Source organism: Phycodurus eques, chromosome 9 (genome assembly GCF_024500275.1).
Source record: "Phycodurus eques isolate BA_2022a chromosome 9, UOR_Pequ_1.1, whole genome shotgun sequence".
Classification (NCBI taxonomy): Eukaryota; Metazoa; Chordata; class Actinopteri; order Syngnathiformes; family Syngnathidae; genus Phycodurus; species Phycodurus eques.
This window is the reverse complement of record NC_084533.1, coordinates 22,036,959-22,181,137: the sequence shown is the minus strand read 5'-3', so window position 1 is coordinate 22,181,137 and position 144,179 is coordinate 22,036,959. Positions and strand designations below refer to the sequence as shown.

At 39.9% G+C, this 144,179-nt stretch overlaps 3 protein-coding genes across 10 annotated transcripts in view; 2 read left to right on the top strand and 1 right to left on the bottom strand.

The window, feature by feature from the left end:
• Positions 1 to 50,576, top strand: part of dlg3 (discs, large homolog 3 (Drosophila)) — a 132,905-nt gene extending 82,329 nt beyond the window's left edge. For 4 of the 7 annotated variants that reach the window (XM_061686314.1, XM_061686312.1, XM_061686316.1 and 1 more), the window contains 13 exons: positions 8,326 to 8,482; positions 9,027 to 9,129; positions 27,297 to 27,411; positions 31,763 to 31,939; positions 32,713 to 32,788; positions 36,385 to 36,487; positions 42,178 to 42,219; positions 42,438 to 42,488; positions 44,830 to 44,931; positions 45,018 to 45,190; positions 46,050 to 46,159; positions 46,239 to 46,330; positions 47,234 to 50,576. In XM_061686314.1, coding sequence (XP_061542298.1) covers positions 8,326 to 8,482; positions 9,027 to 9,129; positions 27,297 to 27,411; positions 31,763 to 31,939; positions 32,713 to 32,788; positions 36,385 to 36,487; positions 42,178 to 42,219; positions 42,438 to 42,488; positions 44,830 to 44,931; positions 45,018 to 45,190; positions 46,050 to 46,159; positions 46,239 to 46,330; positions 47,234 to 47,340 — 1,408 coding nt within the window. In that variant the 3' untranslated portion in view covers positions 47,341 to 50,576. Of the gene's footprint in view, positions 1 to 8,325; positions 8,483 to 9,026; positions 9,130 to 27,296; positions 27,412 to 31,762; positions 31,940 to 32,712; positions 32,789 to 36,384; positions 36,488 to 40,288; positions 40,335 to 42,177; positions 42,220 to 42,437; positions 42,489 to 44,829; positions 44,932 to 45,017; positions 45,191 to 46,049; positions 46,160 to 46,238; positions 46,331 to 47,233 lie in introns of all 7 variants that reach the window. The other 3 variants (XM_061686315.1, XM_061686317.1, XM_061686313.1) reach the window with 2 other exon arrangements.
• Positions 50,577 to 52,385: 1,809 nt separating this feature from the next.
• On the bottom strand, positions 52,386 to 73,915 carry tex11 (testis expressed 11). Its single transcript, XM_061686107.1, has 29 exons — positions 73,827 to 73,915; positions 72,660 to 72,772; positions 72,487 to 72,571; positions 72,300 to 72,379; positions 72,149 to 72,229; positions 70,124 to 70,243; positions 69,787 to 69,867; positions 68,597 to 68,682; positions 68,414 to 68,471; positions 67,069 to 67,164; positions 66,867 to 66,948; positions 66,471 to 66,549; positions 65,587 to 65,738; positions 65,423 to 65,508; positions 64,788 to 64,925; positions 64,376 to 64,478; positions 64,173 to 64,288; positions 63,160 to 63,245; positions 62,548 to 62,610; positions 62,460 to 62,491; positions 62,310 to 62,387; positions 62,160 to 62,230; positions 60,682 to 60,795; positions 57,516 to 57,588; positions 57,293 to 57,442; positions 55,931 to 56,039; positions 55,739 to 55,859; positions 53,269 to 53,436; positions 52,386 to 52,522 (listed from the first exon to the last, which is right to left on the bottom strand). The coding sequence occupies exons 1-29, from the start codon at positions 73,852 to 73,854 to the stop codon at positions 52,448 to 52,450; spliced, it is 2,724 nt and encodes a 907-aa protein (XP_061542091.1). The 5' UTR covers positions 73,855 to 73,915; the 3' UTR covers positions 52,386 to 52,447.
• A 5,902-nt stretch (positions 73,916 to 79,817) lies between these two features.
• Positions 79,818 to 142,314, top strand: kdrl (kinase insert domain receptor like). 2 transcript variants are annotated; one of them, XM_061686008.1, is made up of 30 exons: positions 79,818 to 80,327; positions 90,094 to 90,184; positions 91,417 to 91,637; positions 92,777 to 92,904; positions 95,130 to 95,280; positions 95,368 to 95,504; positions 95,576 to 95,747; positions 97,435 to 97,555; positions 97,636 to 97,805; positions 100,984 to 101,140; positions 104,616 to 104,727; positions 108,702 to 108,810; positions 110,397 to 110,681; positions 111,631 to 111,777; positions 112,078 to 112,206; positions 113,637 to 113,743; positions 114,920 to 115,049; positions 115,123 to 115,227; positions 119,478 to 119,591; positions 121,478 to 121,566; positions 121,640 to 121,787; positions 123,626 to 123,723; positions 124,157 to 124,279; positions 124,408 to 124,519; positions 127,369 to 127,468; positions 132,832 to 132,937; positions 135,248 to 135,372; positions 137,782 to 137,860; positions 137,980 to 138,083; positions 139,694 to 142,314. In XM_061686008.1, the coding sequence occupies exons 1-30, from the start codon at positions 80,264 to 80,266 to the stop codon at positions 139,872 to 139,874; spliced, it is 3,915 nt and encodes a 1,304-aa protein (XP_061541992.1). In that variant the 5' UTR covers positions 79,818 to 80,263; the 3' UTR covers positions 139,875 to 142,314. The 2 variants fall into 2 exon arrangements, with proteins under 2 accessions (XP_061541992.1, XP_061541991.1); XM_061686007.1 differs by having other exon boundaries at positions 114,917 to 115,049.
• Positions 142,315 to 144,179: the final 1,865 nt, after the last annotated feature.

Here is a 144,179-nt window from a genome sequence, read left to right as displayed (position 1 = left end):
AAGGCAAAAGCCATTTATCAACAACACCCAGAAACGCCGCCGGCTTCTCCGGGCCTGAGCTCATGTAAGATGGACTGATGCAAAGTGGAAAAGTGTTCTGTGGTCCGACGAGTCCACATTTCAAATTGTTTTTGGAAATTATGGATGTCGTGTCCGGGCCAAAGAGGAAAAGAACCCTCCTAACCAGCTTCTGTGATGGTATGGGGCTGTGTTAGTGCCAATGGCATGGGTAACTTACACATCTGTGAAGGCACCATTAATGGTGAAAGGTACATCCAGGTTTTGGAGAAAAATACAACGTCTTTTTCATGGACGCCCCTGCTTATTTCAGCAAGACAATGCCAAACAACATTCTGCACGTGTTACAACAGCGTGGCTTCGTAGTAAAAGAGTGCGGGTACTAGACTGGCCTGCCTGCAGTCCAGAACTGTCTCCCATTGAAAATATGTGGCGCATTATGAAGCGTAAAATACGGCCACGGAGACCCCGGACTGTTGAACAGCTGAAGCTGTACATCAAGCAAGAATGGGAAAGAATTCCATCTACAAAGCTTCAACAATTAGTGTCCTCAGTTCCAAAACGTTTAAAGAAATGGTGATGTAACACAGTGGTAAACATGAACCTGTCTCATCTTCTATGGAACGTGTTGCAGCTATAAAATTCCAAGTTAATGATTATTTGGTAAAAACAATAAAGTTTATCAGTTTTAACATTAAATACCTTGTCTTTGTAGTGTATTAAATTAAATATAGGTTGAACATGATTTGGAAATCATTGTATTCTGTTTTTATTTATGTTTAACAAAACCTCCCAACTTCATTGGAATTGTACAATAAACATTTGTATGAAAAACATAAATAAAAAAACAATGAAATGAAACCAGTAAGTACACCAGTGTTTTCTTTTGCAGTTGAGTAAAACAAGGAAAGTGGGGAAAAGTTGCATTATTTAGCCTGTTTGGTCAAGCTCAAATCACAAACCCGCAGATTGCGGCAGCAGGTGAGCTAATCAGTAACTTTAAGCAACTTGCAGCCACAAAAATACAAAAAGCTTTGACTCAACAAATTCATGCATGGATAACGAGATTCACTTAGACCTTTAACTTGGCATTTTAAAAGATGCAAAGGGAGGAAACGAAGCGCTGAAATTAAAGTAATCACAGCAAATTAAGCCAAGCTCTTAGGTTTTAATCAGCCACCATACTTGATTCCTAGACACAGTGAGAGGCCTGAAATGTAAATGATTCAAATGACAAATTAGAAAAAGTAAATAGCGCAAAAGAAACCCAAAAAAGCCTTTGAGTATTTATTCAATATCTTTGAAATCCAGCTTAAAGTCCATGGACCAGCAGATGTGGCGAGAGTAACCAAAAATTAAAGTTACTTTAGAATAATACAATTCATGTAAAAGTAAAAAGTAATCCTCCCCCCCAAAAAAATGCTTGAATAAGAGTATTTACTGAATAAAATACTCAAGTACTGAGTAACTGTTGAGTAACACAGATTTTGTTTTTTTTGTTTTTCATTTTGAAGAATTTATTTAGCTCTTTGTTCTCACGAGTGAAACAACTTTGGGAAATTTGTCGGGCAAGTACATATTACTAGTGAGGCAAAACTGTGCACTAATTGACAACTGTGTGCCACAAGTACTACTAGTCACTTTATAAAATTCTATTAGTTCTAGTAACCAGTAGCTGTCCACTAGTGTGCAGTTTTGTCTCACTAGTGCCATGTTCTGCTAGTAGTGTGCCCTCATCAGTTGTTCTGCTAGTGTGTTGAATTGTCTGACCAAGGAGGACAAAGAGTGTAGTACATGGACCTTTAGCTGGATATCAAAAATACCAAATGTCCTCACGAGTAGGACAAATTTGGCTTACTAGTAGGGCAACTACACGTTACTAGTGTGGCAAAATTGTGCACAAGATGACATATGCGTGCTACTAGAACTACGAGTGACATTTTAACCGTTTACTAGTTAACATCAAACGTTTCACTGGTAGTACTATCGAAAGTGTTGAGCATTTATTTGATATCCTTGATATCGAGCTTAAGGTTCATGTACCTAGTACCTACCCTCTTTGTCTTTACTAGTAGGACAACTTTGGCATACTAATAGGTAGGGATGTTCAATAACACCACCACCAGTACAAGCAAGAGTATTCACTCTTGAGTACTCACACATACAGATAATAGAAAACAAAGACTTTTATTTGCAATGCACATGATCATTCGCCGATGTGTCAATTGCTGCAATGTAGCGCCAAAGACTGGTGAGGAGGACTAACGCCATGTCAGATTTTTTTGCCTTCAGTATCGTTTGTTGGTATCGGCAGCCTTTATGAGTACCCAGTACATTTAAATAATGCCGGTCAGATACGATACCTGTTATCGGTACTCGCCCATCCCTACTAATAGGAAGACTACATGCTCCTAGCGACGCAAAACTGTGTACTAGTTGACAACTTTCAGCTACTAGTACTACTATTTACATTATAAACTACGACTAGTTAACATCTAGTGCCTCACTAGTAGTGCACTCTTTGTTCTCACTAGTAGGAAAGCTTTGGCAATACAATAGGACAACTACATGTTGCTAGTGAGGCAAAATTGTACACTAGCTGACATCCTTGTGCCACTACTAGTGAAACGCTAGATGACAACTAGACACATTTTCTAATGTCACTAGTGCTACTAGTAGCACACAGTTGTCAATGCACAGTTTTGCATGTTTAGTTTTCCTGGTTTGTATCAGTGTGGTTGGTATCTCATCATTATTTGTTGCATATAAAACTGCCATGTTATTTACCTGAGGAAAAACCAAGCTTTTGTCTAGCATAGAGACACAGAGTGTAAAAGTGTAACATTGAAGGCCTTAAAATTGGTGAGCTTTGTGTTTACACACTTAGCAGAGGAGCTTCTGCGGAATGTTCCTGCCTAGTCTCAAGAGGCTGACAAATAGGAATGTTGTCTTCCCGAAATGGACGAGTACTCTACAATGGTCCGCTGAAACGCCAGATGCAAAGAGTCTGTCCTGGTTCTATCCGGTAAATACTCAAGGAAAGTTCAGATACTTGAAATACTTACACTTAAAGGCTCTGTGAAGTGAATTCAGAGATTTGTTTCTAAATTGAAGATAATAGTTGAAAATGTGTAAGACTGAGACTATGTAATACTCAGTTGTGGGGATATAGCAGTAAACTGTTTCTCACCATTTCTTTTTTGATTTTTTTTTTTGGAGGGCATGGCGCACTTGGGCTGGCATGAGTCGCCCATCCCCCACTATATAAGAACTTGAGCGCCTTCGCCCGCATCAGCGGCTATCCGGAGCAATTGTTAATTGCATTTATCTAGCTAGCACCGAATATAAATCTTCCCTTCAAATAGCCCACTGGTGTCGCTGCTTTAGAGCGCTTCATTGTTAGCCATGTGCGCGCGCACCTAATGCAGAAATAGACAGCAAAGCGAGGGGGTGTTTTTTTTTAAATCTGACTTGACAGCCAGCGTGTTGACCGGAGCTTTGGGCTGCCGTGGCAGCTTTAGGGCCCCTCGTTGTCCTGAGGTCCTCTGGCACCAGCCTTTTAATTGTTTCTAGCGCTAGAACAAAAACCTACGGAGAGGCTACATTCAGACATTATAGTCTGCGCCTCTTGAACAGCCTGCCAGAGGGCATCAGAAACGCAGAGACTGTTGATATTTTTAAAAGGAGGCTCAAGACTCACCTGTTTGGTTTAGCTTTTAACTGATTTATTTATTATTTCATTAGCTATTTATCTATCTACTTATTTATTCCTTTATCTATTTTTTATCCTGACCTATTGTCTTTTAGTCTTTTTAAGTTTTACACCAGTGTCTTCTCATGGGATTCTCCACGCTGGGTGCTGTTTTCGGTCTGCCCGCGGGGATGTTATCCCAATCATCCAGTTTCCCCGTGGGCGAGGTGGCTCTGCACAATGGCATCGTATTGTGGTTGTGAGGGGTGCTGCCTCTCAGTGTGGATGGCTCCCTATCCTTCGTTTCGGATCCTAAATGGCTTGTCATGTCTCTACACTATAAGTCAATATATTCTGTGTGTGTGTCTATGTGTGTGTCTGTGTGTATTCATCTGGCTGCGTTTGCATTTATGCATTATGTGGGGATGAGATGGGTATGGTTATGTATATTTCTTGCTCTTTTAATTGTCTGTTTTTATTCCTATAAAGCACTTTGTGTTGCATTTTTAACGTGTGGGAAAAATACAATATCAATACAATTTTATTTTATTTGACCATTGAACAAGGTGTGGTTTCAACATTTTCAGCAGACGCGCCGACAGCATTTGAAAGCAGAGAGAATGGCTTGATTTTTCTCAATTTTGAAGCCTCATTTTATATACTTTGGCAGGGTTGTTAATGGCACTCTTCTCTGTGGTGTCTCAAATTTACAAGACATACTTATTTTTACTTTATAGGGGCTTAAAGTATAGTATAAAAGTATCTGTAGTTGGTTGCTTCCCTCCACTGGTGTTAGGGTGAAGTGTTAAGCCTCTCTGGTGATGATGATGGGCAGCGAGTGTTTGCTCTAAGACAGGAGCTGGTTCCCATCACAGAACACGGTCATGAGATATAGCCAGAACTTGTGAAAGTGATTCTGAGAGGTAAGCCAGATAGGAAGAAGGCGAGCTACCGCCGCCATGTTCACCGTCAACGTCTCGTCCTCAATGTCGCTGGGAAGGAGACTGCCTCCGAAATGTTCCTTAAGAAGCTGCCGTCTGATTGGGATTTTAAGGTAAACGTGGAGATGGACGCACGGCGAATCTGAATTATGGGAATGAAGTCACATCGATCACATTTGGATCCTCTCCAGGGTAGCTGATTCTGCAAGTTTTTTGAGTTGCGAACCATCACTTTGTGTTGTGGGCTGATATCGGAGGTACGAGGCAGTTTAGGTTACACCGCCGACTAATGTGCTATATATATATATATATATATATATATATATATATATATATATATATATATATATATATATATATATGGTCGATCCCCTCTTCCACACCTACTGTACCTGTTGGAAAATGTACTTGCCAAATATACTGTATTAGTCGGAGACAGTAAACAGCTGGATTCCAGTTGACGAATATAAATGTCTATGGACGTGAATGAGTTAAATGCTCTTGCAGGCCTGCTAGAGATCACGGGGTGTGAAGCAGGTGCTTAGTTCGCTTATGCCTTGCGCCGGCTTGAGTTTGAGACCTGTGATCATAGTCGATTAGAGTTCATGTCCAACTATAAGCATTCCATTGCACACACAATTTGCACTTTTTTCCTAATCTTTTTTGAGTGGCGTAATAAGGTTTTTCCAGGCATGATTCTAAAAATTGTGGAATGCTGCCTCAGCAGGGAAGACAAAATATGGCCTTAATCGCAACTTTGAGCGCAGCCAATTGGAATGGAGATGTAATTGTTCTTGTAAACTGCAGGAAAAACCACTAATGGGAACCATGCAGTGTTTTTGTGGCGGAAGGAATGTGCATGTGTATGTGTGTGTGTGTGTGTGTGTGTGTGTGTGTGTGTGTGTGTGTGTGTGTGTGTGTGTGTCTGTGTGTGTGTGTGTGTGTGTGTGAGAGTGTGTGCATACAAAGGAGCATGAATGTACCTATGTTGTTTTGAATTCCTTTGAATATTGAGTGCCTGCAAGGTCAGCGTTGCATGGGTATCCATAATATTTGTGTGTGTGTGCACATGTGTTTGCGTGCGTGTGTGTGTGCGTGCGCGTGTTTGTGTTTGATCACAGCGGCACTCCAAAGCGTCCTAAAACGGAGGCCGTTCGAAAAGACTTTCTGGAAGCTGAGTCATCGCAGTTAATGCAAAAAGCGGAGATTGAGTAGGGGGAGGGAATGGCATGGCGGGGGTCTGTGGAGCAGGATGTGTGTTATTCTGTCCGAGTACGTTCATATGAGTGGGTGGTAAAGTGTGTGCATCCAGCCAGTGGATAACAGCCGCTTGGATCTGCTTGTATGGGTTCTGGTGCTGTTATGTATAGATATATATATATTTTTTTAAAAGGGCAAATACAGTGTTAGCCAACATCAAGATACAATAGAGCTTCTAAAGTTGAATACGGCCAACCTCTGATTTCCCATTGAGATCAATGTTTTTTTGGGATATTCATTCTAGGCAATGTTTTGAGTAGAATTCCAACATTATAAACTGACATAAGTATAATATAGAAGGTCACAACCATACTGACAAATGTAAAGGGAAAAGAAAAAATAGAGTTGAGGTTCCCCTGTTATCTTTATTAACTGTACAGTGAACCCACGTTTATGTTCCAGATCCACTGGCGATAGGTGAAAATCCATTATATAAAGACCATATTTAAGTAATTATACACTACTGTATAACATCACTTTGAAGAAACGAAAAGAAGTTCTCCAAAAAAAGAGGCTAACAGTGCTTGCTTTTGTCACTCCCAGTTAATGTTTCGAGAATTAAAAATGTTATATTTAAACATCAATATTCAACCAAGCTATATAATCTTGTCAAAACAATCTCTGCAGATTAATGTAAAATGCCATTGAAAGGCTAATGGCAATTAAAACGAGCCCTAATTTAAACACATGCAGCAACGCATACAAACAGAACAAAAGTTAATCACTGTATATTTAAACCAAAATGTTCAAGCAAACCATGTAATCACGTCTAACGAACGTATAAAGTTGTGCTGTGAAGCGGCCGCAGCCAGCACAAGTCCCCCTGGCTGGTTCCTTTGATAGTTACAATTTTTTTTTTCCTAGTTTTACTCCCCTTTCCAGTCCCTCTGCACTGCAGCCATTGCGGCTGTCGACAAGCGGCCACGGCGCCCAGCAGGACGCCTGTCCCCCGTTACTATCATTGTGAAGCACAATTTACCAAGCTGTAATGGGACTGGTTGAAAATAAAAAGAGAGGGGGATATTTTGAGCTGGTCATCCGCTCCCATTAATTTTTAATTCCAACCTGCTGAGATGATCATCGCTGGCAACAATAAATGCAAGCTTTGCTATTTCAACCACCATCGTTACATCATAAATTATGAATTTAGTTAAGTATTGTTGTATAACACAACATATGTATACTTTATGGACTGTTTTTGTTTTTTTGGGGGGAGGGGGGGCGGGCAGCGGTAGAGACTCGCTGGCTTAAAACCGTGTTGTGTTGTGTTCAGCTGAGTTGAGTGGGCAGGCACTTGAATAATAATTAATAAAATTACATCACAATGTCAGCGATTTCAAATAGCACCCGTTTTACAAGCCTAATATGCCATTTACTGACTTCTGCATTCAATCGACAAACTGCATAGATTCAGAAGTTAAACTGTGTCACAGTCTCATTTTGACATACTGTATGTTAGGCATGCAAAAGCAGAAGAAAAGAAATATTCTGATGGAAGTGCCCTTTCACACACATAGAGCAACAACACGTACGAACAGAGCATACAACAATACTCACAGGCATAATATTATATCTAGTCCGCAGGTGTCAAACTGGTGGCCCGGGGGCCAGATCCGGCCCCCCACATCATTTTATGTGGCCCATGAAAGGAAATCAAAATTGCGCATTGTGTTCTGCTGTAATACCATTGAGATATTTGCAAGCATTTTTTTGTTACCAATCCCACTTTGAAAAGAAATGCAATAGTCGAAAAACATGTTTTTATAGGCTTCTGATTTCAAAACTGGTTATTCATCAATCTGTTGTGTATACTATATGTAATTGTAGTATATGAGATAATCTTTCATTTATATGGGTTCACAGTCGTAGCGGCCCTCCGAGGGAAGTCATAACTACGATGTGGCCCGTGACAAAAATGGGTTTGACACCCCAACTCTAGTCTGTGAGCACAACGAAATTACTGTAATTTAGTTGGGGACTTTCTATGCCTCTTCTTCTTGCTCCTAATTACACTGCATGTCTTCCAATCGAGCTCAGTGCTGCCCGGAATGTTGTGGCATAACATGGTACTATACCAAAGGCGCACAACTCGAAATTCTGACTTGCCTGTATACTGTGAAAACAATCGGTTAAAAATTCACAATAAAGTGAGCTGCAGATTATGAACTGCAATATAGCGGGGGTTCACTGTAGTGCCTAATCAATAACATTTTTACATCTTAATTGCATTGTGTTTTATATGTGTTTTATATTTTTAAAAACTACAGTACATTATAGGAACCGGCAGTCTAAATGAATAGATGACTGTCCAGAGTACCCTTCTTCACCCATTTATTTTGATTTTTGGGCATTTTTCACCTCTTATCAGGCTGACACTGTCAATTTTTTCTTTGTTTTTTTTTTTTGTCTTGGCAGAGAGCCAAGGAAGGTGTTGCTGCACAAGGGCTCCACCGGGCTGGGCTTCAACATCGTGGGCGGGGAGGACGGCGAGGGCATCTTTGTCTCCTTCATCCTGGCAGGGGGTCCGGCTGACCTGAGCGGCGAGCTGAGGAGAGGCGACCGCATTCTGTCTGTCAGTACTTCCACACTGAAGCTCTCTGTTTGTCCCTGTCACAATATTAACAACTTAAGGGTGGCAAAAGTACTAACACTCTGTAATTAATCAATGAATATTTGAACACAAACGATATAAAAACGCAATGTAGACAGATAGTTTAACAATACTCCCATATTACTCACTCATATTTATCCCCTGTAAAGAATGACTAATTTTACTGTGGCTTACTGAGGAGTGACTGTCTTCATGTATATCAGTATTATATTGCTCCAGGTGGCCAAGGCGCATACACCAGAAGCACAATGTCCATTGAATTGAAGCAAGAAATGTCATTCCTCTATGTATAATATCATAGAATTGTAGTTTTCTTATTAAATAACCCATTAGGTTGAGGACATCAACCAGGGAGTGAGCAAAGTTGCAATTCAAGGTTGCAATTAAGAGGCATGAGATGCACCCCTTGTCTTTTTCAACTCTTTAAATGATCACAAATTGTTCCTAACTTTGGATGACATGAACAATCAATTGAGATATTTTTCCCTATTGTTTTGGTTTGCAGGTGAACGGTGTGAATCTAAGGAATGCGACGCATGAGCAGGCGGCGGCTGCCCTGAAGAGAGCCGGACAGACTGTCACCATCATTGCTCAGTACAGACCTGAAGGTAAGCCTCACGTTCTTCTCCTTCCACGTCATTGGAATACAGAGTAACACAAAGTTCGCAATTAAAGGTCCAATGCCATCAAATTTTGTTTTCATTTTTTTAAAATCTTTGATGTCCTTTTACCCGCAACTCTAGTGAGGGTAAGCGGTACGGAAAGTTGAATGAATGAATGATTGCCTTTTATCACGTTTGCAAGATAATTTTGGTTAAAAATGTCCATGATGGTGTTTTTCAAGATATTCTAGTTGGTCTTTTACGCCTTGCAGATAAGCCGGCTAGATTTCTCATTAATATTCAACATGTAAATTGCTTCACACTGATTTGATCGCTGTTCTCCTTAATTTGAATATGGCATATGACCGCAGCAGTAGTGTACTCTGCACCGAACATGCATTCACTTATACAACCGACACCTGTAAACAGTTGACACAGATGATTTGCTTTCGTGGGCCACATGAAATGACTTGGCGGGCCAGATTTGGCCCCTGGGCTTTGAGTTTACATGGAAAGATATTAGATTCCATGTGTTTTCTTATTTTTATGCTGCCATAACGCATATCCCAACTGTGCCATAAAATGTTTTTAAATTGTGTCACTTAAACCATGGAATGTGAATCCAGTCTAGGGTGGTGCGTTTTATTTTACTGGGCCGTGTGCTCCACAAATTCTGCCTAGCGACAAGTGACGTGATCACGTAAAGAGAAGGTCAACTATTCACGTAGTTTTAAAATTAATCACTTTTGTCTGTGTGATTCTATGTAGATAGTGTAATGCAGTGTTTCCCAACCTTTATTGAGACCAGTCACATATTTTTACATAAGATAAATCTTGTTATACCATGTCACAAAACGTATATAAACTAGGCTTTTTTTTTTTGGGACCGATCAGCGAGTTAAAAAAAAAAAAAAAAAGGAGAACCGATCACAAGATAGAGGAATGTGTCTATTTAAATGACCTGTTCATTTACTGTATAGACTTGTGTACTTAATTGCGCCCAAAAAATATTTACAATAAATAATGTATCTTTGTTCATCAATTTATGCTAGTGAGGCACAGTGACAGACAGAACAAATGAATGGTCTTCTATTATCTGGCAGGAAGTACATACAGTAATTAATGTATCCACTTACTGTGACATTTTTGTTTGTTGGTGTGCCGTGAGATTTTTTTTCCAACCATAAAGGTTGGAAATCACTGCTCTAGTCAGGTCATGCATTCGAATCAGTCAGGTCAGTCCAACATTACAACATGACAGAAATAATGGGTGCTAACTTACTGTAATTAAATTACTTTATTGTAATTAAACTACTTCACCCACACCGAAACTTTAGAGCATGATTCGATAGAACGCTGGCATGTTCGCTTACAACCGTTAGTGCTAGCACTAGCTTGCTAGGCTACATAATGTTTTGTTGCCTGCTTCCGAGCCATATCGTATTAAAACTAAGTGAACATACCTTAAGCAATCCTTAAAAGAACGTCCTCTCCCGAGCACACACGTTTTACCCCATTTTGTTATTATAATACAGTCGCCGCGATCCACTGTTGTTGTCGTCGCCATGGTAACGAGTGTATCCGGTCGCATTTGAGTTGACAAGATAAAGCCCAATGATCCTCAAAAACGGGATGCGGTGGTATCGGAATACAACATTTTGTTGCAGTAGTCTGACATAATGCAATCATGAAAGACCTAATTTTTCTTGAAGTCTTAGGGCAGTACGTGTTGTCTCTGTCTCACACCGCCGACATGTTTTTTAAAAAAAAATAACTTTATTGGTGGTCAGATATTTACAGTACTACGTCAAAAGAAGCGACAAGGCTAAAAATAAACTACCTTTAGGATTCAAATATACTGTACATGATGGCGACGCGGAGTAAATGTCTTTTGCGGAGCCGATCAATCGGCAAATTGTGACATTAAAGCCAATCAGCATAAAATGCTAATTATCGGCCGATACCAATCAGGCCGATCAGATCGGTGTAAAGTCTAATATAAACGTAACTGTATACTGAAAGAAATAGTGGCACTGGTTAGCACATCTGCCTCACAGTTCTGAGGTAGTGGTTCAAATCCAGCCTCACCTGTGTGGAGATTGCATGTTCTCCCCGTGCCATTGTGGGTTTTCTTCGAGTACTCCAGCTTCCTCCCACATCCCAAAAACATGCGTGGTAGGTTAATTGGAGACTCTAAATTGCCCATAGGTGTGAATGTTTGTGCGAATAGTTGTTTGTTTTTATGTGCCCTGGGATTGGCTCGGGACCAGTTCAGGGTGTACCCCGCCTCTCGCCCAGAGTCAGCTGGGATAGGCTCCAGCACGCCCATGACCCTACTGAGGATAAGCGGACTGTACGGAAAATGGATGGATGGACTGAAAAATTTGTCGATTCACTGCAGAAATTCACCGAGTGTTATGCACATATGGAACCTCATACTGTTAGCCGCAAAGTCAACAAATTATGTTCGCAAAATTATGTTATAATGGCGAGATACATTAAAATGTCAATTTTCACTCTCAATTCTGTGAGATCTGTCTTTGAGTGTAAAACACTTACAATATCTCGAAAAAACAAATGAATGAGTATCACTGACCACATTCAATATGGTGGTGATGCTTACGTATGATTTCGGCCTAAGGCGGGTTCTACATATATTTAATGTCTGTGTTCACTATTTTACTAGGTGGTGTCACCAGTGCAGCGCAGTAGTTTACTTGTGATGTTTAATTGCGTACTAGTAGGCCAGTTGTTCTTCGAGTGCACCCTAGTAATTCTACTAATGAGTGTACTAGTGCATGGACATTAAGCTTTTTGGAAAGCCATTTGCTTACCTGCCTACTGGTTGGGCCTAGTAGCAGTTCTACTACAGCACTGTAGTTTGCTGGTAAGGTTTAATTGCGAACTAAGAGGCCAAAAGTGGTACTAGGTGTGGGGGAAAAAAATACTAGAGACATAGTCATTCTACAAGTGCGCCCTAGTCGTTTCCATAGGCCCCAGCTCTACCTGGTTTGGCCGCGGAAGTGCGCTCGTGTCCGGGTTGTGAAGAGCTCGCGCGGACGGATATTGATTGCGAGAGGGGGGCGGTGCTACGGCTAGCATGCGGCCGGTTTAGCATCACGTAAGGCGGGCAAATGAACCACGGTTGGCCGCCCCTTTCTTCGCTCTCACTGCCGACTGGTTTAACCGGTGAACACACACGCAGGAGGCTGCCCTGGCTCGAGAAGAAGGAGAAAAGAGTGATTGAAGAAGGGAAACGTCATTTTTTTTTTTTTTAAAAGCGCGGAGGAAGGAAAAAGGTGGAAATAGGCCAAGCGAGCAAGTTGAAATCGGACTGCCAGCCTCAGTTTTGATAGGATGGGGGATGGGCTAGTGCACAACAGCCCAGCACAAGCCGCGTGAAGTCGCTTATGGCCGGTTGAAAACCCGACAAAATACCGGCGGAGACCAGCGAAGCTTACGTCCATTTGAGGTGAGACGAGGCAGTTGTTTAACAAAATAAAACAAAAAATAAAAGGGGAAAACAGTCAAAATGTCTCGTGCTTGTGTTGGGGTTGAACAAGTGTATTTAGGTAGCCCGATGCGCTATTAACCTGTATGTACTTCCTCGGTAGTGGAGTCCACAGTGGAAGTTATAGCCAGTTAGCAGTTAAAAAAAACCCTACTTACATTAGCCATTTACTCTACAGTTGAATTTTAAAAACATACATTATGTGTACTACGATGTTTATGGTTTAATGAACTGCGTTCGCACACGTTAGTTAGTTAGTTAATGATTGGCACTTGTTTGCGATTAAACCACATCGATTCGATTTTAATCTCCTTAACGTCGTGGTGACTCGACACGGTTGAGGCTGGATAAAGTAGTGCTGTGTAGTAGGACACGGTGGGGAGCATTGTTATGCTTTTGAAACTCATTTCTGTGTGGCTCTTATGTAATTCAAGGCTTTAGGTGGGGACGCACAGGTGTGGTCCAACAGGTGTGTATGGAAAGCCGTTTGAACATTTATTCCATATCCTCGGTATCCAGTTAAAGGTCCATTTACTAGTATGCTCTTTGTCCTCACTAGTAAAACCATTCAGCGCACTAGTAGAATGGCTGTGTCTTAGTAGTAATGTTTTTTTTTGTTTTTACCACTGTAGGCCTACTAGTATGCTATGAAACCTTACGAGTTAATTACTGTGCTGCACCAGCAACACAACTTGGCCCAAGTAGTGACCTAGTGGAGTCACTAATAGTTTCAACTGACTATTAGTTGTCCTACTAGTATGCCAAAGTGTCCTTTTAGTGTGGATAAAGGTCATACAGTAGTGGATGGCAGTAGCTCTTTGTCCTCAATAGTAAGGCAATACAGCGCACTAGTAGAAAAACTTAAATCTGTCTTAAATGTAAAGGTTTTTTTTCCCCACTACTGTATGGCATTTCTGTACACAAGTATGACAACATTGGCATAGTAGGACAGCTACGCTAGTGAGGCAGAACTGCTGTAGTTGACATTTCCACCCTACTTTTACAAGTAGTGAAGCGCTAGATGTTATCTAGTAAATTTTCAGAATGTCAATCGTACTCGTAGTATGCAGTTGTCAACTAGTGCACTGTTTTGCCACATTACTAATATAGTTGTCCTACTAGTATACCAAAGTTGTCCTGCAAGTGAAGAGAGAGCCACCTTAACAATGGTGGCTCGGAACATGGTCCACTCGGACTCGATGTCCCTCGGAACATGAGCAAAGTTCTGTCGGAGGTGGGAGTTGAAACTCTTTCTGACAGGGGATTCTGCCAGACATTCCCAGCAGACCCTCACAATACGTTTGGGCCTGCCACGTCGGACTGGCATCTTCCCCCACCATCTGAGTCAACTCACCACCAGGTGGTTATCAGTTGACAGCTCCGCCCCTCTCTTCACTCGAGTGTCCAAGACATCGGCCGCAAGTCCGATGACACGACCACGATCATCGAACTGCGACCTAGGGTGTCCTGGTGCCAAGTGCACACGTGGACACCCTTATGCTTGAACATGGTGTTCGTTATAGACAATCCGTGATGAGCACAGAAGTCCAATATATTTTATATTATATTTTATATATACAACCCCAATTCCAATGAAGTTGGGATGTTGTGTTAAACATAAATTAAAAACAGAATACAATGATTTGCAACTGATGTTCATGTTTAATTGAATACACTACAAAGACGAGATATTTATTGTTCAAAATGCTAAACTTTGTTTTTCGCAAATAATCATTAACTTAAAATTTTATGGCTGCAACACGTTCCAAAAAAGCTGGGACAGGGTCATGTTTACAACTGTTACATCACCTTTTAACAACATTCTATAAACGTTTGGGAGCTGAGGACACTAACTGTTGAAGCTTTGTAGGTGGAATTCTTTCCCATTCTTGCTTGATGTACAGCTTCAGCTGTTCAACAGTCCGGGGTCTCTGTTGTCGTATTTTATGCTTCATAATGCACCACACATTTTCAATGGGAGACCGGTCTGGACTGCAGGCAGGCCAGTCTAGTACCCGTACTCTTTTACTACGAAGCCACGCTGTTGTAACACGTGCAGAATGTGGTTTGGCATTGTCTTGTGGAATAAGTTTGGGCGTTCATGAAAAAGATAACAGTCCCGATGGTTCTTTTCCTCTTTGGGCCGGAGGACACGACATCCACAATTTCCAAAAACAATTTGAAATGTGGACTCGTGGGACCACTGAGCACTGTTCCACTTTACAGCAGTCCATCTTAGATGAGCTCGGGCCCAGAGAAGCCGGCGGCGTTTCTGGGTGTTGTTGATAAATGGCTTTTGCTTTGCATAGTAGAGTTTCAAGTTGCACTTACGGATGTAGCGCCAAACTGTATTTACTGACACTGGTTTTCTGAAGTTTTCCTGAGCCCACGTGGTGATATCCTTTACACATTGATGTCGGTTTTTGATGCAGTAAGGCATCGAAGGTCAAGGGCATTCAGTGTTGGTTTTCGGCCTTGCTGCTTACATGCATTTCTCCAGATTCTCTGAACCTTTTGATGATGAAATCCCTAAATTCCTTTCAATTGTATGTTGAGGAACATTGTGCTTAAACTGTTCGACTATTTTCTCACGCACTTGTTCACAAAGAGGTGAACCTCGCCCCATCTTTGCTTGTGAATGACTGAGCAATTCAGGGAAGCTCCTTTTATACCCAATCATGGCACCCACCTGTTCCCAATTAGCCTGTTCACCTGTGGGATGTTCCAAACAGGTGTTTGATGAGCATTCCTCAACTTTCTCAGTCTTTTTTGCCACCTGTCCCAGCTTTTTTGGAACGTGTTGCACCCATAACATTCTAAGTTAATGATTATTTGCTAAAAACAATCAAGTTTGTCACTTTGAACATTAAATATCAAGTCTTTGTAGTGTTTTCAATTAAATGTCGGTTGAACATGATTTGCAAATCATTGTATTCTGTTTTTATTTGTTTAACACAACATCCCAACTTCATGGGAATTGGTGTTGCATTATATTATTTTATATATTATTTATATATATATATTGTATATATATATATATATATATATATATATATATATATATATAAGTAATTAAATTACTTTATTGCAATTAAATTACTTTAATAAATGTCAATGACATGCTTACTCTAACTTTCTCACTCGACCCCCACCCTCCCACCGCACCCTCTCTACGCTGCATTGCTTGAAAGCGGCATGCTCCTCCTTGTGTACAGTCTTCGGGTGCCTGATCATATTTGTTGTGTTGACGTTCCCCACGACGTACTTCAGTTGTGCACAGTCTGCAAATAACTTGAGTGTTGTTTGTCTGAGACACCGCAAAATAGTCCCACACCGGCGTGTTTTTTTCACCAACAACATTTTTAAAAAAATTATTGGCCGTCAGATAGTTACATTACTACGCCACAAGGCTAAAAATAAAAAAGTTTTTGGATTCATACGCGGCGGTGACGCAGAGTAAATGTCTTTTGCGGAGCCGATCGATGATCATTGATCGAATCGGCGAATTATGGCATAAAATGCTAATTATTAAACGATACCGATCAAACTGATCAGATCGATGTAGTCTACTAGCAACGTGACAAGTGGCTGTTAATGGTGAATACTGACACTCCACAGCAGTTTAGTATATTCCTTAGGCTCATAGCAACTTCATCCAAAAAGTCGTGACTCATTGAGTTTTCATGGCCTTAATTGACCAGTGATTTCGCAAGCCGACGTGTGTGCGGCACAGTACGTATACACCTGTACATGTACCTGCTATGTCCTCTGGGCGAGTTAAATAAAAAAAAACATAGGTTCCCTTCAATTATCGGAGTGATCGATTTAGTTTCTGTACCTCAGTAATATGTTTGTTTGCTCTTCCACTAACAAAGCATGTAACCCTCTTTTAAATACGGAAAATAACATACTGTTGTGTTACCCTTTTTGCTGTCCCTAAGTGGCCAATTACCCCACGATCACTAGGTCACTACAACAGAACAAAAAAAAAACCAGAATGTTGTGCTTTGCTTGTGTAGTTTGCTTTGCTTGTGGTTGTTGGTAAAATGTAAATGATTGTGTAGTCCTGTAGTTCTGAACAAAGAATGAACATGAACTAAGATTAGCTAAGATACGAGACTATCGGTCCATATTGAACTCATGTATTGACGTGGATGAATTTGCTTGAATAATACTACTCGTCACTCAGCGAAATATTCGGTATTTCCTGAGTAGTCTTTTGAAGAGTGCAGTCATTTTGCATGGAGATGGAGGGCCCCGATGAAACCGAACTTAATCCTTAAAAACCGTAAGTTTGTGTCATTATCACAACTAACTTTTATATACACAACTGTAATCAATATACTTTGCTATCGACTCAAGATAACAGCTTTCAATATTCACAGCTTTTTCATGATACTTTCCGACAGACCACATACATAAAAACCATCCCTTTAAAAAATGACATTTTTAAAAATATTTTGTCAATTTATGCTAATTAGGGCCTAAATGAGCATCTTCATGAGAAAAAAGGTATGTTCAAAATCGAAGTCAGCATGGCTATTTACTTTAGTGTGGGTATTTTTGTTTATATATGTGGAGAGATAATGACATTATGCTGTTTTACTCTAATTTAAAGGTGTTTTTTTTTTTTGGGGCCATATTTTCTATCGGTGAAAAGCGTTCCCCAAAAAGGACCCCCCCCCCCCCCCCCCCCCCACACACACACACACACACAAAACTCACTTTCTCCGGAAGCCATCATCAGATTTTCAAAATTCTTGGGTGTGTTGTGCTGCGATTGAAGTGGCCATTCTAACCAATCTTGTCACGTTGCTACTGAGACACCATTTAACTAAATGCCTCATTACAAGCTACATTGAAGGGAAATGTGTGACAAGGTTGTAAGAAAAACGTGCAATTTGATGTTAGTGTGTTGTGTTTAAGTGAAGTTTTCAAGAAAAGTTTTTGAACTATATTAAAAAACACTGTCATCAATCGCAAGATGTAATGGCATTATCAACTATGGGTACCCTCTGTATTGTAAGTAGTCAAATGTACTTGTACACAAATTCTCAAAAAGTGGTATTGGTTACAGCTCTAATTTCAAACTCATTTTACATTTACCTTAAAAACAAATGGCTTTCAACTAAGCATGTACAATATTCCCCCACAATCCTCACACTTGATAAGCTGAAAAAATACCCTTTTTCTTTACACGTACTATACGTACATATACTTTAAAACTATGTATGTCTTTGGCCTTTATCCCCTTTTTTGTTCTTTCAGTATATCTAGGAGGTTTACCTTCTCTCACCTTTCTTTTAAAGCCTCACGGAAGCCTGAGAAGGAGCTGGGCATTGCGGCGTTACACAATTTTAATCATATTCTACAGAAAAATTTGCAAATGGGTGTGGGTTGACTGTAATAATGTAAGACAGCAGCACTTTAGCTATGTGGTTGGGTCACAGACTCCAAACTTTGCTCTGTTTCACCCTGCAAAGGCCACTTATCTGTGTACAATATTTAACTACTTCAAACATGCAAGACAAGCGCTTGCTAATGATTGACTTCCTGAAATCCCCCCGAGTGACCTGAGGTCTCTCCCCAGTAACACTCTGGCATCCCAGACTGGCATGTGAATGTAGAACATTGTTCCTTTTCGATTTTTGGCACATGAGGAACCAATCCACTGCCTTCCCTCGGTATGGTGTTCAAGGACAGTCTGCGCAGGAAGTGGGGGAGTAAATATGAGTTAATGTGCGCGTCGATTGACTTGCGGAACGCGTATAATTTGACTAAAGCATGTACGTGAAGGAAACGAGAAAATGTGGTGAGCCTGTTTGTGCAACATCAGCACACTTAAGCTCCAAGGAAGTGTACAGTAGTAAACTCCAGCTACATTTGCCTACACAATGGTACCTTGACTCATAAATGCCACAACATTTCTGACGTGCGAGCTAACTTTTTTTCAGGTGCGAGCAGTCTTTTTTGCTTTGCATTGAGCTAAAATTGGCGTTAACTTCAGATATGCTGCTGCTGGAGTTAAGTGAAAGGGAAAAAAAAAAAGGAGCGCTTAAGATACTGTAATGCCCTCGTTTTTGGGGAAGGAGAGCCACAGTTGCTGATGCACTTTCACCTGTTCATTGAACAGGACCAACAGTCAAACACGAATCACACAAAATGGGAGCACTCACAAAGAGCTTCTGTAGGCCACAACTTACGGCCAAACGCTCACACGCGGATGTAAGGCCTCTTTGTGCTCGCGCCGCCGACAGCGCCTGCATTACATCACATGACCGACGCATTGGGTCACTCGGCTCCTATGCGTCACTTGACGCGCACAGGGCAAAAATTTTTGCTGCGCATAGAATACCGCGGAGCTCATCTCTCGTGATTGGTCCGTTTTAATCACATGCTGTGATGACGTACTCAGCGTTCCACATACCACCTACCCCGCAGCGTTCTTGATCGATTTTGCAGCATAATTAAACGTATCATCTGGTCATCTAGGTCCATGTGTTCTTGCCGACACTGTTCCACGGTCGCCATTGTTGTTGCTTTGTTCCTTGTTACGGAAAGGAAAGTAAAAATGGCTACCGGAAATGGCCATAAAATGGAGAGGAAACTCCACCCTGTGGCGCCCTAGCCATTACCAGCCGTAGCGACACCCCCGACTTGGAGAAGAACTGCAGGACATTTTCAAAATGGTGCGTGTGGGTTGCGCTCAAGTATAAAGGCAAACTGTACGCGGGATAGCCGCAGTGACATTAGCACGGAGTATAAACAAGCCTTTACTGGCTAAGTTTCTGACATGGCTCACTAGGCCACACCCCTTAAAGGTACACAAACAGCACTATTGTTGTTGACGTGCCTTTTGGCTTGTCCCAATGTATAGTAAATTTATAAAATTAAGATTTACATTTTCTTTTATATTTTTGTACACCTTGCTATTTGTCTTTATTACATATTTTCTTTAGGCCAGCTGGAACATAATGGCATTTCAATTCATTTTAATTGGAACATTTTATTTCATATATGAGTAAACTGAGTTACGAACCTGGTCACAGAACAAATTCAACTTGTAAGTCAAGGCAGCATTGTATTAATAATTAAAATGTAAATATACCACTAACTGTGACCTTAACATGCCAGAATATAATTAAAAACTCATTTTACAATATAACACTTTGAAATAAATGGCTTAAAGATGATTTTATTTATAAAGAAAATGCACTGGAAGTGAAGGTGTATGTTGCCTTTGCAACCTGCAATACGTAGCAATTGTTAAACAATGACGAGACATCTGTTGTTTGTTAGCTTTTTAAAAACCACTTAGCAGAGCAAAAACATACATGCGGCAAAGACTGTCTGTAACTTCTGCTAACAACCCAGGCTAAACTTGTCTCCTCCCTGGCATACAAAGAGCTGAGAAGAGTCAAGATAATACTTCCTCGACACCGATTACGACTTTCCAATTAGCCAGGGTTTTGGCGTTATCTTAGGGCATTACAGAATGAGCACAAAAAACGTGATTAGGTAAATTTGTGAATAATAGGTGGTGGTTCACTGTCGTCACTTAGAGAAATCCTCGACAAGGTCATTAGTGAGGGGGCTGTGCATCCACGGGTTTCACTTCCTGCAAACAGAACACACACTCATATTACAAGTGTACGCCAGACGTGTTGTGTAAGTGGATCAGAAGACGAGCCGCTGTCCCCCCGCCCCCCAAAAATAAAATGCGCAACTAATGAGGACACGCACCTTCAGAAGAGTCCCAGTTTCTATTAGCTGTCTCTTACGCCTCCCATTGGGCCCACCGCTGCTGCCAAAATGTAAGATACAGTAGCTCTTGTGTGTGAAGTGCTGTAAAGGTCTGAGCGGGAATAAAAGGGCCTCATGTTTCTCCTTGCAGCATTTCTGAGCCGTGCTCGTGAATAATTGATGCTGTTTAGATCGCACATAGATGCCAGGCTGCTTGGATACGCTGACTGGACAAAACATTAGGCACACGTGCACGATCGCAACAACTGTGAGGGACAAAACTTGAGGGTTGCTAAGGGGTAGAACATTTCTGGTAAATTTCCATAGGAATTTAAAATCATGGGGAATATTCCAGATTGGAAACTTTCCATGGGAATTATGGAAATTAACTCAAAATTGAGGGTAATGTAATGGAACCGTATCATAGTCAAGCATTAATATAATCATTTTGTTTAGTCTTCAGTAGACATCCATGCAAAATTTACAGCGCTCTCTGCACACATGAACGAGCATTACAACTTAAATGCTCCAATTTGTTTTCCCTTCACTCGAGTGGGGGTGCATCCGAAGCTCGCGCAACACTGAGCGTGCAAAAAAAAAAAAAAAGCAGCCAAGCGATTGCTCGTAGCTCGAAAAACGCATGATTTAGGGCCCATTTAAGTCAAGGTACCGCAGTATGCGCATTATATCAGTTTTTTTGTGTCAGGGTTATGCTAAAATATATTTTCCCCAACTGTATTTAAATTCAATAGTAGAAGACAACCTACAATTGTATAAATTCCTGGTCTATTTGTGATTATTCCTATAAATTCCTGTGAATTCTCTTGGAAAGTATCCAACCTGGAAATTTCCCAGAATTTTAAAATACTGTTTGTAACTTAGTATGTCTTGAAAATACCAAATGATTGTTATTATAGCATCAGCAATCTTTTCACAGCCATCACTGAAAGTTCACATACAATATGGTTTGCGCTGGTAAGTTCCTCTCAGCGTGTTGCTAGGTCTAGCAAAGTAAAATGACAATAATGTTTAACATTGAAATCAGCATAATTAATTTAGACACCCAGCTCTGACCTGCACACATCAATCATTAGTACATTGACTCTAGATATTAATTCGACTTTAGTTCCTTACGTCCTTAAATTACTCACACTGTATATCAAATCAACATTCCCCATTGAAATTAATTGCCATCCCTCTGGTATAGTTGTAGTGGATTCTGTAAGACACGATAGAAGAAAATGTAAAGAAATAAAAGTAATTATACTTTTATAAAGTATAATTACTATTCGTGCTGTACTATTTGTGTGTTTATGTGCCTTAAAGGTATGTGGTCTAGTAAGTGACATCAGGAACTGGAATCAAGTTGGCTTGGTCTGGGTGGAAGTTGTGGCATTCAACAGGTCCTTGTGAATAAGCGTGATACTTGATTGTCATTGGACGGTGACAATGTATAAAGAAAATTAAAAAAAATCTACGTTTACAAAAATAACCCGTAATTTTTATTGTCACTGTCAAGAGTTTGCAAGGTTCATCCAGCCTGCGGAAAATGTGATGTTTGCTATACAGTAGTTAGTGCAAGACAAGGAAATTAAGCTTCGTTTTGTGTGTTTGTACATGCACAAATAAACATTTGCAATGTACGTTTTTTTTTTTTTTTTTTTTAAATGGTTAAACAAACACATTCACACATAACAATTACTTCACACTACTGTGTTTAAAAACTAAAACTAATAAGAGCTGTCCATGAAGTCCTATTTTTATTTTAATTTATTGAACCTTTATTAATCCAGGTAGAGTACAGTATTTTCAATGGTAACCTGGCTGTAGACAGCTGAGTAACTAAAGCAAAGACATGTAGAAACTGTATATAGTGGTTTAGTTACAAGTTACTTATTACATTGCAGTACATCATGGTGAATAAAAGGTCCATAAAAGGCATATGAGTGGGTATTTTCTAAAGCTGGAGAACTTGCATGTAAAAAAATGTAATCGCCTGAATGCCAAGACATTGAAGCTTGAGTTACCAGGTACTTGCAATAATTAGATTGAGTAGGTGTCAGTAATGAGCAACATTGTATGTCATCAGCCTCACTTGGTTAAGCTACCCTGAACTAATAGGGGCGATGGGAATACAAACTACATGGGCCACAGGAACCTTTTGCTAACAGGAACTAGTTCCTGGGCTGGTTGGTGGAAGAGGCGCTATTATGTTGTTTAAAAATAAAATCGATTGTGTTCAAGGAAAAAAAAGTTATTTTCCCAAACATAATTCAAAACAATACATTATTGAGCTGTAATTAGCAATGCAACAAGATTTCCCAAATCACAGTCTGTCAAAATGCTGAGCCTCGTAGGAATGGCCACTTTATCCTGAGCACAACGCAGCAAGAATTTGGAAAATCGGGAAAATAAATAGCCTTTTTTGGGTTTTTGTGTGATATCTTTAGAAAATCTTGTCAAATAATGCCTTCAAATTAGAGTAAAACAGTATAATGTGATTCTTTCTCAACATATTTCATCAACCTTTTTGTTTTGTCTGGTACTTGGGGAACCCCTTGCTACTGTAATTGCAATACCGCAATATTTTTGCTCAAGGTTATCATACAATCGGAATCTGACAGAATCCATGCCAAGTGGTAGTGGAAGTACAAAAACTTTAGCTAACTTTAGCTGTTAATTCTGCCTGTGTGTTGGTTGTTTATTCAAAGGCTTAAACATGTTTTCAGCTGCCTCGATACGGTATGTACCTGTTAGTGCGGTCCATCAGTGTTTGGACTACTCTTTCAGTTTCAGGTGGTGTTGTTATTTTTACTCAAAAGCCAGGCAGGATAGAGGAACATTTGTTTCCATCACTCTTCCTGTTTGTTTTGGGCCAACAAAAGACTACCTATAAAGTGGGTTGAACAGTCGTATCGTGACTTTCCCATTTTATCTCAGTGGATGTTCAAAAGCAGAATGTCAACCCTTTATTTTTTTTTCACTTCTCCAAAAGGAATCCTTTTCTTTTTTGACTGACCTGCAGATCTTGTGATGTATCGTACAGAGACAAGTCTGTATTTTCATGTTGTCATTAGTCGCCGGGTTTGGCAGCCACTCCCCAAACTCCCCCGGGGAGTGTGCGGGCCGATTGCGGCTCACTCTTCTTCCTGCTCCGCTTGACTGTCCACAGATGAATGGCTTTGGAAGGCGGGGAATGCGAGGTGGCGTTCAGCCAGCCTTCAGGTTGCTCGTCGCCGTTTAGATGCTTTTTGTCTCGTTCCCCCGTGGCCCCTCCTCAGTCCTTTCTGGGCTTCGTTCCGTCCACTCTTCTGTGTCTGACAAACAAGTGGACACAGGTGGAAAAAGTCCTAGCATACTGTACTTAAATAGAAGTCCAGATACTTGTTAAAAAAAGACCCTGATTAAAGTGGAAGTATGAATTCCATTCCTGTTTTTAAGTAAGTACAGGCAGAATATACAAAAGTAAAAATCTTTGTTTTTTTTTGTTTTTTTTTACAGTCAATTACATGTATATACAATGCCTGTTTTGACAATTTGGCACATGGGGAAAACTGCACACAAAGTAGTTTCTCCCTTTTATCAACTTGCATTGTGCTTTAGGCTTTACACGAGCACCGATCCGATCACAACATGGAGCAGTGTCTATTTAAATGACCTGTTCATTTACTCTATATACTTGTGTACTTAATTGCTCAAAAATATATTTAAAATAAATAATGTATCCTTGTTCATCTATTTATGCCAGTGAGGCATAGTGAGCTTTATCTTGTCAACTCAAACGCGACTGGATACACTCGTTAACGTGGCGACGACAACAAGAGTGGATCGCGCCGACTGTATTATAAGGACAAAATGGGGGAAAACGTGTGTTGGTGGTCACCGCTGCTCAGGAGAGGAAGTTTGTTTAAGGTATGCTTGAGGTATGTTCACGTACTTTTACTACGATACGGCTCACAAGCAGGCAACAAAACGTTATGTCGCTGCCGCCCTTGAGCACGTCTTCATGCGTGTTCTTTGTCGTTGGTTTTCGCTGCTTCTTCATTGGTTTTCGCCACTTCTCCAGGGTCGGCGGACTGTAGGCATCGAAACTGGGAACCGAAATTTCTAAATTTGAACGATTCCGGGAGAATCTGAACATCGGCCCGGGTTCCAATCCGCTCTCGATTCTCAATGCCCAACCCTAATTTTTCCTCACTATTTCACCTCTCTGTGACGCGCATACCAACGGGGCATTTTAAAGCGACTACGCCAGCGGGTTAGCCAAAGGAATAATGCAGTTTCACAGTGTAGGCCAGCTAACTGCATGTCGCAACTGCAACAATAAATACTGATGTCAACGAAGGCGCTCAAGTTCTTATATAGTGGAGGAGAAGTGACTCACGGGGCCCAAGTGCGTCACTGGGGCCCATTTCCCCCCCAGAAAATAGGGAAAAATTCAGAAAAACAGTTTAACACTACATACAGTACATCATAGTTCTCAGTCTTTGCATGTTTTCAGCAATTATCTTCAAACATGGATAATGTATTTCATAAACAAATCTCTGAATTCACGTTACACGCTGTTTAAGCATTTGTACTCCACTGCTTCCCCCAAGCTGTATTGAACGTGTTGCCTGGGCTCTGGAAGTCAGCTGGTGTCGAGTTACTGCTTCTTGGTGCCTCCTGTCACTCAGACCAGGGTGGAGATGGCAACAGCCCCCACCAGAGGTTTGCCTTTTATCCCCCTGTAGGTTTCGGCAGGGGGGGAGGACGAAGGTTCAGTGACCTCCATTTTGTTTATGCACCTGCTCAGAGTCTAACTCCTGTGAGGTCATCCTCAGAGGCGTGGATGTTTGCTTTTTCGAGGCTACCTGTCTACTTGTTGGCCCCACACTGAACTTTGAGCTCTCCAGGAAGTGTTGGCGGTTGTTTATGATTACATTGATAGTTGGTAGTCAACTCCTACAAGGCGTGTCGTATACAACGGCAATTTAAAACAAAGTTGAAGCATGCCATAAGTCTACTAACCTATGCTAATGCAGTCGTTAAGTCCTAATAACAGTAAATATTAGTATGAACAATGTGTATGAAAAATGCCTAACTACTGTAAGTCTAAAACAATCCATTGATAAAAATAAATGTATGTAAAAGAATAACAGTAACTGAGCGTGACGCTTTGTGTTGCGTGACCACGTATTCACACGCCAGCAAACTAGTTCATTGTTCGTAACCTCAAAAGGTTAGAATTGCAGTAAATATTTTGTTAATCTAATAGCATATGTTTTCGGAAACCAAGAAGACCAAGAAGTTGCTCGGCGAACTCGTTAATTGCTCACCCTTTTAACCTTGAAATGTCATAATTACATTCAATATTTTATTAGCATAATAGCATAATTGATAGTTATTTTTTATGTTTTGCTGCATGCTTTGAATGAGATCAGAAGTGGCTAAATCAGGTGGAAAAAGGAATTTGTACCCATGGCTGCCGCAGTCTAGCACTAACCTACACTGTCATAATTTCAGTAAATGTTTGTATCAGTAACATTTTAACTAGTGAAGCACTAAATGTTAAGTAGCAAAACTTTGACACTAGTTGTACTAGTAGCACACAGTTGTCAACTAGTGCACAATCATTAAGTAGTAACATGTAGTGAGTGACATCCAATGAGAACGTAGTTAATGAGTCGGCTCAGGGGGCGCCATTCATCAACAACCGCAATTGGATTTGTGCTCTTATGACAAATGACCATGCATTAAATATTGTTAGTGGTCTTCCTGGCTCCCCCACCCTTTTTTAAATCTTTTTTTTTCTCCATTGAACCATGCTGAAGAGCCTGTATTGAACTTCATTAATTTGTGTAATTAATTGCCTGTTATGGGACATCGCCGCTTACTTTAGCCAGATCTGTGATAAACCATCTGTTCTGAGGGTCATTAATCAATGCAGGGATTCATTCAACTTTCCGTTTTTCGTTTTATGCTCCGTTCTGAAAGGCATTTTCCATAAAATCCAAAAAAACACTGCATTTATGACCCCTTAAAATAAAATATGATAATCAAAACCACTTTTTTTGTGAATGGTATCCATCCATTTTCTAGAGTAGTTGTCCTCATTTGAGTATGTGGGGAAAAGAGAACCTATCCCCGCTGACTTTAGGAGCGAGGTGGGATACACCCTGGACTGGTCACTGGTATATTGCAGGGCACAAGAAGACAAAAAAAAAAGTTTTCTATAGCATTTGTCTTCATTAGAGTCATGGGTGAGATAGAGCCTATCCCATCTGACTTTGGGTACGTTCTTCGGAAATTCACTCCAAGCGCGCTCTATACGCTACAGAGCGTTCGGAAACTCAGAGTTGTTGGAGTGGGCCGTTCAGTTATTCAGATCGCCACGCGCGCCGCCGCTCTGACTGAGCAGCCGGATCATCAGGCAGGACGGGATGTTTACAGGCAGAACTGAGACATTCATTCATTAAAATCCCTAAATTCATAGAAAATGGAGCGCATGCTGCCTTTCTGAACACCTCTCTCAGAGTGCAGTGAGAGCGTTAGATTGAATTTTCAAATGTACCCTTGTGCGAGAGGTGGGGTACATCTTGGACTGGTCGCCGGTCATTTGCAGGGAACATATTGTCACTTTTGGGCAGACTCTTTACATGTCCAAAACTTTTTTTTTTTTTTTCCTTTCAGGAGATTTAAAAAAAAAAAATTTTAAAAATAAATTTCGATCTCACTTTTCCTCAGTAGGCTGACAAGGTGTGTGTGTGTGTGTGTGTGTGTGTGTGTGTGTGTGTGTGTGTGTGTGTGTGCGCGCGTGTATATTTTACGTATATCACATTCACCAGATTGTTATCCTACAAAAATGGAGAACATGACATCATGGTTGAAGAGCTTCTTTCGGGAGAGTTTTGGCTGACATCAGTTTTTTCTTTTTCAGAGTACAGCCGCTTTGAGTCCAAGATCCACGACCTGAGGGAGCAGATGATGAACAGCAGCATGAGCTCAGGATCCGGTTCCCTGCGCACCAGTGAGAAACGCTCCATCTATGTCAGGTAAAGCTGGAGGCTCCATTTACAACCTCAGCTGGAGGCTCCACTTACAACCTCAGCTTAATACAAAATATTAAGATGAGGTTGTATATATAAATATTCACTTTTTTGTTCCCTCATTAACGCTGACTTTAATATGACTTTATTATGAAAAATACTCTTGAGTCTTTGTTCTTGTAAATACAACTTTATTCTCATAAGGCCGGTTGCACACAGAGTAATACAGCTAAGCACAACTGAACTGGACAATTGCGGAAAAAAATAGTCGGCAACTGACACCTGCACACTAGGTGACCTAACTGCAACCCCTGGTTTTCTTATTGGGAAGCATTTTAGATTGCCACACATACTGCTGCTTTTATTTAGTTTTTTTGTTTTTTTAATTGAACCACAAACAACATGCCGTGATTATTAAGGAAGAAGCAGATTTCCCTGGCCGCTCTAGCTCCAGTATATTATATTACAAAGAGAGGAAACGGTTTACGTAAAGGAGAGTGTGGATATTTGAGAGGCTGTTGGCAAGAATCACCCCATTCATCAACTGCACTGGTGCATTTCGGTGACAGAGACTCAGCGTTTCGCTTTTTAGCCACAGGTACATATGAAATTGCAAATATACCAAATTTTATTGTAAAACAAACAAACATTTTACATATACTCGACTGTATTGGTTTGGCTTAGCGGGGGCCAGCTGGAGTTTGCTTCATACCCGAAAACATTACGACTTCTTTGGCAAAAAAATAGGCAACATTTAATTCCTACAGCATTTAGTTTTTCATAGTTAAGTTTACTTGCCATTTGATTACGAAGGCTCAAAGGCCATTACAAAAAGGACACCGACCTTGCGCAAGGTTACCCACAAAGTTTGACACACCCTGCTCTACATACACATAGTACTTTAACCTACATAACCACCAGCAGTAAAGGTTACACTAAGCAAATGGAAACCCTGCAACGCCACAAACCCTCACCTCTCAGTTAAAAATAATCGCTTCAAGAGCAACTGAGCTGTTGCATGTTTTAGGAACAACACCTCTCCATTGAGAACATTCCACAAGAGTGTGCTGGAAAGCCAGTCCAAGCTTGTGTCAGGCTCTTCCACAATGCATGCATGTGGATTATAGTTGTAGTGAAAAGAGGCTCCGTCATCCATGACTTGAGGCCATTCAGTCACATGCATTCTTCAGTTCACAAACCAAAACTTTCAAAGCTAAATTTAAGATGCATTAATCAAATTTTTATTAGTTCATTTAACTGTTTTTGATATTTATTTACTATGTTAGGTTAGGGCTAAGTAAAAGTATTGATTCATCAATGCATTGTAATACTTGCCCCTATGATTCAATATCGATTCAGCAAATCCTCTGAATTGATTCTCCTCCTGGCCAGTGGGAGGCGCATTTCGTGTGATTCACCTTGTATGGACTCTATCCATACAAGGTGAATCTCCGCACTCTATCAAACAATAACAAAATGGCAACTAAAGCAAGCAGCTGCACGGCAGCGAGTATCAAGTGACTATTTTAAATCTCATGCTGGGGTCATTTTGGATTCCCTTTAAATCTGGAACACGGAAATGGACAAAAGACACTCGAACCACCACATGCAATACCAACACAAAATTGTTTGATGTCTGCACCCCGAAGCTTTACACAGTTAAAGCAGTGTGTTTGGAGTCAGAAGTCCAGAAGAAAGAGTGGCTCTTTGGTGGTGGTTGGACTTGCAGAGTGACTGACCCATACATATGTAACTATCACTTTTCATTTCATTTCTAACAAGTCAGAATTAGTGTCAAATGTTCTGTAGACTAGAGAGCCCTGCAACGGAAGCCAGACAGGGAGCAATATAGCAAACGTGTTGATACAGGCAATAAGTGAATAAATTGGGTTTGACGAAGAAAGTACCGGCAATTGTCACAATGCTGAAAACATGCTACTTAATTTCACTGGACAGAAAATAAACACTGCATAACTTTAAAAAACGGAATTAATCCATCAAATGTAATATTTTAGCTTGGATTAAAAGTAAAATGATTCATTTAGTGTATCCTGAAAGTTTAACCTAAAAGTTTTTATTTCATGTAAACCATGTTTGAATGTTGGAACAAACATTACCAGTGTTAGCCAAAATGTTAGCTCTCTTGCTAACTTAGCTTAGTTAAGTTTTAAAGCACCACAGCAAGTTTCAGTGCTCATACACATTCACACACACATACAAACTTCAGTAAAAGCACAAGCTATTACCCTTATTTCATAATTTTTCATGGCGCCTTTCTGGTTTATCTGAAAGAAATATAAACATTTAAGCAGTAGCTCCTCCCGCCCCCAGTAGGCTAGAGTCTACTTGGCCTGCACTCTCAGGACAATAATGCATCGGATTTGAGGGATGAATATCACGTCCAGTGAGGGACAGCTGCGTTTAAAAACGAATGACTTTAAACAAGCCGTAACGTCACTTAAATGCAAGGTTTATTAATTTTTCTTATCAATGTCGTTGTTCCTTCCGTCCAAATCCACAATGCATGCGCAAATCTCATTAAATTATATTAAATCATTTGGTCAAAATTATATATTTCAGTTTGGTCGCAATTTGTAAATTTAAATTACAGTAAAATAACATTTAAAAACATTTGAATCACAAACAAAAAAAATTCAATAATTTGAATTGAATAAATAAATCTGACAGCTTTGTATTTTTTCTTAAAAACACTGCAAATAATAATAGTAGCCCCAACACCAATAAGTAAGGTCCGTTTTCAGTTCAAAACAATGTTGTGTAAATGGCCCCTTACATTCAAAGTCCTTATTTAATGCTCAAAATGTGTCTCACCTCCACCCTTACAAACCCACCTAGAGTATGACAGCATTGTAGACTGACAGTGGTTGTTGTCATAATACAAGCCCTTCAACCAACCCCAAACATGTTTGTGGAAGTATTGAGTCATGCTGGACGTCAAGGTGATCAAAGTGAAAGCGCTCTGTGATGCAACCCCACTACGCCCAGGTTATTTGAGTCCCCCCCTGCACTGAACTCTGCCCCACCATGAACACGACTAGATTGAGTCTTTCCAGTCTTTGTATACGGGCTCGTATGAGAGACAAGTAGGGCCTAGCCTGTTCCTGTGTGGCTGACTAAGACCGCAGCAATGTTGTCAAAGCCGTCTCGCTATCCAGCTGATGCATGTCCTCCCAGCCCAGCCTCAGGAATGTGGAGGCGTTAAGCCTGCAAGGTGAGCTTTGAAGCGGGGAAAACTCAACCAAACAACCTGTAAACCAGCAACACGCGTCTTTACCACTGTTAAAGTGGCTTGGGGTCTGATAGTGTCTCTTCAGTTGTCCTGTCACAGTTTGTGGTATTCTCAAGAAGCAGTCTTGTATTTTTCTTTACTCGCTTCTAGAGGTGGACCGGTTTATGAAAACCGTCCAAACCCTTCGGTTTGACTGTTTCACTTCCGTTCGTGTGTCCCGTTGTGAGTTTTGTGAACTATTCCATCCCTACTCGCATTATTTTGTAGTTAACACACAGAGGTAACATGGCATCATATGCATATATCCACCAGACTCTACGTTCTTCTTCAGCTCTTACTTCTTTGTCTCCTATTTACTGTATGTGCTCCTTTTACATAGTGGCTCTAGTGTTCTGACTGAGACACCACATAACTGAAATGCCGTGTGCTACAGAATACATTTAAGTAAAATGTTTGTCAAGACTGTTAGAAAAATGTAATTATGTATGATGTTAAAATGTCTGCAATGACATTTCACTTTAAAAGCTTCTATTTGAGGGAAACTTGTGCTGTGGTCAAGAAAAGTTTGTTTCTTTGAACAATATTTGATTAAAATGAAACATTTTCATCACAATTGCAATACATTGTCAAGTATCAGCAAGTACTCATATGTAAGTATTAGTACTCATAGTCTGTCTGAAAAAAGTGGTAGCACAGCATCCACAGTTTTAAATGTTTGTTTTCAAATGTTCTGTATAAATACATTTGGATTGGAAAGTCTTATAGGTCAAGTTGAGCAGAAACCTGTTAAACAGGTATGAATAGTGCAGTCTTGTGACATGGCACGTTTAGAGTAGTTATAATGGGAGTGTAGCATTGTTAGGTGCGTGTGCTTTACAAAAGGGTTCTGATGTATTTTTCCACCTGCTGATTACATCCCTCACGGGCCTTATTTATTGTGGTGGGGGGGGGTTAAAAAGTGAGCATCCAACAAATAAGTAATTGTGATGAGAAATCAGTCCAACAATAGCTGAACCGCATTACAACCTCCTTTAAAGTTACAGATACACTATTTGGCAATCCAGGTCCAAAACACAAAAAAATTAAGGATCCTTTTTTTCTTTGTAGAGCTTTGTTCGACTATGACCGGACGAGGGACAGCTGCCTGCCCAGCCAAGGGCTAAGCTTCTCCTACGGCGACATCCTCCATGTCATCAATGCTTCTGATGACGAGTGGTGGCAGGCCAGGCTGGTGACGCCTCACGGGGAGAGCGAGCAGATCGGGGTCATTCCCAGCAAGAAAAGGTATATTTGCTCTTGGTTTGTAAAGGAAATGATTAAAAGAAGAATTCAAAAATGAAGATATGAAAATCCACTTAACAAAAAGCAGAATAAATGACAAGAGTAAAAATAACAAAAAGTTAAAATCACAAAAAAAGCAAGAAATATCTACAAATGTTCCACAGAAGTTGGGACGTTGTGTAAAACAAATAAAAACATAATACAATGATTTGCAAATCCATTTAAACCTACATTCAATTGAATACACTACAAAGAAAATATATTTAATGTTCCAACTGATGTTTGTTTTTTTATTTTTATATTAATTAATTAATTTATTTATTTTTTGCAAATATTCTCTAATTTTGATTTTGTTACATTCTAAAATGTCACCCAAAAAACAAATATCCCTAGCTTTTTGTGAGTTGTGTAGTTAGCCTCAAGACCATTCAGAGCTTCGTAGACAAACATTTTAAAATCTATTTGTCTCACAGGAAGTCAGTGAAAAAAAGTGTGGGGGGGGGCAATTTGATGTGATTCAGTATCATTCTAGACCAGTTCCAGCTGTCAGATCAATCCCCCCCCACTTCTTTCCTCTCCCCCAGACTCATAAAAATCCTGTTACAATAGTAACATAACGTGTGAACCATCTTTTCTGTGTCGTGTTTGAACAGAAAATCTTTTATAAATGATTGATTTTATAATGTTCTTCAGGTGGTAATAAGCAGACTTAGTCCCGCTTTATACTCTTAATACCGCATGACAGCAACACTTTTTCTTTAACTTATTCTTCCTAGAGTGGAGAAGAAGGAGCGGGCCAGGTTAAAAACAGTCAAGTTCCACGCCCGGACTGGCATGATTGAGTCGAACAGGGTAAGTCAATTAAGAAGTTGGGTAGGAACGCTACCAAACCCAACACAAGGAGCCTTTATGTTATCACAATACTGCGACAGACGAGTCACACTGTAGTGCATATGCTAATACTGTACTTTCCAAATAATGGAGGGGCCATTAGTTGAGTAGATGCTGTGTGCGAACTAGTTGCTGGGTCTTTCGTTCACTTGAACTAATTAACGGCACAGGAAAAAAAGAACATTCGGAACCGCCTCAGTTCATACACTACTGTACAAACACATTAGTTGGCAGCTCAAAACTGCAGCACAAACACGTGTAAAGAGTCTCCTGAAAGGGGAATCAAACCATTCCCTGATGACCTGACATTATAACCAAATAACAAATGTGTACGCCCCTATTAAAAGCCATTTGATATCCAGCTTGAACTCCATGGACTCTTGCGCTGTTTATCCTCACTAGTAAGACAATAGTGCACCAGTACGACGACAGTGCCTTACTAGTTACCACCCAAAATTCATCAAAACTGCTTTCCATTAAACCGCCTGAGTACTTAATCAATATCCTTGATATCCCACTTAAGGTCAATGCTTTTTGTCCTCACTCATAAGATATTTCAGTGCACTAGTAGAATAACAGTGTCTTATAAGTAATGTTTTTTCCACTAGTAGTGCCATTATAAAATAAATTATCGAATGGCTTCCAATGAAACTGTTAGACCATTTATTCGATATCTATTGGATATTGATGTCCATCTGAAAAGCCATGTTCTTGTACACTCTTTGTCCACACCAGTAGGGACAACTTTGGCATACTAGTAGGACAACTACATGTTACCAGTGAGGCAAAACTGTTCACTAGTTTACAACTGCATGCTACTAGTGCTATTCATGAAATGATAAAATTCTGCTAGTTAACATTTAGCACTTCACTAGTATTGCTATTAGCATGCAGGTGTCAACTAGTGTACAGTTTTGTATCGCTATATAACATGTAGCTTATTGAAATAACCTCAACAAAGGACACTTTTAGTGCGTGACACATGCCTACTAGTTGGGCCAGGCAGTTTAACTAGTGCATCGTGGTTTAGTCGTAAGGTTTAATTGCAAAGTAGTAGGCTGAAAGTGGCACTAGTAGTGGATTAAAACTTTACTAATGAGGCAGTCGTTCTACTAGTGCACTGAATTTTCTTGCTAGTGAGGACGAAGAGTGCACTAGTAAGTGAACCTTTAGTTGGATATCAAGGATATGAATAAATTCTCAAATGGCAAAAACTATGCACTAGTTGATAACTGTGTGCTACTAGTACTACGAGTGAAATTATCCTATTCTACTAATTCTCTAAATTCTACTAGTTACCAATTCACTAGTTGTACTAATGGCATGCAGATGTTTACTAGTTGGGCCTAGTAGTAGTAGTAGTTTACCAGTAAAGGTTAATTGCGTACTAGTTTTGTTCTATCTTATGTACAGTAGTTTGTTACAGCTGTGGCTGATGTCTTTTTAATTTTTTTATTTTTTTGAATGTGCTTTACAAATAAAGTTGAGTTGAGCACTAGGCTAAAATTGGCTGTAGTAAAAAAAAAAAAAAACCTACATGTAAAATTTGTTCTACTAGTGTGCCCTATTCATTCTAATAGTATGCCAAAGAGTATACTAGTACTTGAACCTTAAGCTGTATATCCTATAACGTTCTCTGTCCAAATTTAAATTGAATATTTTTTCACAGAGCGAAACTATTGGTCTGTCCCCACTTGTTTATTTATTTATTTTTTACAAATTGTTGACCAATGTTAAGAATAGCTAACGTAATAAATGGTGATGCACCGAAATGCAAGTTCTTGGCTGAAACCGAAAACGGGGGAAACAGGTGCCGAAAAACAAAATGCAGGAGAAAAAAATATGCCAATGATTAGTTAAATTGCAATTATGGCTATGACTGTGTACTAACCTCACTAAAAGCAAAGCATTGCATTTGCATAAATTAATATTAACACTTCGAAGAATAAATCTATTACAAAATGAAACTACTCATTTAGTACTGTCATATCAACAATGCACAGATATGGCTGGGCGATATGAAAAAAAAACAGTTATACGATTATTTCCCCTATCAGTCTATCGATGTACTGTATATCAAGATAAACAAATCAGAATTAAATGCTTCTAAAATTAAATCTTAAATGCTCCCTGTTACTCTAAACCTTTAGATTTAAATATGTTCTGTCAAAAGTTGAACATGAATTGGAACATTAGAATTGTGTAAGACAAAATGTATATATTCATAAACGTATAATCTGGCCATACAAAAGCTTTCAAGTTTTCCAATTCCAATTTATGCTCAAGGAGTTGATAACAAGGGTCCCTTAATTTAATAATTCACTTGAATTCCTTATTTTCAATCGTGCTTATTGGTAGCATCTCTTTTGCAATCCAATTTGTGTGTTGTTTTCAGACCGGGGTGCACGCTACTGTTGTTTTTCTTTTTTTTAAGACTTAACAAAACTAAAATAACTCCACACTGCTGAACTTTTCGGCCCTTTCTTGTCAACTATGGCTACGTTCACACGGCAGGGCATGATGTCCAGTTCAGATTTTTTTGTTAAATCCAATCTTTTTATCTAGTCGTTCACGTTACTAAAACAAATGTGACTTCTACTATGGACGGAATGAGTCCGTGATGTCACACACTTGCGCACAAAACAGGACGTCACATTACGGATGTGCACAAACACGAGGCGCTGTGTTTATTGAAGTAAATATGGCCCCTCGCCTAGGTCTCGTCATGAGGCATTTGTGGTAGTTTCAAGGATTTTGTGCAACAGAGCCAACATTTTATCAGTTTGAAGCAACTTATTTCGTCACGGTTTTCTGCTCCTTCGTCTGCTGTTGCTTTTATGGCATGTTTATTTTGTCAAACAATTGTGACGTTTGTCACATTTTGATGACTTTAAGGTTCGATGAGTGTGACTTGCCACTGCTAATGTGCTGTGTGCGTCAACCTAACTTTGCATAGTTATATTGGTTCAGCGTGGAGCAGCTCATATTATTATTGGCTATTCGTATTGTCTGTCTGAACATGAACGGACTGTCGTAGCCATAGCTGCTAAACAGCGAGACTGAGATGCCCACCTTGTCGTTGGTGGCAACTCCGAGCTGTATCCAGAGAAGCATGCCATGGCCGCGGTTTTTGCCGGCGTCGTTACAACTTAGTGTTTCGGCCGAGAACCAATATGCACTTTTGGCCCTATTTCGGCCAAAAAATTGGTGCATCACTAATAATAAATGATGAAACAAATTTTTTATTACACCCCCGGCCACCATATGAGGAAATGGGTTAGATGAAATGTCTATTGTAATGACCAGCGATGTATTGAACTTTTGTGTATTTTCTAAACAGAAGCTGCCTGTGTCTGTACATGAATACGCTTTTCATTTCCACCCGTTACCTTGTCATTTTCATTATTATGATTTGATGTTTGCCAGACATTCCATTTTATTGTTTTGCATGCGTGTTGAGTACCGTCATTGAAATCCATTCTGTTTTTTTGTGTTTGCCCTCTCATCTCCCCCTCCCCGCCACCCTTCCTCCTCCCACGCCTCCCTCGCCGACAAAGCAGCCAGTCAAAGTAAAGCGCAAAAAAAGCTTCAACCTGTCGCGAAAGTTCCCGTTTTACAAGAGCAAGGAGAATATTGTGCAGGAGTTGGTGGAGTCTGAACGTGAGTACCAGCTCTGTGAAGCAAACAAGGGGGGGAGGGGGAAATGGGTAAGGTCATGTTGCTTTCATCCTTTCTTTTCCTCTTTTCACGCTTATGTTCTGTCTCTTCATCCTTCCTTCCTCCCTTCCGCTCACCTCCACGGACACTATGCTCTCATCCCTCTCACAGAGGTGGACCACATGGCAGAGGTGGCACAATTTTAGGACAGGGGACTTGCTTGGCTAAAACTTTGGAAAGATTCGACTTGACTTTCTTGAATTACATGACCTGACAGGTTTTGCCTGTCTACATTTGGAAAATCTGCAGTTTTCAAGAAGTCAGGATCATGGAGAGAGCTCTGAAGATTATTACATCTGGATTTCAGTATTATGTTTGATAAAATTATGGGGGGGAAAAATGGCAACATGCAAGGTTTTTAACTGATGAATAAGAATTGGATGAACAAGCAATTAAGGGGAAAATTATATCACATTCCCTCAGCTCTATCATGTCAACATTTTGCAGACTGGTCCCATGCACCTTATTTTGGAGCGTCAGACCACACGGAAATCATGGCCTCCTTTATTTCTGTACCTTTTAAAATAAAAAAAGAAATAAATACTTGTACACATACAGTACTATGTTTAATATTTTTCGTAATTTGGCAAGCCTGCTTTGCCTTGTTTGCTTTATTGTGGATAATACCGGAAAAGGGAATTTCCCTTGTGGATGAATTAAGTATTTATCTTATGTCGGTTATACGTTTAATTGAGAAGACAAAATAAGACACAATACGGAGATTCTGTGACTGGGAATGTTGTGGCCGTCAGGCAGAGAGTTTTTATTTCACAAATCGATACTATTGGTCAGTGCTCGTCTGTTATTTTTATAAATATTGAACCAGTCATTGTCAATCAATTGTTAAAACTAGCTTGAGAACTTTAAAGTGGCTTTTAATTTACCTTAAGCACCCCGTCCTTACGTTTATTTTTGTACTGTACATTTTTACTGTGCTTGTAGTACTTTTAAAGGGGACATATTTTTTCCAAACCAACTTTCTACAGCATTTGGGATGTAATGTTGTCTCTATCGTGCCTCAAATATGAATTAAAATCGTCTATGCATTCCCGAGTTAGACATTTTTCTGCCGAGAGGCCTGAAATCAGGTCATTCGAGTTTCTCGATATTATCTATGTCACTAGCGAAGATCTCCGCCTTCCCTTTACGTTCCTGAGCCAGCGCTGTAAATATAACACGTGCTCACACAGTGGGTCTGCTACACGGAGGCAAACAATCAGAGTAAAGGGGCGGTCTTTGCCAAATATGGACGAATTGGCTAGAAAGCTTTGTCAAACAGACGTAACTGTCAGAGGAAGCTTTTCTGGACACTAGTATGACAAAACCAAGGTGTTTTTTAAAATGAAATTGACACTAAGTCCATGTTAGAGAGTCACTCTATGGAGGTCTAAATAGCCAAAATAAAAACCTTTAAGATTGTACGGATTAAAAATTGTTAGAAATAAAATGTTTCTATTACTATTATTATTACTACTGGTAGTAGTAACAATACAATGCTCAATGACGAAAAAAGTGATTTTTAATTTTATTTTATTTTTTTGACCAAACAGTGATATTTTAGTATAGCTAACTAAGGCAAGTCCAGATACTCAGTGTAAAGGAGCTAATGTGTGAATTAAACGAAGTGTGTCAAAAAAAGTTCCAAGAACAAAACATGAATGACGCCCTTAGCTAGGTTCAGTCATTCTGATTGAAGATCTCTGGTCTGCTGTTTACACGTGATGTGATTTATTCCGATCAGGTGTATACATGTGGATAAAATTAGAAATGAGCTCATCAGAGGGACAGTCGAGGTTCGATGTTTTGGAGACTAAGTTAGAGATAGCAGACTTCAATGGTTTGGACACGTCCAGAGGAGAAATAGTGAGTATATTGGTAGAAGGATGATGAAGATGGAGCTGCCAGGCAAGAGAGCTAGAGGAAGACCAAAGAGAAGGTTGATGGATGTCGTGAGGGAAGACATGATGGCAGTTGGTGTTCGAGAGGAGGATGCAGGAGATAGTCTTACATGGAAAAGGATGACGCGCTGTGGTGACCCGTAACGGGACAAGCCGAAAGGAAAAGAAGTACACATGAGCACTCCATTTAATCGGAACAGCCATGTGACATGCGCACATCGACATAAACATCACGTAATTCATGAAGATGGAGGTCCGTCTATTTAGAGGAGTAGTTGCAATTGTTTTTACACTTTTATTAAAACAATAACTTGATTAAAACACAATTAGTTACAATTACAATTAGTTAAAACGGCTGTCAAAATGCTACGGGACATCCATATTTTGTTATGGAAATTGTTATGTTATGGATGGAAAATCCAGCGTCCGAATTACCGGCCAGAACGGCACTTTGTCCAGGCACCGTGATGAAAAGAGATGCTTGGGGGTATGTTATTTTATTAGGGTTAATTTTGAACATGACATGCCGAAATCTCATATACTTTGATTCAGGCTGCAACTTCATCCGCCATTACAAGGTTGATGCAGTAAAAACATTAAAATAACAAATATTGACGCCATTATTATTAACTATTATTAATTATTAACTATTACAATTATGGACTCATGATTATGTTGTGCAATTGAACAGGATGCAGAATTATTTTCATCCTATTACATAATATACTGCAATAACTGCCCTGCGGTAATGTTCTTGACAAAATTTTGAAAAGATGGAAATTCAGACAAATTGTTCTGGAAGTGAATTTATATAGGTTGGCAGCTCTGTTAAAAACAAGATCATCGCATACGAGCTCCGGCGGGTTGTAAGCCACCATATTTATGTGCATAATGTCATCACCGCACATTTACGTCAAGATGGAGCATGCACAGACAGAGCGCAGCCTGGCACTATTCCGATTCATGGTTTATGTGACAAAAATTTACTTGTGATCGATTTGGCCAAAGGAATATTTCATCCCTGTGAAACCGATTCTAAATCAATTATAATTGGAATAAAAAGCTCAATGTAAACCCCCCTCCTGATCTTGGAAAAGAGGGGAACAAAAATGACACTGAGCCTGGTTGGGTGATTAGGGAGGTTGCTCCAGCACGTCAATGTTCTCTTTGACCAGGAACTGTCAGATGCTCAGGGCCTCATTGTGAGCAGGCGTGTTGTCATGGTGAATCAGCTACGGGTTGCCCTGCCACAACTGTCGCCTCTTCCCCTGCATCAAACCAAGCAAAGACCGCAGGACACCAGTCCCTGAACTTCTCTTACACACCACCTATGTTGTGACTGAGCAAGACTGTTTGACTTATGATTTGCATAACCCAAGTCATGACTTGCTTAAAATTTGGTGGGGACTCGACTTAATTTTTGCCACAGTAACTTCTAATTCAGCGGTTAAGACTTGAGACTTACTTTCTCCCATCTCTGCCATATGTGACCGCCTCTCTGGTGTCCTCCCAGAGGAGTGGGTGGCTGTGTGCGTGTGTGTGTGTATGTGTATGTATGTATGAATGCATGCGTGGTTGTCAGCCGCACTAACTAACACACAGCAGGCTTTCTAACACTGTGCTGCTATACTACTTGAACCACAACAGGAATGTCACGAGGCAGTGATGTATCGTACACTGAACTTTGTGAATTCCCCCTCCTTCCCTTATAAAAAAGATTACTATTCCAACGCACACAGAGCACTCCTCTTCCTCTCTGCCCCGACTATCACTAACCTCTTCTTCTTCCTGTCTGCTCTCTTCTCTTCTGTTTTTGTTCTCTGCTCTCACCTGTCGGGACACCTAGGACTTCCCAGGGTTAAGCGATGACTTTTATGGATCAAAGAGTTTGAGTAAGTGTTGTGGTTGTCCCTGAACGCTGGCTGAGGGGAAAAGTGCTGTGTCATGACGACACACAAAAGCATCAGTGTACATGCACTTTAAATACAGATTCAAACATTTTCGGCTAAATGGACAAAAGTATTGGGACACTGTGCCCGAGGAGCCTATGAGTTGGACTATTCTCTTATAGAGTTGGATCAGTCTTAGTCCAGTTTTTTTTCAATCATTGAAATAATGATGTGGTCTCAGTTTATTTACAAATTGACTAAGTGTAAAATGTGGGCCTGTTTAGTTGAACACAAAACTTTCCCTGTGTTGTATGAAACGCAACCGGTTGATACACAGATTCATTGTACCTTCTGCCATCTAATGGAAGAGCTTTTAAATGTTATGCCTGTCAATGTACGTCACTGGAATAGATAGATGAAAAACAAGGAGAGGTTCATACAGGTGAGTATGACATCTACAGGAATTTCAACTACAAATAATGCCTCTTTGTTCATCTTTCAAAGCCATAGTAAAGGGACCAAGCCCTGCCGCGAATAACTGGAGTACTTGACACCCACCTCTGAATTTATTATTATTATTATTTTTTTTAAATAATAGGCACGGTGAACGACGGGTTGGCACATCTGCCTCATAGTGCTGAGGACCCGGGTTCAAATCCAGCCTCGCCTATGTGGAGTTTGCATGTTTTCCCCGTGCCTGCGTGGGTTTTCTCTGGGTACTCTGGTTTCCTCAACATCCAAAAACATGCATGATAGGTTAATTGAAGACTCTAAATTGCCCCATAGGTGTGAATGTGAGTGTGAATGGTTGTTTACATGTGCCCTGCGATTGGCTGGCAACCAGTATCCCGCCTCTCGCCCGCAGATAGCTGGGATAGGCTCCAACAAGCCCGCGACCCTAGTGAGGATAAGCGGTACGGAAATTGAATGAATGAATGAATTCCTTAATAATAGTAACTCCGCTTACAGCATTACAATATTAGGAAAAGCCTACTGGAACATCTGAACTTTATCTGGGGTTGATCAGAGGAAATTTAAATTGACAGGTGCGTGCTGACTTCAATTTGACATGAGTTTTGAATGTGTTTGCTTAATTCTTAACACATTCACATCGTAGTTATAAGAGGCACACTTGTGCAACCACATTTTCTTTTTTTTAGTTTTACTTCCCCTCTAGAATTATTATTTTTTTTTTTCCATTGAGGTGTAAAGCTTTTAGGTCACAATTATGGAAAAAGTTTTGAAATGGTTTTTCTCATTTTTTAATCACATAAACTGGCATTTGAACATGTCTAGACTTGATATTCACTGTGTGTGGCCTTTGCACCCTGTAAAAAGATAGTCTCGAGCAATGAGACGTTTGTTTTTAATAGCACATCAGCAGAGAAAAAACAGACATGCGGTGGACTTGCCGTAACTTCTGCTAACAACTCAGGATAAGCTTAGCTCCCCCCCGACATACAAAGATCTTACAGCAGTTGCGATGCGTCACTTCATCATACTTCCTTGACACCAATTACTGCTTTCCTTAGCCAGGGCTTTGGTGGCATCTTAGAATAATAGCTTTGCGCTCTACTAAATAGGTGCACATTTCCCACTGTAGAAGAAAATCTGAGTACATTCAGACCAGATTATTTCAGTATATATACTTTTTGACATTTTTGTTTGGTGGTGTGCTGTTAGATTTTTCTCAAGTAAAGTGATTTATCTCAAAGGTTGTGAAACACTGGACTAAGACACTGCAACCACATGGCATGAGAATTAACCGATACATTGGTTTAGATGAAAATGGATGTTGATAGTTTTTGTTCTCTAATCTGCAACGTTTGCTCTTCTCCTTTTTTAGAATGCCTGACGTCCAACACAAGCGACAGTGAAAGCAGTTCAAGTAAGACACCTGCCTCACTCGTCTTAACTCCGCTTCATTGACACTGTGCAATGTCTGTTGCCACACATTTCTATTGTCCTGAACTGAAAGGACAGATTGGATAATTAACAGAGTGCACCATCTGTCCCAGAAGGAATAAAGGCATTTAAGCTTGTCCACATTGTGATATCAGCCATCTGATGACTTTATTTTTTTTCTTCTTCTTCTCATTATCACAGAGGGCCAGGAAGACACCATCCTCTCCTACGAGCCAGTCATTCGACAAGAAAGTAAGTACATATTGTTGGAATTGTGCCAATCTATTGTTAGTTGATTTCATAAACTCTATTACTACCAGTAATAAGACTGAATAAAAAGCTGAATCTTGATGTTCTTGGTTTGACAAGTTAAGGGCTGAAATGTCAATTCTTCATGTGCAGTTGTTGATTATAACATCATAGGGTGGCTTCAAAAGGTTCAAATTGTTGCTACCTGCCTACAATTACAGAAAATAGTGATGCTTTGCGATATGAGTATAATTTGTTCTCTGGCCATGCTCGTAACTCAAAACACTGGTCTCTCAAACAGTCTTCCACCATTAAAATGAATGGAAATGTCATTAATCAGTTCCATTGCCCCAACAAATCTTTTTGTTTTTTAGAAGAAAGAATACCGCAAATTCTGGTCTAGAATACACTTTCGAGTACAATACATCCCCCAAAAATCAGGAAAACCCACCTACCTTAGGTATAATGCGTACCATCGATTTTCTGCTAATCATATGCACAAAACATAGTATTATCAGTATGGTACAGTTTTTCCAAAGCAATATTCTGCTCTGCGTGCATGCGCTGACGTAATACTGGATATGTTGTGACTGGGTGCCATGTCGGCTAGGTACTGCGATGACTGGGCAGGTATAAAGGAGGCAGCTTATAGCGATGGCTAACTAGCGGAAAAGCGGCGTTGTCCAGAGCTCCTCTCTGATTCAACAGCGTTGGATGAATCAAGTAATTTGTTAATCGATAGCGTGTAGGCCACAGAGTTTTGTTTTTTGGCCGGCCATTGTACTGCAAGTCTGGAGATGCTAGCAGCTATAGGAGCTAGCTGGCACAGAAGAAGACGGTCTCGACTAAACTGCAATAATAATGGAAATTTTTCACAAAATGAATATACTGTAGTTATTTGCGGAAACCCCCACTTATTTTCATGTATTTATTTTTTCTCCTGATCTCTCATTTATTCATGTTTTTTTTTACCCTGTTCCCTGCTTATTCATGTTTTTTTCCCCCTGGCAATATAAGGAGCCGATTTTTGCTCTTCGCAGACTAGGTCCCTATCTCCCGAAGGTAGCGGGGTTGCACTGTATGAATATTCTTGTATGCGTTGTCTGCATTTGTTGCTCTCACTTGTGCTTAAATGTAACTTAAACAATTACCTATTGTTCTTACAATTAATGCCGCCCCATGGGGGCACAAGCCAGTGCAACTGTGGACCAGTCCCATGCCCGGATGAATGCAAAGGGTTATGTCAGGAAGGGTATCCAGCTTAAAACTTTACCAAACAAATAAGAGCGTTCATCCAAAGAATTCCATACTGGTTGTGGCCCGGGCTAAAAACGTCCGCCACCAGCGCAGTTAACCTGCAGGACACGGTGGAAATTCAGCTACTGTGGGTTGAAGACAAAGGAGGAAATCATACAAGGAAAGAGCTTAGCTAAGGAGAAGTCTGAGAGGACCGAGGAGAGGCGAAAGGAATACATGGAGATGTAACATAGGGTGACGGGAGAGGTGGCAAAGGCCAAAAATAAATGCACGTGCCCACTGAGCCACAAACGCACTTGCAACAATTCACAAGCAGATTGGGATATTTATAAATACGCCATGATAAATGCAGACAACATTAAAAAAACGTGTAAATCGCGGATATATTTGTGAATTCGAAAAACACATGCAAATAATTTGTGCATTTAAAAAATTTGGACACCCTTTATTTAAACCATGAAAACTTTTTTGACCCAGCCCCCTAAAAGAATTGGAATTGAGAATCGTTTGGAACCGTAGTCAAAATGAAGAACCGGAATCGCTCAAATGCAAAGGATGATCAACCCTATGAGCCACACAATGAAGAAAAATGGGAGCGAGTATGGGTTAGTATGGGAAAGAGTTGTGCAGGCTAGACTCAGGACAGATGTGTGTGTTTGCGAGCAACAGTATGGTTTCATGCCTAGTACCACCGATGTATTATTTGCCTTGAGGGTGTTGATGGAAAAGTACAGAGGTCAGAACGAGCTACATTGTGTCTTATAGAGCTAGAGAAAGCCTATGACAGAATACACAGAGAGGAACTGTGATACTGCATGCGGAAGTCTGGAGTGGCAGAGAGCATGTTAGAATAATAGAAGACTTAACTCAAATTTATGCTCGCAACTCAAGATGAAAAAAAAATCACCTGAGGAACTGCTCTTATCTCGAAGACCTAAGTCGTCATTTGTAAGTTGAGGTACCACTGTATAACATTAACTACACGTTATGTAGTGTTTCACTCTTTCGCCTGGTGTAAATGAGACCGAATGTCCTGACAACTTATATGGATGAAGACTTGACATTTGTTGCGGTTTTTCCTCCTCAGTCCACTACACAAGACCCGTGATCATCCTGGGCCCCATGAAGGACCGAGTCAACGACGACCTCATCTCTGAGTTCCCTCACAAGTTTGGCTCCTGTGTGCCCCGTGAGTTGACTGGAGCTTGTGTGTGTACGCACACAGTCAACCCAAACAACTGGTCTGAACAAGCCCGTTTGACTTCTCTCCGACAGACACGACTCGTCCGAGGCGAGAGAACGAGATGGACGGTCAGGACTACCACTTTGTGGGCTCGCGCGAGCAAATGGAGAAAGACATCCAAGACAATAAGTTCATCGAGGCGGGTCAGTTCAACGAGAACCTGTACGGGACCAGCATCCTGTCGGTCAGAACTGTGGCTGAAAGGGTACGAGGCGCCAGCACAAATGTGAAGGGAAAGCCCTTGGAGCATTTAGTCCATATCTTTGAAATCCTTATACTAGTATCCTCTTTGTCCTCACAAGTAAGACAATTCAGCACACGAGTACAACGACTAACTTGTGACGTTTCTTTCCACAACTACTGCTACTTCTGGCCTATTAGTAAACAGATAAACCTCATTAAACTACAGTGCTGCACTAGCAACACTAAGAGGCTTAACTAGTAGCCCTGTCATGCACTCGTAGCGCCCTTAACGATATTGACTGTTTTATATAATGTTTTGAGCATTTATTTGATGTTCATCTTAAAGTCCATGTACTTGCTTTGTCTTCACTTGTAATACACTTGGCCTATACTATGTACTAGTGGACAAATGGCATACTACTAGGGACTTAAAATTCTGCTAGTTAACATCTAGTACTTAACTAGTAGTGCACAGATATCAAGGAGTGCAGTTTTGTCTCAATAGTATCATGTAGTTGTCCTACTAGTTGGGACAAAGCACATACTGGTAAATGGACCTTAAACTGGATATCAATTATATTATTTTATAATTATAATTAGTAACTCCGCAACATTGCTCACTAGTAACATATAGTTCTACTAGTGCGCACTTGTTCTACTAGTATCCAGAAATGTCACGCAGCACTGGAATGCAGTACTGGAAAAAACATCACAGTCATTCTAGTAGTGTGCTGTCTTACTAGTGAGGACAGAGTGTGTCCTAGCACATGACTTTTCTCTTTCCATACAGACAATATTATTAGCTTGTATGCTGTGTCCACACCTAAGTGTGTGTGTGTGTGTGTGTGTGTGTGTGTGTGTGTGTGTGTGGACATCCACAGGGGAAGCACTGCATTCTGGACGTGTCGGGCAACGCCATCAAACGACTGCAGCAAGCACAACTTTACCCGATTGCCATTTTTATTAAACCAAAATCCATCGAAGCCCTCATGTAAGTCACGAGTTATAACGGCGCCGTCTAACGCTGGCGTCCTTCCTACCTTGCTTAACGTCATTCGTGTGCCGTCCAGGGAAATGAACAAGCGGCAGACGTACGAGCAAGCCAATAAAGTCTTTGACAAGGCCGTGAAACTTGAGCAAGACTTTGGCGAGTTTTTCACAGGTAACGTTGTGCAGCCTTTTCACGATCACACTACGAGCTCTTCTAGGAGCTCGCGTTTGGAAACGTTGTGGCAGCATGACTTGACTGGGAAAATGAATAGAAAAGCAGAAATTCATAACAAGCATGACGACAACCAGGGGTGAAGCTTAGAAGGTTTAATGCGAGTAAAAACGTGGGTTGTATTTTCACTCACGGAGGCAGCACTTCATCACTAAGCCACCATAGTGCAGTTGTCTATTAGCGTGTGGATATGTGCATCTGATACATTTTCAGAAAGATTATTATTATTATTTACTTGCTTGTTTAATTTCACACTTGTGTGGCCAGTAACCATTAATTCATGCCATCAACTGCCCTAAATCGTTTGTGTTTTGATTAAAAATAGCGCGGTATTTTACAAAAACATTACAATTGAATTTAAATAAAATAGTTTTCTTAAGTGTAATAACTTTGCATCGGGACAACGCACCTTTACTTATACAGAACTTTAAAAAACAAACACAGCTGTAATAAAGTGCCGTTACATGAATCACAACAAAAAAAAAATAGTATTCTTTTCTAATTCTATATATATATATATATATATATATATATATATATATATATTATTTTCTAATTAGACAAAAGATATATATAGACAAAAGTCACAACAATTGTGCGCCTGAGCTGTGTGCCTTTAGGAACTTGGCCGGATAGGGTGCGTGAGTTGTGGCCTACAGCAGCTCCTAACAAGGGTTCTCATTTTGTTTCTGTACATTTTACTGTTTGTAAGAAAAACTCCTTTGGGGGCTTCCTAAGTCAAGGTACCATACTGTAGTTGTCCATTCAGAGTCCCCTTTAACTTATTGTGTGTGTGTGTGTGTGTGTGTGCGTGTGTGTGTGTGGGGGGGTGGGCTCGCGCAGCTATCGTCCAGGGCGACTCGCTAGAGGAAATCTACAACAAAATCAAGCTCATCATCGAGGAGCAGTCCGGTCCGTACATCTGGATCCCCTCCCCAGAGAAGCTCTGAGCACCTTGCCTGCCCGCCATCACACCGCCACCACCTCGCATCGCTGCAGAGAGCCCCCTCCCCCTCTCACCCCCCATCTCTTTTTACAGCTATGTTTCATATAAAGTTTTAGTGTCATCATTATGTTACTCTCTAAATGGAAAAAGAAGTTTTCTCACCATTGATTACTGTGCCACCCCCCTGCATGAATTTCTCGACGCCGGCCATTCTAGACTGGAACGGAGGTCCTTCATTTTTTTTTGTCATATGAAAAACAAAACAAAAAACAGGAGAAAGGGAATTGATCCATTTTGTCAACAGACTGAAGATGGGAATGTTTTCATGAGGAAAGGAGAGGGAGAGAGCGAGAGAGAGAGATCGAGAGGAGTGGCAGGGGGAACAGAGACAAATCACGCCGAGTCAGAACACTTTGTAAATGTTCATCCAATCACATTTTAAAAAGATGACATACACAAAGATGAGAGACCTTTTTTTTTTTTTTTTTTTTTTTTTTTGTCCTCCCACCCCCACCAAAATGACTGGTTGAGTGGAGCCCTACTGACGGTACTGTTGTTTCTAGGGAATTATTTATCATCTCGACAGGACAAATCCCTACATTTATATAACGACATCAACAAGATGAATAAAGTCCTACAGATTTTACTATACATATATATATATATATATAGAGAGAGAGAGAGAGCGAGAGAGAGAGAGAGTGCGTGCGTGTGAGAGAAAAACAAGTACAGTTTTACACTTCACTAGAATGGTCCATTTGGAGGGCTTGTTTGGAATTTTCTTTTTTTTTTTTTTTGGCTCGTGACCTTTTTAACATTTTCGGGGGGGTGGGGGGGATACTACACTGAGTAAAGGGGGGCGGGGGGGGGGGGTAGAGATGTGTAAGTGGGCTCTGCAAAACACCAAACTGCCTTACATCCAATACTGACTGACCACCTGTTGTCCTCCTTTGAGTGCAATAGCCCCCCCCCAAACACTACGACCACTATTACAACAATCAATCCATCCAATTAGGATTTACTTTACACCCCCACCCCCATAACTAAAGAGTGTGGAGCTGCAGACCACCCTCTTACACTCTCTGCCTTCCAAAAAGGTTTTTTTGTTTGTTTGTTTTTTTTGTTTTGTTCTTGTTTGTTGATCTGTTTTACTGGTCACACGGTACTGTCCTATCTGCTGCCATGGCGGCAGCCTTTTAACGGGTAGAACAAGACAATAATTGTATTGGATGTGATGCCCATTAAAAAAAAAAAAGCTGTTTTGGATTGTCCAAAAAAAAAAAAAAAAAAACACTAAAGTTGAGCCTAATTAAAGCTTTGTGTTATGTACATGAATTATTCACGTGCTTGGACCACTGTGTATGGGAGGGTTGGGTTGAAAAAAAAAAAAGAGCTCTTTGGGTTTGGGCTGAGCTCAGGTATATCAAACGTACGGCGCCCGAGAGGTCCCCTGAACGCAGCACGACACGGACGCGCACACGCAAGCTTCCTATCATAAAGCTCAACTGTGAAAGGGATCTTCTCTTCGGTTTTCTCCTTCCTCAGAGAGCCAAACACCCCAACAGGAAGTGCCAACTCTGACCTGGGTCCCCCCCACAAACCCCTCAATTTTTTTTTTTTTTTTCTCCCTGTTGCCAGACAACCAGCTGTCATCACCTGTGTCTAAACCTCCTCCGCAGAGTTCAGGGAATAACTGAATGGAACACAGCCATTAATAAACTGTTTGCAGACTGTTTCAAAGGGTGTGGTAGCTGTACAATGTAAATAAGACCCTGCCCCCTTTTGGCCCACACATATTCCCCCAGAAGATATTACCCCCTTCCTCACATGTGCTTTGTGCATGTGTGACTCAAACTGGGACAGAATATGTTTTATAGACCACAAATGTCAGGTAAGTTGAGTTTCAAGCTATATTATCCATACGGAGGGGGGGAAAGTGCTGTATTGTTGCTATTTGTCTTAAGATACCTATGGGAAACTAAACTAGTCAGTTAAATGGGCGAGGCCCTCTACATGTCAATACTTCTGGGACATGGCTGGGTATACAGAATGGAAAAAAATACATTATATATATATATACACGCACACACACAAAAAGGTTCAGGTTATTGGGCTTTCAGGTGAGAAAAAAAACCTCAAATCCACTAAATTTGCAAATTTACCTTTTCACTTTTTTTTTTTAACCTATCCCTTATTTGGGAAATTACTCCTTTTTTTAATGCATTTATAAGCAGATATGCACATAAGTGGTGTGCACTGAAAATATTAAAATCGTGCCAGATTCAATTATGTCACTGCATTTGTGTACCAAATGTTTAGTAGCACAAGCCTGGTTTTCGCCAAGGAAATACAACTTGGGTTAATTAATGTCAGATGGTGGATATAGGGCATTCCTTTTTTCATGTTCTGTGCACCGAGAGCAGGGATCAGTGTTTTGTTTTTCAAAGCGAACTTACCAAGCCGAGGGCATGTTCTGCATGAGAAACCCCTCCATAAAAGGCGCCACTCATCAAAGTAGCTTCAACTAGGATGTTCAAAGACAAGTGGCTACTAGGCTTAGTGTCGTCAGCAGTTTGCCACAGAGATTGGCGGAGTCACAGAAAGGCATATATAATGGATTTTGGTTTCACACTGAAATTTCACGTGAAAGCCCAGTATCCATCATTTTTTATGACATTATTCTTGACAGATTGAGTGGAAATCAGAGCTGACTTAACGAAAAAGCGCACAGTACTTCAGACCTCAGTTAGCCACGTCCAAGCCCAAAGACTTCACTCTCTGCTCTTTCCATTTGAGGCTGTGATGGGGGGGGGGGAAGGCCACCTATGCGTATGTGTGCGTGTGTATCATTGATGAGGCTGACAAATGGTGGTGTCAATCTATTTAATTTTTAGTTATGTTGAGGTGAAAGGGGGCTCGGGTCTTTTTTTTTTTTTTTTTTTTTTGGGGGGGGGGGGTAATTCTGTTTATGGCACATCTGTGCAGTAAGTGCTTGCAAACATGAACCCTTTTGATTGTACAGTCCAGTAATCTCCTTCCTGTGGACGCAGGTGGTTATGCCCTGTTGGGATGCTGAGCCCAATTGGTCTTCCCTGTCCTAGTCACAAGGGGAACACCGTCCATTTTATATATATATATATACATATATATATAATATCACATTTTCTTTGTGGGCTTTATTTTGGGAGGACTTGACAAGAGTTTATTTGTTTGGAAATAAAATATGTGACACAGTTTCAACTTTGGCATGCTTCTTATTCTGCTTGAGCATGATTTTTTTTTCATCTGCCAACGGTGTCAAAAGTCAAGATCTGGCCTGTCACATATGTTTTTGTGGCCCACCAAAACAAATGTCTAAGGTTTCTTGCTAACTGGATTTGTTTGTTTGGTTGGGTTTTTTTTTTTCATTTTGGCAGAAAAGCTGTACTGCAATTACAATTTTTCTAAAATTTTTAAAGACATTTCCCCCCACTAAATTTCTTAAATTCCCTGTAATGTAAAAATGTTTTCTAACAAACCCTGTCAAATTTTAATGATTTAAAAAGTATATATATATATATATATATATATATATATTCACTAAGTACAGCAGTGCAAGCTCAGGTTTTGTGATCAATACGTTCTAGAAAGTCTGACTAAAACTGAATCATACAAAATCCAAAGCAGTATTTCCCATAGTAAATATAATGAATATGTTCCAGACACCCAAGCATATTACCAAAAAAGTATATTTTATAGGGCAATGATTTTTGCACTGTGGTACGAGTATCACTAGTGGTACATGAACTTTCTGTAATGTTACGCAAAAGAATCACTGAATTAAATGCAATTAAAATTTACATTTAAGACATGAATACACTGTACAATCAAAGAGAATGAAGCTTGTCGCTACACAGTGAGCTTGTTGAAACTTTTTTTTTTTAATACAGTAGTTTATGATTTATGTGCAGTACACTTTTCCACTTCTCAAGTACAATACAGGTTTTAAAGTACAGTTCAGTTGTATTTAACTTTAGTGCAATAAATGTGCTTTTTAGGACTAAAACCTCAGCCTCCATATTTTAAAGTTGGTCATTGTGGTGATACTTGGAAAATAAATATATAAATATATTATTTAATATTATAAAATATTTTTTGAGGTGGTTCATGGTGTAAAAAGTTTGGGAACCTTTATATAACAGTGTGAATTTAATAAGATGACTTATGAAGCGGATAAATGAACATTAACATCACTTTCATCTTTATTGAAGGCTTGATGGTCAAGGAGGGGAGCGAGGGCAGCCATTTTCTGAGCTCTTAATAAAGAGCTAAAGAATTGTATGATTTTTCTCAGCTTTTCAAATAGCTGGCACTCAGAACTTTCTGTCATATTGTGTAAATAGGGTTCAACAGATGACAAGGCGTATTCCACAATGCAAGCTTTTGATAACAACTCGCGGCAACACTCAGACAACATCTGCGTAACACTTCCTGTCAAAAGTCAGGCCTTCAAACTAAAAGCCTTAGACATTATAGAATTTTTTTTTGTAATAATTATTTTAATTTTCTTGGTATATTAAATATATTGACCTAGAAGTGACATCATGGACTCAGCGGAAATGCCAAATTTATACACATCATTTTTGTGCAAATTGTTCTCATATCTATGCAATTTTTCAATATTCACAGAAACAATTAATTAAAAATAAAAACTAATTAAACACAAAGCAGCTCACATTGACCCATGAACATTTTTGGTGTACCACAAACACAAAAATAAGGGGGGTGATTAAAGTTCAATGATAAATTAGAAAATTAATTTAAAAAATTATAATAAAAAAGGAAATTGTGCCTATTTAACAAATATAAATATATTTTATTTCTATATATTTATCTTTTTTTTTTTGTTAAACCATCTCTGAATGGCCTGGCCCATCTGTCAACACCAACACACTTTTTAACACCAAACGTGGCCGTAGAGTGGAAAAATTTGCCCACCTCTGGTGTAGTGCAACAAGGAGTACATGTTGAACAACATATGTGCAATATAATAGAAAATAATTGCCCTACACTAAATTCTGAATAGGCGGCATACATTACGGACATGAAAATCAATCTGCCCCCCGGTGTGCTTATTCTTCCTTTATTGAGGTGTTGCTCTTTGCTCTATCCAGACGATCCAGGATTTTGCTGTAGAGATTGGACATCTGTGGACATAGTTGGGAATGAGCATTAATTATATGTATTAATCACATAATTGCATTCTGCAGTCATATTTGAGCATGAGTGCAAATTGCCACGTAAGAATATGATAATGTAAACAGAGTACAAGGCGCTGCTATTTGCGTTTAAATCTTGGCCTTGGGTAGAGAGAGACCAATTAGCGGGCAGGCCGATTATTGGCGCCGATATTCGGCATTTTGATGACTATCAGCATCTGCCTTTTTTTTTTAAGTCCCACAGCCGATTAAGAGATCTATTTAAAACTGGGTCAACTACAGGGAACTATTTTTGTATTTGTTTATTCATAATTTCAGTTCACTTTACAAGAGATGCATGCGCCCTAACCTGGAAACTCCTTATACTTTTTTTTTGTTCGTTTAACCTTAAAACCAAGATATATCTGAAAGATAAAAATTTCTGTTATATTGCAATTTTATTAAGCTTTATTTACTGTAGAAAACTTTCAGGAGCTATTTATTTAAGTTGCTGACCTTCACTGCACTTTTTGTTCGACTTTTCAAACAATGATGTCTCTAAAAACATTTTAAACATGTAAAAATGAAAAGCTGTTTTTAAAAACATTAAAGGCATTTAAATAAAGTGTTGGAGTTTGTATTTCTCAATAGTTTTTCCTACAATAGCGGCTCCAAATATCGGTTATCGGTCTCCTTGACTACTAATAATTGGTATCGGACTTGAAAAAAACATGCCTTGGGTGCGCTGCCCCTACCTGCGTCTTGTAGCTTTCTTGCAGGGGTCCCAGGTGGCGCACGAAGCTCATGGCGAGGCTGCACCACTTCTCCGCCTCCACGTAGCGCGCCAGGCTGTACAGCAGGATGCCCGTGTTCCAGGCACGGGTCAGCAGCCACAGGATCTGCATCTCCGGGAGGCTGTCCGGCTACAGGAAAGATCCAGAAAAGGGCCAGATGGGGGAAGATTTGTACCTTTACTAAAGCTCGTTGGAACTCCTCTCAAAAGGCCCCCGGCGGCAGTTCGTGTTCACAGAATTCCTGCGGGTTCTTAGAGTACCGGCTCGTGAAATGAAAAGGGGGGAAATGTACAATCCCGGCGATAATTTGCATCCTCTTTCAGGCCTTCCAATTGGCAGGAAGTGGGGGTGGTGAATGGAAGCATCTGCTAATTCAGGGGTGTCAAACTTTTTGTTTTGTTGTCATCGGGGTTGGTTTATAACCGTGAAACCACACGAATGTATAATCACTCGAGGTGTAATAATATGCCAAAAATCACAGTTCTGTACATACCTTGGTTTTTAGATCATGTTTCGGTTTACGTTGGGTTCAGTAAGGGAAGAAAATGCAAATGAAGTTTTGCAAATTTAACGACATTTAAACTGAAACATCAACAGCTTGATCAGTGCGGTTGAATACTGGTTAAAATGTATGTCTCACAACTCTGAGGTTCGGGGTTTGAATCTCAGCTACGGCCTTCCTATGTGGCGATTGATGCTTGTGTGAATCTTTCCTCCCCACATAAAAAAAAGGTGACCATAGGTGTTGAATGGACTGTTACCACGTCTATGACATTTTGCATTATACTGTATGTTAGTATTAGGCTATCAGATTTTGGTTAGATTCAATTATATGGTTTGGGCAGAGGTGGGAGTAAGTCACATATGTAAAAGTCACAAGCAAGTCTCAAGTGAAAACCTTCAAGTATAAACAAAAGCCAAGGCTGGCAAAACACTGTACAGTATTTACAGTGGATATAAAAAGTCTACACACCCCTGTTAAAATGCCAGATTTTTGTGATGTAAAAAAAAATATCCATCCATCCATTTTCTGTACCGCTTATGCTCTCTCTCTCTCTCTCTCTCTCTTTATATATATATATATATATATATATATATATAGATATATAATAAATATTTTCACAACTTTTTAAAACTTTAATGTGACACATAACCTGTAAAACTCATTTGAAAAAAAATGGAATTAAGTAATGAGAAAACAACAGGGATAATGTTGTTGCTTAAATGTGCACATGCTCTCATAATTATCAGAGCCGACACAACAGATGACCCTAAATTACACTGAGGCGTAGCGACTCACAATGTGTACTGTATTTACTAATGGTGGAACGCACTTTGGTCAACGACTTTTTTTATCACCATGATCCTAATGCAAAGTGATCCGATACAGAAGACCTATAATCCACCTGGAATCTTCTCGACTCTTTTCGTCAGGCCCGGAAATGTCTCCACACCATTTCTTTTATTTTATTTTTTTTTTCATATCCACAACTGACCACTAGCAACACCACTTCACTTCTTCTGCATTTATCAGTTGGCATAAAATTTTAGGCGCTGCTTTCTAAGGTAGAGTGGACAAATGAGTGAAAAAAAAGAAGAGTTTTACTTGCCTGTGAACCGAAACGAAAGGTTTGGACAGTTATCATAAACTGTTCCACTCCTAGCTACGTTACTTAGCTGTACTAAAACGTCCCCAATCACATCATTCTTATATTTAATTTTATTATCTTTGGCGCTCCTTTCATCATCGTTCATGCAGGTGGCGATTTCACACTGGCAAGCGCACAACAATGCAGACTGTGTTGCCACGTTGGCGCGAATGACCCCCCAAAATTTTTCTTTCTTTCAATAAAAGGCAAACGATCTTAATTAAAATGCAGATTTCCAACTCTAAACGAGATGACTTTTCAAGTCATGTAGCTCAAGTCAGTCAAGCCAAGTCGCTTGGCTACCAAGTTTAATGTCAAGTATTTGGCATGCAAGTCGCAAGTCATAAAACTGGCAACTCGAGTCGACTTGAGTCAAGTAATTTGAGTCGAGTCCCCGCATCTCTGGGTTTCGGTGATCATTTTTGTGTTTAAATATACAATGTTTACTTCTTTTGTCTTACGTTCAGTTTTACAGTAAACTTCATCTAAGAGCGACAAATAAATACAGTGGCGCCTTGAGATACGAGTGACCCGACATGAGTCTTTCAAGATACGAGTCGTCGTTTGGCTGTTTTTTTGACAATAAATACTGAAAACGAGTGCTGTATGGTGGCTGTGAGAGGCTTCCAGCTGTTTATTGCCGATCCCACTTGAAGTTCTCTTTTAAACTGAACATAAAAGTTTAAGTTTATTTTAAAAAGTTTCAGCGTGTCGAGGAAGGCTACAACTATTTAAATGTCTGCACAGGTGCTGACGGCGGCGGTGGCGGCGCGCTGACTCACAGCAGCGGCGATGACGGCCAGCGCCTCGTCATAGTAGTCCCACGCCTCGTGCAGCAGGTGCGCCTCCATGTGGGACGCGCCGTTGGGCAGGGAGAGCTTGATGAGGCTGTGGATGCACTTGCTGAGAAGGAGAACAACAGTGAGGGATGCTGATTCACGGCGTGCATTGGGCGCTCGAAGCGGCGGCCGTGCCTGTACTGCACCAGGTCCACCTGTGGTTGTTTCTTGTGCACGGACAGCGCCACCCTCAGGGCCTTCTTGCTTAGCAGAGGGAAATGAGCTGGAGGCTCTGTGGCTAATCCTGCAGGTGGCAAGACACTGTCCTGTGAGTTTAAATGACAACGACAAGGCTTCTTTGTAGGGTTGGGCAATTAATCCAATCATTTGAGGGGTTTTGTCAGATCTTTTTTTTCAAAGCACGTGCTTGCTGACATGCACTAATTCCACTAAAAACATATTCTACATATTGGAAATGTTTCGACAAGCGTTTGACACAAGGTAGCCGCAATTTCGTGGCCATGTATATGAAGCCTGCTGAACTATCAAAGCTCCCTTGTACGGCAAATTTTGGCTTCCAACACAAAGTTGTCCAGAAATCAATGTAACTCAATAGGTGACAGAAACCTTGACTCTTTGGTAGAAAAATGCCCGTATGTTTCTTCTTCGTTGAGACGAAAATGTGACATTTAAACAGTTACAGGACATTTTCAGATTTTTCAATGGCTCTGAGATCTACATATTTACGTCAATTAATGGAGCCTAGTGTTCAAAGCAAACATAGTGAAGCATAATTTTGCTGTTAAGCTGCACACAAATTGAACAAGTTGCCAACAGAAGTGAAGTTACCCCCATGTGTGAATGTTTTTAAGTACAGGTTTAAAACTTTTGTTTTTAATGCTTACGATTCAAGCTATTTTAAAGCATTTTAATGTCATTTTCTTTTTCTTGCACGGTATGTTCTTTTAGTAATTTTAGTAAGTTGTCTTTTATTTCTTATTTTACTTCTTTCAAATGTCTTTTGCTATTTGTTTTTAAATGCTTTTAATCAGATAAAGCACATTGAGTTACCTTTGTGTATGAAATGCAAATATAAATAAAGCTTCCTTGCCTTTCATTGCTGTATATTTTCAATGTTAATTTATAAAGGATCGTATTTACATACATGTTTCATTTTCATCTTATCAATTATTTCTGTTTGGTATCAGGAGAAAGAAAGGAGAAAAAAACTCATTTAAATAATATAATTGTTGTTAAGCTTTTTCTATTACCAAAGAGAGGGAAAAATCAACAAAAAATTTGAAATCAGATTTTTGCAGTGGAAAACTTGAAATTGCCCGTAGGTGTGAATGTGAGCGCAAATAGTTGTTTCTATGTGCCCTGCGATTGGCTGGAGACCGGTTCAGGGTGTACCCCGCCTCCCGCCCGAAGATTGCTGGGATAGGCTCCAGCAGCCCGCGACCCTAGTGAGGAGAAGCGGCTCAGAAAATGGATGGATGGATGGATCGCCCAGCCCTACTTCTTTGTTGTTGTGTTTTTTTTTGGTTTTGTTTTTACCAGCGATGGTCTCCAGCACTTTGGCCTCCACGTTGTCCTGCTCCAGGATGGACTCCAGCACGCTCGTCACCTTGGGGTCGTTGAGTTGGGCGCGTGCCGCAAACTCGTAGAGCAGCAGCAGCGTGTCTGTTGGGTCCTTCGGGAAGCTTCCTGTGCATGTAGAAATTCAGTGTGTTCACTTAGTGGTGACGACCAGTCCCAACTAAGATGACTTGAATGGTACCTGTTGCCTTTAGGGTTTTCCACAACTCTGCACATAACGCAATGTGCTCCAGAGCCTGACTGAGATCCTTTGTCTGGAAAACACGTGGAAACACACCAAAGGCCCATCACAACTATTCAGCCTTCAATTCCTACCCGCGTTTGTATAAGGGTGCTTGGTTTACAACAGTTCCGCTCCTGCTGTGGCGACGTGAACATCAGGTCGGAACATGCTGTTGTAGTCTATCACTAACCTAAGCTAATGCAGTAGTAAAGACACCATTACCGTACATATTTCTATGAAATATAAAACAATCCGATGAAAAACAGTATATCTTTCAACTATGTTTCTACAGTGCTTGAGTGGCCTGAAAGGCGCCTATAAATAATTTATTAATAACTATTACTATACTATACTATACTATAATTGTATAAGCTCGACCGTGTGCTTAATAAAGCGTGTGTTAAGACTTGGGGGACGATGGAACAAGATGGCAATTCTTCACTTCCTCAGCTGGAAGAGCGGGTCGTCTAGTGACCGAAGGCTTGCCAGTTCGAATCCCGGCTTCGACTGTATGGTGTTGAAGACACTGAACCCCAAATTGTTCCCCGTGGGCCTGGCAACGGCTTGGATGGCAGCAGCTGCCCATTAGTGTATGAATGTGTGCGCGAATGGGTGAATGTGAGGCTTTTTAAAGTGCTTTGAGCACCGTATGGTGTCGACAAGACTGGTCACAGTGGCCGAAAACATGTACTTCAGCCTTTTACCGACTCAGTTTGTGGTCAAAGATTCTCTCACAGAGCCAGTTCGTCAATAGACACAAGAACTCTTAATAGGGAGAAAGCTTTTATTTGCTCTGTGTGGTAAACGATTCATACAAGAACACACACTGGAGAAAAACCCTTTTCCTGCTCAGTTTGTGGTCGGATTCTCTTGTGGGGATCAGGCAAAGACACACAAGTGTGCTGGGGGGAATAGCACTACTTTGCAACCCTAACCCTGTTTTAAAATCCTAATTTGAAACCCTTAAACACTATTTAAAACCTAATTTGAAACCCTAAACCAAGTTTGGATCCCTGATTTGAAACCCAAAATCTATCTTTAAACCCAAATTAGAAACCCTAACCCTGTTTTTGAAACCCTACATTGAGAGCCTAACCCATTTTTGAAACCCTAATTTGAAACCCTAACCTTGCTGTGAAACCCTAATTTGAAGCCCTAACCCAGTTTTGAAACCTTACTTTGAAACCCTAACGCGGCTTTGAAACACTAATTGAAACCAATTCTGAAACTTTACTTTGAAATATTAATGCCATTTTGAAACCCTATTTTGAAACCCTGACCCTATTTTGAAATGCTCACTCTATTTTGAAACCTTACTTTGAAACCCTAGTGTGGTTTTGAAACCCTAATTTTAAACACTAACCCTATTTTGAAACCTTACTTTGAAACCCTAACCGTTTTGAAACCCTGCTTTGAAACCCTAACTCTGTTTTGAAAGCCTAATTTGAAACCGTAACCCTGTTTTGAAACCCTACTTTGAAACCCTAACTCCGTTTTTAAACCTTACTTTGAAACCCTAATGCCATTTTGAAACCCTACTTTGAAACCCTAATCCTGTTTTGAAACCCTACTTCGAAACCCTACTTTGGAACCCTAACTCCGTTTTGAAACCTTCCTTTGAAACCCTAATGCCATTTTGAAACCCTACTTTGAAACCCTAATCCTGTTTTGAAACCCTACTTTGAAACCCTAACCCTATTTTGAAACGCAACTTTGAAACCGTAACCCAGTTTTGAAACCCTCATTTCAAAGTCTAATTTGAAACCCTAACCCTGTTTTGAAACCTTACTTTGAAACCCTAACCCCGCTTTGAAACCTTACTTTGAAACCCTAATGCCGTTTCAAAACCTACTTTGAAACCCTAAAACCGTTTAGAAACCCTAATTTGAAACCCTAACCCTATTTTGAAACCCTGCTTTGAAAGCCTAACCCCATTTTGAAACCCTAATTTGAAACCCTAACCCTATTTTGAACCCTTACTTTGAAACCCTAACCCTGTTTTGAAACCCTGCTTTGAAACCCTAACCCTGTTTTGAAAGCCTAATTTGAAACCGTAACCCTGTTTTGAAACCCTACTTTGAAACCATAACCCTATTTTGGAACCCTGCTTTGAAAGCCTAACCCCGTTTTGAAACCCTAACCCTATTTTGAAACCCTGCTTTGGAACCCTAACCCTGTTTTGAAACCTTACTTTGAAACCCTAACCGTTTTGTAACTCTACTTTGAAACCCTGACCCCGCTTTGAAACCCTACTTTGAAACCCTAACCCTATTTTGAAACGCAACTTTGAAACCCTAACCCAGTTTTGAAACCCTCATTTCAAAGTCTAATTTGGAACCCTAACCCTGTTTTGAAACCTTACTTTGAAACCCTAACCCCGCTTTGAAACCTTACTTTGAAACCCTAATGCCGTTTCAAAACCTACTTTGAAACCCTAAAACCGTTTAGAAACCCTATTTTGAAACACTGCTTTGAAAGCCTAACCCCATTTTGAAACCTTACTTTGAAACCCATAACGCCGTTTTGAAACCCTAGTTCGAAACCCTAAACTCTTTTTGAAACCCTAACCCTGTTTTTAAACCCTACTATGGACCCCAAACCTTATTTTGAAACCCTACATTGGAACGCTAACCGTTCAGAAAGCGGAATTTGAAACCCTAACCCTGTTTTTAAACCCTAGCCCTCGTCTAGGGTTATTTTTTCACTCATTGAGCATTCTGCGCTGTGCTCTTGCAATATCTTTACAGGATTGCCACTCCTGGGAAGAGAAGCGCTGAACCATTTATACACAATTTATCTAACCGTGGACTGATGAATAATATCAAGACTTTTATAGATACGTCTGTAACCTTTTTCAGGTATATACAAGTCAACAATTCTTCATCATAGGTCTTCTGAGAGCTCTATTGTGCGAGGCATGGTACACATCAGGCAATGTTTGACAAGAGCCAATTCTAAACTAGTGTGTTTTCTCGTGGCCAGAGCAGCTTTAGCCACACCTCAATTTTTGACTTTTTGATTCGACTCCCAGTTGGCTCACACTTAATTAGCTCCTGGAGAATCTGTAATCGAGAGGTTCACTATAATAGTTCATCTGGGTTGAGGGACTGGGTGGCATACACACACGGTCGACTGAAGGAGAGGATCGGCAGAACTCGAGAGCAGCGGCCACGGCCATGAGCAGACACGTCTTCTGGGCCATAAGAATGGTGCGATCAGGACGACACATCTGGGACAGCTGGACAAAAGCACATCACAATTTTGTTAAGTTATTATACAGTGACACAATGTAGAAGACCTCAAATGTTCAGTTTTGATTAACACTGTCAGAGAGGCGTTATTTTATTGTGGTGGTACAACCCCAATTCAAATGAAGTTGGGACATTCTGTTAAACATAAATAAAATCAGAATACAATGATTTAATGTTCAAACTGGTAAGCGTTATTGTTTTTTTGTAGACTTTACACTGATTTTATCGGCCTTATCGGTATCGGCCGATAATTAGCATTTTATGCTGAATGGCTGATCGGCTTTAATGTCATAATTCGCCCATCCGATCAATGACGTCATTGATCGGCTCCGCAAAAGACATTTACTCCGCAACGCCATCAATGAAATAGTATTTAATTAAATATAGGTTGAACATGATTTGCAAATCATTGTATTCTGTTTTTATTTATGTTTAACACAACGTCCCAACGGCGGCACGGTGGCTGACTGGTTAGAGCGTCAGCCTCACAGTTCTGAGGAGCCGGGTTCAATCTCCAGCCCCGCCTGTGTGGAGTTTGCATGTTCTTCCCGTGTCTGCGTGGGTTTTCTCCGGGCACTCCGGTTTCCTCCCACATCCCAAAAACATGCATTAATTGGAGACTCTAAATTGTCAGCATGAGTGTGAGTGCGAATGGTTGTTTGTTTCTATGTGCCCTGCGATTGGGTGGCAACAGTTCAGGGTGTACCCCGCCTCCTGCCCGATGACAGCTGGGATTGGCTCCAGCACGCCCGCGACCCTAGTGAGGAGAAGCGGCTCAGAAAATGGATGGATGGATGGACAACGTCCCAACATCATTGAAATTGGGGTTGTATGTTGAAGTGGTGTCCAACTGTATTGCTTCATATTGTATAGAGAGCTGTTTCTAATATTTAGGTTAGCTCCCCCTCTAACTAAAAGTTTAGTGTTTCCTAGCCAATGTGTATTTGGAGTGGGACTGGCAAGAGGTTTGACGACGAGGCTCTTACTGCTGTTGACTTGGCCATCTGGGTGGGAGATGAAAACTCCTATGTTACCACTTTAAAGCAGACATGGGCAAACTTTAGTGCTCAAGGGCCACATTTAAAAAAAATATATATGTATTTATTGCTTCAACCCTGTAATGTACATCTGAGGTTACCGAAGTATGTTGTAGTACAGTTTTATATCATTGCAACAATCACAATAATAAATATATTGCTAAATGAATAGCTCTCTGACAGTTTAAACCAAAACTTCTTTGTGAAGGCACAGTTACAAGTGTCCAGAGTGTGTTAGCTAGTTAAAAAAGCTATTATTATTATTATTATTATTATTATTGCAGAGCTCCCTTTGGCCCCATAGGCGCACTTACCTGGTAAGAGAGCACAAAGAAATCCCGCATTCTGTCAGGGTTCCTCTCACACAGTAGTGCTGAGTTCCAAGCTGTGATAAACATACAAAAAAAGAGAATACACGTGATTCTAAGTGTTAGCTCTGCACGTCAGATTATGATAATTGGTACCGATCTTCCTGAACCAGTTGGCTTCCTCCGTGCACTGCTCCACTGTCAAGCACAGCCACTGTGAAAGCTTCTTCAGCGCTGATGTGACAGCAAAAACATTTGTGGTTTATGATGCAATGAAGACACAACCAATTATACACACTTACTTACCCATCTTTAAATAAGGCAGCAGCACATCCAGACTGTACAGAGGAGTATCAAAGCGAATTCAATAGGAGTGTTATGAAACAATATTTACTGTATGTACCTTTTCTCATCAGTGGATGTTTCTATGGTGGGGAGCATGAGTCGAACCAGGCACCTGGAAAAAGATGAATAGTTGCCACACCCCATCCCCATTTTGTGTAGGGCTGAACTAGGGCTGAATATCTTTGTACAAACACAAGCAATGAATGAATCTGTATGACAATAAACATTACAATAAACAATATCAGATTTATTATAAATAAAATTGTATCATCGAACACTACATTTAGCAACAAGACTTTACTTAACATTTTAAAAATGTTTAATCCTTATCATTTATTAATTAAACATCCACATAATACATTTTCCTTTAGGGCAGCAGGTTTGAGTTGGTTTGAGTTTTCACTTGATTGTTAGATTCCTCGCATCTCCAAAATCTCTCAATTAAAAAAGGTTTTTTAAATTAAAATCTTGCATGTGTTACCAAAAAAGGGTTTCATTCAAGTTGATATCATATCTTATATTGCTATCAAAACCCATTGCTCACCAACATCAATTGCTAATTAAATATGCTAATGTCTTTCACTGTGTCTTAACAAATAAATATAATATGTATAAACAGATCAAAGCAATGATTTGCTCTGCCTTTAATATTCTCACCAACCTGAGAGCCATGAGAACCAAAGCTTCGTCTTTGCTGGTTTCACACAAACCTTCCAGTAACTTAATGGCCATGTCCTGCTGTTTGTTCTGTCACAAGGAGCAAAACATTCTCAGTCGCCTTGAGCAAACTCATGCATTGTACACAAAGTTTCACCAGATTAGGTGGACAATCTCACGCCCTGTTTTACGTCTGTTAAAGCCAAAATTAATTTTAAAAAACGAGTAATCTCACAGTACACCACTAAACAATAATGTCGCCAAAAAAAATACTGTTAACACTGTATATTGAAACAACGATGATTCTGTCTATTACTTTGCAGTATAAATGGTAACATTTGGTTACACCGTTTTCGTGGTACACTCGTCGGTGTGAATGTGAGTGCGATGGTTGTCCGTGTCTATATGTGCCCTGCGACTGACTGGCGACCAGTTCAGGGTGTAGTCCGCCTTTCGCCCATAGTCAGCTGGGACAGGGTTCAACGCCCCGTGACCCTAACCAGGATAAGCGGTGTTGAAAATTGAGGGATGCATGGATGGATGGCTATGCAGTTTAATTGTACCTTTTATCTTATGTTCCATCGAGAGCCTTACACTCACGACATGCTGGTATTTGGTGACTCCGAGAGCTAAAAAGAAGTCAGCGGGTTCAAGAGCATTCTCTACTTGGTACTTTGAAATGCCCCACCTGTGGAAATTAGTGCGGTTAACTAGAAAATAAAAAAATCTAATTTCTACACTCTCGTATTTGGTTAAACCACACTTAATATGCAACTTTATAGAAAATGAATAATAATTTTTGGACCTATTAAGTGAAACTGGATAATTTCCAGTGCCACAACGTATGATCCGGTGGTTGGGAATCGCAGCTCTGATTAGATTCAGTACAGGAGCTGTATCAATATTACCTCATGAGAGGGGCAAAATATAAAAATACTACTGCAAACTATAGTACAAGCACAATAATAAACATGTTACATGGATATGAATACCTCTGTGGCAATGTCAATGTCCTACCTCCAAGGCGATCTGAGCGGCTAGGCAGAGGAGGTTGGAGGTGGCCTTCTCAGACACAGGCCCAGTGGCTTCGAGACCCTTAGACAGATGTGCCATCATGTTCACTGCCTTTGCAGCTAGTTCACACACAGGAAGGACTGATTAAAATATGATGACACTTACTGAATGTGAGCTGAGTGTGACAATATTTTAAATGTAGGCACCTCTCTCCACATCATTCTCATATACCGCTATCTTGTAAACACTGAAATGTGTGAAAATGCTGTCAGGATCGCAGCGCTCTGCCTCGTTAATAGCTTCTTTGGCCTGAGAAATACATAGTGAGGAGAACTCGTGTGCATGATAGGACAGTGGTACCTTGACTTACGACTTCAGACAAAGCTCGTAAATTAATTAACACGTATATCAAGTATATTTTCCCTGTTGAAATGAACTGAAATGTTCTTAATCCGTTACAGCCTTCCAAAAACAACCACATTTGTTTTTGTTACATGTTTTTAAAAATAAAAAACAGTCCTATATTGTAACATATATTAGTGGGGCATTCGTAAGTCAAGGCTGTGTAGCAGAAAGAAAATTAGCTGGTGACCTGTACCAGACATTGGGACTTGCTACCTTTTCCAGCTGCTTCAGGTGCATGAAGCAGGAACTTCTGTTTCTCTGCAGTTTGGCCAAGTTGGAGTCTATCTCTCCGGCCTTAAAGAACCTCAGAGAGTAGTTGTACCAATGCAGCGCCTCAGAGTAGTCTGTTGCCTAGGAGTACATAAATTGCAATCTTCATTTCTGTGTGGTTAATAGGACAAAGAACCATCCATCTAGCCATTTCCTCCTACATATTGCTGGAGCTACGCTGAAAACTCCAATGTCCAAATTTTGTCAGGTTCCTGTTTTTTCACAAATTGATAATATTGACAAATCCCCACATAGGTCTATTATTTTTACAAATTATTGACCAATCTTGCGTGTTGAAGATGGCCTGCTCTCTTCAACGATGCAATGTTGATGCAATGTTGAAAATGAACTAAAAATATGATTAGCCACAGTTCATTCAGGATTTAACAAGGGGGGGGGGTCTTACTTTTTCACACAGGGCTAGGTAGCTTGGAAGAGTTTTTTTTTTCCTTATTAATTAAAATTTAATTCATTTAAAAACAGCATTTTATGTTTACTTGGGTTATCTTTGTTTGGTATTTACATTTGTTTGATATCTTAAAGATTAAAGTGGGGAGACTATGCAAAATACTTCCTACCTCAACATATTGAGATGCTTTATCCCACAACATGGCATGGAGGGTTGTGAGGTCCTGCGGTGCCAGCTGTTTGCCAGTGTAATGTACTATGAGGGCACAAATCTTTACATTTGTAAATTTTTGTAAAAGCGACAAATGAAGACACGTCTGATTATGCGTAGCACCAGTGATGACGTCCTCTATCTTCTGCTTGCCCAGCAGCTCTTTGCCTCTCTTCAGCAGGAGCTCAATGTGCAGAACAAGAGCGGTTCCCAGGTCGGGTGATGACTGAAAGTGCTGACTTGCACGTTTCAAAAGCTCAAATGCCGGCACTTCTCTGGGATAATGTATGGAAAGTCGTTTGAGCATTTATTCAACATCCTTGATATCCAGCTCAAGGTCCATGTACTAATATGCTCTTCGTCCTAACTAGTAGGACAACTTTGGCATTCTAGTAGGACAACTACGTTACTGTACTAAAGAGGCAAAACTGTGCACTACTTGACCTGAACTGAACACTACTAGTACTACTGGTGAAGCAATAGATGTTAACTAGTAGAATTTTATAATGTCACTAGTACTACTAGGAGTAACAGTTGTCATCTTGTGCAATTTGCCTCACTAGTAACATGTACAGTAGTTTTCTACTAGTATGCAAAGTTGTCCTGCTAGTGTGGACAAAGAGCGTACTAGTACATGAACCGTGAGCTGGATATCAATGATATCAAATCAATTTTAAACGGTTTCATGGAAAGCTGTTTGCATTCATTCGATATCCATGATAAGGAGCCAGTAGTGTTTTACACATGCCGACTATTTGGCCCTAGTAGTGTCACAACTGTAGCACAATAGTTTATTAGTAAGGTTGAATTGCAGAGTAGTGGGCCCAAAGAACTACTAGTAAAACACTTGTTCTATTAGTGCACCTAAGTACCTGTAAGCATGCGTACATGGCACATTAGGATGGATACCAAGGATATCGAATAAATGTTCAAGCAGGTTTCCATAAGAATCCAAACAGGCAGCATTCAGAACACCACATGTATGTTTTCCTACGAAATGTGTTTACCTGTCTTCAGACATGAGAAGCTTCACTGTACTCAGACAAACGTCAAGGGAAACCTGAGATTTCAGCATCTCATCCAGACCTGCGAACACATTAAAGTCTGCTTTCCAGCTGCAGTGGAACCTCGATAGAACGGACTAATAGGGGCTAGGGGGTCATCCAATATAGCCGATTGACCGTTACATTGAAGCACTTTTTCTTTTCTTTTTTTTTGGATACACTGTTCAGTCCCGACGGTCCGTTTTATCCAATATTCGTTACAGTATATCAGAGTCCATTTTATCGAGGTTCCAGTGCAATTAAATCTCAGGGGAGAATGTTTTTTCAATGTAAAAAGCAAAACATTTCAGAGAATCATACTGTAATCATGGACTATATTATTATTGTCTATTAACTAACCTGCTCTGATGCTTTCATCAGAGGCCCCACATATCAGGAGTATTCTGAACTTCAAGTACAGCCCAGTGGCGCTCACACATTTCTGACAAAATTGGCACAGTGTTGCAGGTTATAGGACAGATCTGTTTTGTTGATTTTCAGATGATTTAATTGTCTTTATGACTTGAGACTGTGAGCATGAGGCTTCATTTTCATATCTCACCTTGTTGGCCATGTCAACAGCACTAAGGGCCTCTTTGTGAAACCTCTTAGAATCCCACTCGAAATAAGCAGTGGCCAGGAGACGCAAAACCTTTGCCTGAGTTTTATCAAGAAGAGATTTAAAATTAGTTATTTCTCGTTTGTATATATTGTGCTGTCGGGCAGAAACCTTCCAAATCCAAATATGGTCATTTTTTCAGATGTTTTTCACAAATAGATACAACAGTATTGGTCTGACCCCTCCTAGGCTGTTATTTCTATGCATGATTAACTAATTGAAGTGTTGAAAATAGCTGTAGAACAAATCTCTCAATTCTCTTGAACCCTCAACTGTCTGAAAAGTCCCTCTCCCCTCGCTGTGCGGGAACCGTGCAGCATTATGATACCTCAAGCTCTGGATGTTTGTTAGACAATAACGAGTCAAAATAGGTTAGATACATACATGAGTAAGCCTGTTTTGTTAACAATGTATTGCTGTAATGCTTCAGAGCAGAAGGAACTGCTCAGTCACGATGGTAAGGTCATTTCTGCTTATTAAACTGCTTAGTCAGCTCATCCTTTTATTTATTGCATCACTCAATGCTAAAAAACATCCTACCAGTAAGCTCAGGTTGAAAGTAAGGGATTCAAGTGGATGATTAAATTAACGAACCCTCATTACCAACTCCCTGGTTGTAAATTGGAATTGGAAAACTTGAAAGCTTTTGCATGGTCAGATTAGACATGTTTATAAATATAGACATGTTTTATTTGTCTTACAAAGTTGTATAATGTTCTATTTCATGTTCAACTTTTTGACAGAAAATAAAGATCCATCCATCCATCCATTTTACAAATTTCAATCAAAACGTTAACAGTAACAGGGAACATTTAAAATAGAAATTTTTTTTATTTGTTTTACTCGTGATATATATCGATATCGACTGATATGAAAAAAATATTTCGATAGGATTTTTGTACCCATATCGTCCAGCCCTATGTCTAAATCAATATTTTCATTTTGTTTTTATTGTTTGAAGCATTAATAACAATGAATGTAATTGCAATGCCTTGCTTTTAGTGAGGATAGTACAGTCATAGCAATCAATTCTGTTTTACAAATAATTGGGATATTACTTTCTGTTTGCGTTTTGGTTTTCAGCCTTGATTTCCTCCTTTTCGGTTTTTAGTTTCGACCAAGAATTTTAATATAGGTGCATCACTATTTTTTTGTTTGATTTCCTGTAAAGTAGTGATTTTGGAGGTACGTGGATTCTGCCTGACAGCAACGATATCAAATATTCATTCAAAATCTCTCAATGGTTTGTACAACACAGGTACAAGCATGTACAGGACTGTCATCTTACCTGGACCTTCAATTCAGGGGCATATTCCACATGAATCTTGCTGATATCATAGCTCTCCCTAAAAACAAGCACACACACACGCACACAGACACACACACACACACACACACACACACACACACACACAAATAAACCCCTAAACCCTTTTCCACGATACACTTATTTATAAAACCTTATATGTACCGTAACCAGAAGGTGCTCTCTTCAAATTGCTGATGGTGGTAAGTGTCGATTCCGAAGTTGTAGCACTTTAGGGACAAGAAGGTTGTCTGCAACAGATACAGAAACAATTAACGCGTATAATAACAAACACAGTGGAACCTCTAAATGTAACTGCCGCTTCGGTGGTACAATTAATTTAGCTGTTTTCCCCTAAATGTGTTGATTCAAATCTATTCATTTTTATTTACTTTTGATTCATTATCCTATTCAATAATTTGTCAGTTGATTGTAAATAATAAAAAAATTACTAAAACAACATCCTCATATACTTTACATTCATTTTATCATATTAAATAATTGATTAATACATTATAATACAATAATTATACATTTATAAAATTAGCAATAGTTATTTTAATAAAAATAAACACTATAATTGTTCCATTAATTTATCCACTATTTTCCTAAAATCTTTTGGTTAATGTATATGTATTCATTTTTATTTATTGATTTTATTAGGATCAATTGCTGGTGAGGTGTTGCGGGCACGCTCCACTCGGAGGAGGCCCCAGGGACGAACCACGACACACTGGAGTGACTATGTCTCCTGGTTGGCTTGGGATCCCAGGGAAGTCTGGGCTTCCCTGCTAAAGCTGCTGCCCCCGTAACCCAACCCCACATAAGCAGAAGCAGATGGATGGATGGAAAGATTAACAATTTGTTAATTGATTTACTGTAAAGAATAAAAGAACTGTATAATAAAAGATTTTACAGTCAGACATTCTTTTTAATTTTACAAATTACTTATTATTTATTAAAAAAACATAAAAAATATAATTGTTTATAAAATGTTTTATACTAACATTTGATTTTTTTTTAATCGACATCTTAATCATCTTACTATGGCTCTCCTTTTTTTTTTCATCCACTCAAGCAGCGGGTTATCTGAAGCTCGCTCGCAACTCAAATTTTGGCTCGCAACACAAATTAAAAAATATCTACCAAATGACAGCTCAGAACTCCAAAAACTTGTAAGTTGGGTCCATTGAAAGGCAAGGTACCACTGTAGTCACTATGGCATTTAGTACTACACGATAGTCATTTTTAATGGGGGTTAAGAGATGGTTCTAGGAAAACATTCTCCCCTGTAAGGTGGTGTTTGCACCCCAAAAGTTTGAGAACACTTGAAATTCAAAGTTCGTGTAATGTACTTGCGTCGGTAGCCGCTGCAGCATATCTTTGCAACGTTGCACATGGGCCACAGCCTCTTGGTTTCTCCCTTGAATAATAGCCTGCAAGGAAGAGAGGTGGGCTGAGTTGAAAATCACTCCCGATTCATTATTAGGGAGTAGGGAATGAGTGACCAGTTCCAAACCGAACACAGCCTTGCTTTTAAAATAAAAGTGAAACAGATCTCCATCCATCCAGTTTCGCTTGCTCATTGTTTCTGACTTTACACTTTAGCTGTCTCGCGAGTCTGTCATAATAACACTTCCCCGGCTGCCAAATCTCACAAGAACAAATGTCGAAGGTGTTACCGCAGCCCACCGATTCTGCCTGAAAGGAGAGAATCCGGAGCAGGTCTTTCTCTACATCCATTTTTGATGAGTCGATGTCCAGTGTGTCGTGGCCTCTGGATGTCAGCTGGTTGTACAGAGTTTCCAGGCTCTGGAGAACATCAGAAAGTATTAGACGACATTCACTTGAGTGTTTATACTCAACCCCAGCTATAATGCAGTTCATCTTTCACGTTCCCACTAAACTCCAACTTTTTAAGTGATCCAAGTTTTATTGGATTTTAGTATACAGGAAAGCCCGACATTTCAGTGTTTAAATATAATGTTTATGTTTCTTTTGTTCTATCTGTTCCTGCTCCATGTGTTGTTTGCAAGTAGCAGTTGTTTGGAAGTTTATACAGTAATTGCCATAACATAGTAATTTCCATGAGCCTAGTGTACTAATCAGTACACAAGAAGGGCTGTGAAGCTGTGAAAATATACCGGTATGATACTTCTGAAACAATAAATATGCTCAAATTACCTTTAATTATATGATATTATTCATAATTCATTATATTCATCCATGTGACGACAGTGACATCATTGTCAACAATATGCAGCAAAACCTTATTTCTATAAATCTCTGCTAATGTTTACATTTTCCAATAATCACTCCTACAACATTCTTGGTAAATCACAATATCCCAGTTTCACTAGCCTCTAACAAGAGCTACATGACAAGTTTCCCAAAAAATAACAGTTTGTCAAAATGTGAAGTCTCGTTGGAATGGTCACTTCAAGATGAGTACCAACGTACCAATACCTTAGAAAATGGGGTGACAAATAATTTTTTTTTTGTGTTGGAAAAATTACATTTTTAGGGAAATATATGGCCTATGGAAAATCTGGTTTAAAAAATGCCTTCAAATTATAGCAAAATCCATCCATCCATCCATTTTCTGAGCCGCTTATCCTCACAAGGGTCGCAGGAGCCTATCCCAGCTATCATCGGGCAGGAGGCGGGGTACACCCTGAACTGGTTGCCAGCCAATTGCAGGGCACACATAAACAAACAACCAGTCGCACTCACATTCACACCTATGGGCAATTTAGAGGCGTCAATTAACCTACCATGCATGTTTTTGGGATGTGGGAGGAAACCGGAGTGCCCGGAGAAAACCCACGCAGGCACGGGGAGAACATGCAAACTCCACACAGGCGGGCCCGGGGATTGAACCCCGGTCCTCAAAACTGTGAGGCAGACGCTCTAACCAGTCTCTACTGTACCGCCTATAGCAAAATCATAAAACTTAATTATTTCTTAACATATCTCCTCAACGCTTTCATTTTGACTGCTACTTGAGGAAGCCCTTCTCCGATTGGCTTACAAGTTTCAGTTAAAAATTTCCACCAATAAGCTCGTATGGGCTGAAATTCCAAGGGGTTCTCCAAATCCAGTTGTAAAAATTACAGTGACGTTTCAAACGGCGTCCCTTGCCCGGGCAATGGAATAGGACCTGTACTTCAGTAAACAACTGTTTTTTTTCATGAATTTATGTCATGAAGGGTTTTCGAGGCGTTTGGTAGGTTAATTGACACCTTTAAATTGTCCGTAGGTGTAAATGTAAGTGTGAATGGTTGTTTGTTTGTATGGGTGTACCCCGCCTCCTCCTTGATGATAGCTGGGATAGGCTCCAGCACGCCCACGATCCTAGTGAGGAAAAGCGGCTCAGAAAATCGATGGATGGATGAAGTGCTATCCACGTTTTTTAGAAAATTCCAAAAAGATGGCGGCCACTTGTCACACTTCTACTAACAATGACTAATAATAGGGCTATTTTTAAAACCTGCCCGCAGGCTACTCATGTCGTCCTTTGAGGGAACCTAGCGATGGCGGGCACCGTGTTAGGAACCCATGTTATATGATAGTCTCCATTTCAATAAAACATGAACTATTAAACAAAACAAACATATTTTTGTGGTGTCTCTATATTGCAGATTTCCATCTATCATGGATGGATCTGGAGCATATCCCACGCCATAAATAGGGATTCACTGTATTATCTATTGTCACCTTGACAGCGAGCCTGAGGAAATTATCCGCAATCTGGGGATTCCTGCAGTCCAGCCAGGTCCTTCCAGTTCTACTGGCCATCTGTAAGGAACAAACACTGACAATAAGAGTTGTGAGACTTTTTTTTTTTTAATCTGTCACAGGTGCTCACCATAATCTTCTTGCGGATGGCGCCCTCTGTTAGATTAACAGGCTCACTACAGTACAGCAGACTGCAAGCAGCATGGCGTGCTACAAAAGTTGGATTCGTATGATAGGACACAGCCAGCCATGAATATGCCAATTTATATTCTTACTATACAGTCAAATATCCAAATCATCATTGTGTGCTCTTGTACCTTTAGCTTTATGACTTATACTGATGGAGTCACCCACATTCTTAGTAACAGCCCAGTTCCACAATTGGATGGCACACTCTTCAAGCTGCGACACAGAAGAATTGGAACTTAAATTCTGTCAGGTTATAGACAGTGTCCAGGTGAAAGCTGTTGACCGTCACATTTGAATCTACCTGTAGATCCACAATTTTCACATCATCCTTGAGAGCTGACACTTCAGAGAAGATCATGTCAATCACCTCGCTGGAATTTGTTTGCTGATTCTGCACAAGCTCTGCTGTGAGGCCTGCACACACAATCACAACATGAATGATTATAGATTTAAAAACGGGAAAAAAGATTTGAATTTTTTTTAATGCCAAAACGAGTCTCAGTTAGTATGTTTATCAAGGCACATTATGTTTGCTTGTGGGCAATCACTTTCATATGGACACATTGTGTACTGTATTTCTGGCTACTGACTTGACAGTGAGGGACTATAACAAGTAGTGGCATGGAGAGCTTATCTTCTCGTAACCGTGTCTCTTTTTGAGCTTTAAATTGGTCACTGGACCATGCTATTTCTTGTAACTGATAGACTGACATACTTTGTTTATCCATTGAGTGCAATTAAATTATACAGGGTGAGTTAAAAGTAACTAGACATTAAAATTTGGTGATTAAATCCATAATCCTATTACAAATTCATTGAAACTAGTGATACATATGCATTATTACATGAGAAAATGAAAGTAAATCTTCATATTTCAGAGTGTAAGCACTAGTGGCGTCCATAAATTTTCCCCAACAGCCTGGGATGGAACAAACAACGTTCTGAAGGACAAGAGGGCAGTAAGAAATAAGACAAAAAGAAAATGAGAAATAAGACAATTAGAAATCCCAATTTGTCTGTTCAAAAACAAAAACAATCGTTTTTATAGTGACTTCTGTAGTACTAAAATTTCACAAAAGCAATTTGGAATGCTTAGTTACTTTTCACCCACCCAGTAAAATTGGTAGAGTATCTTAATATCTGATCTCTGATTTCATCAGCGATAAAATGGTGTTAAATTGCCGCTAGTTATAAATTAATAATATCCTTATTTTATTTTTGGGGAAAGTATTATAAGCGTTGGCGTATGTTTGGTCTGGAGTTGTAATAAGTCAGAAAGAGTTAATTTGAGTTAGTTTCCATCAAGCTGTAGCCTCGCTTAGCTTAAGCTACGTTAGCCTTGCCGCAGTTAGCAAGCACATTAGTTCATTTGCTAGCCGTTACGTACGCAATTTATCGCCAAAACTGACTTTTAAAAGACGATATTTGGCATAAAACCGTGTTTCTGTGGGATGCTTTATATTCTTACGTGTCACAGATGAAACAAAGCGCTCCATTTTCGACGTATCGCTACCGGGACAGTTAGCAAGTAAGTTAGTTTATCCCTCTTGATTAACAGCAATCACGAGGCAAGTATGCCAAAGAGGTCCTTGAAGGTAAAAAAAAAAAAAAAAAAACATTTAAAAACACAACAAAATGTTTTTTGTTTTGTTGTTGTGTTTTTTAAAACAAACAACAAAAAAGCAATCTTTAATATGATTAAACTATTTTGACACTTTGAAGCGTGTGTTTTGACCAACCTACTTAATACAATTAATACGTACTGCTATTATATATTATACTTTTTTTATCCAGTCATGTAGGGAAAATAACTACAAAATAGCTTCAAATATGGTCTTCCTGTCAACCTAACTTGGTAGTGTTAATAGGATACAGCTGTAAAATGAAATGGTTTACAATACTTTTTTTTTCAGATGGATACTGTGTGGAAAAAAAACAATTTGTAATCTCAATATTATTTAAAAAAAAAAAAAGGCTCTTGAAGATGGAACTGCTTTTCATGCAGGACAATGGGCCCACAATGTTTCTTTCTACACAGCTACATTTCACATTACTGTTGATGTAAAGAGAGAACTATTGTTTTTTGTATTGTTATTGTTGACTCACAAGGTACAAGCAAAAGAACAAAAACATGTACAACACGAATTAACCATAGTCTTCTAACACCCGCAAATCCATAACAAACCCCAACCCTCTTTCCAACCCCTCCAAAAAGTAACACTGTTTCATAACATTTTCTAATTTGCATATCAGTATATTCATTCTACAGCAGAGGTAACAGTCTTTGAAACACACAGAGAAAATACAAATAAAAAGCACTGTCAGAATTAAGACAAAATCACTAGCTTTCATGTTATTACGTAATAAGCACCAGTAAGTAATAAGTCTTCACAGCAACACAGTTATTCATGATAACCTTCTTTGTGACCCTCTATAAGGAGAAAATGATATTTTTACCTTTCGAAGAGACACTGAAGTTTTGCAAATTTCCCAGTATTCATGTTTGTGGTGTGAGTGGAATCGGCTGTACTGTATCAGTGCTAATCATTATTTGCTTTGTTATGCCCAACCAAATATCATTGATTTTGTTACAGTGCCACAACATATAGACCAGAGTTTCTTCACCAGCACTGCATTTAATGTACTGAACTAAAAGACAAACACAACACTTTTGGTTTGGTTTTGCTCCCATTTTCCCATCTTACATCATGATATGCCACACCTGTGAGGTGGATGAATTTTCTCGGCAAAGGAGAAGTGCAATATTTGAGAGAAATAGACCTTTTGTGTACATATGAAAGTCTTTGACTTTATCTCATTAAATTACCCGACATATGACATTTCCAATTAAGTTACGAATGGTGTGCAGTGATCTATTTCAGAATCAGAATCAGAATCATCTTTATTTGCCAAGTATGTCCAAAAAACACACAAGGAATTTGTCTCCGGTAGTTGGAGCCGCTCTAGTACGACAACAGACAGTCAATTTACAGAACACTTTGGAGACAGAAAGACATTGACAACAAAAAAAAAACAGTCACTGAGCAGTAAAGGGTTGCTAGTTATTTGGTTATGCCGGTACATATTTTTTTTTTTTGACAATTGTGCAAAAAGATGAAGAGTCCTCTAGCACTTAGAGCAGTTCGAATGACGAATATTGCAATAGTCCGGTGCAATGACCAATGTGCAAAGGGCGCTGAGACTTCAAGGAGTGTATGCGGTTTAAAGTGACGGGTAGTGCGATCATCTGGGACAATGTTGGTTGTGCAAATGTTACAGATACTCCTCAATCAGTGTGCAAATGGAGCAGATGCTACTCTGGCATGAGTGGCCAGTATATGCAAATAGTGCAGCATGGCGAGACAACTACAGTGAGTCCACGAGTAATACATAATTGGCCCCACAGAAATGTGACAACGAACTCAAGTCAAAAAATTGCCAGCATGTTGTAATGGAATTGTTGGTCAGGTGTTTAAGAAGTTGATCGCAAGAGGGAAGAAGCTGTGGGAATGTCTACTAGTTCTAGTTTGCATTGAACGGTAGCGCTTACCTGAGGGAAGGAGCTGGAAGAGCTGGTGACCGGGGTGCGGCGGGTCCGAGAGGATTTTGCACGCCCTTGTCTTAGTTCTGGCAGCGTGCAAGTCCTCAATGGTGGGTAGGGGGGTACCGACAATCCTTTCAGCAGTTTTGATTGTCCGTTGCAGTCGGAGTTTGTCCTTTTTTGTCGTAGCACCAAACCAGACTGTGATGGAAGAACACAGGACTGATTCGATGACCGCTGTGTAGAACTGTCTTGGCCAAGCGGTGTAAGAAGGCATGCTCAGTTACTGCCATTGACTGTTTTTCATTTAATTGCTTTATATTTACAGCCTAAAGGTTTTTCATTCAAATATTTACATACATGATAATGATTGTACTTTGGTGATCATGAATCTTCAAATCTTCCATCTCAAACTGGAGGGTAATTAAAATATGAATGACTATTTACTGCTATTACTTCAGACAGTGGTAACATAACAGCCATAAATCTACTGGTTGCATTGGACCCGTTCATCCTTCAGCATCTGTTTGGAACACCGGAATAATCCAAAATAAAATACTTTAGAAATCCTCCCATCTCGGCAAGCAACTTCTACCAATTGTTTGTGAGGAGATTTATCATTTGGGATTGTGAGGCCGCACGAGCAGTGTCCTCAATCATTTCTTTTTAATGTACAGTATATTCTTTTAAATCAGGATCATACATTTACATTCCCGGCTCATTCTGCTGTTTAATACAGTTTATCGGGCACTCACAACATCAGCATGTCAATGATCATTTATGTTAGTTGTATTCATTTTGTTGCTTTTTTTTCTGCAATCGATTAATTAGTTCCACAAAACTGATTGTCAATTTATCACATATGTTTCTTAACTTAATCTACAAATGGCCTTGTCTATCTGTCAAATTTAAAAAGAAAATGTGTGCATGTTTTTGGTAGTTCTGTTTCTTCTTTTTTACTATGTACATGACAATTTTCCTTTTTTTTCCCCATCAGTCATCAAAGGCCAGATTGTCGGATGTCTATAAAGATTATCCTGAGCAATTATCATTTAGTATGGGGTGTGTTAGGAATGATTTTTCCTCCCAGTAAGCGGTACAGAGAATTAATGGATAGATGAGTGTTTTGTGATACAGGCGTGAGCACAGAATGAATTAAACTCATATCTCAAGACACCACTGTACTCACACGCATATGCTTTACGAAAAGTCAACAATTAAACTGCAGCTTAATGAGTGAATTGTTTAACTCTTCTTCGTGTGTGTCTTTGTCTGAATTATACTGCCCTCAGGTGGCCAAGGCGCACACACCAGAAGGAGCAGCACAATGTCCATTGAATTGAAGCAAAAAAAAATATATATAGCAAGAACAAACAAAAAATTCTTTACATTCTATTTAATTTTGTCATTACACTATGTTTTTATAAAGTACAAAATTATAGAGTGCTACTTTTCTCATTAAAAAATAACAAATGAAATTCCACTGGTGTACTCAATGGTTGTGAGCAAAGTACAAATACTTTGTTACTGTACTTGAGTCTTGACTTTTTTCCTCCCTAATCTGCTCAGAACAAGGTGTTGGCCGACAATCATAAAGCAATTGTTAAGCTACTTCCCTCTTACCTTCGTGATTATATCACACTGAGAAATGTATTGTTTGTTATGTTTGTGTTCCATGACTACTTTTTTGTCCTAGATCAGGACACTCTTGTAAAGGAGATTTTTCATCTCAATGAAGCTTTCCTGGTTATACAATTTCAAATAAATACATTCAAGTGAAGGGAAGCATGCAAGTAAGAATTTCATAGCATGTTTATTTATGTTTTTTTTTCTTTAATCTTTAAATGTGAGTAATGTGATGTGAGTAATTATCCCGTGTGAGTCAACACAATTTAAGTTGTACTTACTGTATTTTAATTTGTTTGTATTTGTTTTTTCTGCTACAGGGATGCGGAGTCCAGATTTGGGCGGAAAGGTGAGGGCAGGATGTTCTTATTTACAGTGCCTGCATGCTACTGTGACCTCCCCGCACCCATGTAATAAAAGAAAACTGTCTGCAGCACATCCACACTCTGTGTGGTAGTGCTGGACAAAGGGAGATTATTTACATTGATATGAAAAGCGCCATGTCCTGTTTCCCAAGTTAAAAATAAAACTGCAAATATTTCCGTAGAACAGTGAGGCAGATAATTGATATTGATTTTTCTCTTAAAACAAGGCAAGACACCTTTAATCTCACTAGCATAGGTTGGATTTTATCAGAGAACGGCGCACAAAGGTCCCTAACAAGCTTACAAAATGAAGGGAGATTCAAAATTCAAAAATGTTTCTTATCATATGAACACTAGGGAACATGTTTCCACTGTGAGATGTAAATAAAGGATTACCAATAAAAAATAAATTAGTTCAACTGGGCTGTTTTTTTCAAATCTGAAATGAAAATAATAGCGAAAAACGTGTATTCTGGTCCCGGCATCAAAACACCGCCACGCCGCAATTTTGTGCTTAAATTATTTTAGCTGAATCTTCTTTCTACCAGCAAACAAAGATGTGACAATCCTCCTTAGCAGAAGTAAAGCAATAAACAAAACATCTTATACATCAATTTGAAACTGAAGAAACTCACTGGCTTGCTGTTGAAAGACCCGATGTGTAATATTTGTTTTTATTTGATGGACATAAACCAGTTTAGGTGGAATCGCAGACAGTATACTGAGAGGTGGCAAAAGTACTCACATTCTACTTAAGTTGACTTAACTCTGCTAAAAGTAAAAAGTTGTTGTTGTTGTCTGCATGTTTATATTATGTGGTTTATGCCAAAACAGGTAAAAACCAGTACAGAAACAAAATGCATTTTTTATGTCTTGCAGCATACAAGTTTTATTACTTAGCGTGTGAGGGTGGTGACTGATCTCCACCCTCCCTAAAACTCAAAAACAAAATGAAAAAAAACAAAAAAAAGATAAAAAGAGTATTTTTAATTTATTTTATCTCATCCAGAAAGGGTGTGATATACCATATTCCAATTACTACTAATACTCTAGTTTAAAGTATAAATTAAAAAAAAAGTAAAAACTCTGAAATGTACAAAAGTAAGAAATAAATTTTACTGTCAACAATATACAACTTGCACAATTTTTGCATACAAAATAGCTTCTCTCTGTTATTAACTTCTTAAATACGCAAAAGGTTGAAAAAGTAGCTAGCCTATTTTGACGGAGTAGAAAGTAAATGTAGGGAGTACAAATAGAAAATGAGAATGAGGGATTTTTGCACGTAATTTTGATGGATTCCAAATGACTCCACTGTTTGGCTTAAAGTTTTATAAAGTGAAAATAAGTATGGCTTCTCAATTTGACCCATGACAAAGAAGAGTGTTTTTAACAATCCTGCCTGTGTGGAGTTTGCATGTTCTCCCCGTGCCTGCGTGGGTTTTCTCCGGGCACTCCGGTTTCCTCCCAAATCCCAAAAACATGCATGGTAGGTTAATTGAAGACTCTAAATTGCCCGTAGGTGTGAATGTGAGTGCGAATGGTTGGTTGTTTATATGTGCCATGCGATTGGCTGGCAACCAGTTCAGGGTGTACCCCGCCTCCTGCTCGATGATAGCTGGGATAGGCTCCAGCACTCCCGCGACCCTAATAAGGAATAGCGGCTCAGTAAATGGATGGATGGATGGATCTCTGAATTGACTTTACATGGTCTTTAAAGTTAGTCTATTTTCATCCAGTTCGTCACCATATTCCCCGGCAGAGGCTGCCAAAACAGGATTCGCTTACATCTCCATCACCTCCCCAGTGATCTTGCTTGTGTGTAAAGCGCGAGAGGAATGTCCCCCTCCAGTGACGTTGCGCGCTTCCTCCGTCCCCCCCCCCATAAAAGGTGCCTGACGCGCGGGCTGCTCAGTGTGCACACAGGCACTGGGAGGTCGTCCCTGGTTCATCTTGGCTGGTTTTTTGGGGGAGTTTTTTTGTTTGTTTTTTTGCGCGTCACATACTGTACAAAAAAGAAAAGAAAAAAGAAATCTGTCATTATACCTCCCACCCTCTCTTGAATTTATCTGTCTGCTCGTCCCGGGAGGGAGCACCGAGCACCTGCCCCGAGGATACGGAACCAGAGGAGTCAGGGAGGAGAGCTCCCCCGCCGAATGCGTCACGGCAGCGGGGAGAACCGCGGCTCCCTGACGCACATCCACCTGAGGCTTCTTTGGCGCTTTTCTTCATTAAAACCTCTCCATTGAGCGAACCTTTGTCACGCATACGGAATTTGAAACCTAACCACCACCAGGGACTATTGCTTTTTTTTTTTTTTTGAGGGGGGCGGGGGCTTCATGAAAACTTTTTGTTTTGAAGCTTTTAAAAAGGATGATGGTGCTGTGTGCCTGTGTCAAGTTGGCAATCATCTTGTATTGTTCGTCCCTCATAAGTGGTAAGAGGCCATTCATTATTAATCTGAAGTGCTGAAGAGTTTTCAATTAATTTACACCATCTTTAGCAATTGTCCGAACCCCTAATTCCACATGCACTTTTAACGATAAATGTTCTACAGAGTGACCAAATATTTCTTTGGCTTGAAAGGCTTTTTGGCACGCATTTCTTGGTGGTTAAAGTGCTAAAGAGTACCCAAAAGCAGTTCCCTATGCGTACAAGCCAAAGTAACCATTTGGGTAGCCGACTATGTAGAGCCTTTATTTTCTTGGGAGAGTGTACAGACGTGTGTGGGGAGGGGGGGGAGGGGGGGGGGGGTGAGAAACCACTGCAAAATAATCTATTTATGCCAACAAATTGTCATCGACATGCAAAGAAACTGAAACGTTTGTCATTTTCTTTAACCTAAAGTCTGTGATCGTGTATGATGAGCACAGTCCTCTTATTTTTCTTTTAATTGTTTAATCTTGCAATGGTCTCTTAATTTTATTTTTTATTTTTTTCATCATAGGTGTATATCACTACATTTATTTCGATCACCTACAATTTTTGTGTTACAATTCAAATGATCTTTCCATTTCAAAGCAAACTACACACTGCTCGAAGTCCACCATGAGTCACTTGGCTTTTCATTTCTTTCCCAATCCACTAGAGGTAGCCCTGTCCCATTCTAATTGTGTGCTGATTAATTCAATGCATTGTGACAGTCAGCTATGTGTAATCTTTTCATGTAGGACCATTTGTGTTAGTGCAGTATTGATTGATTGTTGCCCCCACTTGTTCTTTTGGTGACATTTCAAATCAGCACATTCCACACAAAGGGAACACGTTTGTTCCAGCTATTGTTTCCAGGAGGATTAAACACAAGATAACGTACAGTATGCTTCTTCTCCATGGTCCCACTCCATGTCATTGTCTCTTTGGACATGCCATAACACAGAGTGTAAAAAGGTGGGTCTCCTTCCACTTTTGGGCCCACTGATATACACACATGGCGTTTCCACATAAACAGCACATCCAAACAAAGGAAACCGTGTCCCTGCTCACACTTTGCATCACACACTGTTGTCTACGGTGTTGTTTGGAGTACATTTCCTTCACTGTCCAAACACAAAGGCGTGGGAAAGACACAAGGAGGAAGCGGACGTTGGAGCTGGAGGCAGGCAGACCATAGGGAAGGTCACAGATATGCAACTTGCTACCTGAGCTAAGAATTCATCCTGCATGTACTTGTGCTGCTCATAAGCCAAAACTGACAAAGGCAGGGAGGGAAGAGCTTTGTTGTTGCACAGGAGGAGCCACTGACTGTTAGAGCAATTAGTAAAGGAGCGGCAAGCTGTCTCAAGCCGATTTAATAGATTTTAAGTGATGTTGATCTGTCCTTATATTTTGGTTGGATTAGACCGGGGGGTGTCCAAATTTGGCCTGGGGGAAAAGTTAAATTAAAACTAAAAATGTGTTTAAAAAAATAAAGTACATTACATGATATCACACAATATTTAAGAAATATTTTTAAAAACCAATAAACATTTTTGACAGGTTATATTTATTTAAAATTGTTACAAAAATAGAATGTTACATGATGTTATGTCCCTAATTTTTATTTGACTTTTTTTATATTACATGAAATTGGCCATTTTTATTTCTTTAAAAAATGAAAATATTTTTTTAATTTAAAATAACAAATTCAATGTTGTCACATTATTATTAAAATTGTAAAAATAAAAAGAATGTTACAAAACATTATCACCCTACTTTTAACTAACTTTTAAGTTGAATATATTGGCTATATTATTTTAAAAAGAGAAATACACAAAATTAAATGATAAGATATCACAAATTTTCTCATTAAAAAATACACGATCTTAGAATGAAAATTAATATTTAAAAACAAAATTTAAATGAAAGAAAATTTGTAAACTGACACATAGTTTTGAGTACCAAAATGTTCAACCAAACCACAGAAGTCTGTTAGTTTAATGCTAACATATAATGTGAAACACCATAGACAGTCTCACAAATCTAAATTACGATTCATTTAGTACATCCAGTAGGCATAACATGGTATCACACTGAAGGCACGCAAATCTAAATTTCAGCTTTCCTGCACACTGTTAAAAACACATAAAAAAAAACAATGGCTGAAAAATCTGTCGTAGACAGAAGTTTATCCCTCAAATATTTGCTATAGTAATGTGAGAAGCTGGCTTTTATGTTGTGTCTGGCTTGTTTAGGAGTCTTTTTGATTCAGTCCTCAGACACTTGAGATGTTGGAGTGGAAAATGGGAGTAATAAGAGGTCATCCAAGTCCAGTCGAGGCTCATTGCTCACAGGCAAATATTACAAAAAACATACTCATAGACTCTCCAGGGATGGGAAGTGTGCCAGGAGGTGCAAGATGAAGTCAATTTCATTGCAACTGTGGTGGTTAACTATGCAAATTGCTTTGTGCCTCTCTTCTTATGGGATGATTGAGGCGTCTGCTCCATAATGAGCCTGCAATGTATTCTTTGTATATCGTGCAAGAGATTTCAATTTCAATGAGCGTCTGTGTGGCTGGGAGTCGTGATTATGTACGATGGACGATGAATCCTTTAGGTTTAGCTTTTAAAAGCGTCATCCGACAGATTCCTATTTGTTGGCTTTGTATAATTTAATTTATTTGGGACATCGTTCACGACCCCCAGATGTTTCTTCTTTCTTTTTTTTTTTTTTTTTTTGCTTCCAAATCTCTGAAGACTAGTTTCTAGCTAATAATTCTACTTGTTGTCTTAACCTTGCTGCTGGCAAAGTGAGAGCATTTCAGAGGAATAAGAAGGAAAACTCCAGCACATGCACAGATTGAGCAGTCTGGCAGGTGATCTAAAGTGGTGTCCAGGGCTCAAACTTGAGTATTGACCTCTTATTTTCTTACTGCTTGTCTTGAGACTCTGCATCCAAAAGTAACTTGGCACAAGATTTCTTTGAGAAACCGCTGCAACGCCAAGTCGAAAAAGCTCCTTGCTTTGTCAGGCTTTGTGATTTTTTGTTTTAACAAACTCTCGTTTCTTTTTTTAATGGAGGATACAGAGAATCAAACACAGACACACCTTCTTAAACCATTATGATTGAACTTTTATGTTGAAAATCCTGTAAAGTGCACTCAGAGATTTATTTTGAAATACATTATATGGGCTCAATTTTCATAGACAGCACCTCTGATTTTCATGGAAGCCCAAGACTCGCTGCGCATATTTGCCAATTTAGCAGACCGGTTTGCGCCAAACTAGGCATTTGGGCACAGGAGAGAGAGTGTCCTTGGACACGCGCCTGGCAGAATGACAATTTGGTGGCAGACAGTCGATCTAAACTTACGCCTGCTCAGACCACGTCTCACTTCTGGCGAAGGGTAGACTGCTGGACTATCGTGATTTTGGCGAATAGGATCGAGGCTCGGACATATTTAAGTTGTCAGCGGTTATCACCAGCTCATTCTGTATTTAATATGGGTACCCGCTTACATTGTGTGTTGGGGTGGGGACGGTGGAAGCCACAAGCGCGCTGTATTTAAAGGGGATGAGAGGAGCTTCTTTGATTGGCTGTGACTTAAGTCAGCTGTTAACACTCCCACAGCGGTGCAGCCTGCCCACTCTCAGATCCGCCTGCCTGGGCTCATCAACACCAGTCTAATCCGCTTCTGGCGCAGAGAAGCACCGCCAGCCGCACAGGATTTATGCTGTTCACGAAAATAGAGCCTTACATGTTTTAAGATAATTTCTGAAAACGTGCAAAGACTGAGTAGTACTCACTTGTGGAGACAAACTGTTTTTCACAATTCCCTGATTTTTGGGGATGTGACTAAAATGGCGCCAAGCAATGCATTTGGGCATCTAGCATGAGTCGCCACTCCCCCACTATACAAGAACTAGAGCGCCTTCATTTGCATCAGTGGTTATCTGGCGCAATTGGAACGTGCAATTAGCTGGATAGCTATACAGACACTTAGAAAATGCATCCTCCCTTTGGAAAGACCGCTAGCATGGCCACTTTAGAGCACCTCATTGTTGGCAAAGAGTGCATGCACATCACATAGAGAAGGGCGGAATAGCGATAAAGGGAAACGTTTTTTTTAAGTCAGGCATGACAGGCAGTATTTGGACTGGGACTTCAGGCTGGCGTGGCTGGCTTAGAGCGCCTCGTTGCCTGTCATGGGTGCACGCATGTCAAGAAGAGAAGGGAGATGAGCCAGAATGAGGGACAATCTTTTTTAAAAGTCAACATAATTTTGTCTTTTTCATTGATAATGGGGGATAAATGTAAATAGTAATAGTAAAAAAAATTAAATAAAAAGATTTGTAAAGAGAAAAAAAAATTCACAAAAGTCAGCCAGCTTTTGCCTTTGTGCTGACAGGGCCACTTTCGAGCACCTTATTGTCACGGCGTGGACAACCGCGATGACCCGGTGGGATATATATCCATCAGAAGCTTTAAGCAGTTATATTTTTATGGCTTAAACATGTACTTATGTGGAGGCCTAACAAAGATGCTAGACATATTAGCATCCGTTTTTGCAGGTCGTAGAAGTGGTATTTGATTGACAGTTGAATGTTGAGCGGGGCATGGTTTCAGCACATTCAGCGGACACACCCACACCGTTTGAGAGCGGCTAGAGCAGAAGGATTTTTCTCCATTTTGAAGCCTCATTTATTTGTCGATTTTTCTGTAGTATCTCCAAATTAGAACACTTATTTATTTTCTTCTTTACACGGACTTGATATATCGCAATGCTTCCCAAGGGTCAGTGAGGCCGACACAGGATGTGCGTTGCCATTTGCTACTGTTTTTCTCCTAACATCAGGGTCACCTTTTTTCTTTTCTTTTCTTTTTTTTACTCAAATTACTCTTACTCTTTTGTTCGTAATCGCCGCCCTTTTGTGTCTACTCCTGGAAATGAGTGGCATGCCAAAACAAAAGCGTCATCACATAGCATTGTTCCATTAACCTTGACGGTGGCATTGGAGACACAGTGTAAAGGAGTGACGGGAAGTCTTGATTCTCTATTCTTTCCGTTTCCCTTAACAGTGATAGTCATCTCATAGTAATAGTGGTTTTTACTGGAGATAACTCAGCTGACAACACCCATGACAAATTAACTGCTTATTTTGTCGCCCTCGTCATTCTCGTGACGAAAAAGATCCATGAAAAGGTAATGAACAAAAAGGATTTAATTGAATAAAAACACAAATTTTTGTCCTGATGCCAAAATCCTAACTTTGTAAAGTGGGGTACACACATACCGATACCCAGCGCCATGTTCGTACCATTTTAATCAATGACACTGTAATAAATTAGTGTTTTGTTTTGTTTTTTTGCATATTAAATTACCGATTAAAAATAATTTTGGGGTGGTGTTATTTTGATGTGAGTGTGCAACGGTATATGATAGCAATATATGCATGCAAGAAGTCTTTTTTCTTTTTTTTCCTGAACAGTTTTGGACTTTGGGGGATTCCGCCCGACAGCGACGATATTTTTTAATATGATTACTACTGCTACTTTATAGTGTCGTACATTCCTTTGTCAACACCGGCTATGCAGCAAATTTGTTCTCCAATTCTGTCGCTGATGTCACATCAAGACCTGGCAGCGTATTGAATTTGGTGTTGAAAAAGGGGTGTCTCCAGGGCAATTAGTTATTGCTCCAAAACTAATTGACGAATATATAGGCCCTCTGGAGGCTATCGGTGCTTAAAGTATTGGTTGAACAATTTTAAATGGTTTTGAAAATGCATCATTAAGTGTTACATAAATCAAAACAATATTGCCGGCGGCACGGTGAACGACTGGTTAGAGTGTCTGCCTCACAGTTCTGAGGACCGGGGTTCAATCCCCGGCCCCGCTTGTGTGGAGTTTGCATGTTCTCCTCATGCCTGCGTGGGTTTTCTCCGGGCACTCCGGTTTCCTCCCGCATCCCAAAAACATGCGTGGTAGGTTAATTGACAACTCTAAATTGTCCGTCGGTGTGAATGTGAGTGCGAATAGTTGTTTGTTTGTATGTGCCCTGCGATTGGCTGGCAATCAGTTCAGGGTGTACCCCGCCTCCTGTCCGATGATAGCTGGGATAGGCTCCAGCACGCCCGCGACCCGCGTGAGGAGAAGCGGTGCAGAAAATGGATGAATGGATGGAAAACGATATTGCCCATTTTCTTGAAGACACCTACTATGGCTATATAAGGACAAATATCCAAGTTTTTTTTTAAATCTGAGTTGTCCTTTTTGTCATGAATAATGTCTCAAGAGCCCATCCACAGAAAGTAAAGCAGAGGTCTTTCGTCTCTCTTTGGCTGCCCTTCTGTGTATTTGTTCCGTGCCTGTCTTTTTCCCTAATGGCTCCTAATGAGAACCAGCTTCAGGACTCTTTGAACCGACACGATAAGCACCATTTCTGGCATTTTCTCTGGCTGTTCGCCGGAGGAACGTGGGGCACGCAGCTGTTGCGGGGGGTGAGGGGTGAGGTGTGTCTGGACCCTTGTGGAGGTCAATGTTGGCCTGACAGACTGCGGTGCAGGTTGGGAGTTTGGGAGGTGGGTGTTGAGAGGCAACCGCGGGGGTTTTTCTTTCGTTCGTTTAGCCCACTCCCAAGGGCCCCTGTTGGTTCATTCATCTGTAGCGAGTTACGCTGGAGGTTTGGTTGGCAATTGGCCTGTTTTATGAAATGAGTGAGTGCAATTCAAGGTCAAGTTACTTTTTCGGTTTGGTTACGTATGGGAGCAGATGTCTCATTCTTTACATGTGTTGCATTTTACTTGAAGCAAGAACCAGATGTGTTCTTTTTTATATTTACTCCCAGGACCCAATTGTTTGTTTGAGTTGCACTTACAAAGTTGTCATATCCTACCATTGTTGCATATGCAGATATAAGGCAAAACGTTTGTCTTTGTCACAAGAAGCAAGCAACAACAGTGTTTTATGAACTAATGAAAAGTGTACAATGGGTATGGAAAGTATTCAGACCCCCATAAAATTTTTCGTTTGCTATAACACACAGATCCTTTGCTCAGTATTTCGTAGAAGCACCCTTTTGAGCTAATACAGCCATGAGTCTTTTTGGGAATGATGCAACAATTTTTTCACACCTGGATTTGGGGATCCTCTGCCATTCCTCCTTGCAGATCCTCTCCAGTTCCGTCAGGTTGGATGGTGAATTTTGCTGGGCAGCCATTTTCAGGTCTCTCCAGAGATGCTCAATTGGGTTTAAGTCAGGGCTCTGGCTGGGCCATTCACGGAGTTGTTCTGAAGCCACTCCTTCGTTATTTTAGTTGTGTGCTTAGGGTCATTGTCTTGTTGGAAGGTGAGCCTTGGGCCCGGTCTGAGGTCCTGACCACTCTGGAGAAGGTTTTCGTACAGGATATCCCTGCACTTGGCCGCATTCATCTTCCTTCGATTGCAACCAGTCATCCTGTCCCTGCGGCTGAAAAACACCCCAACAGCATGATGCTGCCACCACCATGCTTCACTGTTGGGACTGTGTTGGACAAGTGATGAGCAGTGCCTGGTTTTCTCCACACATAACGCGTAGAATTACGGCCAAAATGTTCTATCTTGGTCTCATCAGACCAGAGAATCTTATGTCTCACCATCTTGGAGCAAACTCCATGCAGGCTTTCATGTGACTTGCACTGAGCAGAGGCTTCCGTCGGGCCACTCTGCCATAAATCCCCGACTGGTGGGGGGCTGCAGTGATGGTTGACTTTCTAGAACTTTCTCCCATCTCCTGACTACATCTCTGGTGCTCAGCCACAGTGATCTTTGGGTTCTTCTTTACCTCTCTCACCAAGGCTCTTCTCCCCTGATTGCTAAGTTTGGCCGGACGGCCAGCTGTAGGAAGGGTTGTGGTCATCCCAAACATCTTCCATTGAAGGATTATGGAGGCCACTGTGCTCTTAGGAACCTTAAGTGCAGCAGAATGTTTTTGTAACCATGGCCAGATCTGTGCATTGCCACAATTCTGTAGCTGAGCTCTTCAGGCAGTTCCTTTGACCTCATGATTGTCATTTGCTCTGTCATGCACTGTGAGCTGTAAGGTCTTATATAGACAGGTGTGTGGCTTTCCTAATCAAGTCCAATCAGTATAATCAAACACAGCTGGACTCCAATGAAGGTGTGGAACCATCTCAAGGATGATCAGAAGAAATGGACAGCACCCGAGTTAAATATATGAGTTTCACAGCAAAGAGTCTGAATACTTATGGCTGTGTGATATTTCAGTTATTCTTTTTTAATAAATCTGGAAAAATTTCAACAATTCAATTTTTCTGTCAATATGGGTGCTGTGTGACCCTTAATGAGGAAAGAAAATGAACTTAAATGATTTTAGCAAATGGCTGCAATATAACAAAGAGTGACAAATTTAAGGGCGGTCTGAATACTTTCCGTACCCACTGTATTCTCTCATTGTTTGCGAAAATTAGACACCTTGATTTATAGTTTCCATTCCTCAGATGAAAGCACCCGTTATTAGTGCACAAACATTTATTTTCCTCTCTGTCCCCTTTGACAAGAAAACAATGGTGTTTGACTATTTTGAAGGGAAACCACTGCAGAGTTGTACTACCAGCTTTGGCACAGTCAGCTGGTTCTAAGCATGACAGCTGTTCTGAATAACAGTCCAACTCAAGGCAAATGTGCATCTGCTGTTGTAGCTGCAGGTGTACTGTATGTGTGCATGCGCATCTATCAGCTTACTCATGGGTCAGCATGTCAGCCCTATTGTGTAACTTTTCATTCCGATTCAAGACTACGAATAACGCCTTTCTCTAAAGGCTCTCACATGTTGATAGTTGACTCAATAAAGTTGTTTTGTCAAGTGGAAGGCTCTGTGAAAACAAAGTAATCTGATACAGAGGTCTGTGACACATAGACCTTAGGGAGGATCAAAAAAGCAGAGTACAGAGTAAAATTTTAAATGTGAGAGACCTCAACGCATGAGGAGAAAGAAAACAAAAAAAAAAGTGTGTTCTTCCTGTTCTTCTAATGTGTAGTGTACTGGAGATGACGAAACACAGCACATCAAATCACTCATAACCGTATCTCCTCCAAAATCATTTAATAAATGCATTTTGAAACAGGACTTTCTGAAGCAAGACGGGCTTTGAGACTTCCCCATTTCACTCAAAAAGTTGAGCATTCCTTTGAACTTCATATTATTTGTATTAAGTAGATGATGTGCTGTTAGGAATGTTGGTCAAGCACACACCGCAAGCAGATAATGTACATGCAAAGTCAAAATGTGAGCTCGCTTACACGGTGGATATGTTTGACTAATGTTAGCATTTCATGAATGGACCTTCATTTGGCAACATGATTCAGTTGCAAAGCTGACTGTGCACTGTTTAACAAATATATTTACAATTTCTAAAAGGTTTTTATATAAATTGATATTTCACTACGACAGAGTGGAAATGTTAAGATTGACAACATCTAACTACACCATCCACATATGATGAAAATTATGCAACATAAGTGTGAATATTTACTCTGCAACTATCCAATGTTTCAGCCTTGAGGAAAGACTTGCTGGTGATAATGTCACTGAAAACGTCGGAGAGTTTCTTAAAGGACCATTTACAACATAATGTATCTAGCAAGCAAGCGAGCTAGCTAGCTAGCGAGCTGGCTATCTACATATCTATTTATCCATCTATTCACACCCAGCCGTACCAAAAGCCATAACACATCAAAATAAACAACAATACGAATGACATAGTATCTATGTGTGTGTTCTGCAGGACATTTGGCGGAAGAACGCTGGCCCAAAATTTGGCCCGCTCAGAATCCCATTGTTATTCATCGGGGGGATCCTCTTCATCTCACATGCAGGTAAGTGCCAAGAGATTCCAAACAAATTGAAATTGTACCACTATATAATACCATATTTGTGCTCGGTATCCAGACGATGTTAGAATTGCCTATTTTAGACTTGTTTTCAAAAAGGCCCTGAGGAAATGACAGAGACAGGCCGTAGGGCAAATACTGTAGCTTCAATGACACTTGAACATTTGATAGTGGTCCAAAATTCATCCGTCTTTATGGCTGGTGGGACTGCTCGTATCTCTTAGCCTTTATCATTTTGCTGGCCTGCAAGCAATGTTCAAGAGCACATACAGTATCTCTGTAATGCAATGCTTCCCTATAAGGCCGTATGCTTGGACAGCTGTCCTATATTTTCTTGTCTTCTGTCACTGGATGAGAGCGGCTAGAGGTTGTTTGACCCAAAATTCTGCAGCCAATGGCCGTGGTATGCGAGACATGTTTGATGTTCCTCTGGGATGCCTTTAATGAGAATGTTAAAACTGGATGCTGTGTGGAAGGAATGTGTGAGTTCGAGCACGTCGTTCGAAAGAAACATGTTCCCATGTGAAAGTTCACCTTATCAGATGACGCCAAATAAAGCAAAAAGCTGCCGCGGGGGGCCAAAATCCCCCGAGGGGAGATGCCAACGCTGCCATCCTGAACTAAAAGGCGTGAACGTTCCTTGCCAGCTGTGACACTGTTCCTTAAAATAGAGACCGTCTGCATCGCATTGAGTCCAACAATGCATGATTTTTTGTTTTCAGTGAGTTGCTCTTGTTTTCAGTGTTGCCTTGCGATACAAGTGACCCAAACTTACGGGTTTTTCCAGACACGAGCCATAGTTTGGCCAACATTTTTGCTTTGGCTTGGGAGAGCAAACTTGTGATATAAGCGCTTTAGTCAACTTATTTTGTTATTTTGAGGTATTACACCGTGCACATTGTGAAAATGTTTTTATTTTGAAGGGTTAAAATAGAAAAAAATATCCATACAGTATGTTATATTAATGACAAAAACTGATAAAAATGTATGCAATAAAAGAAGCAATAATTACAGAAAGGAAAAAAACCTCTTAAATCACTTTACCACTAACTAACTGAAAGTGCATTCAAGTCAAACAATGTAACCCTAACCCTGAGGATTAAGTCTTTTTTCTTCATTTTTTTTTAAGTATCTGTACTTACAGAAAATACAAAGTGTGTGTACTTTTTGCCACCACTGGTGTTTAAACACACACCATCCTTTGTGTCCTCTACCAGGGGGCACGGGCAGCTGCACTGGACACTTCCAAAGCCGGTGGACTCCCGACGGCTTATTTCCTGGGAGGGCATGAAGGTGCAGCGGTGTGATTCCAGACACGCGTCGCACTGCAGCAAACTGACAATCACAAACTTGAATGCTAGTCACACGGGCGCGTATAGTTGCAGTTACTCCAGGGGAGGCTCAGACCACATTGCATCGACATATGTCTATGTCACAGGTGAGACCTAAATAATTAGCGAATGTGAATGACAGCTTTTGGGAGCCTTTTCATTTTTCAACACTGGCATTATTTCCACAAGTCAAATAAACAGAGGTAATGTTTCACCATGAGAAAGTCAAGCCCAAACTGTGGCACGGATAAGAATCGTTTCTTGAATTGTTTTCTTTGTTGGGAGGTTTGGACGTTTGTTTTTGTCAAAGTCATGCAAGAGCCCCGATGAAAGAGGAGTGTGAGGTTCTCACAGGGCGATTGGGATCTGCTGACGCCAGTCTAGAGCCTCACGGTGTTGAATTGTGCTTCTTGACAGATGTAAAGTGTACCATGGTCAGCGTGTATTTCACAACCTTAGACGGAAAGAAAAAGGCTCTGATATGCACCATGAAATCTTGTGAAGTGAAGTTCATTTTGGTTCCCTTAAATGACTTAAAGATGAAGATTTAAGATCAAGATGACCCTCTGAAGTGTTCACATTGTTTCAATTTATTAAACGTTCCAATGAGCCCAAGCATCTGAAAATTTAGATTCAGATTTTTGCTTGAGCCTTTTTTTTTTTCTTCTGTGTTTCGTACTATAAGTCACAGCTTTCCGTCATGCACTGTATGGCCAAAGCTATATGAACTAGGAGAGAATGGCAATATGAAGTCGTGTCTTTGATTGCATTTGTGTGTCTGTGTGTGTGTCTGCGCATAGGTGAGAGGGAGCGCATGATTGCACAGTAAGCCCTGTTTGCTGATTGTGGTTTCCTGTTCTAGCTACTGTTTCGCTAAGCCTCCCTTCAAAACAAAAGACGAAACAAGTTAGCATTCAAGCATTGTTACTAATGAAGATTGTGCAAGGAAACATAAGGAGCAGTTCAAAATCAGACCGTTTTCCTTGGATTTGAATGAAAAGGCTGATGCACAAATAAGCAAGGAACAAATTCTTGTGATATTGGAGCATGCAGACTAAACAAATGAATCCTCTTAATGTGCTTCCGGATGACAAGTCACACAGCCTCCTGTGCCTTTGTTTAGTCTGATGGCCTTTTCACAGTCTTTCAGCTGTTTGTTCCATAATACATTGAACCCCTGGTTAAATATCCCTAAAACAAAGCTTTTTTTTTCTCACCTGTCAAATCTCTTTTTTTCTCGCCCTAGATCCAGAGCAGCCATTTGTGGAGCCCCATGATCAGACACCGTACATCCTGTTTGTTCCCAGACATGAGACCATCCTTGTGATTCCTTGCCGTACATCGTCCCCCAGTACTGTTGTAACACTAAGTCAAGTAAGGTCGCATACAAAAAAAAAATATATATATACAAAATCACATTTGTATAGAGAGATTCCCTGTCATTCGTTGGGAATACAATCCAGACCCACCCATGAGAGGTGAAAATCTGCAATATATATACAGTAAATGTAATTACTGTATAGCGGGGACGCAAACGAGAAATCACAATAGGGCTTCAATGTACAAACAAGGTTTGAATCTCATCTCCGAAAGAGCTATTAATCCCACAGCATTATGGCCATTACTGGTCACTTCGTGGTTCCCACAAAATCAGTCTTAAAGAAACATACAACAAGCTTCAGGGGAAGCTAAGAGAGTCAGTCTGTCTGCTTCTTGTATGAACAGGAAGGTGCTCTAAGAGTGTGTTTTCTCAGAATAGAATCGTGGGCTAAATTTAGTCCTTTCAGGAAAAACAGAACAAAACCTGTACACACCGTGTTTAGTCAAGGGAAACAACAAGGTAACCTACCCTGAGGACTATAACTTTTGATACAATTTTCCTTGGATGCCGCAGGAAGAGAAGTCCTCCGGTGAACTTCTGAACTTGTTGGCGCTCGGTACCACTCAGTTCCTTCAGCTGTAAAGTTGCCACTCGCAGCGCTATTTGTGGCACTGATTTACGATTGTGTGACTTTGTGCCTACTTGTGGACAAACAAGTTGTCTGAGATGGAACAGATAGCGGTGGTGTGACCTTCCTGCCATTGGCAAATCAATGGTGCTCCTCCTTCCTGCTCCCTTTCCTTCCTTCTTTCCCCGTTCCTCGCCTCTTCTCCCAGACCCACCTTTGGCATCAGAACAAGCGACAGCCAGCACGTACATCCTTTTTTCCAAGTCCATCATGCGCTGTGCTACATTTTGTAAATGATTTCAAAATTCACCAACTGCAAAAAAAAATTCAATAAAACTGTCAATCTCCATTTCTCGCGGTGATGTTCCAAACCAACCTGCAATAGGTGAAAATCTGCACTATAGAGAGAGAGCATTTAAAAAACTTTACACGCTTTACACACATTAAAACTTATTAAAACACACTTAAACTTAGCTGTTTATTGTCACGCCCAGTTGAAGTTTACTGTAAAACCGACACAGAAAACAAAGAGAATTAAACATTGTATGTTTAAACACCCAAATATTTAAGCAACCAATATAATTTTGTCTAACGTCAGCTACTTTAATGCCAACATATAATGTGAAATGTTATAGATGGGTTAATAGAAATTAGCATTAAAGTTGTGGTAATTATAAATCTTCAAACAGCTGTTAATTTAACACACCCAGAGCAGCAACACATCCAAACAGAACAAAAACAGTTAACCATTGTGTCAGTAGACACGAAATTGTTCAACCAAACTATATCGCTTCATCAAACAAAAGTCTCTGCTGTCTTAATCTTCACATATAATGTGCTAACGGAAACTAGCATAGAGGTACGTAATTTAAATTCAAAATCTACGTAATTGTAATCTGTTACATAACTGGGAGAAAATGTGTAATTAAATACAGTTCCTTGGAAATTACCATGATTACAATTTTACTTGCATTTGAAAAATAGCCGCAAAAGCATGGATTTATTTTTCATGTCACTTCCTGCTTGTAAACCAGACACTTCTGATTGGCCCTCTCTGTTCATGTGCCATTCTGCTGTAGTCTCAAACATGACAAATTTTTCCAAATACTGTATGACCTCGACACACAAGATAGGAAACAGATAAATATAATATAATATAATATAATATAATCATTTCCTAGGAAATCACTGGTGAGTTATTTTTAGAACAGGCCCGTGAGCTACACATGTGGTTCTTAGGGATTACCTGGTGCCTGAGGTCAACATGTTGGTCACCCTTGGCATAGATGATACAGTAATTCTAAACCTTCAAACTGCTACTTTAACACACATGGTGCAGCAACACATACAAACAGAGCATAAGAACAATACTCACAAGCATACTATATTCTCTCTGGTCTGTGGTTACAACGACTATTACTGGATCCTTCTGTGCCTCTTCTTCTTGCTTTTAATCACGCTGCAACTCTCCCAGTCTCCAAGTGTGCATGTTGTGATACCACATGGTACTACACACTAAATTAAGACTTGCCTGTATACTGTAAAAATCCATACAAAACTGTAAACCTATTGAGACCTTCATGGCCCATACTTGACTGACCATTTGTGTACAGCACAGGCATAACGAAATATCTTCTTTTTTATTTGCAGCTCTCACCTTCAGAGGAGATCATCAATGAATGGGACCCAAAGGTGGGCTTCAGAATTCCCTACAGCCCCGAGACTGTGTACAATATGTTAATCTGCACCACCGTCGTCAATGGTCATGACTTTAGCTCAGTGTACATCCCCAAGGGACAGTGTGAGTGTGTTGTCTTTCTCAATGAAAAGATTGGTGCTGTCTCGGAGCTGTCTCAGTTTCACATGTGTCACCCTTCCTCCTTTACAGCACTTTTTCTTGAGAATGTGACCATCACCCCGGAGCGAGTCAGGGTGTTGGTTGGCGACACGCTCTTCCTGAACTGCACTGGAGTGACTACCTTTGGTGAAAGAATCAGCTTTACGTGGGATTTTCCGAGAAAGAAAGTAAGAAAGACACTGTCAAACTGCAGCTCAGATGTTATCCATCCATTTATGGGATGTTTTTCTGTCTTCAGGAAAATCGCCACTTCACAAACAAGACCAAAGATAGCATTGCTCTTGCTTTTACAATGAGCAAGGCATTAGTGTTGCCCAACATTACAATGGAGGACAAGGGCTTGTATCGCTGCAAAGCTGAGATTTCGCCCACCAAACATAAGAACGCCACAGTAAAAGTCAGCGTCTATGGTGAGTATGGGCTGATCCAATGTTTGATTTGAACTTTTAATTGTAGCGTGAACCCTCATTTTTCTTGGGGGAAATGAGGGTTTATCTCGGGGAAAATGAGGGTTCTGTTCTAGACGCTATTAGTGGAAGTTCACGATACAGAGATAAGTTTTTTTTCCAGATAGCTTTCAACTCTCCACACGCTTGTAACCCATTTAAACTGATTGAAACCTAAACACTTTTTAAAGTATTCCTCACTCTCGCTGTCAAAACATGGTATACCACCATGTATAACATCACTTTCATGAAATGAAAGGAAGACTTGCTCACAGTTCACCAAACAAGGCAAGTCGTGCTTGTTTCAAGCTGTTTATTTTTCACTCCCACTTGATGTTTACTGTAAAACTGACATGTAAAACAAAAGATTCTTTATTTTAACACCAAGATGTTCATCCAAACCTAATACAGTGGTATCTATCTATCTATCTATCTATCTATCTATCTATCTATCTATCTATCTATCTATCTATCTATCTATCTATCTATCTATCTATCTATCTATCTATCTATCTATCTATCTATCTATCTATCTATCTATCTATCTATCAATCTATCTATCTATCTATCTAGCTAGCTAGCTAGCTATCTACTGTGTGACTGTCACAAATAAAAGCAAGTGCTTTGCAGTTGACTGGGACACTTCTCAAGGGAATAACAGCCACAAATCTGGAAGTCCACTTGAGAAGTTCACAATATGGCAGCAAGGGAAGGAAAGCATGCTCTAATGTACTGCACTCTTTGCACTTTAAATTATGTGAACTGTTAAACAGGACCTATATTTGATTTGTAGATGGTTGTTCATCTGTTGGTAACTTAATACATTTTAAAATATATATATTTTTTTATTACACAATACTTATCGTGACTTTTTTTTAACATCACACTTGAAAACTACCCCGTATAAAAAATAAAAATTTATGCTAAAAGTATTTTTTTTAAATACACTCAAACCCTTTTCGAAAAAATGTAAAATAAAAACTAACAAACTGTCTCTAAAAATGAATCAAAACTAACTGAATTTGAAAAACAAAAGTCAACACGAAATAAAAACAAACTTTAATGAAAAATCCAATACTGTTATAACCCTGCCTGTGATTCGCCTCTCGCCCAGAGTCAGCTGTGAGAGACTCCAGCTCACCTATGACCCCAGTGACTCTGACCAGAACCCAGAAAAAGGATGGATGGATATTTAAACACACAAAAAAAAAAAATTTCGTCTAATAAATGTCCGCTAGGTCAATGCTAACATATAAATCAAAATGCCATAATTGGGCTCACCAAAATCAAAGATTTAATTATAAACCCTCAAACAAATGCTACTTTAACACGCATGGAACAGCAAGACATACAAGCAGAGCAGACAACAATTTATGCTCTGCATATGTGCTCTCCTCTGTGGGAACAATGGCTGTTAATTACACTGCGTCTCTCCCAGTAGACCTTAATGCTGCTCGGTACGTTGTGGCACAATGTAGTACTACAATTAAGGTGTGCAACTTTAAATTCAGACTTATCTATATACTGTTAAAACCCAGTAAAAAAGCAATCCGTGATACAGTAGGGGCACGAACGTTAAACCACAAGATAGTGGGGGTTCACTCTATTTGTTCTGTTGTAAAGTTCCAACGCCATTTATGTTCTGTTTCAGAGCACCCCTTCCTCAACATCTCATACAGACACCAGGGCACAGTTGTTGTCAAAGAGGGCAGAAAGAGACTTGTGTTTGAGCCCAAAGTCAACGCTCTACCTCCACCAGATATGTTGGCATGGCAAGTCATGGTCACAACATGTAAAAGTAGACTGGAACACCACTTACTTTCCTATTTATTGACTGATTGGTTTGACTCAGGTATAAAAATGGTGTCCCCATCCTGAAGAATTCCACCTGCTACAAGATATCCGGTTTCAACTTGATCATATCTGACGTGCACCAGAAACACGACGGGGTCTTTACCATAAGCCTCGGCAACCAAGCCCATCGCCTGTACCGGAACCTGAGCTACACGTTAGAAGTCAAGGGTAAGCTGTCCACCCGCGGGAATCCGATAATGATAGCTTGATCCTGGGGAAGTAAAAGAGGCGCCTCGGTTGTGGACCGAGGTGTCCTGCAGCAGCTTCGGGGCCAGTTCAGTGGTTGCCGTTTTGTATAAAGTGCCTGAAAGGAATACCTGAGTAAAAGTATTTTAATAGCAATAACTTTGGTAAGGGTTTACCTTGTAGAATAGTACTTGAGTAAGTGTTAAACTATCTGCCATTTGCAGTACATAAGTATCAAAAGAATATAAATAATGAGGTGAAGTACAGATGTGTGAACATTCAACTTAATACAGTAATGAAATACTGTAATTGTACTTGGTTACATGACAAAACTAACTAGATGGCAGGTAGCAGCTTTATTATTAGAGGAATCTGGGTCCTTGTTGATTCCAGTGGGCCCGACGTTGGTGCTGCGGCAGCTGTTGTTGATTACTGGGCCTTTCTTGAAGAGACTCGGTGCAGTGTGTAAACGGGCCTGGCTCAATTCTGCACACGGAACCGCTCCAGACCCCCCTGAGTTCACAGCCTTTGTTTGCATCCTCACTATGTGTACACTGTACAATACAGAACTGTGCCGCTTTTATAATCACATAATAAACACGGTCTGTATGGGCCTTATAAAAAGTAAGAATGGAAAATTTTTGGTGATTACAGTGAACCCCCATTTATGGTAGGGGATAAGTTCCAGACCCACTGCAATAGGTGGAAGTCTACAAATTAGAGACAGCATATAAAATGTAAATAGCCCATCCCCAATGCGATTTAAACACATTTAAACTTACAAAAACACACCTTTGAAAGTATTCCTTAGTACCTGTTCTAACTCTGACTCTCAAGAAATGGGAGGGTATCCTATAACATCACTTTGAGGACATGAAAAGAAGACTCGCTTACACAGTTCTCCGAATAAGAGGAAAAGCATACTTGATTCCAGGATATTTTTTTTTTTGTCTCTCCCAGTTGAACTTTACTGCAGAACACATGAAACAAATGAGAATCAAACATATCTATATTGTTAGCCTAATAGCATTATGCCCTGTTATTTTTGGTTTGTTTGTTTTTCAATAAATTCAACAAGCAACAACAATCCACTTGCCTCGATTCAACCTTTGCGGACTACCATGACCTGGATGACTGACCAACTACACAAACAAAGAAAAAAAAATGAATTTTTTGCAAGCACACTTATTGTTACTTTTGATTGAGATTGTAAGAGTATGTTTCAAATGACTTGGGCAATTATGCTATTAAACCGAAATGCCATAGACTGGCTAGCAGAAATTAGCCTGTGTAGATGCAAACCTTTAAACAACTGCTACTTTAACACACACAGAGCAGTAACACATACTTCAAAAGCGCTTGCCCTCGTTAGAGTCATGGGTATGACTTATTGTGGGAGAATGGAGAATGATTTCATAGCATTTTACATACAATTATAGTGCCAAAAATATGAAGGAAAGATTTATAGTGTTTGTGTCCCATGTCACATCACTAAAACCTATTGGAGTGACATAAAAAAGGCTTACAAATAAGCACTGCAGAGAGATATTCTGGTATGAATTAAGAAACTACGTAAACATTGTTTATCAGATGTTTAGTGCCGGCACAATGTTGCAGAGAGTCAGAGGTGGCAAAAGTACTCACCCTCTATACGCAAGTAGTACAGATACTTGATCAAAAAAGACTGGTAAAAGTAAAAGTACTTAGGTAGATAGAGAGGTAAAGTAAATACAGCAACAAATTACTGTTTTTTTGTACGTCTGCCTCAGTGTAAAGACCCTCTGGCAGAGCCTAGATCATAAACCTCATGAAAGAATTCACTTGCTGGCAGTGGTGGGAAGTAAATACTTCATTACTCTACTAAAGTAGATTTGTCCGGTATGTGTACGTTACATGAGTATCTATTTTTCTGATGAATTTTGTACTCTTGTACTCGCTACACTAAAAACAGATACCATGTATTTTCCACTCCTTACTTTATCAAAATATGGTAGGCGTGTTTTTTTTCCCCTACCTTTGGTGATGATGACACATCATAAAAAAAAGACATAAATTGAGAGAGGTAAAGTACAGTAACCAAGTATTTTGTACTTCACTACTTTCCAGCACTGCTTCAGTCTATGGACCATCAGAGTCAGAATCCTCAAGAAATAATTCACTTCCTGTCAGGTCTGGGATGGAACTACTGTAAATCCAAATACTTTGTTAATGCACTTATTATTTTCCCAGGTTTCTGGGCTTTATTTTAGTATTTTTCTGATGGATTTTTACTTTTACTCCATACACTGAAAACAGATATCATCCTTTTTCACAGATGACAACACGTCATAAAAAAGGCGCAAATAGAGAAAACTAAAGTACAGTGATTAAGTATTTGTACTTGGTTACTTCCCACCACTGCAGACAGTGTTGGTGGCGCTGATGCTGCTGGGATCAGTCACAGTGAGGGGGATTTATGTTGTCTGTTCAAGCTGCGAAAGTGGCCAAAGGGTACGGAACAGCATCTGAGGTGACGCAAGGATCTTTGTGTGTTGTTGATTAAAGGGCCCATGCTCGAATCACTCGTCCGGGCTGCCGGCCACGGCCGGGTCGCAGCCCCATCCTTGCACATCATTCTGCCATTCTTCCCTCCGCACGCTGTCTCCACGACAAATGGTGTCACTGCCACCTTTTCACTGCTATCCATCAAGTCTGTCGCTGCTCATTGAGACGGTGTTATGAGATTCCGCAGTGATCTGGGCTGAAGCTGTGGAGGCTTCATCTAACACAGGGATGTCCAAACGTTTTATACTGCTCAGAGAAAAGGGGGCGGTCTTAGCTAAATATGGACAAAGCCGATACACCAAAACTGGGTCAAACAGAAGTAGCTGTCAGAGGGGCCTTTTCTGGACACTCATATGACCAAACCAAGGTGTTTTTTAAAAAAAAAATGAAATTGACACTATTATACAAAGTCTATGTTAAAGTGTCACTCTATGGAGATCTAAATAGCTAAAATATGCGACCTTTAAAGAAAAAAAATGTGTGCTATGTTTCAACATTTTAATCCGGCCGGGTTTAATTTTATTATTAGAATATGCGGCAGGCCAATAAAAAAATCTTACAGCGTGCCATAGTTTGGTCATCCCACATCTAAGCTATTATTTCTTTTTCCTCACAGTGAAACCAAGTATTTCCGAGCCGGAGTTGGTCCCTGTGGACATCCAGCCCTACATGTTTGGCAAGCGACAACAGCTGACCTGCACTGCTTCTGGGAGACCCACACCAAACATCACCTGGCTCTGGCAACCCTGTCACGCCGACCCAGTCCTAAAACAGTCAGTGAATTAATTGCATGACAACCAGTCCGTCCGTCCATCAATCCGTCCATCCATCCATCCATCCATTTTCTGGGTTCTGGTCAAAATCCTAATTTTTCCACGGTTTTATGGGTAAATGAGCCTGTGACCTGGTTTAAGTTTGACATCTTTGCAGTTTGTCGATTGACTGCTAAATTGTCCAGAGGTGTGAACGTAAGTGTGTGTGAATCAGAATCAGAATCAGAATCAGAATCATCTTTATTTGCCAAGTATGTCCAAAACACACAAGGAATTTGTCTCCGGTAGTTGGAGCCGCTCTAGTACAACAAACAGTCAATTTACAGAACACTTTGGGGACATAAAGACATTGACAAAAAACAATTGTGCAAAAAGATGCAGAGTCCTCTAGCATGTCCCCTGTGATTAACTGGCGACCAGTCCAGGGATATGCTAAGTAACAGAAGGGATGGATGAATAGACTTGGTCCCACCATTCTGTATTAATTCCATTTATACAGAAGAGCAATCTAGACAAAAGTACGTATGATGGATGAATAGATCTCTACGTACATTGGAGGCAAAAAAAAAAACTTGCGTTCCATTGAACGCATTTATAGCTTTTTTTTATGTCAAGTCTCACAGTTGCATTCAAGCCACCCCAGAGTCCCAGTAAAAGAAAAAAACCAATGACTAAACTGCCTCAGAACACAGCGCATTAATCAAAGAAAAGTAGCCCTGGAGAGGTGCCCTCCCATTTGAGGTCAGCGCCTTTGGATTCCAAAGAGGAAACGGTGGGGAGATATATCACTGCCGATCCCCCAAGCTGCTACGGAGCCCTGTAATTCTTTGTGTATGATGAGTGACTGTTGGTGAATACCAGCCTGCTAGTGAACCTACAAACAAGATGAACATTCCCTGAGATCCCGGCTCTGTGACAGCGGGAGACCTGCGAGTCGTAAGATCAGGAAAACAATGGGCCATTAGCCTTGGGTTATCAGGCCCCGGCACCATTAACAAAAACAACATCGAGTCAGTAAAGGGGTTATGCTTCACGTATTACCCTAACTAAATGTACATTTTATTACAGCATTTAGCAGGGGGAGAAATAACGAGAGGTTCAAGGCTATAATAGCTTGAAAATGTAGTTTAAATGTGAAGAAATTGGCAAGTCAAGCTAACACTAAATAGTTTGTGAGCAGACAATGCAATTTCAGTTATCATTTTTTTGCAAGTTCATTCTTAAGTTTCATTTCAGCTATCAAAAATGTTTTCTCAAGTCTAGTGTTTGTTATTTTGTTCATTTTTGTTAACTATAATACCCGTTGTGGTGGTTCCATCAACCCAAGATAATCAAAGTTGCCACATATAAGAGAAGTGGCTGGGCTGTGGGAGAGAGGAACCGGTGGGTGATAAATTGTGCTAAATGTTTGTTTTATCAAGACACTGTAAATTCCTTGCGCAGACCTTCATGGGCATATCTCATTTTTGGACAGAAGGGGAAACGTACAGTCTGCGGAAGCTGACGATGGAGCGAGGCTGATAGGTGCACGACATAATGGGACCCGCTTCTCAAAATATCCCCAAATAAAAATATATATTTATTTCACCCATGTCCCCTCCTCTATGGGGTTGTGGGTAGTGGGGAAACAATCCAACGTTTGGTGACTTGTGCTTCACAATGATAGTAAAACCCCACATCCCTGATCCAAATGCGAGGTAGTTATGAACGCTTTGCCGCCGATATATCGCCAATGGCCAATTAGTGCAAAGCTTATTTACATGTTGCATATGATTGAGAAATCCACCCATCTCAACTGCCAGGTGAAAAAGACCTAGAATAGCTTGAAAAAGGATATTCTGGGCATTTTCAACCCAAATTGATGTTGCAAACTTGATAAAAGGACATTGAAGATTATTTTTTAAAAGATTTTTCTTTCTTATTTTTGTTTTGTTTGCTTAATCTTGCAGTGGTCTCAATTTTTACAGAGCTGGATGTCGCGTGCTGCAAATGGCCAACAGGCCAGAGTTTAGCCACCTCTGGCGTAGACGTTTGGGGGTGTGTTATTAGGTTATCAGCTGTCCCCTGTTGACGGCCAAGGTCTTAGCATCAGCCTTATCTCTTTTGACCAGATCACTCTGGCGTTTCCTGTCGGAGGTGACGCACAGCCAGGCCCTTCCTGTCGCTGTGGCCGTTTCCTCCTTGGCCTCTCGTCTCATCAGCTTGATTGTTTGCCACCACAGGCAATGAAGAATTGACTATTAGGACTTTGAGGCTGGGCTGCGCGGGTTGAGAATCTCCACTCAGTAGTCCATGCAGCCAAGGACGCTGTAGAATAAGCATTTATGAGCTATCCTTGATATCCATCTTAATGTACTAGGATGCTCTTTGTCCTCACTAGTAAGACAATTTACAGTGCTGGTGGAATGATTGTCATACTTTTTCCCAGTTCTATTGCCACTTTTGGCCTTCTAGTATGCAATTAAACCTTCCTTGTTGAGTTAGGGCTTTCGAGGTGTTGGAGGGAAGACAAAAAGTGGAGAACCCAATTGCAGGGAAGCAAGGCAGAAATGCAAGAATCTCAAAAAAAGGAATTTTAATTTAACAAGCAAAAAAAGGCAAACAAGAATCCTGGAGGCAAAAGGCTAAATTAACAAAGTCCAAGATCTAAATACAAAGTTAAAAAGAAACACCAGGCAACAAAAAAATGAACCACTACAAAAACATGACAGGTCTAAGGAGACATTGACGTGACAACAGATGATGTAAGACAATGCTCCAACCATGACTAAAAGAAACCAGGGAACTAAATACAAGCGAACTGAAGAAACAACGAGGAGCACCTGGACAAAACACAAGTGGATGGAGGGAGCTGATTGGTGGCCACAATGGACTGGGCTGACGAGGACAGGTGAAAACGAAAACCTAACGAGGAAGACAAGACCCCATGAAACACAGGAAAACATAAATCAAAACTAAATATAATCCAAACTAAAACACAGATCATGCCATTCTTAGTAGACTACTTTGCTGCTACTAGGCAGTGTTACTAGTGCATCACATTAGTTTACTCATAAGGGTTAATTGTGTACTAGTAGGCCAAAAGTAGCATTATTAGTTGAAAAAATGTTACAGGTAAGACACAATTGTTTTATTAGTCCGTTAAATTATCTTACTAGCAAGGACAAAGAGCATATGAGTACATGAACCTCAAGCTGGATATTAAGGATATAAAAGAAAACAAAAAACAATGTTCAAATGGCTTTCCATAGGACAGAATTACACAACATTCTCTGTGTAGTCTCCCTGTGGTGACAGCTGTGAGGCTTTTAGAATGAAATACGATTGCAAAACCGCTTTTCATTCCATCTGGACAAGCTTCTAATAAAAATAAATGTTATATCGTACAAGGTTTAACACATGTACATTTGTTTTTCTTCATACTTACAATGTGACTTAATAGCCACTTTTATGGCCGTTGTTGCCTCCTTCGCAGATGCATTGTCTACACCGAGCCGATGGTGGTCAACGTTATGGAAGAGGGAAAAGCCAAGAACTGGATCAACAGTATTAGTACCAAGTCTGAATTGGTTCAAGGGAAAAACAAGGTATGTGTTTGTTGTATTGTGGTTGGTTTTTTTTTTTCCATTTTAAATATTGGTGGCAGCAGAGTATTTATGAGCATTGCAACTGGCCAATATCAAGGCAATATCCAATGGCAAGGTCAGATTCAAATGGAAACCTTCCACGAGAAGCACATTAAAGTCACATTTCTCATCTGAAATGAATAAATTATTTCCATTTTGCTTCCAATGAATATGACATCTTAACTGTTGCATGAGCAAATGAAACCAAAACAAATCAAAAGCATGGCAGTCCCCTTTTAAAAAATCAGTTCTTCATTTGTGTACTTGGAATTATTTTTTTCCTGGAGTAAGTGAACAGGAAAATATGATACAGGTTTTTTTTTTTGTTTTTTTTCCGATTGGCAGATGGGGCCCTAAAGCTGACAAATATTAAATAGTTTTCAAACAACAGTATTTTCATACAAGCACAAATGCATTTTTTTGGGGGGGGGGGGGTTACCAAATAATAAAGGGCTTAGGAGGTTTCTCACAAATTCCCAAAATGTATTTTTTTTAAAAAATCAATAACAAGCACGTTTGTAAAGGAAACTCAGATGTCAGTGTTTCATTCATTAAAAAAATAAATAAATAAAATAAATCTACCAGCCCTTGTGAAATAAGAAAATGTTGCAATCAATCTATATACTTAAAGCTCAAAGTTTGTGTGTCCGTTTTCAAAGAACCGACCTCCCGTGCGCTCCCGAACGCTCCTGCACGTTCCCTCACACCCCTGTACGTTCTGGGACGCCCCTGCACGCTCGCGGACGGCGACCGCGCTTACGTCACTGCGGTTATCCCGCACGCAGTTTGCCTTTATACTCGAGCACAACCCACACGCACTGTTTTGAAAGTGTGCTGCTGTTCTCCTCAAAGTCGGGGGTGTCACTACGGCTGGTATTGGCTAGGACGCCACAAGGTGGAGTTTCCTCTGCATTTTTTGGCCATTCCCGGTAGCCATTTTTCCTTTCCTTTCCGTAACAAGGAACAAAGCAACAACAATGGCAACCGTGGAACAGTGTCTGCTAGAACAAATGGACCTAGATGACCAGATGATACGTTTAATTATGCTGCAAAATCGACCGCGAAGGCGGCATCGTAGGTGCTATACGGAACCGGGAGGAACACTGATTACATCATCATAGCATGTGACTAAAACGGACCAATCACGAGAGATGATCTCGGAGCATTCTACGCACACCAACAATTTTTGCAGTGTGCGCGTCAAGCGACGCAGCGGGGCTGCGCGGGCCAATTTGTCGGTCACATGATGCAATGCGGGCGTTGTCGGCTGCGCGAGCGTAGGAGTATAAAGAGCCCTTAAGGCGACACCCCCAACTTGGAGGAGAACTGCACTTTCAAAACAGCGCGGGTGGGTTGCGATCGAGTATAAAGGCAAACTGCGTGCGGGATAGCCGCAGTGACATCAGCGTGGTCGCCGTCCGCGCGAGTATAAAGAAGCCTTTAAGCGGAGGCTTATTGCAAAACGTGCAGGAACGTGCAAAAATGTGCCGGAACGTGCCAGAACGCGCAAAAACGTGCACGAAAACATTCCCGCACCCTGAAAACGGACACGCAAAGTCTGAGCTTTAAGTATATAGATGTTGCCTTACGCGCTTGATGCTAATAACATGTTGGCGGAAACACGACTGAGTAAAAACCCAGGACACGACCAAAGTGTGAGTTTCAACTAATTGTTTTGATTTGTTCATTTTCTTTTTAAAGAAAATAAGCGTAAAGTATAATTGCGATAAGAGACTTGTATTTTCATGGACTGTGGAGCTGTGTCGCAGCGCAAAAACTGGTATATGCTGATTTTCGCCCAAGTGCAAAGCTCGCTGCGCGTCTGACAATTTGTTAGACCAGTCTGTGCCAATATGGGCGTACCAGTGCAACGAGGGTGTGTCCTTTGACGTGACAATTTGGTGGGTGAAAGTCTGTCTATACTTACGTCTCCTCAGACCACATCTACGTTTTGACACAAGGTAGACCACTGGACTAGTGCAATTTTGGTGAATTTGATTTGGGCACAGGCAGAGAGATACGCGAGCTCTGCTCACATGTGTGGTGGTCATTCATTCATAAATATGTGAACAGCGTGCATCCAACCCTCTGAATCATTGTAGAAATAAATGAATTGAACGCATTATCATCATCATCATCGCCATTACAATTATTATATTTCATGGTAAACTCTAATTTTGGGAAGCAAGTAGAGACCACAAGTGCTACTTTTCCACAGTTAAAGGTAGTTTCATCGGATAAATGTCCAGACTCTTTGCTTAATAATAATAAAAACAATTCCTGTAAATTTGATTGCACATTCATACATTTTATTTCATGGAGATGCAAATGGCACCAATAGTGGAATGGCCAATATCTTCTCAAAAGTAAGCGTTGCACCTTGTCAATAGTTATTATTGATTTGTTTTAAATAGCAATAAATAGAGGATTGTGTCTGATTGTAAGCCAACATTATTGTTTGTGTGGTATTAGTTTAAGCAGACTCTGTTGATTCTCGTGATTTAGATGATCAGATGACATTTTATGACCAATTCATGCAGTAATTAAAGAAACTCCAAAGGGTTCGCATACTCTTTCCTCCCAATGTACTGTATATGTGCAGACAGTCCATGTAATTATAGAAATGTGATAGTGGTTGAAATAAGATTTAATCAGATTAAGTTAAACAAATGACTGTATTCCTTTAGGCTATAATGTCATTTAAAGAATCAAACTAATTCTATCATGGAAACCCAAAACATACCACCGAGAGAAGAAAGTGACTTGCCTCCTGTTAGCGTCTTTTCACCTCAAACCTAATCAAGAGCAGATTTGACTGCATTGCATCGGTCTTTCCATAGAATAAACATTTAGGAACGTGACTGGGTCAAATTAGGGCACAAATTCATTAAACCAGAAAGAATCTTTTTTTGTTGTTTGTTTTTTTCCCCTCAATTCTAACATTTCAACCTTGTAAAGTTGAATTATTCTTTCTTCGTGTGGATGAAAATTAGAATAGCTTCTTTTACAAGACTAATAATTGTAAATGTTGTCATTTTCACAAGGCATCCATTCTAATATGTGTCTGTCATAAATTCTGGAGCCCCACTTGTTTACAAGTACCTGCGGCCGAAAGCGCTTGCTTTATGAGGGTGACGACGAAGGGTCAATGATAACAAGCGGGAGTTTAAAAGGCGAGGGATTTGCAGGCGAATTCCTTTCTGTCACTCCACATAAATCGCGTCGGCCCATGAATTAGATGCTGGTCACGACGGGGGGCATCTGAGCTGAGCTGCTCACCCAGAAGGCCAGGGAAGGGAAAAATAAGGAAGTCTGGTGGGGTCACCACTCAGGGACTACAGTAAAGTATATGCAAGCTGTTTTATTGCGCTTGGGTTACATCATGGTGGATTGTAGATGTAACATAATTACTTATCAGTGTTTGGATGAATTTTGTTAGATTTCACATTCAACCTTTTTTTAGCAGTGCGCTCAGCATAAACAGCACTAGGTTGCAACAAGATGTGGAACCTCACCTCTCAGGTAGGGAAAGAGCCTGAGGTGGTGTGCGAGGTTAAAAAAAAACATTCCAACTAGATATAGTTGGGTTCACCTCAACACACAACTTGGGCTCCTGGACCAGTCTTCTTGAGAGGTGATGGACTATCTTCCACTCTGGTTTGTCATAGGAAGCGATATTGTTTAAATTGTACACATTTGTCATTAGGCCAACTTGGTATCATGTTTTCCACATGCTGTACACACACAGATATAATGGTATATTACTTTTTAGAAAGTAATTGAAATAGTTACACTACTATTACATTTGCAAAAGGGTAACTTGTAATTATAACCAATTTAGATTTCCAAAATAATAATCCAACACTGACTATGAGGCATGTTATTTTATTTTATTTTTATTTTTTTACTGTAATTGCCCGATTGTTCTCATTCAGACTCTGAGCACCCTGGTGATAGGAGAAGCCAGTGTGTCGGGAATTTACTCCTGTTTGGCCCAGAATGAAGAAGGCAAAAGTATCATGACCACACCTTTCTATGTTAGCGGTAAGTAATGTCCTCCATACAGCTTAATTTAATATGCATGCTTTCACAAATAATACCAGATGATTATCCTGTACAATATTCCTGGCAAGTAATTATAATATCCCAGAATGAGCATGTTGAGTGTACTTTGTGCTATAAAGACACCAGAGGGGAGCATTAATTGAAACCATGCTCCCATGTAGCTGAGCGGCTTTGGTGCGTAAGCGAGGCAAATCTATCCCGAGCCATATGGAGTGGTATAATGGCACACGTTTAAGAAAACAGCTATGAATAACTACATTCTTTCCAGTGCAAGCAGGTCATTCTTTTTCTTTTATCTGCAGGGCCTCCGCTATGAGAATTTGCATTTTATGTGCATCTGAGCATTTCCAAATGTTCCCAAATTGAATAATCCATTGCAGAACTGGCCCATCAACGTAAACTCAAATGGGTAAAGTTCAACTTGCAAAAAAATAAAATAAAATTACAATTGAAATTGAAATTTTCAGGGAAATGGGTGAAGCCTTGCAAGTTAGACTGCCAGCATGTGAGAGTTCCAAAGAGGAATCTGATTGAGGTCCAGAGGTGGGGAAGATGAGGAATGGTGGAATGCCACAAAAAAAAAAAGTGGACAGAATTGTAACAACAGCTGTCTTCTGTTACGGAACACAGAATGCTTCCCAGCGAGCTGAACAAACAAGCACAGTCTGGTCCCCCTGGGGCCCTGACTGAGCTTCCCTGCAATTGGATGACTGCTGCGGCACCATCACCGACGCCGTCGTGCGGCAACGTGCTTCCAATTATCAGTGATGAAACAGGAAATAACTCGCATTTGACATTCCTGTCCCTGTTCTGTCTTCAACAGCGGTCGCGCTTGGAATTTGGCACCTGGACCTTCAGTTAATCCATCTCTTAATACCACCGCTATCGTGTCGCAGTTGTATAAATAAACTATATAAAAATGTAATATAACAGCACGCAACTGTGCCACACACGTTATCAATCAATATGTATCTAATACAGCGGCACGGTGGCCGACTGGTTAGAGCGTCAGCCTCACAGTTCTGAGGACCCGGGTCCAATCCCCGGTCCCACCTGTGTGGAGTTTGCATGTTCTCCCCGTGCCTGCGTGGGTTTTCTCCAGGCACTCCGGTTTCCTCCCACATCCCAAAAACATGCATTAATTGGAGACTCTAAATTGCCCGTAGGTGTGAATGTGAGTGTGAATGGTTGTTTGTTTGTATGTGCCCTGCGATTGGCTGGCAACCAGTTCAGGGTGTACCCCGCCTCCTGCCCGATGACAGCTGGGATAGGCTCCAGCACGCCCGCGACCCTAGTGAGGAGAAGCGGCTCAGAAAATGGATGGATGGATGGATGGATGTATCTAATACCATGAAAAAGACATAAAAGAAATAAAATACATACTATACTGAGCAGAGATTCAGATTATTAAATGTATGAATGCTACTTGAATGTATGCTTTTGCTACTTGAAGTTGCCTGTAAGAAGTTGTGCTCCGACCAACCAATGCTTCTGATGGTGGTAAAGAAAAGTTGAAATATGCGGCGCTCGCAATGTTGTGTCATCCTTTTTTCTTGTCATGCCAGATCTCCCTGAGACTATTTCCATCCAACCTCCGTCAGCCATCGAGAGGGAAGACATCACCTTGACCTGCCGGGCCTCCCGTTACCTGTACACGGACTTGCAGTGGTTGGATTCCAGGAATCGAACCATCACCTCAAACGTGTCCCGTCTCCAGCTCGACCGCTACTCCATTATCATCTCTCTCCGTGTGCGTAACGTGAGCAAAAACAGCACGGCGGGGTACAAGTGTCGAGCCTTTAAGTTGCAAAATAAGATGGAAGTCAAGCTGGCTGCTTTCAATTTAATCGGTAAGTAATTCTGTACGTTGATGGAAAGCCCTTTGAGCTTTCATTCTATATCCTATTAGTACGTTAAATTGTCCATGTACTAGTACACTCTCTGTCCCGAACAGTTATACAATTCAGCGCACCACAAGAATGATAAGGGAGAACGAGTACAACAGCTGTCTTATTAGTGACCTATTTTCCGCTACTGTCTTCCATTACAGTATGACATTTCTGTGCACTAGTAGTAGAACTAAGAAGTACTAGTAGAACTGGGGTGTCCTAGTAGAATGACTGGGACATACTAGTAGAACGATTATGTCTTACTAGTGAAATTTTTTCACTACTGCCTTCCACCGCTATATGATACTTCTGGGCACTCGTAGAAAAACTTTCGATGCATTCGAAGAATGACTAGGGCACACTAGTAGAACGACTATGTCCCACTATTACTGTAGAATGACTGTCTTACTAGTAAAAAAAAAAATTCACTCTTCCTTCCACTACTCTATGACATTTCTGTGCACAAGTAGAATAACCAGGTCACACTAGTAGAAAAACTACCATGTATCTCACCAGTAGTATTAGTATTACACAGTTGTCAACTAGTGCACAGTTTTGCCTCACTAGGAACATGTAGTTGTTCTACTAGTTCTACTATCACCCTAGTTGATCTACTAGTGTACAAAAATGTCATACGGTAATGGAAGGCAGCAGTGGAAAAAAAAATGGCCCTCCTAAGACGTAATCGTTTTACTACTGCGCCTTACTCATTACTCTACTAGTGCACTGAATTGCCTTACTAGTGAGGACAAAGAGCAAACAAGTACATGGACAATTCGGCACACTAGTAGGATGTCCATATTTGTCAGCATTCTAAATATTTAGCCAATATTCTGAAAGCGGGCATTGTACAGTGCAGCACTGCGATTACCACTAAAACTCTAATTCAAGCTGTGTTTGTGTAATTCAGCGAGAATACAGCCCTGGCTCAGTCAAAATCTGACCGATCGGGTTGTGAACAGCAGCAGCATTCTGACGCTCACCTGCCTCGCACAGGGGGTTCCTTACCCCAACATCATGTGGTACAAAAACAATGTTCTACTGAAGGAAGGCCCAGGTAACTGATGTTATTATATGAAAAGAAACTACATGTGGAATTGTCATTAAGGCAGGCTATGGACATGAAAGCCCATTTGAAAAATGTTTCACTTGTGAATGGTGTATGAAATTGTGCATTCCCAAAAGTCAAGATTGGTATTAAACACTTGAACACAATCTCACCACAATCCAAGTATGTTTGCTATTAGGGGCCACACGTTTACAAGCTCCAGCACCTAATAAAAAGGGCTTAACCCTTAACACCTTCTCTTAATAAGCAGCATTTCTGATGACATCCGCATTTTCCCCCTGGTTGCAGGAATCACTCTGAGGAAGGACGGCACGCTGATCATCGAGAGGGTGAAGAGGGACGACGAGGGTCTGTACGAGTGCGTGGCCGGCAACAGCGAGGGTGTCGTCAAGACCAGCGCTTTGGTCACTGTGCTCGGTGGGTAAAGTAGGGTTTAAGTGAAAAGTCATCAGAAAGTAAATACTTAAGTACAGATGAAAAAATCTACTGCCAGGAAGTGAATTCTTTCTTGAGGTTTATGATCAAGGCTGTGACTGTGTGTCCTTAAACTGAGGTCGTGACCTCTGGAAAGTGTTCAGAGGTCCACTAATTACAGCAGGGAGAATTTGACAGCAAGCTTTGACAGCTAAACAGCTGGAAGGACACTTGATTGTTTATGGTATTTTCACATCTAGTTTCATGATGTTTATAGTAACTGATGTGCCGCTTTAATTGCACATCATACAAGTGTCATGTGCTTGAAGCTATTTTTTGGCTGTTTAATAAACAGAATTGCACTGATGAATTAAGCCACTGACAACTACAGTGGGCTAACTCCATTGTTGTCATTTTGCAGGAGAGTGATTTAAAGCAGTGGTTCTCAACTGCCTTTTCCTGTTGTTGCAAAGTCGTGACCCACTTTCGTAGAAGTTAAGAACAACTGAAATGTTTTGTTTAAAAATAACTTCTGAAAATAGGTTTACAGTATATTAAATTTTTAAATGCCGTTTCAAATAGGTTTGCTGTACCTCCAAAGGCAAATTGCTCGCCATGACATCCACGAACCAAAGGCTGAGCTCCACTGTATTTGTGATAAAACTAGTGGCTAGAGTGCAAGGAACCAACATTTCTTGTCACTTTCCTATTGTGTTCCGTATGGCAAGTTGGTACGCCTCTGCACTGTACCAAAAAAAAAAAAAAATCAACTTATCCAAAATGGGTCCGGAACTCACTGTTGCAGGTTTTGGTTTTTTTTCTCGACCCACCAGTTGAGGATCACTGATTTATTGTTTTACTGGTGCAATAAAAGCTTAGGGATTTAAAGTATATGTTGGTCATTTATATTGTAAACATTACTTCCTCTGGATATTTGGTTTTCCTCAAATGTTGACACTTTGCTAGCTTTAAGGATTTTGATTAGATGTATTGACACTTTTAAACATAACTGAGGTACTATCATCACTTTCTGTTTTATAGGTTCGATTTAAGTTTCCCGAAAGAGAAAAAAAACAAATTGGGATGAAGACAAAAGAGCTTAGCGCAATAGTGGTCAAATTTGTCAAATCTATCTATATTTCATGAATGAAGACATTAAATGTACCGATACTAACATACAGATACCCTGGCACCCAAGCTAAAGCACTAGTTACTTTCTGAGTCGTCTATCAATCTTTGAGCCTCACTTTCTGGGATGTTGGCCCAGTGTTGCACTGATGAATTAGAAAAAGTGCAGAGCGCAACAATAGGATAGTATTTATCTGAACGATATGCCTACCCTCTATTCACTTCTGCACTTAAAAAAAGACAAATTGTGTTAGGCCACTCTAGTTCTCAGTGGAGTTATTCTCTCACTGTACATCTCTCTACAGGGGAGGAAGGGAAGCCAAATGTGGAAGTTATCATTCTTGTGTGCACTGGAGCCGCCGCCACCTTCCTCTGGCTCATGCTCATTCTTTTCATCCGCAAGCTTAGGAAGGTAAGAAATGCAGAGAAACTCATTTTGTCTCAGTGATGGAAAATGTATATAATCTTCGCTTGATTACTGTGCAACCCGGAAAGTATTCACAGCGCTTTACTGTGTCCTTCTATTTTGGTGTTATGTTACAGCACGTGTGGCTAAACCTTTCTGTAAAATTTGATTTTTGCAACGCACAGACGAGCCGGGTCATTTGTCCATGAGGTGGGAAAAAAAAGTTTAAATGTGAATATAAAATATGTTAAATTGTTTATTTTAATAATTAAATAATTCATGCTCAATTTTATTTTAAGATTTATATTAATTAATTGATAATTTAATAATTGATTCTACTAACATTTTTGTATTTTATGTATATTGACTATTTTAATAATCAAGTAATAATCTATGCTCATTTGCCATGTTATTTATAATTAATTTAATGATAATTAATTAGCCAACTATTTGATAAAGTAAGTTTTCTTTATTTTACTAATATTTTTATGTTATGTAAAATTGTCTATTTTAATAATAAAATAAAATCCATGGTCATTTTTCATTTTGTTTATAAATCATTCAATTCTAAATAATTAGCTATAGTAATTCATTAAAAAGTTTTATGTATATGTATAATTGTTTTTTTTCACACAAATATTTTATTTACAGTAAATCAATTAACCATTTACCTAATGAGATAAAGTGAACAAATGGATTTTAATTGATAAGCTTTAGGATGAACTACTTCCTACTGTATCTTAATGCTAGTCTTAATGGTGCTACTTGGAGAGCTAATTTTTTTTTTTTTGAGGCGGTCAGAAGTCTGCGTACCACTGAGTTACAACAAATAATGTATCTTTGTTCATCTACCTATGCCAGTGACATATAGTGGCAAGCATACAACAGAGCTTTTATTTCAAATAAACACACCCAGATTGCACACTGAGTAAGTACATTTATGAGTAAAATTAAGACGACTTTATCATTGTATCAGCATGCAGTGTTTAGGGTACTTTTTGTGATATTTTCTGTTTGGTGGTATGCCTTGAGATTTACAGTATGTATCTGAATATGTAAAATATGATACGTGCCTTGGCTTAACAAAGGTTGGAAAACACTGGTGTAGCGGTATTAACATTCTTGTTGCCCCTGGCTCTCTGACCAAAACATGACATTGTTTCATCCTGTCCCAACCAGCAGCAGCCAGCGCACTACAAAATGGGTCCGTCCATCATCATTGACCCCGACGAGTGCCCTCTCGACGAGCAGAATGACCTCCTCCAGTACGACAGCAACAAATGGGAGTTTCCCCGTGATCGTCTGCGATTAGGTGTGCAAAGTGCATTTTTAACATCTTAAACCTAACATCTAACATTAACATCGAACCCTTCTCCATTTTCCAGGCAAAACTCTTGGCCACGGCGCGTTTGGAAAAGTGGTGGAGGCCTCTGCTTTCGGGATTGACAAACTCTCCACCTGCAAGACTGTTGCAGTCAAGATGCTGAAAGGTTCCGACATTTATATTCATTTGTCTCAATATGGCACCACTAGTGGGGAAATATAATGTACATAGGAATTGTTGTTCATGTAACACGCTACCCACCGACCCTCGAAGGCCCCTCAGGTTCATCCTGGGGGTGAGACCGACATGAACTGGCTTGCATTAACGTCGCATTTGGACCGTTATGGGGAGCAGATGATCAAATCCATCCTCAAGATGTATTTCTCGCACACATGACGGACACGCCATTTACTTCAAAGCCAAGTGGGTTTAGAAGTACAATATAAGAAAAGACCTGCATCTTTGCAAGCCACGAAAAGATTTAGAGGTCTCAAACTGCGAGTTTGGGGGTCCGCAAAATCCTTTTCAATAAATTATTATTTCGGATATTTTAAAAAAGTGAAACCATGCAGTATATACAGACAGGCACGCCAGTACAACAAAAATACTTACTCTTACTTACATTAGCTTTAGGCCAATTAATACCTCTATCATTGTGACAAATCAAATCTGACATCCACAAATGACTTAAATCATTGTTTTTGTTTTTGTTTTTTAAAAAAGGAGCATTATTACTCAACTCAGCTCCACTTTATTTGTATAGACTTTTAAAAAAACAACTGCAGCTATAACAAAGTGGTGTACATAATATTGAACATAAAACAATAAAAATAATTATAAATCAATATAAATATGTATATAAATAAAAGCAATAATGTAAATAAAGAAATGCAGGACTTTTTTTTAGTGAATAAAGGCTTCTTTCAGAGAATAAATGGCCTAATATATATCACCAATTAAGTTGTAGTTCTGAAAAGCACTTGTTAACATACAATGACTTTCTTCCTTGTTAAACGTTAATATCATATTAAGACTTTGTCTTGAAAAAACAGGACTTGGTTCTTGAAAGATTTATAACTTTTTATTTCGACCAAATTCTTTTTTCTCTGAAAGCCATTCCAACTTTTCCCCTGAAAAAAATACTACTTTATTCGAATAATATTAAAACGTGTTTCTCTCAAATAAAATATAAATGTGTTATTTTAACTTAATGAACCTTCCCCCTAAAAATAGGCAACTTTTAAATTCCTCTGGCATTCAGGTGTTCACATGGTAGCTGTTTAATTGGTTTCAGGATTATAAAAAAGAAAAAGAAAGTTTAGAGTTTACATATTGTATCTCACGTTTGTGATCAAACTGTCCAAAATGTGCAGAAGAAAAAAAGGGTTCATAAGGGCTTAATACTAACATAAACAAAAATTATATTAAAAAATAGTGTTCCAAAAGAATGTGACATCATTTGAAATATAAATATCTGAGTAACTATGTCCCAAGCAAACAAAATGAAATGTTTCATGTTGAAAAATATAATATGTATTTTCCAAAATTCTAACAAAATATGTTTTCAAAAGGATATAGAGTTTATATCCCAGTTCACAAAGTGTCAGAAATGTGACATGTTTTTTGTCGCCCTCCTTTTATTTTAATTTCTTTTGGGCCATTTCCAAATCTCCTTTACATTAGGTGTATTTTTATTGGATTTCCTCAAATGCACACTCTTGTTTGACAGTTTCATGCATATTCTAACACACAAAATGTATTTTCATTGCGAGTAAACACCATTATCCACAGTGACAAAAAGCCATAAACTAGTAATAAAGCCTAAACTTAAGTGTAGCATTACGCTTTGTTAGTTTTTACACATCTCGTTCAAATTTTAGATCGTTTGAGTGAGAATTGGCTTTATTAGACTACAAAATGTTGTCATATTTGAAGTTGATATGGGCCACTGTTTATATTTGGAAACTATCCTCTGCATTAAGCCTTTATGTTGTGAGATGTACAGATAATATATCAGCGCGGAGAAGAAAATGAATAAATAGCACGGCATGTAAAATGGAGAGGCTGTTGTCGAATTAATCATGTTGCAGAGTAAAGCACATTCTCGCTGGCATGTTAGTCGTAGGTCAACTTTAATGGAAACCAGCAGGTCTTCACGTTGACTTGGTTTGGTACACGAGTGGAGACTTTGTGGCTCATAAATATCTGGCAGGGCCAAGCAACATAAAACCAAATCCTCGCTAAATCAAGCTTATCCGCCTTTTCGGATGATGTTTAATGAACGCACGATATTAAATTCCAAACGTTTCTGGTATTCCATAAACGATAACGTCTCTGTTTTGAATGAGCTGTCCTATTTGCACATGATGACTTCATTACAATTATGCACCTGGAACATACTGTACTGTAGATTATGGAAAGTGAGCATTGATTCCATATCCTTGACATCAAGCATAAGGTCCATGTACTAGTACACTCTTTGTCCTCACTAGTAATTCAGCGCACTAGTAGAACTGTGTCTTACTCGTAACATTTTTTTAACCACTATCAGTGCTACTTTTGACCTACTAGTACACAATTAAACCTTACTACTAAACTACTCTGCTGCACTAGTAACACTACTTGGCCCAACTACAAGCCCAATTCCAATTAAGTCGGGACGTTGTGTTAAACATAAATAAAAACAGAATGGGGCGAGGTTCACCTCTGTGAACAAGTGCGTGAGAAAATAGTCCAACAGTTTAAGGACCATGTTCCTCAACGTACAATTGCAAGGAATTTAGGGATTTCATCATCTACGGTCCATATTATCATCAAAAGGTTCAGAGAATCTGGAGAAATCACTGCATGTAAGCGGCAAGGCCGAAAACCAACATTGAATGCCCGTGACCTTCGATCCCTCAGGCGGCACCACATCAAAAACCGACATCAATGTGGAAAGGATATCACCACATGGGCCCAGGAACACTTCAGAAAACAATGTCAGTAAATACAGTTAGGCGCTACATCCGTAAGTGCAACTTGAAACTCTACTATGCAAAGCAAAAGCCATTTATCAACGCCGCCAGCTTCTCTGGGCCTGAGCTCATCTAAGATGGACTGATGCAAAGTGAAAAAGTGTTCTGTGGTCCACATTTCAATTTGTTTTTGGAAATTGTGGACGTCGTGTCCACCGGGGCAAAGAGGAAAAGAAGCATCCGGACTGTTATGGACCCAAAGTCAGAACAAAAACAAGTCAAAACAGCGTGGCTTCTTAGTAACAGAGTGCGGGTAATAGACTGGCCTGTCTGCAGTCCAGACCTGTCTCCCATTGAAAATGTGTGGAGCATTATGAAGCGTAAAATACGACAACGGAGACCCCGGACTGTTGAACAGCTGAAGCTGTACATCAAGCAAGAATGGGAAAGAAGTCCACCTACAAAGCTTCAACAATTAGTGTCCTCAGTTCCCAAACGTTTATTGAATGTTGTTAAAAGAAAAGGTGATGTAACACAGTGGTAAGCATGACCCTGTCCCGTCTTTTTTGGAACGTGTTGCAGCCATAACATTCTAAGTTAATGATTATTTGCTAAAAAGAATCAGTTTATCAGTTTGAACATTAAATATCTTGCGTTTGTAGTGTATTCAATTAACTATAGGTTGAACATGATTTTCAAATCATTGTATTCTGTTTTTATTTATGTTTAACACAACGTCCCAACTTCATTGGAATTGGGGTTGTAGTATCCATGTGTCACATATTAGTAGCCTCCTGGACCCTACTAGTAGCTTCAAAATGCCCACTTGTAATTTTGGTTCACTACTAATGAGTAGTTTTCCTACTAGTATGCAAAAGTTGTCCTACTAGTGTGCAGAAATGTCATACAGTAGTGGAAGGCAATAGTGGAAGAAAAACATTACTAGTTAGACACAGTGGTTCTTCTAGTACGCCTGAACAAATGTTCAGTTTTCTATAAAGCCATTTCTGCAGTTATTCAATATTTTGAGAATGTATTTGATATCCTTGATAAAGAGGCTTCTAGTTTGTGCCACAAGCATACTAATAGGGCCTGGTGTGCCGCATTTAAAGGGAATGAGAGGAGCCGTTTCAATTGGACAGGATTGAGGACGGCTGTGATCACACTCACACCAGCGCAGGCGTCCCTCTTTTAAATGCGCTGGGGTACGCAGGTCCACGAAAAAAAAAACCGTCTCCTCGCAGAGTGACGGTGATCTGATTCACTTTGATCTGCCCTCTGACCTAAAGTTTATAGCTGTTCACAGATCGTGAGGTGTTTTCTTCCATCAATTGTCCATATCTGTTCTATATTATGACTTCAAAGCATGTAGTACATGAAGCAAATATTATTGGAATGTGCAGAAACAATTGGATTGTCATCTGATACGCTCTCCACCTGCTCTGCGTATTTCCCATAGGCGGCGCGACGTCCAACGAGCGCAAAGCCCTGATGTCGGAGCTCAAGATCCTGATTCACATCGGCCACCACCTTAACGTGGTCAACCTGCTCGGAGCTTGCACCAAGCCTGGAGGTGAGCCTGTAGCAACACTGCCCTACTTTTCAAATTTATTTCACTAGCCAAAATTAACTGTGTTGTGACTGTGTTGCAAGGTCTCAGATATGAATGGGGAGCAGGTGTGTTAAATTTGGTCTTATCGCTCTCACACTTATACTGGTTACTGGAAGCTCAATATGGCAACTCATGGCCCAGGACTTCCTGAGGAGCTGGAAAAAGAAATGTTGCTCCAGATAACGATAGCCAGCGCTAATAAAAAATGCCAGTAAAGTTGACTGTAACCCATCTAATAGTATGATCATAATGATCATATCCCTTAACAGTACGTCAATCACTGGATTTACATGGGAATTCCAAATTTTACAAGCATCATATTCTTTTACTCCATTATGAGGTTTTTTTTTCATTTGAATAACTTTTTCAAAATTGTAATTGCTGTCATTATCTGTCCGCTGCACAGTGAAATAGTGGTTAGAACGTCTGCCTCACAGTTGAGAAGTCCTGGGTTCAAACCGCTCTTCCAAAAACAGTTTGTTTCATTGAAAAAAAAAAAAAAAAAAAAAAAACATTGACTAAAATAACACTTTAAATTGTCCATAGGCGGGAATGTGACTGGGAATGCCTGTTCGTCTACATGTTCCCTTTAATGTTATTATTGCTAAATTGTAACTAGTGACAAATGAACATTAGTGCTCTAAAAAGCAGAGATATTTAACTCCGATTGATGCGTCTTTTGTTCATTTCTTTCACTTACATGACTTTTAAAGTCATGTAAGTGAAATTACGACATTTACAATTGTTGCTGTGGGGCGGAATCCTCGCATCTCCAAAATGACTACTTTTCAGGGAATTAAAAAAAATAAAAAATAAAAAAAATAATAAAACATTTCATTTGCGTTACCAAATATGGTGACAGAACAAAACCGACCCACCCAACCAGACAAAAAAACCTTACTTCACAAAAACAAATGACTATGGTTGCATAATTTTCCCAAACTCTTTCGCAAAGGTCTAAGAGCCATGATTGATGCAATAAATAAAACAATGAGCTAACTATGCAGTGTAATAGACGGAAGTGAATCTGCACACAACTACCTTCGTGGCTAACCAGGTTCTTATGCACCAAAGCATGACAGCGTTCAATTTTCGACAAGACAGGATTACTCAAACGTATCTGACCGATGTTCACTCGTTATTGTCTTTCAATCTTGAGGAGACATAATTACACACGGCTCCCGCAGAACGAGGGAAGAGGCGGAGTTTTACGACACTTCTCAGATAGGTCAAGCGTTCAAGACAGTGAACAGATTGGGTCTCAAGCTATTTTCAACACTCTCAATTGGTTAATAATGTGTAAAAATAACACACAAAGTGAAGACAGACCAATAGTATCGATTTGTGAAAACATGAAATTGACCACATTTAGACATGAGGTTTCCGCCCGACAACGACGCTATAAAACGTTGAGGCAGTAAGACAGCCTAGTGGTTAGCATGTCTGCCTCACAGTCGAGTTCCAGGGTTGAATCTCAAGTTTCCAAGTTCTCCCCGGGTACTCTAGCTTCTTTCCATGTCCCAAAAACATGCATGTTATGTTTGGTTCAAATTTTCCAGATTTGTGAGTGTAAATGATTGTTTTTGTCTCTATGTCCCCTGTAATTGGCTGGCAACCAGTCCAAGGTATACCCAAAGTCAGGTGGGATCGGCTCCAGTTCACCCGCCCCTCATGAGGATAAGCGATATAGAAAATGGATGGATGTTCAACCAAACCATCATCATATTGTCAAAAAAGAAAAGTCCACTAGCTCAGTGCGAACGTGCAACGTGAAACGCCATAGACGGGCTCGGGAAAATTAGCATAGATGTTGGGCGGTTGGGTCATTATGTATCTTGTCTAAACAGGACCATTGATGATGATAGTGGAGTTCTGCAAATACGGAAATTTGTCCAACTATTTGAGAGGCAAGAGAGATGACTTTGTGGTTTACAAGGTGAGTCTCCAGCTCCGTTTGTAAGCTCAGGACGGCCACATCTCCTTCAGCACGGCATGCGTTTTGTATTCAGAGTCAAGACGGCAAGGTGGTGTCGTCGGGGTGCGAGCTGAGCGAGCTGATGAAACGCCGCCTGGAGAGCGTGGCCAGCACTGGAAGCTCGGCCAGCTCCGGATTCATCGAAGATAAGAGCTACTGTGACTCAGAGGAAGAGGAAGAAGGTAAAGGCCCAGCATTCCTTGCAACCAATTCCCCAAACCCCCCATTCGCTATTCCGCTTCTTTTCTTTCCATGCACCCCCCAACCCCAACTCCACCTTCCTGCTGCTGTTCCAGTAATCAGGGACAGCAAGGCCTTGACACTATCACAAGCACTGACCTATATTCACAACCTACATATTTACTCCATGAAATCGTATTCGTTTATCCTCGACAGTATATATATTTTTTCATTTGGTGCCGTTTCATTCAGCAGCACTGCGTCTAGTACGTCTATGCAGATGTTAATTTATTTTGTCCAATCAGTTTTCAGCCTCTCTGTGTTGCGATGTCCAATTGACCCCAACAGATTAAACTGCTAGAAAGTGATTATAATTCAAATTGTTGCCTAGGTTTATGTGTTACATGCTGTGTTTGTTTGACAAAATAGCCCATTAAATAAAACGGTATTGTTCCCTCTTGTGGTCTTTGTGGCGGTGCAGACTTAGTTTAGTTTGTCGTATCTTTTGGCTCGTCGTGACTGTCGGCCATGTAAGCCAAATGTTTCCATATCTCACTCTTTGCTTCTTTTCTCTTAACGAGCTTGGGACGAGTGCAACGAGGAATAAAAGACACACTTTTCGTAGGATTTTAACTATACGGATCACTGCCTGGTTCTGTAACCGATCAGATTTCAAATTCACAGCGCCATGATGCTGGCCCGAGATGACTTCAGCATTTTTACGCCTTGTGATTGGTTGGTCAGAGCAAAACCTGTTGTAGCCGACTTCGATTAGCAAAACATGTCTGTAGCTGCTGCCCCCACCACCACCCCTTCTGCCTCTATTTGTCCCTTCTGGATTCCCCCAGCCCCAACACCACCTTCCTCCCATGCCGCTTTTCCACCCCTCCCACTGAGGAACAAACACTCCCCCTCAGATTGTTTTGTAGTCTCCGTCCGATGGGGCGTTTCCTCCTCCCGTCCAGTAGTACAATCAGTCCAGCAGGCGGCCGCTGTCACCCCACTGCGTCTGGAGGCGGCTTTGTTTCCTGTCCCGACCCTCTCTCTTTCTCTCTCGGCTCTGCACGTCGGCCGTGGTGTTCCGGAGGTGTTATTTTGGTTTGATTAGTTGTTTACTCAGGTGGGGCTTCTTTTGACTGCCTCTCCGGACCCCCGACCTGCACCCTCCAACCCCAAGCGCACATTTCACCTGACCCATTGTGATTTATTCTTCCACCTTATTAGCGGTTCCTCAAAGCAGACTTACACTTGACTTACTGTAGATTACTCATGGAGACAGCAGTTCATACACTACACTGTGTGTATGTGGCACATGGACACTAGGGACAAGAATCGAAAACCAGTTCATTTTGAGTACCGGTTCCCAGTAGTTTGATTCCTAGGAATTGTTTGTTTGATTGACAGATGATTCCACTTGTCGCTTTCACTTAGCATCTGACAACAATCATTTTATTTACAACCTTTTATTATGACAACATCATGTCATGGGCGGAGAAATTTGGTGTGGGAGTGGTTATTATTCAAATTAGCCCCACTGTGATATAACAGTAGGGTTGAAGTTCACAAGGGCTCACTCACAGACACATTCTCTCAACGAGGCAAATAAAAGATTTAATTGATTGTTTAATTTCATACTTGACAGGTGGGCAGGCACTCCAGGAACACAAATATTTGTATATAATTTTCCACAATATGTCTACGTGACAAGGTAGATGATTTGCATGACGCGTTGTACCGGACTTACTCTGAGGAATAATTAGTTTTATCGATGGTAATTGATATTAATCCAGAAGTAAAAATGTCTGTCACTGGATGATTTATTTTGTTCTTTGTTTTGCAGAGTCCGAAGATTTATACAAGCGAGTTCTGACTTTGGAAGATTTGATTTGCTACAGCTTCCAAGTCGCAAAGGGGATGGAGTTCTTGGCCTCTCGCAAGGTATTCAACATCACTTTATGTAATGTGTTGTGCAACACCAAAACCTTTATTACGTGAAATATTATTGCCCATTTTTATGCAAAGTTCATGTTGTTTTGATTCACATTTAATTGATTAACATGAAGGATCAGTGCGCTAAAATCCAAACTTTCAAAGTTTTTCTCAATTCTATTTTCAACACAACTGTTTATTGTAGACCGGCATTCTTTATTCTTCCAACTTTAGTGGCTGGGACTCATTTAGAAATGCAGCCATTGTTGTAAATAATCTCTTACAGATCATTTTTAGCCTGGATATGGAAGACATCGTGTCCTTTTGTACAATCGCTGACAGCTTAACGATGTGTTGCTTTACAAGATGAATTACAGCAGGCAGTGCACTGTTGTCAAGTTGCCTCCAATCACAACTCCTCTTGTTTCTGCGTGCCACATAGTGCATCCATCGTGATTTGGCCGCTCGAAACATCCTTCTCTCCGAGAATAACGTGGTGAAGATTTGTGATTTTGGACTGGCCAGAGACATCTACAAGGACCCTGACTACGTGCGCAAAGGAGATGTGAGTCAGTGACGGCCTGTGCATTTGGTACCTGGGACTTATGTCATGGAACAAATATTAGAAGCAGAAAGCAGAAACTATCAACGACATAGTGAATGATCCCGAATCTTAATTTTCCATTTTTCCAGGCCCGGCTGCCGCTCAAGTGGATGGCCCCCGAGGCCATTTTTGACAAGATCTATACTACTCAGAGTGACGTTTGGTCCTTTGGGGTTCTCATGTGGGAGATCTTCTCGTTGGGTAGGTACCATGACCACATCTGAACTGTTTTCATTCTGGGAAGTGTATTTATTGTATTCCAACTTTTTGTGGTGAAAGTAAAACATTTGGTCAAAGTATGATGCACTGATATATTAAAAAAAGAAAATGGTGTTCTTTTTAGTGTGCAAAACTTTCCAACAATTTGGAAATTAACTCTACATTGAGTTAACAAAAAAAAAATCCGGAATTACCCTAAATTTAGAACCAAAATGAAAATAAAAACAAATAAATTGACACTACTTAATACCATCACTATCCTAACTATCAATACGATAGAAAAAGGCAATATAATGACACACTACTGTGGCACATAAATCATCTGGAGGCAGTTAGCATCAATGTTTAACAATAACATGAAAAAACATAAAAGCATGAAAATACATCAAACTCACCACATATCCATCCATTCTCTGTGTCGCTCATCCTCATCCCAGCTAACTTGGGGCGAGAGGCGGGATACACCCTGAAGTGGTCGACAGCCAATCGCTGGGCACATATAGAAAATAGAAACATGTGACCGATGGCTTCGTCTTTAAAACGTAAAGCTGCACGTTGACGTTACTGACACATTTGCACACATTTGTCCTTTCCCCCTACGTGACCACAAACATGTTCACATCTGGTTAGCGTTAGTCGAACAAATAAATCTTGAAAAATGTGATACAAAATGACAAAGTAAACAATGTTAACTTTGCAACAGCGTCATTTATGCGGTGATTGAGTGTGTACAGAAGATCAAATGGATGACGGCTACTTTCTAAACACCCTAAAGAATAGGAAGAGCTCCAGTTAAGTCTGTGGCAGCAGATGTAAAAAGTAGGTCACATTCTAGTCTGAGTTGGGATGTAATTATTTAGGCTTTAAATTTTAAAAAAGTTTGCTTTGGCTTAGACATTTTCTCTTTTTTTTTTTTCAAGATAGCACTGTTTTTTTCAATGAAGATAACATTCACTTCAGTACAGAAATGAATAGAAATGCTCATACCCTATTCCAGCCTTCCAGAAAAAGTGTTTGTAATATTTTTTTAATATTATTATTATTTACTAATTCGATGAACATTGTGCTGCTCTTTCTGGTGTGTGTGCCTTGGCCACCAGGGCCAGTATAATACAGACGTACAAATATACGGAGACCGTCACAGCTCCTCAGTAAGCCGCGGTAATACATATGACTGTGAGTATTGTTATTACCTGTCTCCGTGCGTTGGTCCACTGTTTGCGTTCTAATATCCGTTGCGTATATGGTTATAACACAGATGCTATTCGTTAGCCCGTCTATGGTGTTTACATAATGTTAGCATTAATCTAGCGGACCTGAAGGCAGTTATGTGGTTGTTTAAAATAAACAATGTGTAATTCTAGTTTAATTTGACAGTAAACTGCACTGGGAGTGGCATTAAACAGCTTGAAGCCTCTTTTTGAAGAGCTGAACTGATACCAGTTGATGAATTTTGTCATACATTGAAAAAGCTGCAAAAGTTAGATATTGTCTCAAAGGTACAGCATTGAACTGGAAATGTTACAAAAACTGCCAAATGATAGATATTTGCCTGAAAATGTTTCATTGCTATTCGTCCACATGGACCTGATCTTGAATGTTCACATTTTATTTCCAGCCCTAACATTTTAGACCCATATAAACTGCTGGTGCTGGTTTTGATTGATGATACGCTAGAGTAAAACAACTCAGAAGTAAGCGTAGTGTATTTTACATTCATTGACTGTACAGTACTCACTTCTGTATCTGTTTTTGTGCCAAAAAAGTGTGGGGTGAAGGGCAATAATTTCACTTTATTGGCACATCAAATCTTACATGCAGAAGTTTGGCTGTTTTTGCAGCCTCCATCTTCATGTCATAATGAAAACATCGGACCAACATGGAAAGACGTTCAAGCATTTCCTCCATAACCTATTAGTGCGCCGAATTGTTCATGTACTAGTATGCCCTTTGTCCTCAATAATAATACACACTAGTAGAATGACTACAGTGCACTAGTAGCACAACAAGGGCATGCTTGTGATGCTTTTTTTTCCACTTTTGCCTTCACTGCTGTATATTTCTTCCCACTACTACAATGACTAGGGCACACTAGTAAAATGACTAGGTGCACTAGTAGAATGACTAGGGCATACTAGTAGAACAACTACAACACACTAATACGACAAGTAGGGTGTACTCGTATAACGACAAAGGCACACAGAAGAACAACTGGGGCGTACTAGTAGAATGACTGGGCCACAGAAGTAGGATGACTTTAGTGCATTAGTAGAATGACTAGAGAACACAAGTAGAATGACTGGGGTGCACGAGTAGAATGACTAGGGCGCACTCGTAGGATAACTAGAGTGCACTAGTAGAACGACTTGGTCACTCTAATAGAATGACTAGGGCGCACAAGAAGAGAGACTGGGGTGTACCAGTAGAACGACTGAGGGGCATTTGTAGAATGATGAGGGCAAGAAAGTAGAATGACGTGGGTGCACTAGTAAAACATTGAAAAAATTGTACTGGTAAACATGTAGTGCTTCACCAGTAGTACCAGTAGCACACAGATAGTGTGCACAGTTTTGCCTCAGTCCTGCTAGTGCGCAAAAAATGTCACACAGTCGCGAAGGGCAGTGGTGGGAAAATTAATGCCACTAGTAAGTCATATAGTCAGGCTTCTAGTGAGGATAAAGAGTGTACTAGTACTGTACATGAACAGTTTATTGCACTTGCAATGCTCGAATGGCTTTCCATACCATATAATTACTGAATATAATATATATCATTTCCATAACATACTGTATATAATTATGTGACAAGCTTGTTCCCGTCTCCTCGTTTAGGCGCGTCGCCATACCCTGGTGTCCAAATCGACGAGGAATTTTGCTGCAGACTGAAAGAGGGAACCAGGATGAGAGCTCCGGAGTACTCGTCCTCTGAAATGTGAGTGTTTATCTCAGTCTCACCAAACCACCAATCCTGATAAACACTCTCGTTTCTGTGTCTAAGCACCCAATTTTAACATCTGAATCTATTCTTAAAATATGAGATGCGCACCACATATGACGACGGGGGGGAAAAACTGGCTTTGTTTGTGCTTACTGCTCTTATCGTGTGTGGCGTACTGAATATGGCCACACACAGCACACCACACACATAACGAGGTTTCCACCGACAATCGCCAGTCTCCTCCCCTGAACCAGATGTCTGTTGTAGTACCAAGACTGACCTGTGAGAGCATGGAGCCACAGGTCAACCAGACTGCAAGAGAGTGCAAAGCACAAGAAAGAGTAGTAGTCGAAAAAGAAATAGAAGAAGCAAAGGATTTGCGATGATAATTATCAAACGTTTGACATTTACGATTGTTGGCCCCGATCATTTTCCGAGCACAAAATCACTCTTGACACATCCCACACCACAGGATAATCGCGCTGGACAATCTTTTAGACATCCGATAATTGGACTTTTGATGACTTTGGTTGGAAGAAAGGGAGGGGAAATGCGCAAATATGCCGACTGTGTTTGTTTAGCCTGCTTAGACAAGCTGTGTGATCAGCAGTGTCACGGCTGTAAGTGAGACACCACTTAAAAGTGTGGACTTTTTTTTTTTTTTTAAAGAAAGCAAAACTTGAGATGTTTTTATTTCATCCTCTTCCAAAGTTGTCAGAGCAGCAAGCCCGCTTCAGTTTTCAAGAATAAGAGCAGACTTGCCAGCCCTGCGCGATCCACACTAGGCCATTGCACGATAACTCTTTGCAACGTGGAAAGCCATTTAAGAACTGACTTTATAACCTTGATATCCTACTTAAGGGCCAGGCGCTAGTATACTCTTTGTCCTCACTAATAAGACCATTCAGCACACTAGTAGAAAACAAATAACTAAAAAAAATGAAAGGCTTTAGGTAAAACCATTTGAGTATTTATTTAGATATGTTTATTTTTTTTTAGATCTAACCTAAGGTCTGAGTACTAGTACACGTTTTGTCCTTATTAGGACAACTTTGGCATTGTAGGACAACTACTGTACACATTACTTCTGAGCAAAACTGTGCAATAGTTGACAGCTGCTTGCTAAATGTACGACTAGTCACATTGTACAATTCTACTACTTAACATCTAGCATGTCACTAGTAGTACTAGTAGAGCCCAGATGTCAACTAGGGCAGAGTTTTGCTTCACTAGTAGCGTGTAGTTGTCTTACTAGGATGCCACAGTTGTCCTACTAGTGTGCAGAAATGTAGTGAAAGATAGTAGTGGCAAAAAAACATTACTAGCAAGGCAGTCGTTCTACTAGTGTGCTGAATTGTCTTACGAGTGAGGACAAAGAGCGTACTAGTACAGGCACATACAGCTTCAGTAGTAGAACGACTAGGGCGTACTAGTCAAATGACTATGTCTTGTTTTTGTTTTTTTTAACCAAGTATCTGTATTACTACTTTACTTTAATTTCAGTGCCACTTTTGACCTAGTAGTACACAATATAGCCTTACTAGTAAACTACTGTGCTGCACTATTCACACTATTAACCTCAACTAGGAGGCATGTTTCACATATAATGGCCTCCTGGACCCCACTAGTATAATGTCACGAGTAGTACTATTACACACAGTTGTCAAGTAGTGCACAGTTTTGCCTCACTACTAACATGTAGTTGTCCCACTAGTATGCCAAAGTTGTTCTACTAGTGAAGACAAAAAGAATACTAGAACGTGGTCTTTAAGCTGGATATCAAATAAGCGCTCAAAGGGTTTGCCATAAATCTTTTTTAGCATTTATTCACATTGCACTAGTTTTCATTCATAATTCAGCACGCTAGTAGGGTGGTATCAAATAAATGCTCAAACGGCTTTGCTTCAAGCTGTTCGAACATTTATTTGATATTCTACTAGTGGGCTGAATTGTGCTACAACTGAGGATACAAAGCCTACTGGTACATGGACCTTTAACTGGATATAGAATAAATACTCAAACGGCTTTCCAATCCCTGGCTTATTTCAACCACTCGCATATGTAGTCCATCAATCTTTCTTGTTTTCCAAACAGAGAGTAGGAACTTCTGTTTAATAGTGATCTGGTATCAAATGATCTACACATTTATTGTCGTCTCACGCCAAGTGAGACAAACAACCTGAATTCATTGGCTTTGCAGTGGAGACTTTGATTAAAAATGATGCCGAAAATCAAAAGCGGATGTGCAGATGTGCGATGCAGACCGGCTGGTGCCAAGAGGTTCTCCTCGCACTTTCCCTCTTGATCTATGTGAGACCTGTCTCCGATACGAAGATGAAACCTGCTGATATCGTGATGAATGCATTTCGAGTCCTCGGGGTTAATGTCATTGCGTGTGATCACACGTGTGTTTGGAGCCGTTCTTTGACAGCTTGATCCTCAGCCTCTCGCAAAAGAGATTTATGCAGCAAAATTTGGAAATTGGAGCATCCCTGACTCATTACAACTACCTTTTCCAAGAACGAGAACAATAAAGTGAATCCCCATTTATTGTGGGGCCTTAGTTCCAGACCCACCCGGGATAGGTAGAAATCTGTGGTACAGAGATACCATTAAAAAAACAAATTTAAAACATAGTTTTACCCCTGCCACACATTTTAAACGCATTCAAAATTATTGTATTTTTTTTAAAACTACAGTATTCCTTATGGCCTGTTCTCATTCTCTCGCTGTAAAGAAATCTTGCAGACTATATCGTATAACATCACTTTGAGGGAAAAAAACTGGCTCGCACTGTTCTCAAAAGAGGTCTAGTGTGCTTGCTTCAAGCTATTTCCCACACAATTTTACTGTAAAACTGACATATAAAACAAAATAGAATTAAACATTGTATATTTAAACACTAGAATATTCAACCAAATCATATTACAACAACAGTCCCCTAGTTTAATGCTAACATATAATACGAAACATCATAGATGGGCAAACGTAAACTAGCATCGATGTTACAGTAAATATAAACCTTCAAACAACTGCTACTTTAACACACGGCGCAGCAACATATATTATGAAAACCCATGAAAACAAACATCACTTGAAAATCTGCAATATAGCGGTGGCACAATGAATGAACTGCGATATGGTGGGTCTTCACTGTAAATGAATTACTCTGGTATGTAATTACTAGTTCCTGTGGGAGTACAATAAATAGGATGTCGACAAACATACTGCAGACAGCTTTTTGTTCATCCTTACAGTCCGGGCAGGAAATGTGGTTCTCATTGTACGGGCAAACAGAGTGGCAACTTCCCCCTTTGTAAGGTATGCATTAGAGTTGTGACATCCTGTCAGTGTGGCGAGGGCTCCCACCTGTTAAGACGTGAATGGCTAAAATTCCCCTGAAAAGAAGTGAGCAACACATTTGGCAAGAAAGAGGACGAGAGTTCAATATTGCAGCATCTGGTTTTCATATTAACATCAAGTTATTATGAAACTTAAATGGAATGACAGTGGTGCGAAGTAGAAATGCTTTGTGACTCTATTCACGAAGATTTTCAAGTGTCTTTACATTACATGAGTCTTTTTATTTTTGCTATCTCTGTCTAAAAATAATTTTTTTAGCTAATTTAGCCTTTTTTTTGTCAGTCAATTCACAACGTTAGGAAAGGTATTTGCATCGCGTTTACAGTGATATTTAATTTTTTATTTATTTTTAACAAGGAAGCATTTATGTAAAGAGGGTCTCTCACAGCTTGTCTGTGAAATTCAGGTTTGTAAACCACTGAAATGACTAACAGATCCCTCAAGATGGTGGCGTTGCATCATCTTGGATTTGAGATCAGCACAGCTTTTGGGTCGAAGATAAAGAACAGGGTGTAAAGTTCGGCTTGTCACGTCGACTATGAGGGGGCGAAATGCCAACACGTTGGAGGTCAGACAAGTTAAGGCATAGTTTTTCAATATAAAAAATGTTTTACTTGTATGCTTAAGTACATTTCAGAGTCTGTACTTTGTTAGTACTTTTGTTGAATCAGTACTTCGACTTTTACCAGTCTTTTCTTACACAAGTGTATTTATGTATGTGTATTTATGTACAATGTGCAAATACTTTTACCACCTCTGGGGAGCGATAACAGAAGGTGGCGGCAGTTGCAGCCAAAACAGGATAGCGATCAGTCACTGATCCCGATCACAAGCTTTTGCACTGAAGATCATTTAAACCGGGGCCGCGGAAGGGTGGGGGGGCATTTGGTTTTTTTTCCCCTCCAAATTCCTGCATGAAACGAATGAACCTCACACAAGGACTCCGTGAGTCTTCCCACATGGCCACCGATGCTGACAGCTCGCCGTGGAGCCGTCAGAAGCTATGTGCTTCTCACACCCTTGACGGAGACGATCGCAAACGGCGCCAAAGCTAGGGATCACTTAAAACAAAGAAGAGGGATTCAGGTTTAAGATGACAGGCCATAGACATACAGTACATGTGGGGGGGAACGGACTCACACCCTGAACTTAAAGTAAAGTAGTAATACAGATACTTGGTTAAAAAAAAAAAAAACAACGCTAGTAAAACTAGATTAAACTCCTTTACTTACAGTAAGTACAGGTTAAAAAGCGCAGACTGAAATGTACAAAACCACTCTGCTTTAGGAGGAAGTGATGTGGGGAAAAAAATCGGAGATTTTGCGGCTGTTTTTCAAATTGTAATTATGCAACTGTAATTTAAATATACTTTTTCCCCCCCCAGTAATATAATGGATTACAGTTACATACATTTTGAAATTAAATTACATAATCTCATTACATGTATAGTAATTAGATACTCCCCAACACTAGGGTACCACACTTACGTAAATTAAGTGCAGATTAGTGAAGAATCTATGTAAATACAGTAAGCAAAGCAAAGCAAATTTATTCCATTTCATACACAAGGTAACTCAATATGATTTACATGATTAAAAGCATTTAAAAACAAAGAAAAAAAACAGCTTATAAACATTTAAAACAAAGAGGAAAAAATACAAATACAATTAAAACAGCCTACTGTGCAAGAAATATCATTTAAAAGTGGAAATGCTCTAAAAAGCATGGGGGAAAAGAAGAATTTTTAACCTGGATTTAAAAACATGCACACTTGGGCCCAACCAAGTATTTGTACACGGTTACTTCCCAAGCACTGTGGACAGAGCTGCACCAGATGTTGCGCCTCTCTGACTAAACACAACCCACCATTTGTGCACTTGAACATGCTAAATATTTTGGCACTGTGAGGTCCCATGTTACATTATCTCAAGCTAAAAGTATGTTCTGAAAGAGCGTGCGTGTGTGTGTGTGTGTGTGTGTGTGTCGTCTTGTAGATATCAGACCATGTTGGACTGCTGGCAGGGGGAACCACAGGAGAGGCCCACCTTCACCGAGCTGGTTGAACATTTGGGCGACCTTCTTCAGGCTAGCGTGCAGCAGGTATAATAGAACAATATAACGTTTTGGGTCCAGAGAGAATTTTTCCAAGGTCCCCCTCGTGATCCTAACGGCAATTAAACATAACTACCACGTGTACTCGTAAATGCCATAGAAACAAAAAAGTTGCCTTTTTTCAGGAAAAAAAGTTGAAATATTACCAAAGCTAAGTCATATTTTTAGCGGAAAATAAATTGGAACATTAGGAGAATTTAGTTTATTTTTTAGAACAAAGGCATATTTTGTCAAGGTAAAGTTTTTTTTTTTTTTTTTTTTTGTAATTTCTCATAAATTTCTCATATTTTGCATTTAATTTTTAAGTTGTAATGTCTGCGATTGGCTGGCAACCAGTTCAGGGTGTACCCCGCCTCCTGCCCGATGATAGCGAGGATAGGCACCAGCACGCCCGCGACCCTTGTGAGGAGAAGCGGCTCAGAAAATGGATGGGTGGAAGTTGTAATGTAATGTTGTTATATTTTTTATTTAAAAACATTTTCAATTTATAATTATATATTAGTTTTTTTTTATTTAATTTCCAATTGAATCTTTTTTTTACAAATAATTATTTGATTTAAATAAATGTTTTATTCAATGTATTATTTAAATCTATATTTTTTTAATTTGTAATGGGATGTTCATTTGAATCTTTTTTTATTTGAATCTTTTTTTTAATATATTTAATTTGTAATTTAACTTTGTATTACATTTGTAATATTTTTTTTTCCCATTTCATTTTTAAATTCTTTTACATTCAAAACAACTCCCAAGCAGAGCGTGGCGTGACAGGGCAGGATTAGCATTAAAGGTCAGACGTTTTGCGTCACACAAGTCAGTTAAGGTAGAAAAGCAGCAAATATGCAGGAAGTAGGCAGGGTCCGTCTTGCGGTTTACAGAGAAGCAGAATGGTTCACAGTAGCCGAGGAGAGGAAGTCGCACTCATCGCGCACAAACACTTTGGCGCAGATGAGAGTGACGCCATCAGCCTTTTATTCGCGCTCAAGAGGAACACCAATGCGTTCCATCCATCCATCCATTTTCAACACCGCTTATCCTGGTTAGGGTCACGGGGCACTGGAGCCTATCCCAGCTGACTTCGGGTGAAAGGCGGACTACACCCTGAACTGGTCGCCAGTCAGTCGCAGGGCACATATAGACACAGACAACCATTCACACCGTCACTGAGTGGGAACTAAACCCACGCTGCCTGCACCAAAGTCAGGCGAGTGTACCACTACATCATCAGTGCCAGTGGGTTCCATTGGTGTGATATTAGATAATGTTGCAAATATTTGATGAAAGTAAACGCACATTTGTTCCTGTTTGTAAAACAAAGTATTGGCTGGAAAGAAGCTACAGTGCATGGGTTCACTTTAGCTATTGTTGATAGTTAGCATTAAACTAGGAGATTTTCATTGCACGAAATTATTTGGTTTGGTCTTTAAATATACAATTTTTTTAATTCTCTTTTGTTGTATGCTCTGTCTGTATGTTTTGCTGCGCCATGTGTGTTAAAGTATCAGTTGTTTGAAATTTTATAATTACAGTAACACCTATGCTAATTCCGTTAGCCCGTCTATAGTGTTTCGCATTTTATGTTAGCATTAAGCTAACAGACTTTTGTCATTATATGGTTGGTTGAACATATTGACATTTAAAAATACAGTTTAATTCTGTTGTTTCCTGTGTCAGTTTTAGGGGAAATTTCGACTGAAAGTGATTAACAAACAGCTTAAAGCGAGCATGCTTCACATCTTATTTTAAGAACTCTGCTATCGAGTCTTCTTTTTGTTTCCTCAAAGTGATGTTATACGATAGTGTCCCATTTCCTGACAGTGATAGAGTAAGAACAGGTGCTAAGGAATACTTTAAAACGTTTCTTTTTATAAGTTTAAGTGTGGTTTGAATTTGTGTGAGAGGGCTAAAACCATTTTTTTTTCCCAAACGCTTTTTTTATGTGGTCTCTCTTTATTGTGGATTTTCCCTTATCGCATGTGGGTCTGGACGTTATCCCCCCCACGATAAACAGGCTTCACTTTAAACGCAAAAGCTGAAGTCAGAGCATATATCACATATAAAACCTCTTCTTAGTAATTCTGTTGTTCTGGTGCAGGAAGGCCAGGCACAAGCTAGTCAATGAAAACAATGCGTTTAAATGTATTAGCTGTGACCTGGCTTTGTTTGGCTGCACGTCGTACATGTGTTTGTATGTTTAACATCCACAGCGCATCGCCCATGAATCTGCTCGTCGCGCTTTACGCGGCGCGTCGGGTAAATGTTGTACCCAGATGTTTTGTGTTTGTGTGGCTGATTTAGGAGGGAAAACACTACATACCCATCAACACCGCCCTGCTGGCCAAGGTCGGAGACCTCGATGCCAGCAACATGCCGGAAGAAACGCCCACGCGGCCCGTTTCGCAGCGTGAGTCAGGCGGCACCTGGTAAGAAGAGGCATCAGCTTTTTTTTTTTTTTTTTTTTTTTCCCTGTAGCAATCATATTGTCAGACAATTATGAGAATTAAGTCAAAAGAATATTTTTATGTTTTAACCACATTAAAATATATTCCAACATTAGTTTCATTTCCTTTAATTTTGTTTAAAGAAAATGAAAAACAAAATATTCAGTAACTTGAGCAGGTTTGGATATTTCAAATAAATCTAATTAATTTAAGTTAAATTTAAAATCAGAAATGAATAAATTAAATCTAAAAAGGATAAGCAATAGCAAATTAAAATTAAATCAAAATTACATGTTACAAATGTAATTAAATTAATCAACCGATTTGGCCATTTTAAGTCAATCAAAATAAAGTAAAGATGATTCTGATTCTTTATCAGAATCAGATGATTCTGATAAGGTAAATAAAAAAGGTTACATTGGCCAGTTTGACTATTCAAGTAAATCTAATTAAATCTACTAGAATAAAATTAAATTTACAAAATCAATTAAGTTAATTACATTAGCTGAATATTTTTTTAAATTAAGGGAAAAAATAGACAAATGTGATTACAGATAAATCAAATTAAATCGAATAAAATACAAAACAATAATTTAAAACATTAAATTAGAAAATATAATACAATTACATTCAAACAAATGTGATTACATAAATTAGATGACTATTTTAAGTAAATACAATTAAATCTAATCAAAAAGAAAACTTCAAATGTGATTAAATAAATTGACTAGTTTAACTATTTCAAGAAAATGTGTCTTTTGAATGTAAAAAAAATAAATGAATTACTTTAAGAGACCACTCAATTTTTCCACCACCGTGTTACTCACCCATCAACCTGTTTCCACACAGAATAAATACGAATGAATTTAATAAGATAATCAAACATCTCCTTCTGAGGTTCCTAATTATTATACAACCCCAATTCCAATGAAGTTGGGACGTTGTGTTAAACATAAAAACAGAATACAATGATTTGAAAATCATGTTCAACCTATATTTAATTGAATACACTACATCCGTAAGTGCAACTTGAAACTCTACTAGCAAAGCAAAAGCCATTTATCAACAACACCCAGAAACGCTGCCGGCTTCTCTGGGCCCGAGCTCATCTAAGATGGATGCAAAGTGGAAAAGTGTTCTGTGGTCCGACTAGTCCACATTTCAAATTGTTTTTGGAAATTGTGGACGTCGTGTCCTCAGGGCCAAAGAGGAAAAGAACCATCCGGACTGTTATGGGCGCAAAGTTCAAAAGCCAGCATCTGTGATGGTATGGGGCTGTGTAAGGCACAATTAATGCTGAAAGGTACATGCAGGTTTTGGAGAAACATATGCTGCCATCCAAGCAACGTCTTTTTCATGGACGCCGCTGGTTATTTCAACAAGACAATGCCAAACCACATTCTGCATGTGTTACAACAGCGTGGCTAAAAGAGTGCGGGTACTAGACTGGCCTGCCTGCAGTCCAGACCTGTCTCCCATTGAAAACGTGTGGCGCACTATGAAGCGTAAAATACGACAAAGGAGACCCCGGACTGTTGAACAGCTGAAGCTGTACATCAAGCAAGAATGGGAAAGAATTCCACCTACAAAGCTTCAACAATTAGTGTCCTCAGTTCCCAAACGTTTATTGAATGTTGTTAAAAGAAAAGGTGATGTAACACAGTGGTAAACATGACCCTGTCCCAGCTTTTTTGGAACGTGTTGCCGCCATAAAATTCTAAGTTAATGATTATTTGCTAGAAACAATCGTTTATCTGTTTGAACAATAAATATCTTGTCTTTGTAGTGTATTAGAATAAATATAGGTCGAACATGATTTGCAAATCATTGTATTCTGTTTTTATTTATGTTTAACACAATGTCCCAACTTCATTGGAACTGGGGTTGTAGAAATCACACCATCCTGCAGCAATTAGACCCATCAGTGCCACTGTCCCATCGTATCCAGAGTGCGCTTAAATATTAAACTCCAAGAGAACATTGTGCTTACGCAGAGCCACGTTTTTGTTAATTTTTTTGGGGGGGCGGGGGGGTTTTGCCACGAGGGTGAAAGCTATACACCCGCTTTCTAGATTTATGTAGGTTTCAAGTAATATTTCTTTATCCTCTCGGGTGTTCACCTATGCTCAAAGTATGTTTTACTGATGATGTGATGAAAAGCAGCGATGAAGGGTCAAGGCCCGAAGCAAAATTATTCCAAGAGGTTTTTAGGCTGGCCACGGTGCATCCAAATGCACAGTCGGCAGCTTCGATGGCCTGGATTCAACACATTGTTGCTCTAAGCCATTGAGTTCCTACAGTTTTATTGCCACTTGGCTCCAGTAGAATCAAAGGGCTTCTCTAAACACAAACATTGAGAAGACCTTTCCTGGAAATATTTCCCTGCTTTAGGAACATCAAGATCAGACCGGCCAGCGTGAAAACCTTCGACGAGGTCACCGTGGAGAGCGACGGCAATCACGCTCACCAGGTCAGTTTTAAGTTAGTCAACGCATGCTTTGGTTGGTGGGATGGTGTCATAATTTCCATTTTTCAAATGTGTGGGTACTGGTAATGATTATACCGTGTGTGTGCCTCCATGTTGAAAAGGGTGTACAGTGTGACAGCGGGATGGGCCTTTCCTCCGACAACATGAATACTCTGAAGAAGTTGGAATCGTTGGCCGGACGACCTCTCAGCATCATGGCTCTGGCGTACGTACACGCACGCTCACGCATAGTGAACACATTACATTTGAGCACCACTAGCTAATAGTGAAGCGCTAGATGTTAGCTAGTAGACTTGTTCACCAAGGGTAATAATAAATAATAATAATAAATGCTCAAACGGCTTTCCATAGTCCTTGTTATGAGAGCCTTTGTGTTGGAACGGAAGAGTTAGTTCAAGTGTGCCGAGAATGATCTTCATGCGTCAGCAAGGCCGTCCTTGCCAGGTGAATGTTCACTCACGGCCCACCTTTGAACTTACACAAGACCCCCTACTATCTCACACTGTTGGCTGCCTCCTTTTGTTTAACAGGAGTCACCCCATTGGTCACAGGCACAGCGAGCCAACATTTTTTTTATCATCATCATCATCATTATCGTTGAAATATGAGGGACATTTGTAACAAACGAAAGGCAGCTTTCTCATGAGTTTTAATGCCACTTAATTTAATCGTTACTCATCCAGAAGGCACCGAGGTGGGGTACATTAACCCTCCACCCCGTCGAGCTGCGACCCTTTGACTGCTCTGGGAGCGGCCGCCGCAGCAACCTGCATTGACAATTACTCAACAAGTGAAGCAGAAACGGGCTGGATGATTAACGACATAATAAGAATGCGGAAAGCCTCGTGATTGCCCAGCTTTCTTGAATCCAAGCGTAGTATTAACACGCCATGAAAACAACATACAAAAATGTTGTAGCCTATATTTTCCACACGCAAAAAGACATACATTTTCCAGAAAAGTCATATATTATTCTGAGAAAAAAGTTCTATATTTATAGTTAAGGGGGAGTTTTATATTTTCAAGAAAAAGGTTTTTGACTTTCAACAAAAGTTTAAAATTTTTGGGAAACAAGTAGTTTGTTTCGGCGGCACGGTGGGCGACTGGTTAGCACATCTGCCTCACAGTTCTAAGGACCGGGGTTCAATGCCCGGCCCCGCCTGTGTGGAGTTTGCATGTTCTCCCCCGTGCCTGCATGGGTTTTCTCCGGGCACTTCTAACAACGTTTTTAAGACAAAAAACATTTTCAGTGGGAAAAATGTATCTTTTTGAAAGAAAATGTAATTTTGGAGATATTTTCAATAAACCTTTCAGATATTGTTGTATTTTTGAAAATATAAACATTTTGTTGTATATTTTGAAGAAAGAAAAATATTTTTGAGGAAAAAAGAATTTATACATTTTCCCCAAAAAACAGTGTTTCCCCCCAAAGAGCTGTATATTTGTTAAAAAAAAGTTTCTTTTCGAAGGGGGGGGGGGGGGGGGGGGGGGGAATGTCTCCGTTTTACACAAATATGAAGTAACATCATTTAATGAACATTACAGCCTGCTTTGCAGCGTCATTTTGATATGCCTGCATTTAAATTAGGGCTCATTTTGGACATGGAATGTTTTTTTTTTAATTCATATCTGTTAACACAAAGAAATCATTAATAATGTCCAAAATTGAAAACGTACCGTACAGAACAACATTCCATTGAATGCAACAATGTTAATCCGCTATGAGATTGATTGAGAGCACATTGGAAACAACATGCACGTTAGAATAGCACCGACATGTCTCCTCTTTTGTTGTTTTTGTCGTCGTGTGCGCAGCATGAAGGCAATGAGCAAGAGCAAAGAGTCCGTACTGAGCGACCCCGAGAAGGACAAGTACCCAGCAAACGTCCCTCTAGACTTCAGTCTGGACGACTCCACGTTGGACGCAGAGCTGGAGTGTCACAGCCCGCCGCCTGACTACAACTACGTGGTGCGCTACTCCACGCCGCCTGTGTAATCTCCCGCCTTCTTCACGCGTGGCCACCGGCAAGCCTTTCCGCATGTATCCCATAACGAGGACATGGAATAAATGCTGAAAGGGTTTTCCCTTTAGTGGCCACTTGAGCGGCGAGCTAGGAGAAAACTGGAGAAGCTGTGAACTGTGACACGAGCGACCGGTCAACTTGCGTGTTTTGACTCGCCAGGCTGACTTGCCAGCGCTCGAGAGTTTGTTACAGGTGAAAACTGGCTCAGGTATTTCAGTCAGCTCCATATTAGGCTTTTCTACTGTAAAATGGCCCCACAAGATTCACCCACCGAGAGGAGAAGACGAGGCTTTTGCTTTCAGCTGGTTTCATTCATGACAAAATGGAAAGATTCTGCTATTGTATTTTTTTTTTTTTTTTTAAACAATTCCAAACAGTTCCCAGGTGTCTTCCCCATGACATTTTTTTCCAAGGACTGATCATAATCCCTTGCGCCAATTCAACATAACGACCATTTGTACCCCTGAATGCCACAAGAAATGTTTTGGGAAAGATTCAACCCAAATGTTCTTGACTTCTATAATAGAAAAGAACACAACCAAATGAAATCTAATTAAATTCAAGATTTATCCATCGTTCACTTACTAAAAACAAGGCTCTGAACGCCTCATCTCAGTTCTACATAGTTCCTTGGTGCCAAGATGCCACAAGAACAGTGAATACAATCACAAATGCTGAAGCGTGAACATGCATCGGTTCAATATTTACTGTACGTATGTACAACTCTTTAAATTCAAATTTTTAACATTTTAATTGCAGCTCTGCTTACCTTTTGCCTTTAATGTCGTGAAATGTCACCCTCCAGTGCCCAGATTGTGAATGAATAGCACCTCCACAAAGGTGTACCCCATTTTTTCCCAACCCACCGCATCCCAGAGACTCGACTATTTGTAAACAAGTCATTCAAAAAGTCCAATTTGAACATTATTGCAGCTGTGCTTACCTTTTGACTTTGATGTAGTGAAATACCCCACCCCCATGTCTGTGCCCAGAATTGGGCACAGACATGGGGGTGGGGTATCCTCCGCACTACCCAGCCAGGCTCCAGAAACCCAACTATTTGTCTACGCCCAGCACAAAGTCAATTTTCCATAATGTCCCCCTCAACTACATTTGCAAAAGAGTGATGTGAAGAGCTCTATTTTGTAAAGCTCTCATGTTTAAGGTGCCCAACGTATTTACTAAAAGATCAAATTACTCAGGTTGACTCGTCGTCAAGTCACAAATGAATGGAAGTTTTGCTTTAAATGTACATTGAAGGAATCGATAGATACACCCTGGTCAATTGTATTTTTGAAGCTTCTTTTTTTGTTTGTTTTTTGTTTGTTTTTTGAAACATGAAGTATTTATTTCAATTGTAAACACTGTCAACTAGGAAGGTTCGGTTGTGTGTGTGGAGTGACGTTGCGCCACGCAGATGTTTATGCTGCTGTGTTCACTGGCAGGATTCAGCGGGTTTCCTCCTCCGACGTCGTCATCACGCCGACGAAAGCTTGCGGGGCAGGCTGCGTGGCGAACAGCTTTCATTCTGTTGCATTTTGTCAAATGCCCTCGCTTTCCGACTACATTTTCAGGGGAAATTCAATGTTAGCCCTTATATACCGTTCGGGGTCAAATGTGACCCGTTTGGATTTTTGACGGCAATAAAAAGAGCCAAAATGTCAGCCTTTCATCCTGAAATGTGAAACTTTCTCTCAAAAACATGCCAGACAGAAGTGAGCTTCAGAGATTGATAGAGGGCTCAGAAAGTTAGTAGCGCTTTCTCTTGGGTGCTAGAGTATCTGCATGTTAATGATAAGTGAATGTGAATTATCATCGGTCATGAAAATGCCCAAATGTGAAAAAGATCTCTAGTTCATAATTTGACATAGGCCATTATTGTGATGTCAAATTTGACCCAGAACATTCTATGTGCGCATGGAAAATGAACAGTATGTAAGGGTTCAACAAAAGTACCGTGGACCAAACTCATTCGTTTCCTTGTTTCCTGACCACTACAGAAAACCCACAACAAAAAATACATCGACAAGTGATGAATTGTGGAGTTTTTATGCGCAAAGGAAATGATTATGCACTGATACTTAACAGCAAATGTATTTTTTTTTTCATATTCTAATAGTATTTTCTTTTTTATTAAACAGTGTTGTGGCTCACAAGTCTTACATTTAATACCTAACTCCTTTATTAGCCATGTTCATTCTATGGATTATGTATGTTGTGAAATTCCAGTTGACCAAAACGTCCGTGTCAATGCAGCTTATCTGGAATAAAATGTTTTGTTATGTACTGTATGTAATAACCCACAGCAGTTAAAACCAGTAGTTTATTTTGCATTCACTTTCATTCATGTAGTGTAACAAGTTGTATTATTAATGTTCCCCAACACTGTTGCTGAGCATATGAAGTAAATAAATAAAGATCTATATATTTATACTTTAAATGCTTTCTGGTGTTTATTTATTTTATTTTTTTTATTTTATTTTTTTGTTTTGTTTTGTTTTTTTGGTCTTTTGGTCTATTTTAATGCAGAATATTTTGATGAACATAATTACATTTTCATTATATAACATAATCCAGCTTCAAATATATAGTTGGAACAAATTTGGAATAATTCAACAAGTTGTATAACCCCTAGAGCACCCGTGTCAAACTGGTGGCCCAGGGGCCAGATCCGGCCCACCACCTCATTTTATGTGGCCCGCGAAAGCAAATCAAAATGGCTAATTGCATATATACAATTAATAATATTGAGATATTTGCAAGCATTTTTTTGTTACCAATCCCCCTTTGAAAAGAAATGTAATAGTTGAAAAACATGTTCTTATAGGCTTCTGATTTCAAAACTGGTTATTCATCAATGTGTTGTGTATACTGTTTGTAATTATATGAGGTAATCTTTCGTTTGTATGGGTTCACAGTCGTAGCGGCCCTCCGGAATTTGAAACCCCTGCCCTAGAGCAGTGGCGTTGCTAAGAAGTATTTATTTTCTTCTATTTTTAAGAAGTTCTTAAGTCCTACTCCAAATTATTTTTTTACATTTTTTAACACATTATAAGTACATAATTCTGAATAAACCTCCCCAATTGAGCCGAATTTGTGATTGGAAACCTCACAAAAGTGCATTCCAGTGAAATTCAGCCACATAATTGGTACCGTCCAAATATCAATAAAATAAGTAAAAGTTTTTGGTGGCTATTTGGAAGCTTCTTGCATGTCTGCTGCTTGTATCTGCTCTTCTTCCTGGCTTTTAAAATATTTTTTTTTTTTGTATTTATTTCATGAGGTATTATCTTAAGGTCATATGACCCAACCCTACTTCTTTCCCTGAGGACATTGTGAATTACGAGGTCGGAGGTTGTAAGAATTCCCGCTCAGCTCTGATCTCTTTGACCTTCCTGTTGATTCACATTCTTATTCTCAACTCATTAATGCTTTGGGGCAGGAATGCGGCGCTCCTCGGACGGTGAGTCGCTTCCCGGTCGCGATGAGGTGTCGGCTGCTCGTCTGCTCTCCGGGACAAAGGAAGGAACTCTTAATCACGGTGGTCCCGACTGAAGGACGCCACAAACTGGGCTTCCTATGGGAGCGAGGTGCCCCCGTATACAGAAAGCCGTCTGAGCAGATATTCCATATCCTTGCCATGCAGTTTAAGGGCCATGTTTAATTATACACTTTGTCCTCACTAGTGGGAAAACTTTAGCATACGAGTAGGGAAACCACATGTTACTGGTTCAGACAAAACTGCGTTCCTAGTACTACTGCTAGTGACCTAAGATTCTCCGAGTCAACATCTAGAGCTTGACGAGCTCAGTGAACACCAGCATATTTGCACATTCACCTATTTGCATTTTGTTTTTTTCATTTAGCCAATGAAATTGTTGGTTCATTTATTTATTGAAAATAAAATAAGATGAATAACATAAAACTTGCCTATACCGTATTTATGATATTATACAATTGGTAAAACAATATTCATTGTAAATAGAGCATTCCTCACATATTTTGCAGCTCGTGCAATCAACTATTGAAATATGTTTTTAAAAACTATTCTTCGTTATTTGCTGTTTTCGTGCTCAGGACAAAGCCATGTCTAATTTAAAATCCGCACCGCACAGATGTCAACGAGTGCGCAGTTTTGCCGCACTACTAAAGTGTATTTAGTCGTGAGGACAAAAAGTGTACTAGTATATGGACTTTAAGCTGCATATCAGGGGAAATAGAAGAAATGCTCAAACGGCTTTCCATCCGTGTGTGTGTGTGAGAGGAACACAACTCTT

Excerpts from the sequence above, each read along its gene's own strand:
- tex11 (XM_061686107.1), bottom strand. The coding sequence starts at position 73,854 with ATGGAGCGCTTTGTTTCATCTGTGACAC. Across the intron at positions 66,949-67,068 it reads CTGTTGACATGGCCAACAAG|AAATGTGTGAGCGCCACTGG; the intron begins GTGAGATATGAA and ends CAATTTTGTCAG. Across the intron at positions 64,289-64,375 it reads TGAGAATGATGTGGAGAGAG|CTGCAAAGGCAGTGAACATG; the intron begins GTGCCTACATTT and ends TGTGTGAACTAG.
- kdrl (XM_061686007.1), top strand. The coding sequence starts at position 80,264 with ATGATGGTGCTGTGTGCCTGTGTCAAGTTGGCAATCATCTTGTATTGT. Across the intron at positions 80,328-90,093 it reads TTGTTCGTCCCTCATAAGTG|GACATTTGGCGGAAGAACGC; the intron begins GTAAGAGGCCAT and ends TGTGTTCTGCAG. Across the intron at positions 115,050-115,122 it reads CCGTGATCGTCTGCGATTAG|GCAAAACTCTTGGCCACGGC; the intron begins GTGTGCAAAGTG and ends TCCATTTTCCAG.